At 34.3% G+C, this 118,111-nt stretch overlaps 11 protein-coding genes and 1 pseudogene across 15 annotated transcripts; 6 read left to right on the top strand and 6 right to left on the bottom strand.

Annotated features, from left to right (window-relative positions):
- Positions 1 to 21,582: 21,582 nt before the first annotated feature.
- Positions 21,583 to 23,870, top strand: LOC107620097 (uncharacterized). Its single transcript, XM_021114436.2, has 4 exons — positions 21,583 to 21,744; positions 21,917 to 22,187; positions 22,284 to 22,380; positions 22,688 to 23,870. The coding sequence occupies exons 1-4, from the start codon at positions 21,583 to 21,585 to the stop codon at positions 23,868 to 23,870; spliced, it is 1,713 nt and encodes a 570-aa protein (XP_020970095.2).
- Positions 23,871 to 32,854: 8,984 nt separating this feature from the next.
- LOC107621711 (NAC domain-containing protein 104-like) lies at positions 32,855 to 34,066 on the top strand. Its single transcript, XM_016323725.3, has 3 exons — positions 32,855 to 33,294; positions 33,379 to 33,641; positions 33,724 to 34,066. The coding sequence occupies exons 1-3, from the start codon at positions 33,132 to 33,134 to the stop codon at positions 33,853 to 33,855; spliced, it is 558 nt and encodes a 185-aa protein (XP_016179211.1). The 5' UTR covers positions 32,855 to 33,131; the 3' UTR covers positions 33,856 to 34,066.
- A 15,466-nt stretch (positions 34,067 to 49,532) lies between these two features.
- On the bottom strand, positions 49,533 to 49,991 carry LOC107620098 (uncharacterized). Its single transcript, XM_016322316.1, has 2 exons — positions 49,865 to 49,991; positions 49,533 to 49,822 (listed from the first exon to the last, which is right to left on the bottom strand). Exons 1-2 carry the CDS (start codon positions 49,989 to 49,991, stop codon positions 49,533 to 49,535), a joined length of 417 nt encoding a protein of 138 aa, XP_016177802.1.
- A 300-nt stretch (positions 49,992 to 50,291) lies between these two features.
- On the bottom strand, positions 50,292 to 50,975 carry LOC148579136 (uncharacterized). The gene has a single exon (XM_088488832.1). The coding sequence runs from the start codon at positions 50,973 to 50,975 to the stop codon at positions 50,292 to 50,294; it is 684 nt and encodes a 227-aa protein (XP_088344958.1).
- A 9,366-nt stretch (positions 50,976 to 60,341) lies between these two features.
- LOC148579137 (uncharacterized) lies at positions 60,342 to 61,223 on the top strand. Its single transcript, XM_088488844.1, has 2 exons — positions 60,342 to 60,599; positions 60,711 to 61,223. Exons 1-2 carry the CDS (start codon positions 60,342 to 60,344, stop codon positions 61,221 to 61,223), a joined length of 771 nt encoding a protein of 256 aa, XP_088344970.1.
- A 527-nt stretch (positions 61,224 to 61,750) lies between these two features.
- LOC148579138 (uncharacterized) lies at positions 61,751 to 67,335 on the top strand. Its single transcript, XM_088505059.1, has 5 exons — positions 61,751 to 63,244; positions 63,568 to 65,072; positions 65,280 to 66,207; positions 66,287 to 66,373; positions 66,475 to 67,335. Exons 1-5 carry the CDS (start codon positions 61,751 to 61,753, stop codon positions 67,333 to 67,335), a joined length of 4,875 nt encoding a protein of 1,624 aa, XP_088361185.1.
- A 180-nt stretch (positions 67,336 to 67,515) lies between these two features.
- On the top strand, positions 67,516 to 75,367 carry LOC107622955 (phosphatidylserine decarboxylase proenzyme 2). 3 transcript variants are annotated; one of them, XM_016325037.3, is made up of 23 exons: positions 67,516 to 67,715; positions 67,818 to 68,082; positions 68,163 to 68,242; positions 68,387 to 68,411; positions 68,758 to 68,817; positions 68,982 to 69,050; positions 69,142 to 69,198; positions 69,482 to 69,574; positions 69,654 to 69,704; positions 70,080 to 70,163; positions 70,539 to 70,630; positions 70,916 to 71,071; positions 71,275 to 71,359; positions 71,806 to 71,917; positions 72,494 to 72,594; positions 72,825 to 72,872; positions 73,191 to 73,337; positions 73,700 to 73,795; positions 73,895 to 73,969; positions 74,059 to 74,151; positions 74,459 to 74,545; positions 74,814 to 74,864; positions 75,002 to 75,367. In XM_016325037.3, exons 2-23 carry the CDS (start codon positions 67,849 to 67,851, stop codon positions 75,104 to 75,106), a joined length of 2,001 nt encoding a protein of 666 aa, XP_016180523.1. In that variant the 5' UTR covers positions 67,516 to 67,715; positions 67,818 to 67,848; the 3' UTR covers positions 75,107 to 75,367. The 3 variants fall into 3 exon arrangements, with proteins under 3 accessions (XP_016180523.1, XP_088361854.1, XP_016180524.1); XM_088505728.1 differs by lacking the exon at positions 69,142 to 69,198; XM_016325038.3 differs by lacking the exons at positions 67,516 to 67,715; positions 69,142 to 69,198 and having other exon boundaries at positions 67,723 to 68,082.
- A 20,121-nt stretch (positions 75,368 to 95,488) lies between these two features.
- Positions 95,489 to 96,681, top strand: LOC107624175 (large ribosomal subunit protein eL42). The gene is made up of 4 exons (XM_016326652.3): positions 95,489 to 95,626; positions 95,881 to 96,060; positions 96,283 to 96,357; positions 96,449 to 96,681. The coding sequence occupies exons 1-4, from the start codon at positions 95,624 to 95,626 to the stop codon at positions 96,506 to 96,508; spliced, it is 318 nt and encodes a 105-aa protein (XP_016182138.1). The 5' UTR covers positions 95,489 to 95,623; the 3' UTR covers positions 96,509 to 96,681.
- Positions 96,682 to 96,942: 261 nt separating this feature from the next.
- LOC107621853 (putative clathrin assembly protein At1g03050) lies at positions 96,943 to 99,018 on the bottom strand. The gene is made up of 2 exons (XM_021114157.2): positions 98,187 to 99,018; positions 96,943 to 98,101 (listed from the first exon to the last, which is right to left on the bottom strand). Exons 1-2 carry the CDS (start codon positions 99,016 to 99,018, stop codon positions 96,987 to 96,989), a joined length of 1,947 nt encoding a protein of 648 aa, XP_020969816.1. The 3' UTR covers positions 96,943 to 96,986.
- Positions 99,019 to 100,525: 1,507 nt separating this feature from the next.
- On the bottom strand, positions 100,526 to 102,216 carry LOC107623596 (peroxidase superfamily protein). Of its 2 annotated transcripts, none has more exons than XM_088505745.1 (3): positions 101,712 to 102,216; positions 101,476 to 101,638; positions 100,526 to 101,026 (listed from the first exon to the last, which is right to left on the bottom strand). In XM_088505745.1, the coding sequence occupies exons 1-3, from the start codon at positions 102,102 to 102,104 to the stop codon at positions 100,623 to 100,625; spliced, it is 960 nt and encodes a 319-aa protein (XP_088361871.1). In that variant the 5' UTR covers positions 102,105 to 102,216; the 3' UTR covers positions 100,526 to 100,622. The 2 variants fall into 2 exon arrangements, with proteins under 2 accessions (XP_088361871.1, XP_088361867.1); XM_088505741.1 differs by having other exon boundaries at positions 100,526 to 101,050; positions 101,712 to 102,209.
- Positions 102,217 to 102,368: 152 nt separating this feature from the next.
- LOC148579139 (vacuolar iron transporter homolog 2 pseudogene) lies at positions 102,369 to 103,174 on the bottom strand (annotated as a pseudogene).
- Positions 103,175 to 108,338: 5,164 nt separating this feature from the next.
- LOC107623595 (uncharacterized) lies at positions 108,339 to 110,757 on the bottom strand. 2 transcript variants are annotated; one of them, XM_016325922.3, is made up of 2 exons: positions 109,140 to 110,757; positions 108,339 to 108,661 (listed from the first exon to the last, which is right to left on the bottom strand). In XM_016325922.3, the coding sequence occupies exon 1, from the start codon at positions 110,557 to 110,559 to the stop codon at positions 109,177 to 109,179; it is 1,383 nt and encodes a 460-aa protein (XP_016181408.1). In that variant the 5' UTR covers positions 110,560 to 110,757; the 3' UTR covers positions 108,339 to 108,661; positions 109,140 to 109,176. The 2 variants fall into 2 exon arrangements, with proteins under 2 accessions (XP_016181408.1, XP_016181409.1); XM_016325923.3 differs by having other exon boundaries at positions 108,339 to 108,654; positions 109,140 to 110,703.
- Positions 110,758 to 118,111: the final 7,354 nt, after the last annotated feature.

Here is a 118,111-nt window from a genome sequence, read left to right on the forward strand (position 1 = left end):
CTTGACAGCGGTAGCTTTCTTAGCACGCAAGTTAACTCGTTTCTCGAGCGTTGCGCTTTTATTTCACGATTTCTATTTCCTCTATTCTTCAAGGCTCCTAGCATATTATAATTCTTCTGCTATTATATATATACATTTTATTTTAGAGATCGTAATACCACACCACCTCTGTTTTACGACTTAAGCGTAAAGCTCTGAGTGGTAGGGTGTTACATTGGTCCGGTTGGACCGACAGCCCGGTTCGGGTCCGGTTCAACCGGTTCGGCTTGTTCGGTCCAATTTTAGACCGTTTTTTTCGAAATTGGTGTCAAAATTCTCGTTTCGATGAGCTCTATCCTAATTTAATATAATATTCACATTTTTAATCCTCCTTATTAAAAACTAATTTACTAACTAATTTAACCGGGGTTTACATTTTTCATTATTAATTAAATCAAATCAAATCATATTTATTGAGTTAAATTTAAATAATGTGAATTAAGAATTAAATGAAAATAAGATGATTTTTTACTTATTCAAATTGAATGCAATAAATAAAATTAATTTTGTTAGATAATCATGGTCTTCTAGTCTTCTATATATAAATAGCCACACAAAATTATAAAAATCATCACTTTTATCGCTTTTGCTATTTTAACTCTTTTTTATGTATAAATATATTCAAAATGAGAAGGTACGGATGAGTATTTCATTAATTATTTGTTTGACAAATATTATAGATTGAAAATGTCTCAATTTAGAACAAAAATCATAAAATGTATAGCATACTCAAAACATATCCAATCTGTATTAACTGTCATTGTTTATCAGTTATTAAAAAAGATTAAAATTAACTTAAATATACACAATATTATTTCATGCTTTTTATTTTTATTTTATTTTCATAAAAAGTCATACATATTATAAGAGAACCTCATCTTTTTACCAATGGTTCTTCCATTCAATGGTTTCTATAAAGAAAAAAAGCATAATAATATTGTGTTTGGTAAGAATATATGGAATTTTGAAAGGTTAAAGAATAGGTTTAGTTCTTAATATATTCGTAGACAATGTGTAGAGTAGATAAAAAGATAGCTAGCTAATAAAAGACTAAATGGTTAAAACTTTTTCAATACTAATAGTCATAGTATATGATAGGTGTTCTATAACTTTTTTGGATTTAATTGTTTCTTTATTATTATATGTTATTCTGTTTAATTTATATCCAAATAATAGCTTAGTGTTTATCCATTTATCTTCTATTTATATTGTTATAACAAGGATACATGTGACTTTATAAAAATGATATAACCTAAACTTTGATTATCTGAGAATTTATTGAGTGGCTAGAATAGCTCCACATCACGAACCAATAAATTCTAGCAATAGCAATGATCACAAAAATAACCAAAGCATGTATTTGCAGGAATTACTTGCGTTTTGGGACTAGATGGGGACTCGTGAAATCCTCATGACCTGCCATGCAAAAATGGATGGGGACTAGGGGTGGCAAACAGGCTGAAACCCGTCAGGCTGACCCGCATAACCCACCAAAAAAGTAGGTTGGACTGAAAATTTGAGACCGCTAAACTTAAAAAGCCCGCCTACCCCCGCACTGCCTAATCCATGGGTTTTGGCGGAGCGGGGCTTTGGCGGGGTAAACTTCCCCGCTGAACCAAGCTTTTATTTTGTCAGGGCCATTTTTTTACAAATTTTTATGATGTTATTGATCTATAAGAGGATGAAGATGATAATTGAAGATGTTCTAAGTTATATTTTGGATTATATTTTATGTTTGATTGATTATAAAATTGAAGATGTTTAATTATATATTTTGGATAATATTTATTTTACTTTTGACAATGTTGGTTTTATTATTTTGTTTCAAAAAATTTGGTTTATAATTATGTTTATTACATATTTATAATTATAAAGACTTTAACGTATGTGAATTTAAAAATTATATTTTTTTATATTTTTAGAAATTATAAATTTATTGAAATTGTTGTGAAGTTATATATATTGTTTAATATTTAATGGTTTATAAAAAAAAAGAGTCCACCAGCCTACCATTAGGCGGGACGGGAGAGAAATTTAGGATCGCCTTATTGGGGGGACAGGCCAGCCCACCAGATGGCAGACTTTTAGCGAGACAGGGCAGATTTTTCCGTTTGCCACTCCTAATGAGGACACAAACATAAGTACTTCCATGGAACCTATTAAATATACGTGAATATAAAATTATTAATTTATCCTAATTTATATATACATAAATCCATTTCTTGAATTTAGTAACCCTATTTTCTGCCTCCAATTCGAAAATTTTCTTTTTCTTCTAGACTCATTCTCAGCCTCAATTCTCTCTCTCTCTCTCTAACTCACTTTTTCTGCCTCTCAAATTCGTCACTACGTTGCTCAATATAGTTTCAAAGAATTATTTTATGTTATTATGTTGAAATATATTTTTATGTTTTCTCCTTTTGAAATGTTATTTTTCATAACGAATATGTTATAAATTATGTTGAATTATATTGAATTGATTATTTTATGATTATTATATTATATTTTTTTTTGTTAATTTTTTTCAAAATTTTTCAAGAATATTCGTAGATACTCGAGAAGATCTGCGTTCCCTAAGGGGTAATTAAGCAGGAACTTGCAATGACGGAGAAGAAACAAGGACATTTTTTTTTAAATAGGAGTGAGGGATGGAAATGGGGCTTCTCACGCTCTCTTGAGTACTCATTACCATATCTAACTAGTAACGGAGATTCAATATGAGCCGATTTAAGAAGGGACACATGGACTTCATCTGCATTGGGCCTTTAAGGTAATGAACCTAATAAGTCGGATTTGGGATCCTAACAATGGATTTTAGTTGATCTTGCTTGCATTGAGATCTTATTAGGTCCAAATATATCTTGAATTAATATTTTGAGTCATTATTATAGCAAATACTATACTATTTAATACTATAACACTTAGCATATATAAAAGTTAGATATATTTACAAGATATTTTTTAATTTAAATTAAAAAAATTAATTATCTCTTTTTTTAGTCTTAAATATTATTTTCTAATGTAATGAAAAAGTGAAAATAATAATAATTATTCACATAATTAAAATAGATAATCTTAATATATACATAACACTATATATATATATATATATATATATATATATATATATATATATATATATATATATATATATATATAGGATTATTATATATGATATATAATTTTTTTTTTATAATGACTATTTGTATAATTTATTGAACAATTTTTTCATCTTAATATTTAATAAATTTAACATACAAAATATTATTTAACATACAAAATAAATAACTTAAGTTATCATCTAAGACAATAAGAATAATAGTGTAATTAAATACTTATTTATTTATTAGTAGTAAAAAAATATATAAATAGTATAAATTGATATTTTTTTAGTATAAAAATATTAATTGTACGAGATGTCTCTGGTACGGGTTGAAGAGTGGATCGGGAACCCGCGGACAGTGCTGGAGCCGGGTCGCTTGACTTGGAGCAATGGGGGGGGGTACCTGCAAAGACACTCCGACGCCCAAGTCAGAATGGATCTAAGAGGTAGAAAGTGTGTGGAATGAATGAATACCTGGGGGGACCTGGGTCCTCTTATTTATAGGTGACGGTGAATATCTTATCTTATCTTTATTTGGTTAGGATAAGAGAGATATTTGGGTTAGAGGCTTTGAAGGGCCGGTATTTGGGCCTCCGTGTCAAAGCGGGTTGTCCTCGGGTAACCGGGTATGCGGGGATCCGTGGGTCGGATCCGTAACAGTTGCCCCCGCAGCGGGAGGGCGAGCGAGGTCGGTCTGTCGCTGGGAGACGTTTGTTATGGGCTCGATTATTCTCGGGTGCCCGTCTGGTTTCGTTGAGATGAGGTCGGTGCCTCGGTCTCCGTGTTGTGGAAGATTCGTCTGACCGTTTAGGTCTGACGTGACTCTTCCGTATCAGTCGCGTCTGTTGCGTTCTTCGAGGCGTTACCTTTTTTCGAGGGGGTATTTATTGCAGGTTGTGCTTTTTCTTTTTTGCCCTTGTGTTTGCTTTGCTTTCTAAGGGTTTTTTCGTCGTTGTACTTCTTTCAAAAACCGTTTTGGTTTTCCTCCTTTAGTTCCCTCGTTCTGCTTTTACTTCTCTTATTGCTTCTCTTTTCTAGTTGCAGCGTTTCCCATTCTTCATTTTCGCTTTCTTTGGTTTTGGTTGGTCTTCTTCTGCGGCGTCTTTCCTTGGGGTTGTCTTCCTTCGATTTATCAGGTTAGCATTTCCTTTGTTTTTTGCTTTCTTCTGCTTTATTTTCTGCAGCATTTTGTTTTTTGTTTTTGCTAAGTGTAGCTGTTTTAGAGTAGTTTTGTGGTGTTTGTATGGTGGTTTAGATAGTTCTGTTGGGTTCCTAGAGTAGGGTTGGGGCGAGTGCCATCGTATAATTGGTGGTGTGCGGTGGCGGTATTTTTGGTTTTTTACCCGCCGTCGTTTTCTGCCGTAAGGTTTGGCTGACGGTGGTGCTCGTCGATATTTTAGGTATGGCTCGCCGACGGATGGAGGGTGTGAGGGCTCCGGTGGCCCCGGCGGGGGGTGTCCCTGACCTTTTTTCCTGGGTCACCAGTGATGTTTGGGGGACGCCGTCGCGGATGACGGAGGCGGACCTCCAACGGCTCCGTGATGAAGGGGCTGTTTGTGGGGGTGGCGATGCCGAACGCCACTACGAGCTTGCCCTCTCTGGGGTTGACGAGAGGGTTTGCTATACCAACCTTGACTCCCCGTCAGTGCCGGATTGGATGTGGGTGTATGAGGCGATGTTCACCCGGCTTGGTGTTCGGCTTCCCTTTTCTCTTTTTGTTCAGCAATTGTTAAATCGGTGCTCCGTGGCGCCGTCTCAGCTACATCCGAACAGCTGGGCGGCAATACGATCTTTTGAGCTCGTTTGTGATTTTTTAGAGTTGCCTGCTTCAGTAAACGTTTTTCTTTTCCTTTTCTTGTGCACTCTTCCGACTAAGGAGGGGAAGCATAAAAAGGGGTATGTGTCTTTCCGAGCTCAGCCCCATCGTCGGATCTTCGGTTTGTATGAAGACTCCTTCCACGGTTTTAAGAGTGGTTATTTTAAGGTTCGTCCCGCGGGGGGACATCACCCCTTTTGGTTGACGCTGGAGGGTGAGCGTCGGTTCCCCACTTACTGGAACTTTAAGGCTGGTCCGTCTGTGTTTACTCGTGTTTCGAAGGAGTTCTTGTCTTCGGAGGAGCGGGATATCGCTCTTGTCTTGTGGCAGTTATTTGGGGAGCGTCCTCTTAATCCTCGGGACGTGATGGGCGATCCGGTTGCTTGCCGGTCGTATGTTGGTGTGTGTCGCGTGTGCTTGTTCTTTATTATTTTTTATGTTTTGTTTCCCGTCTTCGTAACTTGGATTTTTTGTCTCTTGTTTCCTTTGCAGTTGAGATGGCTGGTGGTTTGACGTCCTTGGCGCGTCTGAAGGCGGCGATGGCCCAGGAAGAGGGGTCGTCGTCCCCGGCTACTCCTGTTTCTAATCCTGCCGTGGAATCTCAGCCAGTTTCTCAGGAGGTGATTTCCTTGGGTGCACGGGCTGATGCTCAAGTTTCCCCTGGCCCTGCAAACTCTCCTGAAGTCGTCGTGGTGACGGCTGCTGAGGCTTCTCGGAAGAGGAAAAGGCCTGAGGACCCGAGCAGTGAAACTTTTGAGGATGAGGGTCTTGTGCCCAGTGTGATGGATCGACGTTTCGATGCCCCGGGTTTTATTGATCAGCACTTGATGCCTGGAACGGAGCCGTTTTTTGATGGCTGCGACGTTTCGTTCCAGGCCAAGTCGGTGTATCGTGCCCTCCTCCGATCTGCCGTTGTTGTTCGGAAGGCTGAGCCTGTGATGGCTCAGGTCGGTTTGCTGGACAAGAAGCTTCGTCATTCTCATGCTGAGGTAGCCAAGTTGAAGGGGGAACTTGAGGCTGCGAGGGAGAGGGCTGTGAAGTCTTCTGAGGAGGCTGGGTCAGAGATCCTTCGACTTGCCGAGGTTGAAACTTCGCTTCTCTCTCAGTTGGCAGAGGAGCGGCAGCGGGCTTCCGATGTAGGTTCTCAGGCTGCCATGCTTCTTGCCGAGTCGGAGGCTCTAAAGGCCGAGGTTGCTGCCTTGAGGAGGGAGAAGACGGAGTTGCTAGCTGATGCCAAGGACGCAATTGCGGCTACCGAGGAAACGATGAGAGCTCAAGCTTCAGTGCTGGCTCCTGGTGTGGATGTGTCCGTGATGGGGGCCTTCAAGACAGTTCGTGATGGCCAGATCGTTGACCTCGAGTAGTTTTTACTTTTTATCTCTTTGGATTTTTTCTTGTGCTTTTGGATATTTTTGGATGGCCGGGGGCCGTGTATTTTGATTTTGGAACACTTTTATTCTCGTTTTAGTGGTACTTGTCGGCCGTTCGGGCCTTTTGTATGTTCCGTTTTGTTGTTTTTGGGCCGTCCGGGCCAATTATGCATTCCGTTTTAGACTATTTCGTGTGTATTTCGTTTGTTTCCCCGGACCGTCGTTTGGTCGGGTTCTTTTGTGGATATCCGCGTTTTTGGGCCTGGGGGGTGATCAGTCCCCCAGTTGCGGCCGTGTCTTTGTTCCGTTTCTGGGATACTAAAGAAAATAGAAATAGCCGTTCTAATGGAATCTTTATTGATGGTCGGGCCTCGTTAAAACCCTCCGTTGGTGGTGGGAAAGAGTACCCGAGTTTAAAACTTAGATGGGAAATAAAATCTCAAAATTTGTAAACTGGTAGGAGAAGTATGAAAACAGAAATGAGGACGAGGGTGCGTCCTTTGTAGGTTGGTCTAGGCGTAGTATCGTCGCAAGTTGGCGGCGTTCCACGTTCTTGGGACTTCGACGCCGTTGAGCCGTTCGAGTTTGTATGCTCCTTTTCCGATTACAGCCTTGACTCTATATGGTCCTTCCCAGTTGGGGGTGAGCTTCCCTTCTCCTGGGGTCGGGGGACCGATATCGTTTCGTCGTAAGACGAGGTCGTCGGCCGCGAATTCTCGCCGGATGACTCCGTGGTTGTATCTCAGGCTGATTCTTTGCTTGAGGGCTAGCTCCCTGAGATGAGTTATGCTTCTGGTTTCGTCAATGAGGTCTCGTTCTGCTTCTTCGTCGTTACCTCCTACCGTTTTCCTGGGGCTTGGGTCTCCGATTTCAACCGGGATGACCGCCTCGACGCCGTATGTTAGTCGGAAAGGTGTTTCTCCTGTTGTCGTTTGGGGTGTGGTTCGGTATGACCATAGGACCGACCCGAGTTCGTCGGCCCATAGCCCTTTGGCTTCGTCGAGCCGCTTTTTAAGTCCTTTGACGATTATTTTGTTTGCGGATTCCACCTGTCCGTTTGTCTGGGGATGTTCTACCGAGCTGAAACGGTGGGATACGCGCAGTCCTTCTAAAAATTCTCTGAATTTTTTGTCGGTGAATTGGGTTCCGTTGTCCGAGATGACGATCTCGGGGATCCCGAATCGGGTGACGATCTGACGCCAGAGGAATTTTCGGCATTGGGTTGCCGTTATGGTGGACAGAGGTTCGGCTTCGATCCATTTAGTGTAGTAGTCTATGGCGACGATGAGGTATCTGAGTTGGCCAGGTGCCGTAGGGAAGGGTCCGACGAGGTCGATGCCCCAAGTGCCGAATGGCCGCTCTGCCGATATAGTGCTGAGCTGGTGCGGTGCGGCTTGGTGGATATTGGCGTGTCTTTGGCATTTATCGCAGTTTTTAACTACTTGCATGGAATCTCGGATGACCGTGGGCCAGAAGTAGCCTGCTCTGATGATTTTTTGGGCTAAGGTCTTGCCTCCGACGTGGTGACCGCAGCAGCCTTCGTGGATTTCTCGGAGTATGTACTCCGTGTTCTCGGGTTCGATGCATTTGAGCAGGGGTTGCGAGAATCCGCGTCTGTATAGCTGTCCTGCGACAATGGTATAGTTGGCGGCTTCCCTCTTTATTCGCTTTTCCTCTCTGGGATCTAGTGGTAGTGTTCCATCGAGGAGGTATTGCAGGATCGGGTAGGTCCAAGATCCCTGGTTCGAAATTGTTAGGTGAGCATTGGTTGTTGTTGACACGGAGGGTGTCTTAACGACTCCCTGGATTAACGATTTGTTACCGTGTCCGGGTTTGGTACTGGCCAGTTTGGAGAGTAGATCTGCTCTGGCATTTCGTTCCCTGGGGACGTGCCGTATGGTGACGTGTTCGAATCCTTCTCTTAGTTTGTTTACCCTAGCGAGGTATTGTTGGAGTAGGGGGTCTCGTGTCTGGTAGTCTCCGTTAATCTGGGAACTGACTACTTGTGAATCGGTATTTACTTCTAGGACCTTTGCTCCGACTTCCTGGGCTAAGGATAGGCCTGCCAAGAGGGCCTCGTATTCTGCTTGGTTGTTCGATACTGGAAATTCGTATCGTACTGACTGCTCGATCGTGATTCCGTCTTGATTTTCGAGTATGACTCCGGCGCCTCCGTAGGTGGAGTTTGATGAGCCGTCGACATGTAGTTTCCATGATTCGGGGGTGAGCTTTCCCGGGGTCATCTCGGCGATGAAGTCGGCCATAGCTTGTGCTTTGATCGCATTCCGGGGTTCGAATTTGATCTGGAATTGAGATAGTTCAATGGACCACGCTAGCATTCTTCCAGCTAGGTCGGGTTTCTGTAACACCTGTTTGACCGCTTGGTCGGTTCGAACCGTCACGGGATGAGCTTGGAAGTATTGTCGTAGGCGTCGGGAGGCCGTAAGGAGTGTGAAAGCTAGCTTTTCTAAGCGTGAGTAGCGGGCTTCCGCGTCTTGTAGGACTTTGCTTATGAAGTATATGGGTTTTTGTTCCTTTTTCTCGTTTTCACGGACGAGTGCTGCTGCGAGCGCCTCTTCCGTTATGGAGAGGTATAGGTAAAGTGTTTCCCCCGTCTGGGGTTTGGCGAGGATTGGTGGTTCCGCTAGGACCTTTTTGAAGTGTTGAAATGCTTCTTCACATTCCGTCTCCCACTTGAAGGGGGCTTCTTTTTTCATTAGTTTGAAGAAGGGGGTCGCTTTTTGGGCCGAAGCCCCGAGAAATCGTGACAACGCCGTTAGTCGGCCGGTAAGCCTTTGGATGTCTTTGAGGTTTTTGGGGCTCGTCATCTCGAGGATGGCGCGACATTTTTCTGGGTTTGCTTCAACTCCGCGTTGCGTAATCATGAAGCCGAGAAACTTTCCTGCCTCCATTCCGAAGGCGCATTTTGCCGGGTTGAGCCGCATCTGGTGCTTTCGTAGGGTGTTCATTATGACTTTGAGGTCGTCGGTTAGTTGTTCGCCGGATTCGGTCTTGGCGAGCATGTCGTCTATGTAGACTTCTAATTTGTTACCGGATAAGTCTCGGAATATCTTGTTAACTAGTCTTTGATAGGTTGCTCCAGCGTTTTTTAGGCCGAAGGGCATTACTGTGTAACAGTACGTCCCGTCTGGGGTGATGAACGCTGTTTTCTCTTCGTCTGGTCGGTGCATCGGAATCTGGTTGTATCCGGAGTATGCGTCCATGAAGCTGAGGTATCGGTGACCGGATGCAGCGTCTACCAATCCGTCAATGTTTGGTAGGGGGAAGGCGTCTTTCGGGCAAGCTTTGTTGAGGTCCGTGTAGTCGACGCACATTCGCCACTTCCCATTAGATTTTTTCACCAGTACGACGTTGGCTAGCCAAGTCGTGTAGGGGAGTTCTCGGATAAAGTTGGCCTCGAGTAGGGCTTTAACTTGTTTTTTGACCTCGGTGGCTCGGTCCGGTGACATTTTTCTTCTCCTTTGTGCTATTGGTTTAGCTTTGGGATCCACGGCTAGACGGTGAGACATTAGGTCGGGGCTTATTCCCGGCATGTCGGCCGGTGTGAATGCAAACAGGTCCCTATTTTGTTTCAGGAGTTGAGAGAGCTCCTCTTTGAGGTCGTATGGTAGGTTCCTGTTAATGAAGGTGTACTCATCCTTGGTTGGCCCTATTTGTAATTTTTCCATATCTCCTTCTGGTTCCGGCCTGGGTTGGCCGTCTTGTCGGGCATCCAGATCGGCTAGGAATACACCGGCCGCATCTCGTGATTTCTTCCTTAGGGCTAGGCTGGTGTTGTCGCATTCGGCTGCGACTTCTCGGTCTCCGTGAATGGTGCCGACGGAGCCGTCGTCGGTTCTGAATTTCATAAGGAGGTATTTGGTAAAGATAACTGCGGAGAAGTCGTTGATTGTTTTCCTTCCGAGAATCACGTTATAGGCTGTGGAGTCCTTTAGGACTACGAATTCAGATAGAATTGTCTTCTTTTGGCTGCTCGTTCCTATGGTGATGGGAAGTGTGATTGAGCCGTCTGGTTTGAGGAAGTTGTCTCCGAGTCCCGTGACGCCGTGGCGGTGTGTTTGGAGGTTGTCGTTGCGGAGTCCGAGTTTATCGAAGGCTCCCCGAAAAAGGATGTTTGAGTCTGCCCCGGTGTCTACCAGTATTCTTCGTACGAGTCCTGTTCCGATTCTAGCTGAGATGACGAAAGGAGCGTCCTCGGCTGAGGTGCCGTGTTGGCAGTCCTCTGGTAAGAACGTTATCGTATTATCGTCCGCGGAGGTTGGGACTTGGTTCCTTACCGCCATTATCTTGAGGTCTTTCTTCATTGTTAGTTTTGACTTTCTTGATATGTCCTTGCCTGTGATGACGTTTACTATGATGGTTGGATCTTCTTCTGGGTTTTCCCTCGGGGGTTGCTTTTGGGTTCTCGGGTTACGTCCTTCCCTCTCCGACGATCTGTCTCTCTCCGTGCGTCTTGGTTCTCTGATGATTTTGGCGAATTCTGGGAGTTTGCCGTCTCGTATGGCTTGTTCAATGGCGTCTTTAAGGTCGAAACAATTTTGTGTTCTGTGACCGTAACCTCGGTGGTATTCGCAGTAAAGGGTCTTGTTGCCTCCTGTCCTTTCTTTGAGTTGCCGTGCTTTCGGAATGATGCCTCGATCTGCTATTTGGTGGTATACCTCAGTAATTGGTGCTGTCAGGGGGGTGTAGTTTGAGAATTTGCCTATTCTCGGTGGTCGGCTGGTCGGCCTGGGGTGGTCCCGTTGATTCTCTTTGAGTGTGGGGTTTTGGTGAGAAGCCGAGTTGCCGCGCTGGGCGTTGCCGTGCTGCCGTTTGTTGGCGGCAACGACCTGACTGACTTCTTCGTCGTTGATGTAATCTTTGGCGACGTTCTGGATCTCATGCATGGTCCATACTGGTCTGGTGGTGAGGTGTTTGCGGAAATCTTCGTTCATTAGCCCATTGGTCAGGCAAAGGCTTGCGACGGAATCCGTGAGTCCGTCGACCGTTAGGCATTCGTCGTTGAAGCGGTCGAGGTATTTCCTTGTGGATTCTTCTTGTTTTTGCGTGACCCCTAGTAAGCTGATGGGGTGTTTGGCTTTGGTGATCCTGGTAGTGAACTGGGCCATGAACTTTCGTGTAATATCGTGGAAGCTGGCTATGGATCCGTTCGGGAGGGCGTTGAACCATTTGATCGCTGGCCCGGCGAGGGTTACCGGGAAGGCTCTGCATCGGACCGCGTCGGTCGCTCCTTCTAGGTTCATTCTGGCCTCAAAAGCTGTTAGATGCTCTTGTGGATCTTTAGTTCCGTCGTACTTCATGTCGGTAGGTTTGTCGAAGCCTTTGGGGAGTTTTGCCCTTAGGATTCTTTCCGTGAAGGGTGTAGCTCCCATTATTGTATGGTCGTTTCTTGTGCGTTTAGTATTTCGGTCCCTCCGATCTTCGTCCGAGTAATGTTGATAACTCAGATCTCGAGAAGCGCTACGGGTATGTTTCTTGTTGTATCGCCGTTCTGGCGATTTCTCGTGTCTGTGGTCGCGTGATGAGCTGCGACCGTCTCTTCTGTCGTGTCGTCGGGTTGGCGACCTACCGCGGTGAGATCTTGATCTGGAGGTTGCATGGCTTCCGTGCTCGTTGTTGTGTTTTCCTTTATTGGTTATTTTGCCTTCAAGTTCTTGAACTCGGAGGCAGAGATCTTGGATGATCTGTGCTGCTTTGTCGCCAGCTTTCTCGGGGTGTCGTTGGTCCGTGATGTCGCGATTGTTCGCGTTTTGGATAGCGCTTGCTATTCTTGCTTGGTTCGGGACTTCACGGTGTTCGGGGGTTGGGTTAATCGGTTGAGAATCCTCCTGGCTTGAGGGGGTTTCCACTAGGACGTCCCCCATTGGGCCCAGCTTATGCAGATTCCCCACAGACGGCGCCAATGTACGAGATGTCTCTGGTACGGGTTGAAGAGTGGATCGGGAACCCGCGGACAGTGCTGGAGCCGGGTCGCTTGACTTGGAGCAATGGGGGGGGGGGGTACCTGCAAAGACACTCCGACGCCCAAGTCAGAATGGATCTAAGAGGTAGAAAGTGTGTGGAATGAATGAATACCTGGGGGGACCTGGGTCCTCTTATTTATAGGTGACGGTGAATATCTTATCTTATCTTTATTTGGTTAGGATAAGAGAGATATTTGGGTTAGAGGCTTTGAAGGGCCGGTATTTGGGCCTCCGTGTCAAAGCGGGTTGTCCTCGGGTAACCGGGTATGCGGGGATCCGTGGGTTGGATCCGTAACATTAATAAAGGTTATTAATTAAGTTAATTACATAATTAAAAAATTATGAAAATTTTTTTAAATAATAATAAAAAATAAGATCACTATTATCACATATTACAAAGTTTATAAAAAAAAGTTTGGATAATAAATCAATTCTCAATAGATTATACATTAATTCTGTCAAAAAAATAAATAATCAATACATTAGATATTATTATTTACGTACTAATATATATATTATTGATTATTGAGTTTATAATTAATTTTTAACCCAATTTTTGGTAATTAAAATTTAAATGATTGAAATTATTAAATGTTGAATATTTTGCATCTAACCAATTTATTTTTTTATTGAAATTAAAAAAAATGAGTTGTTAATCAATTCTAAATTTAAAATTAAATTTGAGTAAGAAAATAAAAAATATTTTAAATTTTATCTTACTAACCACAATTCATTTAAAGATAAGAAATTACTTTGTACATCATATATATTGTAGGATAGTATGGTCATTTGTTATTTTTTAATGGTAAATATTGTCAAATAAAATGGTGTAAGAAATTAGAAGAAAATGTATTTACAAGTTTAGGAAATACTAATTTATTTTTCAATAGAATAAATTATATATTGAATAACAAAAGTTGTTATTAGTTTCTTTTTACACTAACTAATACTCAACGATAGTGTTTCGGTATACCATGTTATCAAGAAATATTAATCAATCTAATAACTTTTGTAATGAATAAGTTTATGAATTTGAAAATTTAAAAATCATTTCATAAAATGTGAAGTTTTAACAAGTAACAATTGTTTTGACTTTAAGAATGAATATGATACTTTTTTTTTGAAAGAAAGCTCAACACAATAAGTGGAGCACAAGACAAAAATAGACCAAGTATGGACAACAGACTAAATCAAACTCATGTAGCACCAATAGATACCTCCTGTCACTTTCGGCAATGTCATCAACAACAGAAGGGATCCACACCTAACCACTCCTTGTAGTTCATGAACGACTGTTGTACAACCTCCTTAACCCCAGATCTTTTATTCTGAAAGATTATTCTATTCCTTTCTAACCAAATATTCCATACAATCGCACAGAAACATACCATCCACCTCTTGCGCTCTTGTTTACTAGTTGAAAGCTAAGTCCAGCTTTGGAAATGTTCCTTTAGCGTTTCTGGGCACGACCAGTGTCTTCCAACAAAGGACAGCCAAGCACACCAAGCCTGCCAAGAGAACTGACAACCAAGAAACAAGTGGTGACCATATTCAACACCTTGATTACATAACACACATGTCACATCTTCCTGAGTAACCACTCTCAAACGACTCAGCCTCTCCTTCGTATTGACCCTTCCAATAAAAAAAAAACCAATAAATAAAATTATCCCAAGTAAATTTTAACAAAGACAAAAGTCCATAAGTATTGCTATATATTAATGAAAAATTATTTTATTTTAAAGACAAATACAATTTTTTTTCTACGGATTTTCTAACTCGACAAGTCGAGGACTAATCCACCACATATTGATACTCTATTTATTAAGGGTCTGTCGCTAACTAATGGATTACACAAAATGAGATTCGAATTCCAAATACTTGCTTAAGCGGACAAATGAGATGGCCATTCAACCAATCTAAATTGATTAAAACAAATATTAGTTATTTTTAATATTTTTAAGTTATAAAATATTTATAATAATAATTACAATAGATATTTTTTATTTAAATTTTAATAAAAAAATTTTAATATAATTTTATGTATTATCCCGTGTAGGACACGGGAACATACACTAGTAATTATATTATTTTAAAAAAATATCTTTATTATAATTATATCAAATCAATATTCAATGCATTATTAAATTAATTATCAATTATCAATATTTTTATTTATTCTAATTATATTAATTGATATCGTTCTAATTCTCATTCATGTGTAATAATTTTATTAATAGATAGTTGTATCTACAATAATTAATTCTATCCACAATTTTATTAGTAAATAGTTGTATTCACAATAATTTACGCTATAATTCTCACCCATTTTAATAATAGTTCGTTAATTATATGGTTCTTTATCTTTTGCTTTAATTAGTGGATAATAATAATAATAATAATAATAATAATAATAATAATAATAATAATAATAATAATAATAATAATGTATGGACACAAGATTAATTAGTTAACAAATTAAATTTTAATTATTATGTTTTATTTTTTATTAATATTTTTATTCATTAGTTATTTTACTTTTTATATTTACAGTAAAGATTGAATGTAAAGAAGAAAAAAATAATATTAATTGTTATCTATTTTATTTATTTAGATTTATAATTAAATTTAATATAAGCGTAGCAAGTATATATAATTAATAGTAACATGATACTATAACTTTAAGTTGTATAATATAATAAAAAAGAACGTAGTAATTTATATCTGCTTCCTATATAGTAATAATATTATATATAGGGCAAAAAACAGAAATAAGTCAAGGGAGAAAATAATTTATGTGAATCAGCCAAAACGAAAACTGCTTCATGAATCCATCAATGCACGTTTATATGTAGTTCGAACCAGCTAAATTCGAACTCCATTTCTACATTTGGTTCGAATTATACACAAACACACGCACACACTAATTCGAACCAAGCACGAAGTAATTCATGGTATAATTCGAATTATGCTGTTAAAAAATTAATAATTTATTAAAAAAATTTATTAAAAATTTATTTAAAAAATTAATAATTTAAAAATTAAAAAAATATATATTTTATTTCATACGTTAAAAAAAAGCTAACAAAATATTTAATTACGAGACTTCTTTAAAATATTAATGAGCTATCAATTCGAATTCCATACAATACTTTTCTGTTCATTTTTAATAGCTCATGAATATTTTTTAATACATTTTTTTAATAAATTTTTTTAAAATTATACTACAAAAAATATTTTATCCTATGCAAAATAATTTTTAAAAAATGGCTTAAAAATGTTAGGAGTACTATAAAAATTTGTAATGTTCTAATAACTTAGTAAATACATGCATGTACTCAAATTTTAAATAAAATATTCTACATAGTCAATAATAATTTAGAAATAAAAGAAAATATTTTATTCCATACAAAATAATTAAAAAATATATTTTATTCTATACAAAATAATTTTAAAAAATGGCTTAAAATATGTTATGAATACTATAAAAGTTTGTAATATTCTAGTGATTTAGGTAAATACATGATAAAAATATTTTTTCTTTAATTTCTAAATTATTAGTGACTATGTAGAGTATTTCTTTAATGTCCTAAGTCATTACGACATTACAAATTTTTATAGTACTTCTAACATTTTTTAAGCCATTTTTTAAATTATTTTGCATAGAATAAAATGTTTTTTTGTGGTATAATTTAAATAAATTTATTAAAAAATATTCATGAGCTATCAAGAATGGGCAGAAGAGTATTGTATAGAATTCGAATTGCTCACCATATAATTTGAATCAGAATGATTCGAACTTCCCCATGCTTAATTCGAATTGATAGCTCATTAATATTTTAAAGAAGTCTCGTAATTAAATATTTTGTTAGTTTTTTTTAACGTATGAAATAAAATATATATTTTTTAATTTTTAAATTATTAATTTTTTTAATAAATTATTAATTTTTTAACAGCATAATTCGAATTATACCATGAATTACTGTATGTGTAATTCGAACCAAGCAGTGTGTGCGTGTGTTTGTGTATAATTCGAACCCAGCTGGTTCGAATTATGTAGAAATGGAGTTCGAATTTAGCTGGTTCGAACTACATATAAACGTGCATTGGTGGATTCATGAAGCAGTTTTCGTTTTGGCTGATTCACGTAAATTATTACTCCCCTTGACTTATTATTGTGATTTGCCCTTATATATATTTATATATCTCTTCTTTTAGCTTTTTCTTAAAAATATTGGCACAAAATTAACGTAGATATATAACATACATACTGAGCAATTATCTTCATTGAATTAATCATAAAGGTTAATATAATATAATAACATAATTTCTACTTAATTGTAGCAAATATCTCTATTAAAAATTAAAATTGCTCTATTAAAAAAAATTGTATACAGATTGCGTATGAATGGGGTTGGGATTGGAGACTATATATCGATACCAAACATAAAAGCTTATTGCACGTATTGTGGAATAAAAAATAAATAAATAAATAAATAAATAAATAAATAAATATAATAAAATAGTTTTAACAAAAAAAATATTTTAATATATGTGATTTAAATATTTTTATGTATAATTAATATATATGTATGTACAAATAAGGAAATATTTAGAATTATTTAACAAAATTAATATATATGTATACATAAATAAAGAAATTACTATAATTTATGAAGATTACACATGAATTTTTTTTTCAAATAAATTTATTTTAATTATATTACAATTAGTTCATGAATAATGTATAATTATATTATTTTATAAAAATATCTTTATTATAATTATGTCAAATCAATATTCAATGCATTATTAAATAACTGATTATCATTCATCGATATTTTTATTCATTCTAATTATATTAATTGATATAGTTCTAATTCTCATTCATGTGCAATAATTTTATTAGTAGATAGTTGTGTCTACAATAATTAGTTATATCCACAATTTTATTAGTAGATAGTTGTATCCACAATAATTCATGCTATAATTCTCACTCATTCTAATAATGGTTCGTTAATTATATAGTTCTTTATCTTCTGCTTTAATTAGTAGATAATAATAATAATAATAATAATAATAATAATAATAATAATAATAATATATAGACACAAAATTAATTAGTTAACAAATTGAATTTTAATTATTATATTTTATTTTTTATTCATATTTTTATTCATTAGTTATTTTACTTTTTATATTTACAGTAAATATTGAATGTAAAAAAAATAATATTGATTATTATTTATTTTATTTATTTAGAGTCATAATTAAATTTGATATAATTGTAGCAAATATCTATAATTAATAATAACATGATACTATAATTTTAAGTTGTATATTATAATAAAAAAGAACATAGCAATTTATATCTGCTTTCTATAGAGCAACAATATTATATATATTTATATATCTTTTCTTTTAGTTCTTTCCTAAAAATATTGGCTAATTATTACCGTGTACAATGAGTGTATATCTACTTAATATACTAAAACTGGGTTTTCCCCCAACTACTAAAGGTGACGTGTCGATCTCTCATGCCTTTGTTTTCCCTCCAAAACGAATAAATTTTTTTTCTATTCTAAATTATTTTATTGTAATTATATTATAATTAATACTAAATGAATAATATATAATTATACTAATTTAGCAACATATCTTCATCATAATTATATCAAATCAATATTTAATGCACTATTAAACTACTTATCAATTATCAATTAAAAATACTTTTAATAATTTTAATGATAATAATAATATCAATAATAGTATTAATAATAATAAAAAATCTTTGTTACCCGATTCACGTATATCAAATAATTTTTTTAAATTATTTTATAAAAAATATCTTTAATATAATTATATTGTAATTAATATTTAATGAATAATATATAATTATACTAATTTAAAAACATATCTTCATTATAATTGTATCAAATCAAAATTTAATGCATTATTAAAAAATTACCTTAATAATAGGTAATTTACATATTTATTTTTGTTTTACTAAAGTCTATATATAGTGTTTTCCTGTGCTACATGAATCTAAATTTGAGAGTCAATTCATAATTTTATATTTAGTATTTTTTTTTACTACTTCATAGAATAAGAATGTATTCTTCGTTTTTTATTGAAGTTGATCCTTTTAAGGTAAAATTTATAATTTTTTATAATATTTTTCATATACTCATTCTATTATATTATTCTTTTGATAATTTTTTATTTGTTGTTATTCTAAGTTATTCTTATCGTCTAATGTTCCAGTTCGATTGTCTTTTGCCACAATCATTTACAATGCATCACATCCATGAAATACCTCATCGAGTTGTCTTCACTGATTCAGGTTCCAACTACATGGATGTAAGTGTTCAAAGAAGAGGCAATAGTCTCTACTTTATCGAAGGATGGTTGGATCTACTCACCTATTATGACCAACCCAATAGAATGTGGTTAAAGTTAGATTTCTTAGGAGGAGCTCGATTTTTGATTGAGGAATTGCATCCACGGAACTTTATAGGGCAAGTTCAAGTTCCATCCCCTCCATGCTTTTTACGTCTGCCCGAAAATCTTCGAAGTGGAGCACATAATGAAATTGAATTCCCTCAGTTTCAGTTCAGTTTTGCTAAATTTGTGACAAATTCAGATATGCAATTTCAACGATTGGCAATTATATACCTTGTCGTATTGCATGGATAGCGGATGATGAAGCTTATCTAACAAGAGGATGGTCTGATTTTGCACGAATTCTAAATATTGAAACTTACGATGTTATTTCAATTGGTTGTCGTTACAAGAATGATTCTATACTATACGTGACTAAGGACTAGAATGGGTTCAATATTGTTTAGGTAATTTGATTTTACTATTAGCATTTAATTAAATTATAATTATAGAATTTTAAATTATTGCCTCAATTTATATATTACGATTATTTTTTGTAGATGTGCTATTTTTAAATAATTTAATAAAATGAAGTAGTGTAAGATATTATTAAGTTTATTTTTATCCTTTATTTTTTTATTTGTATTTTCATTGTATTTGACAAAAAATGAACCTACACATATATTAAATCGTTGACCTAAAGACAATTTATTTGCCAATAGAAACAGATTTTATTTATAATTGGAATAAAATTTATTTGCCAATAATCGGTGGATAAAATTGAAATTACACTCGTGTCATATAATTATAATTGATTAATTGGTATAAAATAAAATTATACCCGTGCCATGAGTAATAATCTAAATAATTATATCTTAACAAAATATAATTTGAAATAATTTATAAATAATTATCTTAACAAAAATAATTATTTAATAATTGATTTAAAAATCAATGCAAAAAATAATTATTAATAATAGTATTATTAACTGGATAAATAATATAATTTCAAATTATTACTTGAAATATAAATAATATATGGAAATCTATTGAGTAAATCAATGATTTTGCACCTTAATAATTTGACAATTATTACTCAATTAACCAGTTAATTGAATTAGTAATAACAATTTCTAATTTCAAATTTTGTATATTAAGTAGTTATTAAAAATTGAGTAATAACGATTTACACGGAAAAATTATTGATAAATTCAATCAACTATATAGAAGATAATATACTAACAGTTTTAGTATATTATTTATGGCAAGCGAAATTATTTTCTCAAATTTTCTATTAAAATTGAAATTAGTAATAGTTTAAAAAAAGGTTTATTAATAAAATTACTAATAGTCACATTTTTATACACAAGATATATGTTTTCTATATATTATTTACAAAATATAATGAAACATGAATAATGAATGAGTATGTTATTTCTTCGACTAGCTAATTAATGCAAAATCGAGTATCTTTTTTTATTCGATTGAGGTCATATTCTGTTTGGTGAAAGTTTCAATCACCTTAATTAAATCATGTCTTTGTGCCTTAACTTATACAGGTAGTAATATGTTACATATTATTTGGTATATCTAAGTATTTATTTTCCATAACAGAGATGTAAAAATTCATATTAAGGTTTATTGCCAAATAATTAGTGGATGAATAATAGTAGATTATATTATTTTGGAAAAGTATTTTCATTATAATTATATCAAATCAATATTTAATTATGATAAAATATGTTAATTATAATTATATAATAGAATTATAATAATTACGATATTTATGTTATATATTTTAATCATTTATGTACGTAAATAATTAGAAATCAATCAAATCAAATTATCACGGTAAATAATATGTTGTATATTATTACGGGAAATAATCCGTAGATAAAATTGAAATTACACCCGTGTCATATAATTATAATTGATTAATTGGTATAAAATGAAATTATACCCGTGTCATGAGTAATAATCTAAATAATTATATCTTAACAAAATATAATTTGAAATAATTTATAAACAATTATCTTAACAAAAATAATTATTTAATAATTGATTTAAAAATCAATGCAAAAAATAATTTTTAATAATAGTATTATTAACTGGGTAAATAATATAATTTCAAATTATTACTTGAAATATAAATAATATATGGAAATCAATTGAGTAAATCAATGATTTTGCACCTTAATAATTTGACAATTATTACTCAATTAACCAGTTAATTGAATTAGTAATAACAATTTCCAATTTCAAATTTTGTATATTAAGTAATTATTAAAACTGGGTAATAACGATTTACACGAAAAAATCATTGATAAATTCAATTAACCATAAAGAAGATAATATATTAACAGTTTTAGTATATTATTTATGGTAAGGAAAATTATTTCCTCAAATTAAATTTTATATAATTATAGTAAGTTTCTATAATTAAAGCAATATAAAACTGCTTCATATATAGCAATAATATTATACATATTTATATATCTCTTCTTTTATCTCTTTTTTCAAAATATTAGCATATAATTAATGTAGAAAATATATAATATTAAACTGTTTTGTTATGCATATATATGAATTTATATAATAACCCGTATAATTTATACGTATGGCATAATACATATGTCAAAAAAAGATTCCATAATTTTTGAAAATCACTGTTTTGTTATATGAAATTAAAATTGAAATTAAATAATTTCTATTTATATAATTTTTTTCTATTAGTATCAAGTATCTCCATTAAAAATTTATATCGTTTGTAATTAGTGTGTGTGTATATATATATATAAGTCGTAATAGTCAATTGTTTCAATTATTTTTCATCTACAAAATTCGTACCTTATTCGTATTTCTTTTTCTCTTTATTATTTTCCATACCTAATGGCTACAAGCTATGATTCTATCAACAGTATTACCTATAGTAGATTATGTAATGAAAATGTTAGGAAAATAAAGGCAAGGATTATAAGGTTATGGAAAGTTCCATCCAAATTTGACAAGAGTAAGACAGCTTATCTAGAAATGGTTCTCATAGATGATAAGGTAGGTTGATTATTCTACATGATTTCTTCGAGTGATGCTAGGTCCAGTTTATATATATTTACTGTTCACATTTTAACTTTATTTTGTGAGTAAACTCTTGGAGGAATCAACCACAGTGCGATTTAATAGAGTTGTAAGTGCTAATAGTCTTCGTTTTTAATTTGTTTTACAGTGTGATAAAATTCATTGTTCAGTGAAGAATTATTTGGCAAAGATGTTTGAGAATGATATGATCGAGGAGAAAGTTTATGTCTTCTCAAATTTTCTGATTGAGGAATCAAGCGGAATTTATCTTCCGACTACACATGTGTATAGAATAACCTTTAAGAAGGAGTCACGTATAGTAAATACGATCAATGATCGTAACATTCCTGACAATCATTTCAATTTTCTCAATCATGCTGATATATTGAGACAAACAAATGAAAAAGCTAACTTATTTGGTGCGTAATTAATTTGTATTATTATTATTATTATGTTGTTTCATTTATTTGTCTTTAATTTCATGCTTTTAATTCGTCTTTTTTTTTTTAAATTAGATGTTATTGGACTCTTAACCGAAAAAGGAAAAATTATATCATGGTCAAAAGCAAGAAAAAGTGGCCATTACATTGTGGTTGATCTCCATGATTTGCAGTATGTGAAGATTTAAAATGTCACAATTAGAATTTGTTTTGTAACAATTGTCTATTCATATGCAAATTTTTTTTATTATATATTATTACTTATTTGTTCTAATTTTCGCCTTTATTTAGAAATGAGGAAAAAATTAGAGCACACTATGGGATCAATTTGTAACTCAACTACTCAATTATCTACGTGATCACCAGGCAACCGAATATATAGTTATTATCCAATTTGCTGCACTTTTGTTGCCTAACGGAAGAATTGCACTTTCAAGATTTAAAATTTCTTTGGCCATAAATGAGGATTCTTTGTGTAGCATTAAACAGGGAAGTCCTCTTGCAAGGTTAATATCTAAGGCCAAATTAATCATATGGGATGAAGCTCCAATGATAAGTAAGTATTGTTACGAAGCTTTAGACAAATGCCTCAGAGACATCTTAAGGTGCTCAGATTCGTATAATGCTCATTTGCCATTTGGAGGTAAAGTTGTTGTTCTCGGAAGAGATTTTAGACAAATTTTACCTGTAATTTCCAGAGGCTCAAGGCAAGATATAATTCAGTCTTCTATTAATTCTTCATATTTGTGGCATAACTGTAAGGTTTTGAAGCTTACAAAAAACATGAAATTGTCACTAGGTAAAAACAACAACATACAAGAACTCAGAAATTTTGCAGAATGGCTACTCAAAATTGGTGATGGTTTGGCTGGTGATACAACAGATGGTGAATCGATCGTTCATATACCATCTGACATTTTGATTAAGAACTCTGAGACAGTTTTGGATGACCTCATTGATTTCGTGTATCCAGATATGTTATCCAATTTATCCGTTAAAAATTATTTCAAGGATAGAGCAATTCTTGCACCAACTTTGGATTGTGTTACTGATGTTAACAACAAGATGACTGCAGGGTTACCTGGACAAGAAAGAGTCTACTTAAGTTCAGACTTTGTGTGTGCTGAAGAGGGAAATATGGAATTTGAGTTAGATGCTTTCTCGCCGGAGATTCTAAATGGAATAAATTGTTCAGGTCTACCACCACACAAGTTGGTTCTAAAGGTTGGCGCTCCTGTTATGTTGCTGCGGAATATAGACCAAACTAATGGTTTGTGCAATGGAACGAGGATGCAAGTTAGAAGAATGAGAAATCATGTGATAGAATGCAAGACTTTAACTGGTAACAAAGCTGGAAGTATTGTTCTTATCCCAAGACTGAATCTAATTCCAAACAATGAAATATTGCCGGTCAAGTTTCAAAGAAGACAATTCCCAATTATCATGTCATTTGCAATGACAATAAATAAGTCCCAGGGACAAACTCTATCGAAAGTTGGAATTTACCTTCCAAGGCCAGTTTTCATCCATGATCAATTGTATGTTGCGTTATCAAGGGTAACGAGTAAAGATGGTCTGCGAGTGCTGTTGCAAGATCATGGACACTTAGAAGATAACTGCACGATGAATGTGGTATATAGAGAAGTTTTTGAGAGCCTATAATAAAAAGGTAATAACAAAATGTCTTACTAAATCTATTTATTTATTAAAATTTATTACTATCACTTAAAAAAATTTAGAAATTCTAGAAACTAATAGATGAATTCTTATTGTACATTAATAGTTTGAGAATATTAAAATTATCATAAAAATTCGTATAATTTTATATACAAACATTGATACAGTGTTGTTTCATGTATATATTTTGCAGGTATCAAAGGATAGCATTGAATTGTTATTCAGTAGGTTTAAATTATTTATTGTTTATTACAAAACTTTCTGCATTAGGCTTCTCTATTAATTTGTTCTTCATTTTGAGCTGATTTTGATATTTTCTTACTTCACAGTAAACCAACATATAAAACTTCGTTGGTAGATTTAAGTATTACTAGATTATTTATGGTCATATTGAGTATATATGCCTAATTTATTGAAAAAAGTAGATTAAATAACTATTTTATATTTAATACAATTAACACTATATTAAGAAAAGAAAAACAACGCATACAAGTTATTCTTTTATTAATTAAATTATTATAATTAAAATGAAATTTAACATAACAACTTAGAATTATAATTTCAATCTTATCACGTGCATGGCACGGGTGATTAAACTTGTATATATATATAAGGAGTAATAGTGAATTGTAACAATTATCATCTAGAAAATTCGTACCTCAGACATAGTTCTTTTTTTGTTTATTGTTATTTTTTAATGTTATTTTTCATACCTAATGGCCTACGATTCTATCAACAGTATTACTTATGGTAGATTATGTAATGAAAAAGTTTGAAAAATAAAGGCAAGAGTAACGAGTAAAGATGGTCTGCGAGTGCTGTTGTAAGATCACGGACACTTGGAAGATAACTGTACGATGAATGTGGTATATAGAGAAGTTTTTGAGAGCTTATAATGAAAAGATAATAACGATATCTCTTAATTAAATTTATTAATTTATTAAAATTTATTACTATCAATTTAAAAAATTGACAATTCTAGGTGCTAATGGGTAATGCATTGTTATTGTACATTTATAACTTGAGAATATTAGAATTATCATAAAAATCCGTATTATTTTATTCTTCTGATAAACAATTTTATAATTACGTTAATCATATAATTTTGTATACTAACATTGATATAGTATTGTTTCAGGTATATATTTTGCAGGCATCAAAGGATAGTGTTGAGTTGTTATTTAGTGGATTTAAATTATTTATTGTTTATTGGAGAACTTTTTGTATTAGAATTCTCTAATAATTTGTTGTTTATTTTCAGCTGATTTTGATATGTTCTTACACATATAACAATTTGTTGGTGGATTTAGGTATTACTAGATTATTTATGGTCACATTCAGTATATATGCCTGATTTATTAAAAAAAATAGATTACTAAAATCGGTTAATAACTACTTTAGAGTTAATATAATTAACACTAAATTAAGAAAAAATAAACAATGTATAATTCATTATCTTTTTATTAGTCAAATTATTATAATTCAGATTAATTTTAACAAAATAACTTAAAATTATAATTTAAATTTTATCACGTGCATGACACAAATAATTACACTTGTTTTTATTTTATAATTAGGTATAAAATAATCTATATAAATGTTAAAACAAAAAATTATATGATAATAAATTCTATGATAATGATTATAACAAAAATTAATTTAGCAATTTATATTTTATACATATTGAAGTATTTGCTTTAGTAAATATTTGAATTTATAAATTATGTATTTTTTTTTTTTTGACACAGTCACCTGAAGAGGTAATCCCTTTATTGTTATATTTTTTTGTACATATATATAGGACTAAACAAATTTATAAAGTAAATACAAATATTGATATGTTTGTTGAATGATCATTTGTGTTGTAATTTTGATCTTGTGCCAAAGTTAAAAGTAGTTGAAGAGATTTTTGATAATTTGTATGAGAGATTATGAAATCGATAAAATAATATTGTAATAATAGTAAGAGTGTTGTTGATTATATATAAGTAGACCATAATAATTCGCTATTTGAATATTAATAACTGAAAAAAATTATTATTATTATTACAATTTTAATATAGATGTTAATTGTATTTACCGTTACTTTATAATTAAAATGCTTAATGATTCATAGTAAATTCAATTAATTAAGGTATTGATTATTATAATATTTTTAAAAAAATATATAATAGAAGAGAGTTTTTTTAATGAATGCCATCTATTCAAAATGGATTACATGATTTTATGGAAGAGAGCTTCTATTTTTAATATATAAAAATAGATAGATATGTTTATTCACATTATTTTTAAGATATGTTTTTCTCTAATGTTATATCAGCAATATTGTTTATTTAGCAAAATTTTAGAATTAATTACTCAATTTTTGTCAAATCAATTATTGTTTTTAAATCAACAAAAAAATAAAATATACAAAAAATAATACAATAATTACCAACGATAATAATTAAAAATTAATAGTGTCTAACCAAATTTATAATTTACAAAGACATTAAATCCATATCCCTATATTTATTATATCATACCGTTATAAACAATACAATAAATTTATAACCCCAATAATTAATTTAGAGTAATTACCCAAATCAGTCCCCGAGGATTTTAGAATCGGACATTTTAGTCCCCAAGAAAAATTAATACATGGATCAGTCCCCAAGGTTTTACTCCGGCAGACAAATCAGTCCCCAATTCATTTTCCGGTAGAGTAATTATCCAGATCAGTCCCCAAAGATTTTAAAAACGGACATTTTAGTCCCTAAGAAAAACTAATGTACAAATCAATCCCCAACTTTTTTCTTTATTAGACATAATAGTCCCCCGTCCAAAAATAAAATAAAATAAAATAATAATTATTATTAATTGCACAATAATATTGTACTATATTTTTTGTATTTTTTAGACAAAAATAATGATAAATTTATTCATTAGATTCTTATATATATATATATATATATATATATATATATATATATATATATATATATATATATATATATATATAATCACTCAATAACAACAACAACAACAACAATAATAATAATAATAATAATAATAATAATAATAATAATAATAATAATAATAAATTATTAGAGATTATTTTACAAGAAATTCAAAGTTAAAATCATTTGATATTTTTGTATTTAATATAATCAAAAGATGTCCTATGTAAAAAAAATTATATATGTTTATATTAAAAAATATGTATTAAAACAAAATATTTTAATTTGAATTTATATTAAATACATATTTTTTAAAATAGTACATCTTTTGATTATATTATATACAAAAATATCAAATGATTTTAACCTTAAATTTTTTATAAAATAATCTCTAATAATTTTATTGATTATTATTATTATTATTATTATTATTATTATTATTATTATTATTATTATTATTATTATTATTATTATTATTATTATTGAGTGACTATATATATATATAAATACATATATAAGAATCTAATGAATAAATTTATCATTATTTTTATTTAGAAAATACAAAAAATCATGGTATAATATTATTATGTAATTAATAATAATAATAATAATAATAATAATAATAATAATAAATAAAATTATTAGAGATTATTTTACAAAAAAATCAAGGTTAAAATCATTTGATATTTTTGTATTTAATATAATCAAAAGATGTACTATTTTAAAAAATATGTTTGTATTAAAAAATATGTATTTAATATAAATTTAAATTAAAATATTTTGTTTTAATACATATTTTTTAATATAAACATATATAATTTTTTTTACATAGGACATCTTTTAATTATATTAAATACAAAAATATCAAATAATTTTAACTTTGAATTTCTTGTAAAATAATCTCTAATAATTTATTATTATTATTATTATTATTATTATTATTATTATTATTATTATTATTATTATTATTATTATTGAGTGACTATATATATATATAAGAATCTAATGAATAAATTTATCATTATTTTTGTCTAAAAAATACAAAAAATATAGTACAATATTATTGTGCAATTAATAATAATAATTATTTTATTTTATTTTATTTTTGGACGGGGGACTATTATGTCTAATAGAAAGAAAAGTTGGGGATTGATTTGTACATTAGTTTTTCTTAGGGACTAAAATGTCCGTTTTTAAAATCTTTGGGGACTGATCTGGGTAATTACTCTACCAAAAAATGAATTGAGGACTGATTTGTCTGCCGGAGTAAAACCTTGGGGACTGATCCATATATTAATTTTTCTTGAGGACTAAAATGTCCAATTCTAAAATCTTCGGGGACTGATTTGGGTAATTACTCATTAATTTATTAATTTATATAAATAACTTATTCAATGTAATAAACATCTATATTACAAATGTCATAATAATTTATTAATCATAATAAATAAGTTACAAATATTCAAATTCTATACTATTTGAACTATTTATATAAGTTTCTTATCACTATTCCTTCAAATAACATCAAATTTAGCACAAAAATGTATTTTCGAACTACACAACATCTTAAACTTACTCAATGGAGATAACTATGTTGAATGTGAAAAGTATAAAAAAAAAGCATATGAAAAATAGATAACTACATTTGTGGCACATGTAATCAAACATCACAATATCCAACAATAAGGTAACTCTATATACGCCAACGAGCTATATCTCAAATGACATAGTCTCCCTATACTCAGTTAGAGCTTAGAGGTCGCGAGTTACTCATTGATTATAGGAATCAACTTCGCCAACACTAATATCATCAAACAAAGACACATCTTCGAAAGAAGATCATATTTGTAAAGATGGAACAAACAACACAATAGAAAGTGCATATAACTCAACAATTCATAAAGAACATGCTTTATCAAGTACCTAGGCCAGAAAGAAAAAAGTAACAACTCTAACAACAACTAATAAAAAAAAGAGGACGAGCCACATAAAAAGACTAAGTTCATAAACTAAAACAAATGCAAAAATCAAACCACCAAATAAAAATGTCATTTTGTACATATAATTCTAATATCCAAATTTTTTGTGCTACAAATTATTTTAAATAAAATATCTTTTAAATTTAACTTTAATTTACATATTTAATTTAATTATATAAAACATAACAATTTTTAATATTTATTTTATACTATCAATAATTTACCGTCCCGTACACTATTATTACCGTCCCGTACACTACGCGGATCTCATTCTTAGTAATTACCACCTATTTAAAATAATTGATAGTTAAAGTGACACAATAGAAAATAAACATATGGCATAAGTTCATCTCACAATTTTAATTTAATATCAACTTTTATATAATAAGAATACATAGATAGATTCTCTTTCTTCTTCCTTTTTTTTCCTTTTGGTTAAAAGAATGGCACAGGATAAAAAGATTGAAAATGAAATAAAAAACAGTATTATCGTTTTATTGGTATCAGACCCAAAAAGGAGAATTACAATTATACAAAAACATTTATGTAGACAAGTATGGGAACGAAAGGCCACAGCAGTTTCAAAGTAGCCCCATGATCACATGGCTAAGCTAACAAATTAAAGCAAATTATTCATATAATCTCTCTATTCTTTTATAGAAAATCAAATAAAATTTTAAGCAGATACAAAACTTGTTAATCACAATACAGTAGAGAGTTATCTATCCAACTAGTGGAATTGGAAGTTATTGGAACCAGTCATTAGCAGTTGATATTCATCACAAGATGGGACAAGACCACAAGAAAAAAAGCATGGCTTCCTTTAATGTCATTTTAATTTCTTTTCTTTCTATGCCACCTTCACAATTTGTGGATATCAGGCTTTTAATTTCCTATTATTGGTCTTATCCCATATCAGCATGCATCTTTGAAAGGAACATTCCAATTTTTTTTCCCAAGAACATCAGAAGCCTACTGATTTTTGGTACTTGGCAAGTTGGCATAGCTATCAGCAAGTTTCATATAAAATATTATTAATGCACTATTAGAAGCAATATAATCTACAACTGTTACCATTTTGACAAATACATTAGTCTAGTCTTGGTGATTTTAGTAACTATAAAGCATCAAACACATTATACTATAATTAATCAGTATAGTCATAGATTTTTAGTTCTTTCTCACATTCTTGTTCTACCCTTTTCTCCTTCCTTCTTTCTCAGTCAAATCCTAAAATCATTGCCATAATAAAAAACATGAAAATCCATAAGCTACTGTCTGGTTCATAACTACAGGAAAATAAATTATGTATATAACAACTAACATGCAAGTACATGACTTTCACATTAAGCTAGAAGCAAATGAACATACACACTATAATAATTCATAAATCTTTCACATTGAGAACATATGTTAGTCAATAGTCAATGTCATCACTTGAAATGGCTGTTTTCATAAGGGAACAAGTAGAAGCTTATCAGTGCAACACTACACTAGTGCTTTTTCCAATGATGGTTCAGTACATCACTACCAATTAATCTGTGGTGTAGGTTCTAGCTACAGTAAATCATTGGTAGGATATAATTCATTCTATTTAAATTTTCCTACCCTGCCCTTTGATGTTGACCAAGAACAAAACAAAAAGAAAAGGATGAAGTGATAAAAACGTATGGGAGTAAAACTTGCCTAACTCAGACCCACCACCACTAAATTATCATAACATCATCCTCATAGTCAGCTAAAACTAGCTTACTCATTCCATTTGGAGCATTATAGTGCTCTTTTAGCACACTTTTGATTCTAACTGAGGATATATTATACTATATCAGTATCAGATACAAGAAAACAAGAAAATATATTAGTGAACTTGTTATTATTCTGATGTATGCATTATCTTTATTAATGTCATTAACCACTTCAGGATATGGTGGTGATATTGAAATATCCCAAAATGTAAATTATGAGTCTGAGTAAACTTGTGAGTGCTCCAACAGTGGTAGATAAATGTCATTTTTTATTTATGTCAATATATCTATGTATAGCTATCTATATCCATAAATCTATATTATATCCACTATAGTGGAAGGGTAATTATATGAGAATAAGGAATCAAATGTGGCTAATTAATGACTGAGGAGAATCATGTTAGATATTTCTATGAGTCTATCTTGCAATCTGTAGTTTTCTTAAGAAAAGGGTAGCCATGAGGCTGGAATGGTATATACTACTTTACAGTCACCTCCTTGTTTAGTCTTTTATCTCATGATAACCCCACCATGTAAGATCCAGCAGATATCTTAAATTCTTCTAAGAATAATATTTTTAGATATTTCCTTTAAAGAAAATACAAAATGCCCCACAGCTTTTTCCATGGGTCAATTACACTTATCTCTTCTATTCTTAGGTAAGATTATGCATGAAACTTTTTCACTTGTAAAAATATGTATTAATTACTTATGAAATTTAGGTTATGTCAATGATTAGTATCCTTGTAATTTCCACAATTTAATACTCATAGTCATAACAACTCAAAAAAAGTCATATGTAATATAGTCTAATCTTACTATAGATCTCATTGTAATTTAGTCCTGAATAATTTACATTGATTTGAAAAATCTCTTCCAAAGATAAAATGGTACAACATACTGAAACAGAGGACTATTCTTTGTTGTGTGTCCCCATATAAAGAAAAGTTCTAGAAACAATTAAGAATGTGCATGAGCAATTTCTTTGTGGAAGAAGCACTGACTCCCAATAAGATGGCTAGAGTAAGTACCAAAGGCACATGGCATTGTGGTTTGTGGATGAGGAAATAGACTCAAAATTTTAGGAACTTTGCTCACTGAGCCTTTGTTATGGATGGAATTTGCCTTTTAAGTGGAAGGCTGCTTCTGAATTCTTGGTCCACTTGAGCCCAGAAATAGTACATCCTCCACTTCCACATACATCTAAGATGTGTAACATGTTCTTCCCAACAAAATTTGGATCTCTCACATTTTTTTTTTCTTATAATACTGTGTTGGTGTCACAAACTGTAGCCAGAATTGGTACAAGCACTGTCTGAAAGCCTTGGATATGGAGATCTAACATGGTACTAATAAATTAAAAGAATTGTTGAAACTACAAATTGTAAAAGAATTAGAATTTGGAAAGCCATTGTCTTGGTGGTTGATGCTCTTAGTTTGGTTGCACTCTCTTTTGGTACCAACTTATAGAGCATATGTCTACTTCAGTAATAATCCAAATAGGTTATTATGCCACAAAAAAAAGGTACTTAGGTACCCTTCAATGGCCCCCAACATCATTTCTTGCAATTTATGAAGCACAAGATAAACAGATAATGACCTACTTAGAAGACTGCATACAGTAATTAAGTAACACTCTTACATGCATAAGCATAATAATTAACTATGAAGCATGATCATAATTGGAGTTAGAAAACCTTGGCTTAGTCATCAGAGACAAAATAATGATGTCTACTTTAATGGAATAAATATTATTGCTCGGTGCTGACTTACTAAATCAGAAGAAAACCAAGAAAATTAATGGTTGGAAAAGTTATAAGCAAAGTAGTAGTTCATTGTTAAATGTTTAATGTACTTGTTTCTTTCTCCTGCAAGATTTAATAATTGATTAATTATATAAATAAATAAATAATGTGGGGTCCAGCAAATGGGCCAAGGAAATCAGTTAAACTCCCTCTTCCAAAGAAATAATTGATGATTGCTTTGTTTTCATGTGTGGGATGGGAGATATGTTATGTGCAGTTCCCACTTCCCACTGTGCTTGCTACTCCATAGAGCAAAACAAAAAGCTCTCATCTTTGTATATTTAAATCTCAAAAACATATGATAATTGCTAATAATTATGAATGCACATACATATATAAATACACTCCAATTAGGTGGGGGCCACCCCAGCTCAATTGGTCTGAGACCAAACCCATACCAATGCATGACACGTGGAAAACAGCAGCTTGATGATATCAGCATGAAGTGTGATGATGATCCATATACACAATAAAAATCACCTTATTCATCACCAATGTATTAACTAAGTCCTGTTAGATCATAAATCCTTGTCAAGATAACATGATCTGCTTTCACTCCTAATGAAATTGTTTCAATCTGGTGTCACACACTCCTTCCAAGTATTCTGTTTATAAATTATAATGAAATTATACATGATAAACACCAGCTTGGGTTTCACGTCAACACCCTTATTATAAATACCTTAGCTTCTCTATTTGTACTATAAATACCACTCATCTTCACCATTACTCTAACTTGACACATTCCCTCCTCTTGTTTTCTCTGCCTATCTTCTTAATGGGAGATAACAATGTGAACCTTCCACCGGGGTTTCGATTTTATCCAACAGATGAAGAGCTTGTGGTCCATTTTCTTCATAGAAAGGCAGCACTCTTACCTTGCCACCCTGATGTCATCCCTGATCTTGATCTCTATCCTTATGATCCTTGGGAACTTGATGGTATATCTATCTATTCTCTCTATTCTATATAGTCACATATATAGATACAACAACAACAACTGATCTGAATGTTTATATTTATAGGTAGAGCGTTGGCAGAGGGAAAGCAATGGTACTACTACAGCAGGAGAACACAGAGTAGGGTGACTGAGAATGGATATTGGAAAGCAACGGGAATGGAAGAACCAGTGATGACAAGCTCAACTAACAAGAGAGTTGGCATCAAGAAATACTTTGTGTTTCATCTTGGTGAATCCCCTTCTGCTATCAAAACAAATTGGATAATGCAAGAATATTGCCTTTCCGATTATTCTGCTTCCTCTAGCAGATCCTCCAAAAGAAAATCAGTAAGCTAAGCACAATATTTATATATATATATATATATCAACTTAGTATTATTCATAACTGTTGGTTTGTTTTATTATTCAGGATTATAGTAAATGGGTGATATGTCGTGTTTATGAGCGGAATGGAGATGATGATGATGGAACGGAGCTGTCTTGTTTGGATGAAGTTTTCTTGTCACTGGATGATCTTGATGAAATAAGCTTACCAAATTAAATTAATCAAGCTAGCTGCATTAATTAAGATAATCCAAAATGGATAATTATTAAGTATATAGCAGTGTGATGTTGCAAGTATAGGTAGATTTAGATTTCTATAGCAGCCCTTTAACACAAGAGGAAGTGGGGCACTATGTGAAATTCATGACCAAACAATATGTACTATGACGTTATGCTTTCAAAGATTCCATTTATCATTTTACCACAAATTTTTCTCTCCTCTTTTCTCCATATAAACACACGTGGACAATATTAATCCAAAACATACATGCCATCATGCATGTTGTTTAATTTCTTTGTTTATTATCATCATATCATATATAGTGCATGTTTGGGCGCCATTATTTTGTTAAAAAAAGATCTTTTTTCAATGAAAAAAGATCTTTTTTTATTTTTTAATGTGTTTGGCAAATTTCTAGTAGTAAAAGTAAAAGCACTAGTAAAATCAAAAAAAGATCTTTTTTGAGAAGCTGTAATTTATATCTTTTTTTAAAAGATCTTTTTTCCTTAAAAAAAAGATGTTTTTCATGTAATAAATAAACAAAAAAGTATTTTTATATTGTTATACCCAAACATAATTGATTGATAAAAAGACCTTTTTACATGAGATATCCAAACATAAAATTACTTTTACTTCTCTATAAGATCTTTTAAAAAAAGATAACTCGAAAAAAGATCTTTTTTAAAAAGCTCACCCAAACAAGCCCATAATCTTTAGTCTTTAGTGAAGGGTCAATTTTTTATTTTATTTTGTGTGTTTGCTTAATATATATGTTAGAAAGGAGCCACTCAGATAAAGATGCTTAAAACGTCTTTTTTTAAAGATGTTTTTCAGTCATTAAAATTTAATATATATAATCAATTAAATCATGTTATTTTTGTCAAAATTAGGCTAGACAAATTGATTTAACCGAAAAAATAGTGAATCAAATCTTGAACGGGTCTAAATTAATATATTTTTTTTATAAAAAATAACTACAATACTTTTATTATAGAAAATGATTAAAATACTCTTATTATATATATATATATATATATATATATATATATATATATATTAATTTTAAAAATTCTAAATCCCAACCCTACGATAGAAAAATAAATTACTAAAATTTAGAATTTTCAAAATTAATATATATAATAGAAGTATTTTAGTTATTTTCTATAATAGAATGTTGTAGTAATTTTTTATAAAAAAAATATTAATTTAGACCAGTTCAAAATTTGATTCACCATTTTTTGGTCAAATCAATTTGTCTAGTTTAATTTTAATAAAAATAATACGATTTAATCGATTATATATATTAAATTTTAATTATTAAAAAATCTTTATAAAAAGATGTTTTTAGCTTCTTTATTTGAGTAGCTCTTATGTTAAAAAGGTAAAAGAGATTTTGAACACTAGAAAAGAGGTTTGTGTATTTAAAATGGTGTATAAAAGATACAAAATATAAGATATGTATAGAGATATCTACGAACTATCATTATTATGTTAAATTACTAACAACTAACTATATCATAAATATTTAAGCTTCTAATATTCTAATATTTTCTAATAATATAGACTATATTACATAGTAATATGAACCTTTTTTTTTCCACATTTTCAAAATTTGAATTTGAGATCATTTAAAAAGGAACCGAATTGGTCTATGTTAAATGTTAATTATGTGGGTGATTTTAGTAGGATAATATAATATTTTAAAATATTTTTAAATTAAAAAAATATAAAATATAAAAGATATACTTTAATTTTAGTAATATTTTTTAAATATTATCAAAATTATATAACTACCATAATCATAATGAATTCCGACTCCATTTATATATAAAGATTTTGTTTAAGTTGAAAGTTTGAAGATGTTGACTAATTTTTTTTTTTCATAGAAATGAGAAGAATGATATATCTTAACATTGTAATTTTAGTTGTTTATTAAAATTTGGGAGGTACACACAAAAATTGAATAATTCAATTTTTACTTCTTAAATTAAATCGTTTTTTGTTTTAGAAAAAAATACAACAACAATTCACAATTTAAAAAAATATCATTATTAATCTAATATTAAAAATAAAAAGTAGAAAATGTCACGTGCAGAGATTGTTAAGAGAATTATGATAGGTTTAAGTGATAAAAGATAGATGAGGATGATATAGGAAGCTAAGAGGAGTGTGGAGCCCAAAGAGCAGTGTGTAAGAGGAAGCTTGCAACCGAGCGTTGGGTAATAATCCCATTATGCTTTTATAGCTTTTGATGCTATTTGGTAGCTGTTGTAAGTAGTAGTTGTCTTGTGTAACAATGTTAAGGAACACATACATTTTCTTTTTTCACTTATATCTATATCTATATGTGTATTGTATAATCATATAAATGGGTGACTGCTTAGGGAAGCATCAAGTCATGTGTGATGCAAGCATTCGCATGCTCTCAAACACCACCACCACCACCACCACTATATTATATATCACATATGCATAATGCATTTATATATAAATATAATGTCAAAAATCACTCACATATGCCATATTATATATAAACGGACATTATAATTTAGTAATCTAATGTATATATATCTAATTTTATAATTAAAATGTCTCACATATCATTTTTTTTATTGTAATTAAAATTAATTTTTTTTTTAAATTAAAGAATTCTTTCTCCCTCCTTACTAATTTTATAACCAAAATGTGTCACATGTCACTCCTTCATTGTAATTAAAATTAAATATTTTCCTCCAAAATTAAAGAATTATCCATTCCTCCCTCCCTCTTTCTTTCTCTATTTCTCTCATTTCTTCAACCACTCTATCTATTTTATATATCATTATCAATATCAATGATTAATTACTAATTTGACAATCAAAATGTGCAATATGACATTCTTTAATTGCATTAAAATTAAAATTAAAATATTAAAATTGAAATTAAAATATATCTATATTATGTATCATATATTACTATCTAATTTAATAATCAAATATGTCACATGACACTCTCATTAAAATTGAGAGAAAATATTTTTTTCAAAATTAATAAATTTCCTTCCTAAATTCTCTCATCTACCTCTCTCAATTTTTCTATTTCTCTCTACTATTTTTACTCTATATATAATTTATATTTTATATTAATAATTTGACAAATCAAAATATGTCATCCGGTATTTTTTACAATTAAAATAAAATTTTTTCTTCTAAAATTAATAAACTCTCACTCTCACTCTCACTCTTCATCTTTATATTTCTCTCTCTTTTCTCTCATTCTCTATTTTTTCTATCTTTCTGTTCTACAGAAAGCAAAATTAATAAAATAATATTATTCAAATAAAAATTATTATTATTATTATTATTATTATTATTATTATTATTATTATTATATACATATTTTTTAGTTTTTTATTTAGTTTTAAATTTTTACCGCTTATTTTTTTAATCTATATTTTTATTTCTCTTCTTTCAAATATTTATTACATATAATTTAAAAAAAATACTAATGCTATAATTAAAAGTTAGAATTAAGATTCAATTGTTTTAAAAAAATTAATTTTGAGTTAATTTTATAACTATTAGTATAATTTTTATATACACAAAAAGAAAAAATATAATTTTTAAATAGCAAGTATAAAAATTAATTATTTTTATTTGTGCAACAGATTTAACACCTAATTAAATGTAAAAATATACACGTTAAATTATTTTAAATTTTAGATAACGAATGTTAAAATTAATTATTAATAAAAAATTAGACTTTTTCATATAAAAATAATAACTAATAATTTTATTATTTGATTTTTTATCTACAGATATCTTGGTCTTCTTAGTCAGAGATTTTTGTCAACCTACAATTTTTTTTTATAAAAATAATTTAATTTTATAAAGTTTTTGTGTTATACATAATCTATATTGTCAGAATAAATTAAAATAAACCGTAATTTTTAAAAATTTATATTTTCGTAATATTATTATGGATAAAAATACTAGTTAATCACAAATAATAATAACGTATGTGATGTAAAATCGGTGAACAATGGATATAAATTCGATTACATGGGTTTTGATGTGAATCATGTGATGATTATCCTTGTCATCACGTCTAATATATCAAATAATGCATATATATATACAAACAAGACGTTTAATTATAATGAAATGCTGAAGCTTATTAATAATAACTATATATTTATTTTATATTTGACGTGATTTGACACCATTATTGATGCTACTATAATATTAGATACACAGAATGAAATGATGGAATCATATCTTTATTTGTTTTTGTCGAATTTCTACTTCGTTTCAAGATCAAAATTATTAAAGCACTCACTCACTCAGTATGCGCATAAACATTATTTCAAGCTTAATAATAAAAAGAAGGTACGGAGAAATTAAACCGCTAAAACGGACATCAACTTGGAGTGTTTTATTCATGCTGGTAAGTATAAGAGTAAAGTATCGTTTTTATCCCCAACGTTTGGGATAAGTTTTATTTGTGTTCCTAACATTTAAATCGTCGTATTTGTATCTTTAACGTTTATAAAAGTGATTCAATGTTATCCTACTATGAATTATACTAACAAATCAGATTATATTTTTCAATTATTCTCACTTGGATGTATTCATTCTCAATTAGGTCTCACTTGGATGTGTTCGATTTTAATATTATACCCACTATTTGTATTTAGATTCAATTATGTCCCTAGAAAAGTGAATTATGTAAATGTTGTGGGAATTAGTTTCAACATTTGATGAACTATTTTTCGGAGTAGATTATCGATTCTATCCCAGACATTTGTATTCTAACTTCAAGAAGAGATTTTTAAAACTTAAACTAAAACACTCATGATGTGTAATTGACGGCAGGATAACATTGAATCACTTTTACAAACGTTAGGGATACAAATATGACGATTTAAACGTTAGGGACACAAATAAAATTTATCCCAAACGTTGAGAACAAAAACGATACTTTACTCTAAGTATAATTATATAATCATGTATATACTTTATTCTGCTATTGGTTTAAATTTTTAAAATAAGTATTTTTATGATTAAAGAATTTAAAAATTCAATTTTTATTATTCGAAAATAAAAAACCTTATGAATTAACGTTTTAAGTTCGGAAACCAATTATTTTCTTTTTTACCAATAAAATAAATAATAAGTTAAAGAATTATGAGAACTTAAATTAATATTTATTATAAACAACCTTTACTCGATTTATAAGATAAAAAATACGACCTAATGAAATGGTGTATAGAATGTTTTATTTTTCTTCTGAAAACAGAAAAATTAAGACTTAACATCATATACTAGAAAAAATATTTCGAAAAGAAAAACATAATAATAATAATAAATTAATAATAAGGTAGGGTTGTTGTCCTATGTGTGTAGGCATGCTGCCCTTGCTATATCCATTGCTTCTGGTAAATAATAAACAATTTCATTGCTTAATCAGATAGTAAGCACTGATGAGGCTCCTATAATCATCTCACTCGTGCTTGCTTCTTAGAATGTATGTCACATGCGACTTGAGATTTCAGAATTGTGTTATAGCTGCATGTGGTTTTCAAACAACAAAAAATAAACCCATTTACTCAAACACATAATTATTATACTTTGTGCCTCTCATATCAATCAATTATATATATGTCTCGAAATATTTTCAGATTCAAAAAATTTTCGGATCTATTCAAAAAAGAAGAAAGAATGTTAATAGTCAAATTCGTTCCTAAAATATTATCTATTTTTTAAATTAGTCTTTAAAAGATTTTTTTAGTCATATTAGTCTTTAAAAGATAAAGTATAAGTCAAATTGGTTAGATAATGATGTGTCATGTTAAGTACCACATGACATGATGATGTAGTAGGTTAATATCATGTGTCACAAGATGATTAGTTGACGTGTCAAGTCAACGACACCTAGCATACCATGTGTCACTTGACGTGTAAAAAAGTTATTTATAATTAAAATAGTAGTCCCTGAAAATCTAGACGTAAGTCATTTTCATTTCTAGCTAAAATTTTTAAAATTAATCAAATTAGTCCTTATATAAAATATTAAAACTATATTTTGGGTTTTACTAAATAAATATAGTAGTTATTTTAAATGTTTTAATCTTTTATATCTCACTAAATAAATATAGTAGTTATTTTAAAAAATATATATTAAAATAGTAAGATTTAACAAGTGATCCCACAAATCGGTTTTTCAATTATTGAGTTCTACCGTATATATTAAACAATAATAAAAATTATCATTTTAAAAAATTTAAAAGATTTAAATTTTAAAATAAATATTATATTATGTAGTAAGATTTAAAATATTAAATTTAAAATATATAATCAACAATAATTTGATAAATTCGTTTAAATAAAAAAATTTTAATACAAAAAAATTACAATTTGAAAATATAAAATTTAAAATACAAATGACAAAATAACTTTATAATAATTTAATTATTTTTATTATTTTATGTAAAGAAAATTTTATTTTTTAAGGTCTAAAAAAATAATATTAAAATTAGTACTATAAAAAATACTTCAAATTTAATATTATGAAAAATATTTAAAAAAATTATATAAGGACTAATTTGATTAATTTTTAAAATTTTAAGGATGAAAATGACTTACGTCTAAACTTTTAGGGACTATTTTGATTATAAATAACTTTTTTACACATCAAGTGACACGTGGCATGCTAAGTGTCACTTACCTGATACGTCAACCAATCATATTGTGACATGTGGCATTAACCTACCACGTCATCATCTAACTAACGAAAGGATCAACGTGACTTATGTTTTATCTTTTAAAGACTAATATGACTAAAAAAATCTTTTGAGGACTAATTTAAAGAATGAGTGATCTTTTAGGGACGGATTTGACTATTAACTTTATTTTTCTGTGTAATTTTAGAAATAATAAAAATTGTAATCTATCTCTATTTCTATTTTATAAGATTCGTTGTAATTAAATTTTGTATCTTCTCTCAAATTTTAATTTAACATAGAACTTATTCATTTTTTTTTCTAATGTTAGATCTTATGTATTTTCTGCGATTTATATGTGTTGCTCGACTGTTTTCTTGAATCAAAGTTTTTCTTCTGTAAAAAAAAAAAAAATAATATGTTCCCTTGGACCTTGTTTAGACTTGCAAATTTTGAAAATGCCAAATCAAATTGGAAGCTATAATCACTGCCAAAGTATTCATGAATATAATAACCCTTTTCCAATGGGCCTATTTTTATTTTCATTTTTGAAACTTTATTTTTTCAACTTGTTCATAAAGCTTTTAATTTGGTTGTTTAATTTGTAACAAAATTCATGTACGAAAATGGATGCAGGTAGGTATTTGATATATCCCAACCCTCTTGTCCCTTTAATTTGCTGGCTTGCTTAGATATGATGATTGGTTTTTAAATATATATTGCCATGCCAAACCAAAAAAGTGCAACTAGTAATGAGAGTGATTCTGAGGCCAATACATATGTAGCTTTTGAGTGAAGTTAATTACACTAATCCGTCCATGCAACCATTAAAAGTCAACAGAAAAGTTCAAACTAAGTCAACCCCACAGTCCCACACAAAACGGAAAGGAAAAAGCCTATCAAATATAAAATAGTTAAATTATATTATTATTTCCCATATATATATATTTTTTAAAATAAGTCTAGATGATATTTATATATAACTATAATAAATAATTATTCGATTGGATAATATTTAAAATACTAAATTGGATTGGTCGAGTGATAATATTTATATATCGTACGCTTAAGTAAGTGTCAAAATTTAAATTTCGTTCTGTATATATAGTAATTTATTGATCAACGGAAGATTCGGAATAATTTTAAAATATCAGTTTAATTTTAATGCATCATAATAATGTAAAAGATTTTATATAATTATTCAATTAAATTAATATTATATAATTTTTTAAATGTAAATTTAAAAACTAATTATTATTATTATTGATATCGGAGATGAATCCAAATCCAATATATATGTAATTATATATACCTTGTGGCCTAAGTGACGATGAATTTCCCAACCCCCCAACATATAGTAGAGAAAAGCTGCATTGTGCTTTGTGCCATGAAAGTTGTAGAGAACACTAACCTACCCAATTCAGGACCACATCAGAAAAAGAAATGGATTAAAATATTGTAAAGGTGAAAAGTTCATAATATCAACAAATTATTTGTCTTTGGCCTTGGCAAGATTTATTGCATATTGAAAACTTGCTTTGAGGACAAATAATGTGTGTCTTGATTTAAGCACAATAATTATAATGTGGTGGGGAGTTTTTGTAGTGGGTGATGTAAGGAATGACCACATACATATAACTCACAAAATTATAATTCAATTACTTATTCAAATCATCATCTACTGAAAAGAATGCATGTATATGTTGCAACTACTATAAACATAATTTAATAACATTTTATTGGTTAATATTATTGAGTTGACATTTCATATATAATAATATATGAGTTGAGATGGAGATAAAAGAACATAAAGGAAAGGATGAATGTATGTAGCTATCATGGGAAAATATAAAATAAAATAAAGGTTCTTGTTAGGATTAGATTAGGATTAGGATTAGTATTAGAGATCAGGAATTGTTTATGAAGTACATACATTTTATTGAGTTACTGTATTTGTATGTTAGACATATTTTAGATATGACATTCATCAAAATTCGTTTGATATGCATATATATTGTCTCCAATTATATTTTAATAAAAAATAAAATTTTTTTCGAATATATTTAGACACATTTAAATACTATCATATGTCAATATGTCTAATTAACTTTATTCTTAATATGTATTCTTAAAATAAATATAAAAATAGTATATATTATTATTTATTAAAATAATTTTTTTTAAATATTTTATATAATTAAAATAAGATATTAATAATTAAAAAAATTAATTTATATTTTAATATTAATAAAATATTAAAATATTATTACAATTTATCTATATATATATATATATATATATATATATATATATACGTATTTATAAGATTTTAAAATTTCTGTCTCAATTATATCGTATCCTATATCTATGTATCATAGGGGCCGGATTGTTATATGTTAGGATACAGGGATCTTGCTAGCAAGTGATTGTATGCTATGTGATAACCGATGAGTAGGCAATTTCTTTTGGAGAGAAAAGAAGCTATTGCATGTATTAATATGACTAAATTATCAAATTAATTTTTAAAAAATTATTTATTTTTTAAAAAATTATTTATTTTTTAAATTGATCTTTAAATATTTTTTTAATTAAATTTATTTTTAAAAAAATTTAAATTAGTTATGTTAATTTTTTTATCATTTTTATTATTAATAGTATCAGAGTTTATTAATGTAGTACGTTAAATAATATTACAATACATATCTAATAGTCTCAATTAACTATTAACATGATTAGTTTATAAAACTAGATCAAATCAACCTTAAATTGAGAAATTTTAATGTCTCAAGTTATTTTCTTAATTAAGTTTTGATTTGATATAATTTCATAAATTTATTATATTAATAGTCAATTAATAAGATTTCTAAGTGTGTGTTGTGATATGCCAGATTAAAAAATTTTGACACGATCAACAACGAAAGTGACGAAAGGATGAATTTGATTAAAAAAAAATTCGAAAACTAATTTAGAGAACCAATGATCTTTCAAAGATGAATTTAACAATTTACTAGTATCAACATGACAATACAGTTCAATCGTAATTTTATCGTGGCTAAACTACATTAAAACAAACCTTGGAAGTTTAAATAGTCCCTTCAGAATCTTAAGTTAAGTCCCACTTTAATCTCTGATATTGGTAATAAGTTACACTGATTTAGTCTAATTTTTTAATTGCTACAATTTGATCCCTCCATATTCAAAAAAGTGTATAAATGTAGTCCGTCATGTATTTTTCGTCACCGGAATTCAACGCCGCTAATGACGTGATTCAAGCCTTGCGACGCTGGATATATTAAAACGATCGACGTCATACACGTTTTGATGCTAAAGAAGGTATTAAACTATGTCATTTGAGGGTTTGAATAATTTTGTCATAACCAAGTTCCTTTTCGTAACCCTCAAACGATGTCGTTTAATGTCTTCTTTAGCGTCAAAACGTGTACAACATCGTTTTAATATGACCAGCGTGACAAAACTTTGAATTACGTCACTAACGACGTTGAATTTCGGTGACACAAAATATACAAAAAATTATATTGGTGTACTTTTTTAAATTTGAAAAACTAAATTATAACAATTAAAAAATCAATGACTAAATCAATGCAATTTGTCAATTTCATAACCAAGGTAGGGCTTAACTCCATAATCTTATTAGTATCAAAAACTCAAGTAAGTTTTATTTGAAAGCCTTTAGCTAAATGTGTCTTGGGAGTTGGGACACATTAATATTATTATTAAGAGTAAACTTTTTAAATTCTTTTAATAAATATATAATAAACACATTGTTCGGTTGCTCGTATATCGAATGGGTTGGATGTGTTAAATACTCAGGGATGATGGAGAAACTGGATTCAAATCACCTTCACGCGTCTAGACCTTCAGGACCAGTGTGAGAGCAGAAGGTCGGAGCTCGAGGTCCTCCCCGAGTTGACGATGTGGAGTGAAGAAGGGGGATGCCACCTGCAAAGGGACTCCGACGCTCTAGTCAGTGTCCATACAAAAGGCGGCAGTTAGGATAAAGGATAGGCGACGTACCTCTGGAGAGGGGTAGGGCCCTCCCCTTATATAGTCTATGCTAGGACAGGTCCCACAGGAGCAGACCCACCTTCCAGGAAGCTTCCTCCCTAGCTGTCAAATACCTCGCGAGAGGGGTGGCGACATTCGGGCCGCCTCCTGGTTCGGGTCGTATGAGGCCAGTGGGTCGGCTGGTATGTCGGGTTTGGGCAATGGGCCAGCTGAGCTGGGCCGGAATAGTGTCCCCAATGCGCCAGCTATGGTCGTGAACGCCGTTGTTGCCGCGTTCCCTGCTACGCTCTCTCTAGTTGGGTTCTTGTGGAGCTGGCTGCTCGTGATGGGGGCGTGCCCCCTACGCGCGAGTGGGCTTCGTCCGTTTCAAGGGAACGTCAATAGTCGCCTCATTCTTCGTGCCTGGCATTTAATGCAATTATGATTGATTTGAAAAGTTGGGGAAAAAGATCATTATACCCTCGCCTTTTCGCGCTTCCTCTTCCTGCGATTATCATCCTATTAGTCTCAAAACTCCTTCACCTTTCTTTCCTTCTCCATCTCCTTCCTATTCACTCCTACGTTTGCCTCAGTTCTTTGTTTCAGTCTTCGAATTGCTGTTAAAGAATTCCCATCGCAATTTGCATCTGATCATTGCCCTTTTTTCTGCTTATTTCTTGGTAAGTGTTTCACATCCTATTACTATTTTACTGCATTGCTCTTGTGATCCTGCTACTTTTGACATTTTTCTTTCTGCTGTGACTTATTTTTACGCAGTTCATGTTAGGTAATTGTTAGAGGGGGTACCATTTAGGTGCATTATTTGTTTTTTGGTTTGCCATGCATTAGATTGCCATTATAATCCTGTTCCAGTAGGCTGTAGCGCAGCGCTAATAGGCCGTAGTGATAATTTTGCTTCTTCCGGGTTTCCGACCTACCGAGCTTATTAACCAAGTGGTGCCCCCACTGTAGGTATGGCACAACGCCCTGCCGCAAGAGCTCCCGTGGACCGATACGCCTGGGTTACCTCAGACGTGAAGGACACCCCTTTGCGAATAACTCTGGAGGAGCTCACAGAGTTTCGCCAAACCGACCAACTTTGCGGAGGAGGTCCCGAGGAAGATCGTTATGATGTGTTTGTTCCTACGGACCGGGAGCGGATATGTCACCTTAACTTAAACACCCCCGAGTCGCTGACTGGATCTGGGTGTACAAGGCGATGTTTACTAGCCTGGGGGTTCGCATCCCCTTCTCCCCCTTCCAGATGGCGCTACTAAATCGGTGCGATGTGGCGCCATCGCAGTTGCACCCAAATAGTTGGGCTTTCATCTGATGCTTCGAGATGGTATGCGAGTTCTTGGAGCTGCCGATCTCGGTGGAGGTCTTTTTGTGGCTTTTCGTTTTGACTAACCCCTCCAAAGAAGGGAAGGCTAAGAAGGGGGTACATGTCCTTCCGGGCAGCCCAAGGTAGGAGGATCTTTGGCTTGTTCGAAGATTCCTTTCATGACTTTAAGGGGAAGTACTTCAAGGTACGTCCCGCTGAGGGCCAGCATTCGTTCTGGCTAACCTTGGAGGGAGAGCGCCTTATCCCAACCTATTAGAGTTTTGGCGCTGGGGCCGACGCCTTTACGAAGGTGACCTAGAAAGGCTTGACTCAAGAAAATAAAAACGTTGCCGACATGCTGTTTGCCATTTTTGGCAAAAATAACGTTAACCTTCATCTCTTGATGGGTGATCGGGAGATGGCTAGGGCTTATATAGGTAAGTTTATCGGGTAATCGTTACTGTAGATTCTTCTTGTGTTTGTTATTTTCTGCTTCATTTTGTAACTCCTTTGTCTTCTCTATTTCAGTGTTACCGAGAAGACTGGCCTTGAGGGTTTGATGGCTCAGTTTCTCTTTGGGTAAAGTGATGACAGCTCTGCCACCCAAACCGCCGAGGCGTTGTCTTCTTCTCATCCCAAAGTTCAGTCGGCTCCTCCTCCTCATCCTCCTCCTCCTCCTCCTCCTCCTCCTCCTCCTCCTCCACCTCCTCCTCATGGACCCGTTGGCCCTGGCGCCACCGCAGCTCCTAGCAGCAACATGGTCCCTCCTTTCAAAGAGGAACCTGCCGAGGGGTCTAGCGGTCCTGATCTAACAATCCTCGACAACCCCCGGAAAAGGAAATCTCCCTCAAGTCCTGAAGGGATGCTTACGGTGATGGAGAAGAACTTCGACACCGCGGGGTTTATCGACTCGCAACTCATGCCGGGCACCGACGAGTTCTTCCATGGGGGAGATCTAGGTGCTCAAGCCAGGTGGATCTACTGATGTATGCTTAGGGCTGCGACCATTGCGAGGAGGGAAGAGCCTATCCTGAACCAGGCTGGGTTGTTGGAGGGAAAGTATCGCTTGTCTCGTCAGGAGGTCACCAGCTTGAAGGCTGAAATAGAGGACTTGAAGGTGAAGCTGGGTGATACCGAGGAGAAGTTGAAAACTTCCGACACGACCGTGGCCCGCCTTACCGACCGAGAGATGACCCTGGAGAGTCAGTTGAACACTTCCCACGGTCTGGTGTGAAATTTATAACCACAAACTAACCGACAAGTGCACCGGATCGTACCAAGTAATACCTCAGGTGAGTGAGGGTCGATCCCACGAGGATTTATGGACTAAGCAACAATGGTTAAGTGATTTACTTAGTTAGACAAACAAAAATTGGTGTTTGAAGGTTAAAAAGCATTAACAGTAAATTCAATAAATCAGAAAGCAAGCAGTAAACAAGTTGTGAATGATATATGGAGAAACAGTTAAGGTTTCAGAGTTATCTATTTTTCGGATTGACTTTTCTTACTAAATATTTTAATCATGCAAGATTTAATTCATGGCAAACTATAAGTGACTAAACCCTAATTCCTTAGACCTTTTTAGTTTCCTCTAAAATTCATCAACCGTCAATTTCTTGGTCACTTAATTCCAATTAGAGGGTGAAGTTCAATTCTAGTTTATATTCCACAAAAACCCTAATTACCCAAATATAAGAGGATTATATGTCACATATCTCATTAAGTCCAGATAATTAGAAATTTAGGAGAATATGTTTTCAAGCTGTTGTTTAAGTAAAGAGCTTTTCTAAGTTATACAAGAACTCAATTAGAATAAGGGTCATACTTTCTTTCCACCCAAATTCATAAAATAAAGAATGAAAACAATTCTTGAATTATAAATCAGTACATGAATTAAAATAGAAAAATAATAGTATAAATTCATACAATAGACAGAGCTCCTAACTTTAATAGTGGAGGTTTAGTTGCTCATGGTTTAGAGAGAAAAACTAGGATTCGTTAAAACTGTAAATTTTCGAATGAGGTAGAAGAGAGAAGAGATAAAACCCAAAGGGCTGATTCTTTTCTCTTTTATATCTAATCCTAATTAATGTAAAATATATTTCCTAAAACTAAATAATATCTTTTTCTAATCATAAAAAAAATAAAGGTTTAATCAAAATTAATTAAATTCTGCGTGCAGCCTTGGGACGTACATGGGACCACTTGATTCATTAAGGTCCACGCTGAACTTGAAAATTCTCAAGTTCAGCGTGGATGAGGCAGTGTGTTTCCTTTCTGCTTTTCTTGAGTCCAAGCTGAACTTGGATTAAACTAAGTTCAGTGTGGAGTGATGCGCGCAAACTTTCTTTGGAGCTTTTGATCTGGCACTGAACTTGGAGTTTCTCAAGTTCAGCGTGGGGTTGTACATATGAAAAGGAAGAAAATGATATACTATTATATATCGTTGCAAAGCTCTAGAAGTTAACTTTCCAATGCCACTAGAATCACGTCAATTGGACCTCTGTAGCTCAAGTTATTTTTGTTTGAGTGAAAGGAGGTCGGGGTTGACAACATCATTCAGTTTCTTCCTTTTCTGCTACAAAACTCCATCAAATCCATTTGAATGCTACCTGAAATAAACAGAATTGCACACAACTCAAAGTAACATTCATAGTGGCTAAAATATATTAAATTTTGATTAAACTTAGCAATTCAAGTGCAAATTCACAAGGAGAAGACAGAGAAGATGCCCACGCATCACGGTCAAACTTCTGCGGCGAAAGCCAAAGTTGCCAGCCTAGAGGCAAAGTTGGAGGAGGCCGTTAAGTCGGCGAGGGATGCTAAGATGGAGGTTGCGGGGCTGAAGGGGGAGGTTGCTGGTTTGAAAAAGAAGAACAAAGAGACGGTCAAGAATGCTCACGAGGTGATTTCTGGGACCAAAGAAGCGATCAAGGCCCAGGTCAAACTACTTTCTCCTAATTTCGACACCTCAGCGATTGGTGCTTTCAAGACTTTTCGGGATGGCCAGATTGTTGACATCTCGAAGAAGTAGTGTGTATTTATTTGTACTTTTTTGGGCCGTTCTGGCCTTGTAATGTATTGTTTTGAACACTGGTAGTTTGTGTAAAACAGTTTGCCGTTTTGTTTGATGGAGATAATTGGTAAAGCCAACTTGTGGCTTTTATGTTTAATTATTTGGATTATGGCCCTTATTTTCATAGCCGCCTAGTGTAGTGTTCCCGACTTCAATGTCTCCTGGGGTGATCAATCCCGAGATGCCGTAACGTTATCAAACTGATCAGTTAACAAGTTAAAACAACTAAATAATGCGTAAAAAATGGTAAAACGGGAATAAAAGAGATAAGATTTAAACAGCGCGTAATCAGAGCATGCTAAGTGACGATTTAAACAAGTGGGATAAGTAAACATGGGATAAGACGGGTGTTACTAGACCGGGGGATCGTCTGGTCACCGGGTCCATTTGAGCTTTCAAAAGTAAAACCTTTTTAAGTTCGCCACATTCTACGTCCTAGGCACCTCTCTTCCGTCTAGCTGTTCCAACTAGTAAGCTCTGTTGTCGATTACTTCTTTTACCTTGTAGGGGCCTTCCTAGTTGGCTGCCAGTTTTCTTTCTCCGGGGTTTGGCAGGCCCACATCGTTTCGTCACAGAACCAGGTCATCTGGTTCAAAACTCCTCCTTAACAATTTAGCATTGTATTGTTGGGCTATTCTTTGCTTCAACGCTATCTCCGACAAGTGAGACATCTCCCTGGCCTCGTTGATCAGATCCTTTTCCACAGCTTTCTCGACTCCACCCAGAATTAATCGTGGGCTCGGCTCCCCCACCTCCACGAGAATGATTGCATCAACCCCATAAGTAAGTCGGAAAGGGGTCTCGCCGGTGGAGGACTGAGGTGTCGTTCTGTAAGACCATAAGACTGATATAAGTTCATCTGCCCATATTCCCTTCTTTCAGTCAAGTCGTTTCTTGAGACCTTGGATAATGACTTTATTAGCAGTTTCGACTTGGCCGTTTGTTTGTGGATGTTCTACTGAGGAGAATCTTTGTTTTGTCCCTAGTCCAGCGAGTTCCTCACTGAACTTCTTATCCGTAAACTGCATCCCGTTGTCCGATATCACGACCTCGGGAATTCCAAACTTGGAAATCACTTGCCTCCATAAGAATTTCCGACAATTTGCTGAAGATATTCTGGCCAACGGCTCTGCCTCGACCCACTTAGTGTAGTAGTCAATGGCTACAATCAGGTATTTAACCTGTCCAGGGCCTACCGGAAAGGGTCCCAGAAGGTCGACCCCCCACTGGCTGAAAGGTTGGGGGGCCAAAAGCAAACTAAATTCCGTTGCCGGGGTTCTATAGAAGTTGGCATTTTCCTGACACCTTTTGCATCTTTTCACAAACTTTTAGGAGTCTGCCATCATAGAGGGCCAATAGTAACTGGCCCTGATAACCTTCTGGGCTAGGGCCCTTCCACCAATGTGGTGGCCGCAGCATCCCTCGTAGACCTCGCTCAATACGTAGTCCGTTTGATCGGGGCGTAAGCACTTTAGAAGGGGTTGGTTCAGCCCTTTTTTGAACAGTTGACCCTGTACTATCACGTACTTGGCCGCTTCCCTCCTTACCGCCTTCGCAACCTTCTCATCCTTAGGGAGCTTTCCCTTCTCCAAGAAGTTGGTAATTGGGTCCATCCATGAGGGGATGTCGGCTGCTCGGGCTATGTGCAAAGTGACCATCGGTTCCTTTACCAATCCTTGGATCAGGGATCGGTTTCCTGATCCTGGTTTCGTGCTTGCCAGCTTTGACAGGAGGTCGGCTCCGGTGTTCCTTTCTCTCGGAACGTGTTGCACCACGACCTCGTCAAATTCTTCACTCAAATATTTTACCCTTTCCAAGTATTTCTGTAACAAAGAATCCCTCGCTTGGTAGGTCCCATTGATCTGAGATGTGACGACTTGGGAGTCGCTGTTCACCTCCACTTTGGATGCCCCAACTTCCTTTGATAAGAGCAGACGTCCTATAAGGGCCTCATATTTTGCCTGGTTGTTTGAGACTGGGAAATCAAACTTGATGAACTGCTCGTATATCATTCCAGTTGGGCTTTCGAGGATTATCCCCGCTCCCCCCAAATGTTTGGTTGGAAGTTCCGTCTACATAGAGTTTTCACTGTGTGTCCGGGATCTCGTGAGCCCCCCTCCCCCGTTACCTTCACCAGGAAGTCAGCCATCGCCTGGGCTTTGATAGCGTGTCTGGGCTCATACTGCAGATCATACTGAGACAGCTCAACCGACCAGGTCATCATCCGGCCTGCCAGGTCGGATTTTTGTAAAACTTGGCAGATCGCTTGATCCGTCCTGACGGTTATCCGGTGTCCCTGAAAGTACTGTCTCAACCTTTGAAACGAGATTAGGAGTGTATAAGCTAGCTTTTCCAATTTGTTGTACCTTAGCTCCGCACCTTGTAGCACTTTGCTAATGAAGTAGATCGGTTGTTGGATCCTTCCTTCTTCTCGGACGACGACGGCCGCCAAGGCTTCGTCCGTTACGGCTAGATATAGAAATAATGTCTCACCATCCTTGGGTTTACCTAGGACCGGCGGTGCTGAGAGTATGTTTTTGAAATGGTTGAAAGCTTCTTCACAAGCTGGGGTCCATTCGAAGGCGATCCCTTTCTTCATGAGGTTGAAGAAGGGGAGGGCTTTGGCTGCCGATGCGCCGAGGAAGAGCGATAAGGCTGTAAGCCTTCCGGCTAACCTTTGCACGTCCTTGAGGCATCCTGGACTTGTCATTTGCAAAATGGCTTCACACTTGTCGGGGTTAGCCTCGACCCCTCTTTGGGTTATTGTGAAACCTAGGAACTTTCTGACTTCCACGGCAAAGGTGCATTTAAGGGGGTTAAGCGTCATATTGTGCCTACGAAGAGACCTGAACACGGTCTCCAGGTCACCGACTAAGTCCTCCGATCGGCTGGTCTTCACCAAAATATCGTCCACGCATACCTCAACCTAGGGGTGGCAGGCGGGGAAGCCCGCCCCGCCCCGCCCCGCCCTGCCTATTCAGGCGATCCCAAAATCCTAGCCCGCCCCGCCTAATGGCGGGATGGCGGGCTGGCGGGCTAAGCCTGCCTAAATTTCTTTTTTTTATAAGGACATATCTTCTATTTAAGTCAGTATAAATGTAAATATTAAATATAAATAGTCTCCAAAATAAATAAACATAATCCAAAATACAAAAACATAGTTATAAATAGTCCCAATGACAAAATAAATATAATCCAAAATCCAAAAACATAATTAAAAATAGTCTTCAAAGCAAATTAAACATAATTCGAAACACTTAATTTTCATCTTTATCTTCATGTAAGTCAATAACATCATTGGAACCAACTCCTGAAGAATAGCCTTCTCCTTTTGCAATATCTTCCTCATCTTTATCTTCCTCTAGAAAAAAGTAAATAAATATATTAGAAAAATAGTACATAATAATATTCAAAATCACTCAAGTATGTATATCATAAATATAATTATACCAAAATCATCATATCCACGTATCCAATTTCTGGTGCAAATCACCATTTCAACATTATCTGGCAACAAACGACTTCTATACTTATTCAAAACATGAGAACCCATGCTAAATGCAGGTTCTGAAGCCACGGTAGTAATAGGAATACTCAATAAATCTCGTGCCATTAGTGATAGTATTGGAAAACAATGATGGTTGTCTTTCTACCATTGCAAAACAGCAATGATTGCATCATTGCAAAATAATGTTGCCTCACTCAAATAAATATCAAGTTGGTTCTTTCCACTTTTCACTTCAGCTTCTTGATTACGGGACATCAAATCCTTTGCATTGCAAACAATATATGAATCAAAAAGCATGAAGAATAAAAAAATACATATAATCAAGTAGATAAAAATACTTACACCAACAATTTTAATAAGCTGAGTTCCAATTGCAGAAGATGTTGCTTGAGAAAAATTACTTGGAAGTTGGGAAGAACTCTCTACAGTTATAGAGGAATTATGGTCATAAACCTCAAAGAGCTTGTATAACTTACTCTTCACATGCTCCACTTTGTCTTTAGCACTAATAGGATCAATCTCATTATAGCAATGAACCAAAGTGTTGAGTTTAAATCTAGGATCAAGAACTGTCCCAAATGCAAGAACAACACTGTATTCCTCCCAATATTTCTTGAACTTAATCATCATTTTTTCTCCCATGTTCCTTATAAGCACTTCATCATTCTTCAAACTATTCATTAAAATAAGATGGATTTGCCAAACTTGTAAAAAATACAAGTTGAATGTTGGGTAAGAAGTTCCAGACATCAACTTGGTAGTTTCGTAAAATGGTAACAAGAAATCACATATCTTTTCAGTTCTTCTCCACTCATCCGATGAAGGACAATACTCCCTAAATCCAGCATCTTTTACTTTATACATTTCAAAAGCTTTCTTATATGGAATAGCACTTGCAAGCATTGCATAAAGTGAAATCCACCTAGTAGGAATATCTAAACATAATGCAGTCGTATACTCAAGTCCCTCAATATCTTCAAAATATTCTTTAAATTTAACCATTCAACTTTCAGATTTTCTCAGATACTTAATAGAATCTCTAATCTTATGCACTCCATCACCACATCTTTTCATTCCATCTTGGACAATAAGATTTAAAATATGAGCAGAGCAACGAACATGAAAGAATTCACCATCACACAACAATGAACCATGCACATCCAAAGTATTTTTCAAGTGTTCAACACAAGTATCATTAGAAGAAGCATTATCTAAAGTCATGGAAAAAATATTTTTATCAATTTTCCACTCAGTCAAAAGCGTAAAGATTTTAGAAGACAACTCAAATCCTGTGTGAGGAGGAGGCATATGACAAAAATTGAGAATTTTACTCTGTAATTTCCAGTTCTCATCAACAAAATATGCAGTCAAACATATAAACCCCTCATTGGTACTGGAAGTCCAAAGATCAGATGTTAAGCAAATTCTATTTGGAATGGAAACTAAATTTTTTTTAAGTTTCGCAGCTTCTCTCTTGTGAACTTTCACTATGTCAGCCTTAACCGTATTCCTAAAAGGAAGTTTCAAAGTTGGACTAATATATTTCATCCAATTTCTAAATCTCCTATCATCAACCATATTGAATGGCTTATCTCCCAGCAACTCCATCCTTATCTGGACCAAGCTTTTTGAAAAAATTCCAAACATCGGATATTGCTGGTCTCAGCCTTTTCGAACTAGGTTCATCAACCTCGACCGGAGCAGCCTCAGAACCAACTTCAACAGTAACAAGGTTACTCACAGTTTCAGAATTCATATTTTCTGAAATAAAAACAAATGTAAATTGTTTATATGAATCTGAAATAAAACAAGTATTAACTCATCTGATTTAATCAAAACTCAACCATTAGCAAACCACACAAAAAACAGCAAACAATTTTTGAATCTGCATCAGATTTAACCAGATATCAACCATTATCAACCATAATCAGAACTCAACCATTATCAAACTACCCAAAAAACAGATTCAAACAATTATCAAACAATTATCAACCATTATCAAACAATTTTTGAATCTGCATCAGATTTAACCAAATATCAACCATTATCAACCATAATCAGAACTCAACCATTATCAAACAACACAAAAAACAGCAAACAATTTTTGAATACACAACAAACCTATATCAAACGACAAACAAGCAAACCCTAAGCCAGAAAACTAATTTACCTATATCAGAAAACCCACTGCATCAGATATAATCAAATAACCATTATCAACCATAAACCCTAATTTACCTATATCAAACAATACAAAACACAACAAACAAACCTAAATCTCTTATCTCAAACCCTAAGCCAGAAAACTAACCAGAGGAGGCGAGGACCAGGACAGAGGAGGCGAGGAGCAGCCGTGTCGCGGCGATGAAGACAAACAAGGAGACCCAGAGAGCGAGACCAGCAACGAGAGGACAAGACCCAGGAGCCCAGGACCGAGACCAGCAGTGACGACGGCTAGACGGAGCAGCAGCGGTGGCTAGAACCCACGAGGACCAAAGATCGACAATGACTGCGACTCAGCGAGCGTCAGGGGTGAGGGCGGAACTCCGACTCAGCGAGCGTCAGGGGCTGAGGGCTGAGGTCGACGGAAATGGAAGTGCGATCTTGAGTGAGACTGACTATGGTCTATCCGTCTATGGGTGGAGAGTGGAGACTGGAGACTGGAGAAGCTGAAGGTTGAAGGCTGAAGCTCTGTCCTCTGTGTTGACGACCGAGGGAGTGACCGAGTAAGAGACTGAGAGTGACGGTGGGGATTGAGGTCGACGAAGCTGCAAATCTGAAATTGGAATTAGGGATTCAGTAGGGTTTCATTGGGGAGTCGGGTCGGGTTGGGTCGGGGTTAATTGGGTTAATGGGTTCTGGATCTGGGCTAAAACAATCATCCCTATAACAAAAAAAAACGCTCCAGCCCACCGGGGAAGCCCGTCCCGCCCCGCTAAAGCCCACAGTTTAAGCGGTGTAAGTTAGGCGGGTTTTTGTCTTTCGGCGGTCCCAAATTTCCAGCCCGGCCTGCCTTTTTTGGCGGGTTACACGGGCCGACCCGGTAGGTTTAGACCCGTTTGCCACCCCTACCTCAACCGATTTCCCGATTAGATCGCTGAAGACCTTGTTCATCAGTTTCTGATAAGTTACCCCGCATTTTTCAATCCAAATGGGATTACCTTGTAGCAATAAGTGCCCCCTGGAGTTATGAATGCCATTTTTTCCTCGTCTGACCGGTGCATCGGTATCTGGTTATACCCAGAGTACACATCCATGAAGCTTAGGAAACAATGACCTGCTACCGCGTCCACAAGGGCATAATGTTAGGAAGGAGGAAGGAGTCCTTGGGACATGCTTTGTTGAGGTATGAGTAGTCGACACACATCCTCCACTTTCTGTTGGCCTTCTTGACGAGGACCACTTTCGACAACCATGTCAATTAGTCCAGTTCCCTGATGAACCCTGCTTCCAACAAGCTAGCCGTCTGCTTGGCTACCTCGTTGGCTCTTTCCTGGGACATCTTTCTTCGTCTCTGGGCCACGGGCTTGGCGGCTGGTCTCACGGCTAGTCGGTGTGACATAAAATCGGGGTCTACCCCCGGCATGTCGGCTGGTGTCCAGGCGAATAGGTCGCTATTTTCTCTTATGGCCTTCATGAAGGGCTCTTTCAGGTTGTGGGGGAGGTTCCTATTCACGAAGGTGAATTTGTCCTCCGTGTCCCCAATCCTGAATTTTTCCAAATCTCCTTTGGGCTCAAGTCTCGGTTTGTCATCAACCCGGGCATCTAAGTCGGCCAGGAAGACCCCAGATGCTTCCTTTGATCTCTTCCTTAGGGAGAGGCTGGCGTTGTCGCATGCAACCACCGTTTCTACGTCTCCCTTAAGGGATCCCACCGATCCATCGTCAGTGACAAATTTCATGACAAAAAACTTAGTGTATATCACAACAGAGAATTCATTGATCGTTTTCCTTCCCAGAATGACATTGTAAGCCGTAGAGTCTCTTAGGATGACAAACTCCGCCATTACCGACCTCTTACCTCCCCCTCCATCGATGCAAATTGGGAGAGAAACTACCCCGTCGGGCTTCATGAAGTTGTCCCCTAGGCCGACCACTCCGTATTGGTGGGTTTTTAGATCAGTTTCTCGGAGTCCAGGGCATCGAAAACGTTCCTGAACATGATGTTGGAGTCGGCTCCGGTGTCTACAAGGATTCATTTCACCATACCTGTTCCGACTCTTGCCGTGATCACCATGGGAGGGTTCTCCGGGGTGTCGTGGAACCATTTGTCCTCTGGTTCGAACGATATCCTTGGGTTTCTCCTAGACGAGGGCCCATTGTTAGTTGATGATACAGCCAAGATCTTGGCGTCTTTCTTTGCTGCCAACTTCGACCTTGGTGCTACGTCTCTTCCGACTACAACATTGACGACAGTGAAGCCGCGGTTGTTGCCTTCTTCAGGATCTTGCCTTGGCTTGACAGCCCGGCTTCTGTTGTCGTCAGATCGGTCGCGCTCATGCCTTTTGGGTTCTCTTATAAACTGTGAGAACTCCGTCAATTTGCCTTCGCGGATTGCTTGTTCCAAAGCGTCCTTTAGATCAAAATAGTCATGGGTCTTGTGGTCGAAACCTTTATGGTAGTCGCAGTAGAGACTCTTGTTCCCCCCAGTTCTGTCCTTGAGTTGGCAGGGTTTCGACAAGATGCCTTTGTCGGCTATTTGTTGGTATATCTCAACGATCGGGGCCGTCAGAGGGGTATAGTTTGTGAACTTTCCTACTCGGGGGAAAGGCTTGAAAGGTTTAGTCAGTCCTCCCTCCTTGGAGTATTCCTTGGGCCTTTCTCCTTCCCGGATTGACGGGGAGGATGGTTGGTGGACTGCCGTTTGTTGGCCGCCACCACTTGGATGACCTCTTCATTGTTGATGTATTCTCTTGCCACGTTCTGAATTTCCTGCATGGTCCATACAGGCTTGGTAGTGAGGTGTTTCCTAAAGTCTTCATTCGACAACCTGTTTGTCAGACACAGGCTGTCCACTGAGTCGGTCAGGCCGTCGATCTCCAGGCATTCGTCGTTGAACCTGTCAAGATACTTCCTGGTCGGTTCCCCATTTCTTTGGGTTACCCCTAGGATGTTGATCAGGTGCTTGGCTTTGGCAATGCGCGTGGTAATTGCGCTAGAAAGCTACGAGTTATGTCCACAAAAGTCATCACGAACCCTTGGGGGAGCGCGTTGAACCATCGGAATGCCGGTCCTGCTAGGGTTACAGGGAAAGCGCGACACCTCACCTCGTCGGCCACACCCTCCAAGTTCATCCTGGCCTCAAAGGCCGTTAGGTGTTCCTGAGGGTCCTGAGTTCCATCATATCTCATGTCTGTTGGCTTGTCGAAGTGTTTCGGCAGCCGGACCTCGAGAATGGAGTGGTGGAAAGGGGTTGCTCCTATGATTATAGGGTTTCGCCGCCTTTTCGGCCTCTCTCTGCTCTCTTCTCGGTCCCCCGCCTCAGCATGAGTCGCGAAGGGCCGAGTGTAGATTATGGGGTCTCGTCGTCTTCTTGGACTTCCCTGCACTCGCCTCGCCCTTCTAACTCAGCGTGGGCCAGGGGAGACCGAGTGACCGTTCTACGCCTGGCATGTTCGTTTCTCTGGGGACTTCTTCCCCGGGGCTCCAGCTTTGGTGGAGGAGATCGGGTGTGAGGGGGATTCAGGCTAGGTCGGTAACGGTCCCTGGCTGCGAGCTCCCTCTCGAGGTTTTGCACCCGGTGGTGTAGTTCCTGCATGATTCTCGCACTGTCGCCTCCCGTCCCTCCGAAGGGACGCCCTTCGCGAGAGTGGGAGGGGGGGTTCGTTCCTGCGAGAGGAGGATCTCGTACGGTCGCGAGAGGACGCTAGGGAGGCTGGCCTGCTCGTCCGATGAGCGCCCTCTTCCTCGCGCACCTCGCCTCCTTCTTGCCCTTCAACCGGCCCCAACAGGAAATCCATTGATGCCAGCGGTCCCCACAGATGGTGCCAATGTTCGGTTGCTCGTGTATCAAATGGGTCGGGTGTGCTAAATGCTCAGGGATGATGGGAAAACTAGATTCGGATCACCTTCATGCATCTGGACCTTCAGGACCAGTGTGTAGAGGAGAAGGTCGGAGCTTGAGGTCCTCCCGAGTTGATGATGTGGAGTGAAGATGGGGGATGCCACCTGCAAAGGGACTCCGACGCTCTAGTCAGTGTCCGTACAAAGGCGGCAGTTAGGATAAAGGATATGTGGACGTAACTCTGGGAAGGGGTAGGACCCTCCCCTTATATAGTCTGCGTTAGGACAGGTCCCACAGGAGCAGTCCCACGTTCCAAGAAGCTTCCTCCCCAGCTGTCAAATACCTCGCGAGAGAGGTGGCGACATTCGGGCCGCCTCCTAGTTCGGGTCGTATGATGCCGGCGGGTCGTCCGGTATGTCGGGTTCGGGCAATGGATCAGCTGAGTTGAGCCGGAACACATATAAAAACTTATTTTTTTTTAACTATTTAAAGTAGTATATTTCTATAAAAAAATTTAATTGTTAATTGCTCTGGTACTTTTTGAAAATTAGAAGATAAATAATCATTTCTAATGTATTATTACATGATATATTTTATTATGCACTTTTAACATATGAAATAAATTTCTTTGCGTATTTTATCTAAATATAAAATATTTTTTAAAATTAAATTTTAAATAATTAACTTACATCATTTTAAAGTATATTTGACATGAGTTTCAAAATTTATATTTGTTCAACTTTAAGAAGGTACGGAGCTTTTTTTTTTTTTTCTGTTGTTTGTTTTCGGTTAACGTGTCAGTTGTATTAATGGGCTAGTTGTATGGTCGACTATGTTATTATTGGGCTTATCATACATTATACATTGGTATGAAACATAACGAACATTGTTTTTTAAGTTTAAAAATTAATAAATTTTAAATATTTGAATTTTTCTATAAAAAAAAGTAAATTTAACAAAAATTAAACATCAAATAATAGACACTACAGAATTAGCCAATAGTAAATACAAAGTTTGTTAACAAATAAAATAAAATACGAAGCTGAACTTTTTACTAAAAAGTCAAGAACTATAAAAAGAAGATGTTTATGAAAATTAAACTGACCAAAAAAAAAACTGAAATGCAGTTGTATTCTGCTTCTGCCTCTTAGTGTTTCTTTCTTTCTTTCTTCTTCTTTTGTTTGCGTTTTTTTTTTTTTTTTTTTTGCGGTTACCGAAAAAAAAAGCTGAAATTTTAGAACAATAAACAAGTATTTTGACAAAAAAAAAAAAACCTTTGAAGTTATAATAAATATATTTTACAACTGTACACAATTTTTTTTTTTTTACAACTCATATAATTATGATTGGAATTTTGAGTGTTGGTCTCTTTTTCTTTGTCATGCTCATACTTTTACGTATATATCTTTAATTATTAGTATGTATAAAGGAGATTCCTATACTAAACTATAGACAAAAAAAAAATTAAAAAAAGATGGTTATTTCATTCAGTTGTAATTTAATCTTTTATCAATAAACAAAATAAATTTATATACCTATTATACTCAAAGTGAAAGAATCGTATCAAAGTAATTTATTTATTTTCTTAAAGCAGGTTCATTTAATAATATCAAATAGAGGATTTTTAAATATAGGTGCATTATTCTCTTCGTTTTTCTTAATTAAAAAAATTTATGATAAAGGAAAAGGTTGCTCTAGTATGGAGTTAGAATATATCCTCATGTTTAAGTGGTGGTGGAGATTTGCTAAGGAAGAGTGCCCATTGTAGAAAAAGGTTGTTTGTTCCTGTAATAATCTGAAACCGGATGAGTTACTCTCCACTCAGGTGTTACCTATCAGAGGAGGCCCTTAGAAGGATATATGCCAGATGCAGATAACAGATCCACTTTTAAGAGAAAAGATGATTACAGGTCTTTCCATGGAGGTTGGTGATGGTCGTCAGACTCGATTTTGGGAGGATGTTTGGCTACAGTCTGGTGCCTTGAAAGATCGGTTCCCCCGTCTCTTCTCTGTTTCAAACCAGTGTGGTTCTTTTATTGGGAGTGTGGGTTCTGGGATGGGCTGGAATGGGTTTGGAACTTCCTATGGAGGCGAGAGCTCTTCCAGTGGGAGTTGGGGCTCCTGGGTCAGTTGCACGAGACTTTGCGACCTGTGAGGATAGTAAATACTAGGGAGGATAGAGTGGTGTGGAAATATGATAAACTTGGTATTTTTTTCGACTAACTCCTTTGTGCAGGTGCTACAAGAGGGAATGCTTGGGGAGGATATTACCAGTTACAGCTTCACTAACTCCATCTGGAAAGGTCTAGTTCCACCAAAAGTAGAGCTCTTCACCTGGTTTGTTTTGATAGGCAGGGTGAACACGAAGGAAAGGCTAAGTAGGATTGGGATTCTCAACCAGGATGATACGCGGTGTGTCTTATGCAACAGGGATGTTGAGCAGGTCCATCACTTGTTCCTTGGATGCGTTTATGCCTGGAAGGTGTGGAATGCTTGGTTATCTGTGTTTGGCCGACTATGGTTTCTTCCGGAATTAATGAAGGACCACTTCCTAAGTTGGACGGAAGAGCCGCGTAGAAAGGAGGAACGAAAGCAGCGATTGAGATGTTTCTGTGCGATCATCTGGAACATTTGGATGGAACGGAATAGGAGGATATTTCAGAATGAAAGCAAAGGTGTCGAAGAAATCATCAATATGACCTTCCTTAGCAATGAAGAGTGGAAAGGTGTGCGCTCTTTGTGTTGTTGATGGCTATGCCGGAGATGACATAGAGAGTTTTTAAGTTGTATTGTTCTAGGTGTTGATCGTTTTTTTTTTCTTTAAATTTGTTCCACTCTATTGTGTTGAGCTACTTTATTTAAAAAAAAATAAGTAAATAAATAAAATTATAGCATCCTATATTTAATTTGACTTCATGCAATATATCTAGTGGGAGTTGATTTATCTAATTGTGTTTTTTCTCACACATCATAACAAATTATCAACAACAACGTCAGTTCGATTTTTCAAGTTAATTGCATTGCTGATCAATTTACTAATATATACAATTCTTATTATTATCATCAATGAGCGAGAATTAGAGAACTAGTAATTGAATGAGGTGTAATATTAGTTTCACCCTTTTGTTAAAAGAATTAAATAGTAGGCTACACATAAAGTCATAAACAAAGGATGAAATGAAATGGACTTTGTATCTGACCAATTAATCAACGTTTAAAAAAAAAAAAAAAAAAAAACCTAGCAGAGAAAGAGTACGTACTCCGTACTCAAAGAGAATGAGAGAAGGAGAAAGCGGGAGCGAGCGGTTGAGGGTGAAACACGGTGAGGAAGATGGCCATGCCATCGGAAGAGATAAGGGGGAGAGCGTGGGTGGGTGTGTATCCGGTGTTAAAGAGGGTTCTTCTCGAGAGGGGTTAGGAAAGCCATCCAAGGTCTCTTTTAGAGATAAAGTCATTGGTGCAGAAAAGTCCAAGGCTTTTGCATTAGTAGGGTCTTTATCTGGGGATGGTATCGCGACGGTGACAGGTAAGCAGGGTGATTCTCGTCCACCAAGTGTCAGTTTTACCAAGGAGGCAAAGAGCTGTCTAGCTGAACCTTATAAGGAAGCCATCGTGATCAAGGTGCTGGATAAGTATTATGGCTACACGGCTCTCATGCATAAGCTCCGGATAGTATGGCGCATCAAAGGAGGATTTGATTTGTTGGATGTGGGATTTGGATATTTTTTGGTTAAATTTGATATTGCTGGAGATCGTGAGAAAGTCATTCTTGGTGGCCCGTGGTTGATAGACGGTCACTATGTTGCAGTAAAACCATGGGATGTGGATTTTAGGCCATGCGAAAAATCCTTTGGATCAACGCTGGTATGGATTCGAGTCTCGGGACTTCCAATTTGGTGCTACCAGGAACAAGCAATGCTGCGAATTGCTTCTGCAATTGGGACTCCGGTGAAAGTAGATTTGGCTACTAAGCTCGCAGAAAGAGGAAAATATGCCCGAGCTTGTGTTCAAATTAATCTTGAGTTGCCTGTAATCAAACATATTATAGTGGAGGGTGTGACTTATGAAGTGGAGTACGAGAGTTTACAGTTGATTTGTGCTACTTGTGCACGGTATGGGCATGATAAATCGTTATGCATGGAGAAGGAGTCCTTGGAAGGAAACATAAATTCCTTTGGTGATGGAAAAAATAATGAAGCCCCAACACTAGTGCCACACAACAATCATGAGATTCAAAAAGAGGCTGAATCAGAAGCTCGTGATTTGGGTGAGAAATTAGGAGTTGTTAAAGGGAAGGATGTGGTTACGGAATCATTGGCTCCTCACGTGCCTGATGGTCTTGTTAATGAGGCATGCATGGATGATGGAGAGGGCTGGCAACAAGTGCTGCGTAAGAAAAAATTTACAATGGGCCAGTCATCAGGTTTGAAGGACCAAGATGGAAAGCAGCACAAGTTTGGTTCGAGAAGGGTTCCAAGGCCCAATTTGCATGGTGATGGAGGCAAATCAACTGGCATTAGGATGGGGAAGCAAGAAAAACATGAAATTGCGCCATCTCCATCGCGCAGAACTCCTGCACGTCGTGGAATTTCTCTACGGAAGCGTCCTCGGCCTTCCTCCTTGCAGAACTCGCCAGTTGATAAAAATGGTGGCACAACGGAGGAAGCCTTAGTAGATGGAAGCATGGCAAGTGCAGTGTCAGGGGGTCCAAAGGTGACAATTATTGAGGATCAGAGTGTGCCAGTACCGCAGGACAAACCACCTATTGAGGTTGGTGATTCTGTTTAGAGTTTATGTTCTTATTTATTCTGTCCCTATTATTTATGGATAGTTTAAATATGATTGTTTGGAATATTAGGGGTGCTTCTAATAAGTTAGCCCGGGTGCATTGTAAGGAACTTGTTAGGAAATTTAGACCTGTTTTCTTTATTGTGGTTGAAACTCACTCCCCTTTTCAGCATTTAAAATTATTTTGGGAAAGGTTGGGGTATCACTCTGTTGGTATAGTAGAGGCACAGGGGCATAAGGGAGGTATTTGGTTTCTATCCTCTATGAAGGGTGTTTGTTGTAAGTTCATTGATGCTTTTGATCAGGGTGTTACTGTTGAGGTTCACTTTGATAATTTAATTTGGAGGTGTAGTGGTATTTATGGCAGTCCTCAATTTAATAAAAGGGTTCTCCTTTGGGATTATCTTGTTGCACAATCCATGGTTTTTCAAGGACCTTGGATTGTTCTTGGTGATTTTAATGAAGTCAAATTTTCTCATGAATCTAAAGGCTGTCAATTTTCTCATCAAAGAGCAGACATGTTTGCTACTTCATTAGGGGATAGTGGTTTGTTTGATCTGAAGACTATCGGGAGGCAGTTTTCTTGGTACAGGAGGGTGAAAAATTATGTTGATGTGGCAAAAAAGCTTGATCGAGTCTGTATAAATAGTAGTTGGTTATCTATCTTTCCAGAGGCTTATGCAGAAGTTTTAAATAGGCTTCAGTCTGATCATTGCCCTATTCTGGTGCGTTGTAAAGGTCGTCCTCAGCCTAAAGGGAATCGACCTTTCCGATTTGTTGCTGCTTGGGCTACTCATCCTGGGTATAAAGATATTGTGAACCAGTCATGGTGGTCTGGTAATAGAGGAATTCATGGCAAGCTTTCAGAAGTACAGAAGAATTCACTAGAGTTTAACTCGAAGGTATTTGGTAACATTTTTGTTAAGAAATGTGAATTAGAGCAGCAGATTAATTATTTACAAAAGCGTTTGGAAGTGGTGGATAGTATTTATTTGCGTCAGAAAGAGCAACAGTTGCTTGATGATTATAATAATACTCTAGTGCAAGAAGAGCTCCTATGGTTCCAAAAGTCCAGAGAGCAGTGGGTAAGGTTCGGGGATAGGAATACAAGATTCTTTCATATTCAAACTCTTGCGCGAAGGAAGCATAATAAGATTCATGGCCTTTTTCTCAAGGATGGAGTGTGGGAAACTGATCCAGAGGTTCTGAGTCAAGAAGCAGAGTCTTTCTATAAAAGCTTATTCTGTCATTTGGATGATGTTGATTTGGGTTGCCTTGGTGATGTGCCTCTTCCTTCTCTGAATGAGGAAGCTTGCAATAATCTTACGGCACCAGTTACTATGGAGGAAGTCAAAACAGCTGTTTTTCACATGAACTCTTTTAAAGCTCCAGGTCCGGATGGGTTTCAAGCTTTCTTCTTCAAAGAATATTGGGAGATCATTGGTCTTGATGTTTGGAAGATGGTTAAGCAGGCATTCTCCGGTGTTACTCTTGATCCGAGAATGTTGGAGACTTTACTGGTTCTCATTCCAAAGGTTGAATCACCGGTATCTATGAAAGATTTCAGGCCGATTAGTCTCTGCAATGTAGTTTACAAGATCATCACGAAGGTCCTTGTTAATAGGCTTCGTCCTCATCTTGCGGAGATTGTTGGCCCGCTTCAAGGAGGATTTATTCCGGGACGAGGAACTCCTGACAACATCATTATTGCTCAAGAAGTCCTCCACTTTATGAAGAAGACTAAATCAAAGAAAGGCACACTGGCCTTTAATATTGATCTGGAGAAAGCTTATGACAGAGTTGACTGGAGGTTTTTAGCTCATACCCTTAAGAGCTTTGGTTTTCCTATTCCTACACTTAATTTGATTATGAATTGTGTCACTGCTTCTTCCTTATCTATTCTTTGGAATGGGAGTCGTCTGAATGGCTTTACTCCTAGCCGAGGTCTTAGACAAGGAGACCCTATGTCACCCTATCTTTTTGTGTTGTGTATGGAGCGACTGGCATGCTTTATTAGTCATCAGGTTGATTTGGGCTTGTGGGAGCCGGTTGCTATTTCTAGAGGGGGACCAAGAATATCCCATTTAATGTTTGCGGATGACTTGCTTCTATTCTGTAAAGCTACAAAGAGACAAGTGCAAAATGTGATGTTGGTTTTAGAGACTTTTTGCAAAGCATCTGGGATGAAGATTAATGTGGAGAAGTCTAAAGCGCTTTGCTCCAAGAATGTCTCTGCAACAAGGAAAGAGGTTTTCACTGGGGTATCCTCTATCAGATTTGTCCAGGATTTGGGCAAGTATCTTGGAGTTACCCTTAGCCATTCTAGAGTGACTCGTTCAGCTTTCAATGGTGTCTTGGATAAGATTCGGAGTAGGCTAGCAAGCTGGAAAGGGAGTTTACTCAATCGGGCTGGTAGACTCTGCTTGGTTAATTCTGTTGCCGCTGCTATTCCCACGTACCAGATGCAGGTCTCTATTTTTCCCAAAGGAATCATTAGTAAATTGGAGTCTATGATGAGGAATTTTCTTTGGAAAGGACAAGTTGATGGAAGAGGATTGAATCTTGTTAGTTGGAAGGTACTGGTTACTCCAAAAAAATATGGAGGTTTGGGGATTAGAGATCCTTATTGTGTAAATATTGCTCTTCTTGGGAAGCTAGTTTGGACTTTTTTCCAGCAGCCAAACAAGTTATGGGTCCAATTATTGGATGCCAAATACCGATCATCTCTATATGACTGTTTTAGTTATCCTAAGAACAAGGACTCTCCCATTTGGAGGTGTCTTTGCAAGGCTTGGAAAGTGTTGAAGGATGGGTTTGCTTGGTGTATTGGAGATTTGAACCAGAATTTTTGGTTTTCTAGCTGGAGGAGAGAAGGACGGTTATCTAATGAGATGGATTATGTCCACATTTCTGATTCGAATCTCCGGATACAGGATATTTGGTCGGTTGGTAGGTGGCATTTGGATACTCTTTATTCTCCTTTATCTCAAAATCTGAAAGATAATATTCTCTCTTACAATCCAGATGAACAAGCAGGTCCGGAAGTGGGTTGGTATTGGAGTGGGTCTGCTGCCAAAGTCTATGACTCACGCAATGGTTACTTGTGGTTGTGTAAGCAGCTGTTTGGTTGGGAGGAGAGGGAGAATTGGCTTTGGCTTTGGCGTCAGCTTGTTTCGGAAAAGCATAAGTTTTTGGCTTGGTTGTGTCTTAAGGAGGCTCTTCCTACTGCAAGTTTTCGCTTTAGAAGAGGGATGTCGTCATCGGATAGGTGTCCAAGATGTCTTTCTAGCCAGGAATCGGTTATACATTGTATTCGGGATTGTCCAAAAGCTCAGCTTGTCTGGCAAAGGTTGGATATTCCTTGTCATCCTTTGGATTTGAAGAACTGGTTCTTGTATCATAGCAGAGAACACCCATTCAAGTTCTTTTCGGGACTTTGGTGGATATGGCGAGCAAGGAATAACGACATCTTTAATCCCCATGAAACTTGGCCTCCGGAAAAAGTCATTTGTCTGGCATTAACTTCAGAAAAGGAGCTTAGAAATATTTTTGAATTACAACGTATGTCCCTTCCCTCTACTCTAAATGGTTTTTGGAATCCCCCATCCATTGGTACTTTTAAGATTAATTGTGATGCTAGTTATTTTGGTTCGGGTGATAGTGTTGGTTTTGCTTGTGTTATTAGAGATTGTAATGGGAGCTGGCAAAGGGGGTGTTTGGGAATGATTGAGAGTAATAGTATTCTTCAAGGAGAATTGTTTGCTATTTGGAGAGGATATCTTTTAGCTTGGGATGTGGGTCAACGAGATGTTATTTGTGAGACGGATTGTGTGGAAGCATTTAATCTTGTTACTCAAGATGGTTTTGGGTTTATTGATCTACTGGTGCTCAAAATAAGAGATATCATGCATTGGAATTGGCGTGTTGACTTTCGTTTGATTATGAGAGATGCAAACACGGTGGCAGATACTATGGCAAAGATGGCGATGAAGTTACAACTTTCGCATGTGGAGCTTCTTTCACCTTGGGAGGAGTTTAAGAGTAGTCTTAAACGGGACTGTCCCTCTATTTAAGCAGTTCCTTGTTTTGTTTCTTTTGTTTTTCTTTGTTTAATTTATTTCAGTCACAAAAAAAAAAATGAAATGGACTTTTCCCTTAAAATTAGGAAAATGTTAATAACTGAATTTGTTGGGAATAAAAAGCGAGTGTATATTGGTGGGGCGAAAACAACAAAAAATTGGTGGGGCGAAAACAACAAAAAACTGAAAGGAATCATTTTGTGCGTGTTGATGAATGATGGAAAATGGGAAAAAAAGATTAGGCACAAAGTAGTGAATTTTGAATTGAATATTCATCACCCTCTTTTGTTTCTCGTCAGCCGCTCGCATCAGCATCAAACCACGTCAATGGATTAGTTGATTACTATTTACTACTCACTCTAATTAACATAAAAGTAATAACAGTAGCTCCATTAATAATAAAGTTAACGGGTGATTTTGGGTTCCAAATTCCCATTTAATCATAATTAGTAGTAAATCATCATTTCATTTCTCAGTTTCCAAAGCTCTGAATTCTGAAACGCCAGAATGGGTCACGGAGACTCCAAACTGTCGTCTTCTTCCGTAACGGAAAAGAAAGCCTCCCGTCGAGCTCGCTTCAAGCAGCGTCTTCACATCGGCCACTATATTCGCCACCGCACCGCTAACTCTAACGGTAACGCTAACGGCAACGGCAACGGCAACGGCAAAGGATCTTCTTCCTCACAGAAACTCATCTCCGCCGACAACTTCGCCGGAATCGCCCTCTTTACCTTACTCCGCGTAATCTCTCTCTCTCTCTCTCTCTCTCTCTCTCTCTCTCTGTAATTCAGCTGAAATTTACAGTTATTGTGGTTGTGTAGGCGGAGATGCAGTTCAAGGACAAATGGATTGCATGCCTTTCACTCGGAGAACAGACATTCCGTACTAAGACCTCCGACAAGTAATCAACTAATATTCATATTCTTTTCACTATCGTAACTCTTTGAAGAAGATGTTCTTTCTACTTTCTGCCTTTGTTTTAGGAATTAAAAAAAATGTAGTCCGTTTATGTATTCATTCTGTGTTTTTTTCCATGATGGTGCAGTACAGACAAGCCTGTTTGGAATTCTGTGAGTACTCTTCAACTGTTATTCTTCTTTTTAATTTCCTTTTGAGTTGGTGCTACCATGCTGTGTATATGTGCTTTCATGTTTATGCGCCTCATGTAACTAAGAAGTACTTTAGGAACTTACGTTACTGTGTTGGAGATTAATGCTACTTATGTAAGTATCTACAACCATGCTTTAAAAGTTCAGGCATTATGGGTGACCACAAAAAAGGTGGACATGCTTTGCTTTCATTCATCATTCCTTTTACTATAGGAACTTGAGTTTAGTTTGCTGTGATATTAGTTTATTCAATTACTTTTACTATAGGGCAGTGTTTCTTCTCTGAGACTGATATTCTCTTTCCCAGGAAAAGAAACTTCTTTTGGAACAGAATGGACCACATGTTGCAAGAATCTCAGTTTACGAGGTATGCTATAAGAACCGTTTTAGTTTTCTTTATTTAATTATGCTTTACATCTGGGATGCCTTTCTGCTTCATTTCAAGAGAAGAAGTGTTTGTCAATCTCTATGTGCTAGAAGGAAATTAAGTTTAAATACTGCATCTAACTTTAATTTTTTTTTCTCATGCAGACCAATAAATTGTCCAGCAATACTCTTGTTGGATACTGTGAGATTGATCTGCTTGAATTTCTGACCCAGGTGAGGAAACTTGATTTATTTTCATATATAATTTTTTTAATTGTGTGTAGTTGGATCTATTCATTTACCAGCTACTTTATGTGCTCTTTAGGGTATACGCACAAGTTATGCTGAAAAGGGAGGAAAAGGCATCAAGGGGAAAAGAAGTGTAATGGGAGGGTTTAGATAGTTTTATCTTATTCCCCAAGGAAAAAAGATTTGGGGGAAATTATAAAATCAGGGTATTTGTTTTAGGATGGGTGGGGGTTGAGAGATTAATAATACCCTTTAAATGGCTTTCCCTTTGAAACAACAAAACTTTTGGATAGGGGTGAGGGTTAAAACCCTATAAACCTCTCTTACTTCCCTTCTCATTCTAGATCAAACTCATGAACACACCCTTAAGCATTATCCATTTTCTAAACTTTGATGCCGATGACTTGGCAATGCAGGATTCTGATTCTGACACTGAGATCATCAACCTTTTAGATCCATCAGTTCCAGGAAAAGTGGTTGGCAGCATTTCTATTTCATGTTCTATAGAGGTATATGACGTAAATGTGTATACTGTTGTTAATTTAAGTATGACAAAGATTTCTAACAATTATGAATAAAACCTAACAGGACCCAATTGAGACGGAGAAAGGTTTTGTAAGACGCATCTTATCTATAGTGGTAAGTTTGATATTTCCTTTGCATTCTGATAACCTGTGTCTAGTGTGGGCCTGAATAACTGACATATGAGGTTATCAGAAGTAGTAGTTAATCATCCTATTGCTACATGAGAGTGCTGATTTCATACAACATTGTACCAATTGCTAGTAGATATTAATGTGACTATTCCAGTTTCTTCTTGGTGATTCCTTTTCTCTGTTTGAGGCTCTATAAAACTGAAAGGAACTCCATATAAGTTGAACATATATATGATAGAATAATCTTTGAATTATATACGTCATAGAAAGTGCAATATGTAATTCACAATTGTTTTGATAATTTAAATATAATTATCTCATTTAGTATTATCAACCTGAGACATTATGCTGTTGGCAGGACTTCAATGAAGATGGGATGCTTTCACTGTCTGAATTTTCTGATCTAATCGATGCTTTTGGCAATCAATTAGCAACCAGCAAGGTACAGGCCTACACCTATTTTTTTTTCTCAATAATTTTGAGCTTGCTGAATTATCTTTCATTTGCTTGTATACCCAAATTTGGATTTGGAGTATGATTTTCTTATCTTCTCTTGGGATTAACTAACGAAAGTTTAAACTTTGAACCTTGAATTCAAACAATTGAAATTTGCTTTCATGGTTATATCCAAGCCTAAGCTGATCCCGCATAGTGAGATAAGGCTTTGTTATTGTGTTGTTGGCTATACCCAAGCCCAATTCTTCATCATAGAAGGTCTGAACCTCACGGTTCAAATAATAAATCTTGAACCAATACAATTTCTAGTTTTGTATATATTTGTTTCATTGCTTCACCGGTACAATTTCTTTCTCAACAGAAAGAGGAGTTGTTCAAAGCAGCTGACAAGAATGGAGATGGTGTTGTTAGCATGGATGAATTGGCTGCCCTTCTTACATTTCAACAAGAAAAGTAATGACTAATCTTGATGCAAAGAGAGTAAAAGCTTTGGTTTTTTAAACCTATTGTCGTCTTCAGCTATCATATGTTGTGTTAAATATTTCCAGCTTTTCATTTGTATTGCTGATGATGTATTATTTTTGAATGATTTAATTAACCACTCAATCTAAACTATTAGTTCAGTCTAAAAAAATCGTCAACAATGAATGCACTTGGATTAGGAACTTGTTTTTCAAACTGTTGTCCAATTACTTTTGTTTGATTTTTATTAACTTAACTAGCTGCTGGTATTTGCAGGGAACCACTGTTGAATTGCTGTCCTGTTTGTGGTGAGGTTCTTAATATTTCCGACCAGTTGAACAGCATGATTCACTTAACACTCTGTTTTGACGAAGGGACTGGAAATCAGGTGATGACTGGAGGATTCTTGACTGATAAGCAAGCTTCATATGGGTAATCTTCTACATTGCTACTAGTTTAGACTTTGAGAGACAGGATACCAGAGCATGATCATTATTGACCTAATGGATTACATATCAATTTTTTTAGTGTGACATAAAAGGAATCTGGCTATGCATTTATGATTGTTAATCAATAAAATAAGAAACGAGCTCGTCAATCAAATAAGAAACTTCACTTATTATTTATTTATTTAGGTGGTTCTTCAAACTGAGTGAATGGGCCCATTTCTCATCCTATGATGTTGGTATTCGATCTGGATCTAGTGCTTCCCATATCCTGGTATGCCATTTTCTATCCCTTTTTGTCTCTTTATTTTAACAATCTAATGAGATTTATATGATACATCATAGATTCATGTATGTTTTATAGTTATACCAGGATGTGCGGAACCTCTTGGAAAATCCGTTCTCCACATTTCTAATGTCTGAGTTAGCCACATAACTATAATAATTTGAAGAAAGGCTTCCATGCTCATTTGCTAGATACATCAATCGTTGCATCCTTCTCACTCTTTTATCAAGCATCAATTTTTGTCATGCATGCCAATTTTTTCAAATGCATGAGAATTTGAATAGTATTGACTCAATAACGTCATTCAAGTAGAGAATCATGAATGTTTCTAAGAGAATTTGATATTAAAAAAAAAATTTACTGGGATTTTAGTCTTAAATTGTATCTGTTCTCCCTTTAAAATTCTTATTTATTTATCTTATTTTTGGTATCAGGTATATGATCGGAAGTCTCAAAGGCTTGTTGAAGAAATAATTGACAAAAAAATTGTTTTGTCTATGAGAGCTATTTATCAGTCAAAAGTAGGCCTTGGCTTAATGGATGTAGGTATGAGATAACCTCAAACCTTTTAGTTCAAAAGAATTTCTTTATTTATGTAACTTGGATCAAGATCCTGTAAAGTGAGGAAGTTGGTAAAGTAGTAAAGTGAGGAGTTAATCACTTTTAAATTAAGATAGTGGGGCACACATTTCTTGGAAGTTTCAAATTCAATGGTGATTAACCCCTCACTTTATCACTTTACCAACTTCCTCACTTTAGAGGATATAAATTCACGTGACTTAACCAGTCATTGCGCATTGTTTTGGGCCTTAAAGCTTATATCTTCCGAAGTGTTGTTGTTAGTAGAACGTATTATGATTTTGATGGTTGAAAGTCATCATACAGATATGGATCTTGTAGATACTTCTTTTCCTCTTTTGTGTTTGTTTTTTTGTCATTGACATTTAAGTTGATTTTGTGCCAAATACCAATAGATTAGGAGTAATAAAAAGTATCAGAGTTTTTTACAATTAGAAGTATTCTGCATACTTCTAGCACCATGGGTCACGTTATATCAGATCTGCTTTATGTATTGGGTTTTCTTAATATTGTATTCTCCATTGGTGGACATCTTACGCGCAGGGGTTAAGGAGCTCTTGCAAAGCATTTCCGAAAAGCAGGGAGCACGAATGGATTCACCTGAATCCGCTGCTGATATACCCAAGTTTGTTGAATCTTATAAGGTTGGAAATTGCTTCTTTTATGAAACAATTTGATGTTGGCATGTCATAGGAAAATGTATGTCTGTAGTTATATGGTGTCCCTTGATTGGGAGTTTCAATGAAATTTTCTCTTTATTGAGGTGCCCCCTTGTTTCACTTTAGTTCTAGTTACAGTTTTACTTTAGTTCTTTATGTTCTTAACTTGTGTGTCTATAATTAACCCTTAATATAAAATGTGACTATTATTGTAGGGTCAAATCAATTTGGCTGAAGTCAAGTATCCACTGGAACACTTTAAGGTGGGCTAAAACTTCTGAAAGAGTTTTAATTCATTTGTTATTGATGCAAAGTTGCTCCTGAACTTCTCTTGAGCCTGTTAGTTGTTAATGAGATTTCTGTAAGTTAATAGGACAAAATTTGGGTAGAAAGGGGACCTGAAATATAAAAAGGCCCATATGATATCTATTATCTGCTAGTAGAATATATATCTCTATTGATCCTGCTAGAACTTGCTCCTAGAACTGAAAAAAATCTCTCTCCATTGAACTGGGTACTAAAGGTTTGGTTGTATACAAGCAGTTGGAAGATTACCATTTTTTTTTCTTTTTTCTGAGCAGACATTCAATGAGTTTTTCATTAGAGAGTTAAAGCCCGGTTCAAGACCAATTTCCTCTCCAGAATGTGATAACATTGCTGTATGTGCTGCTGATTGCCGTCTAATGGCATTTAAAACAGTTGATGACAGTTCAAGATTTTGGATTAAGGTACTTCGTTTGTTACTTCTCTTGTTTATCGAAGGTTCCTGGTCTCGAATCAACACTTCTTTTATGTAGATATTCACATTGAAAATCTGCCAACAGATTTTTTTTAGGCATATTAATTAGTCAATTCTGAAATAAAACATATGAAACCATTTGGTTTTTACACATTATCAAGTGATGCATGATGAATACACTTTTCAGGTAACTATTAGTATATCTACTACCATTTCTTTATGACATTCTATATTTCAACTTCCCCCTTAATTTTGAAGAGTTTATGTTCCTTGAAAATTGGAATATATTCTATCGTTTAATTCTTTCAACTTAAATTGTGTATATTTATGGTTCTTGATTGTTCCTTTTAGGGTCGAAAGTTTTCAGTTCAAGGTCTTTTGGGGAAAGAAATGTGTTCCAATGCTTTTGTTGATGGAACTTTGGTAATATTCCGTTTGGCACCACAGGTATTTGTTGCTTTCTTTGTGTCTTATTTCTTTCAAATTCACTTTAATTTTGCAAGTAATTTGATTGCAAATTTTTATTTGAATGCTTCTTTATTGCAGGATTATCACCGTTTCCATGTTCCAGTATCAGGAACTATTGAGCAATTTGTTGACATCCCTGGATGCTTATATACGGTATGAGAAGATGACCTAAGGAGAATCATTTTTTACATTTATGTTTTCTACTTTTCTTGGTGCTGATTGTCATTAGTGTTTTTTTTTAGGTCAATCCAATTGCTGTAAATAGCAAGTACTGTAATGTATTCACGGAGAATAAGCGAGTTGTTTCAATAATTTCTACTGTAGATTTTGGAAAGGTTTGTCATCCCTATCAATTTTAATTTACAAATGCCTGAGTTCATAACTAGGTCCTGCTCAAAATTCTGCCACGTGAATTTATTGGAGAATATTACTTTGTGGATAACAAGTCCAATTTGTTATTTCACCATTGGCTGGATTGCAAAAATGTAAAGGCTTACATTTCTTACCTTGAACAATTTATAAATAGCCATCATCCTAGGATTGAAACTACATGTTTTTTTGTAACAAAGTTATCCCATAGCTGCGCGCCTGATATTTAGTGTTTTTTTTTTAACCTGGGAGTAATATATGATTTGGATTCAGGTGGCATTTGTTGCAATAGGAGCTACTATGGTCGGCAGCATTACTTTTACAAGGAAAAAGGGTGATTATGTCAAGAAGGGAGATGAGGTTTGCAAGTTACAGTTTATTACTGATCTCCCAATTTTTCTGTTGCTTGAGAAATGATAAATTAGATTTTTGACTGTTGTGTCAAAAACTTTTTTTATTTGAAATTTCACTTGCATCTATTAAATGGTCCTTGAATATTGTGGATATTACACATAACATGATGAGTGGGATTTTGAATTAATAGGATTGTTACACTTAACATTTAGAAGCTATATAAACACTGATGTTGTTTTTGCTTCTAATCAACATTTATTTGCTTAATATACAGTTTGGATATTTCTCCTTTGGTGGAAGCACTGTAATTTGTGTTTTCGAAAAGGTTGGTATTACAATCGGTTATACTTCTTATGTTCTTTTTGTTCTGGATATTGTCTTAGCTTGAAGATTTTAATTATATGAATACATGCAAATTATGCATGGGGTGAGGTCCATTTTGTTTTGATTTGTGCTCTGCAGAACTCAATAGCAATTGATGAAGATCTTCTAGCAAATAGCAGCAGATCACTAGAAACCTTGGTTTGTGTGGGGATGAGATTGGGCATCTCTACGAAATCGTCTTGAAATCTGGTTGACCAACTTGGAATTTTCAATTTGTGTACCATTCTCTTCTAACCAATAACCATGTCATTGCTATTTTGTAAAGCACAGACGTATTTCAACCTCTTTCAGCCGTAACTCTAGCTAATTTTATCTGTATAATAAAATATAGGTTTAGCTAAGCGTGATACAAAATCATTGCTTGCAGTTTCAGCTTAGTAAAGCAAATGAACATCGAACAACCAATAATGTATAAAGAATTTTACACGTGTTTCTCTCGCGCAATTCAAGAATCTATTGTTTCACTTCAACAATTGAATGATTTATAAACCGATCACTGGTGGTATCGACTGGCAGTTAACCTGTATCATTGTCTTTCCAATGTTTGGTTTCGCGAATTGGAAAGAGAGATGAATGGAAAGAAGATAAGAGGTATCTTTTGAGTTTAAAATAAAGAGAAATTTTTTGGGGCTAATAATTTTTAGTATTTTTTGCTATTATTTGGTTAGTATAAATATTAAATTTTTTTAACAAATAAATTTTATTAATTTATGTGTGTAAATTTTGAAAAAATATGAGTGCAAACTGTATTGATTTATGTGTAAAATTCTGATAAATATAAATGTAAATTGTATTTTTTGTGTATAAGATGTTTGTAAATATGAGTGCAAATTCTTATTGATGAAGTGTTGGCAAAAAATGATAATATTTATTGATTATGTAGTATTTGTTCTAAAATAAATAAGGAGGGATTTTAAGTTTTAAATGTTTAATGTATTTATACTATTTTAGTTTTTACTAGAATATTAGGACTAAAGATATAAATGGTAATATAATAATTTATTAGAGATAAAAAGATAAATTAAATTTAAATATCATATTTATGCATATCAGAGATTTTGATCGGGACAAAATAACTACGCACATCCTCTATTTAAAAGCCAATTAAATGAATATAATTATATAAATGATTTATCTTTCAATAAAAAAGTTGCATTCCATCGTATAACAATTACATATTTTAAATTAAAATTCCAACTCTTTTTAAATTTGACTCTGAACAGAGCAAATGTAAGTATGTAACAACAAATAATGTTTACATTATTTATCAGACCAACAATGATTCATTAAGGAGATGATATATCATGTTTAATACGGTAATAGAAAGAATAACATTTTCATATAAATAAATATATGCAACTATGAAACACATAATGTAAGTTATGTTCATAGTTATTAATTACTATAATATAAAGAAAACAAGTGTAATAACTCGTGCCATGCACGTGATAAAACTGAAATTATAATTTTAAATTATTCTATTAAAATTAATTTGAATTGTAATAATTTAATTAATAAATAAATAATATGATGTGAATTGTTCATGTTTTTTTAAATATAGTATTAAATGTATTAACTCGAATGTAGCTATTAAGTGTATAAAAATTATGTTTAAATTATGAATTCTCTAAATGAAATTATCCCGTTTAAAATATTTAAATTATGATTTCAATCATAAATTACAATTATGATTTAAAATTTTTTTTTGATATAATATTACATTTTTTTCATTTTACTATTAATATGTTGATATTGTAAGTCTAAATTACAGTATTTTACTTAATCTTGACTGAAAAAGAAAATAGTTACGTGTTTCTATCATTTAATTTATTTAATACACAATGTGCTAACACTAACGATATTTAAAAAAATATATATTGATAAAAATAGATATAATATAATTACAAATATAACATAAATAAATAAAATATATAAATAAATGCGAAACCAATATGTTTACCAATGTCTTTGTTAAATTTTATAAATTAGAGAATAAATTATGTATTTGGTTGCTTGGTGATCACATAGATGATCAAGTAATTGGATTGTAAAATGATCTCATAGTGTACATCTTATTTTTTTCTCATTTTTGAATGAAAGTGAGAATTAAGGGAGTAAGTAGTAATATATAAAGAAAAAAAAATTTGCACCACAACACATAATTATAACTTAAAGAAATATTCATATTAAAATTTTACATACTGCAAATCATGAAGATCAATCACAATATACTGGTCATTTCTCTCTATTTTCGACCATGATATGAGTTTTTCTTTTCTAGTCAAGAATCTAATAACATCTAATTGAACAAAAAAATGAATTAAAAGTACCAAATTAAGGACAAATGAGTGAATAATATAAGAAATTATAACTTCGAACGTGTATAAAATAAAAAGAATTTACTGATTTATTTTATATTAAACGATAAATCTAACAATAGTATATTAATAAAAGGATATACCTTTAAAAAAAGTCCCAATACAATTTCAAATATTTTCATAAATAAACTGTTAAAATTTTTGTTATCGATAAAATGATGCTATTATACAATTTTTTGGCAAAATTTAAAATCAAAAGGAAAATAATTTTGTGTGGGTTAATATAAATTAATTACGTACCAAATAAGTAGAATTGTTCATTTGTTTGTTTTAATATATCAGCATGAGCAAGCAAATTAAAATGATTATCCAGAATTTTACGATCATCGACCAAATGTACTATACTTGACTCCATCTTAAAAGATATTTTGCACGTGTGTACAGTTAGAAGATATATTCCACTTGATTTCTCGATCTCAAAATTTAAGAAGACATAGACTTTCCTTTCTACCAATTTATTCTCAAATATTTTTGTCAAATAATTCTTAATTGAACAATGAATTTTATCGTGTTGCAAAACAAATTAAATATAAAAACTATTAGTATTTACAAAGCTATTAAAAAGAATTGTCTTTGACTTGTGAAATGGTGTACTTATAAAATTAACTTAAAATATGAACTACAAATATTTATAAGAATTTAATTTTGATGCACTGTAAAGTAGTTTTACACGTGTATCCAATTACGTAATGATACATCAATAAAAATAAATACATTTCACATTGACCGCGTGAATGGTCATCCAAAAGAATGGATGTGATTACACGACTATGTAAAACGCTTTACACTGTCAGTGCATCAAAATTAAACTCTATTTATAAATTGAACTTAGCATTACTTGAAAAAATTTAGTAAATGAATCAATGAATCTTATCATCTATTAGAATTATTTCTATGTAAACCGTCTTACTCTTATCAAACTTGAATGGAACTTTTTATAGCCTTATAATTCTTGTTTTTATTTTTCATACTTTCTCTTCGTATAATCTATTATAGGTGACACTATTAATAGGATCGTAGTCAATAATCATTAGGTATGAAAAAAAATAGAATAAAGACTATGTGAAAATTATAAATTTTTTAAATAATAAACATAAAAAAAAATTTACTACTTATTATATATACTGATAATATGTCAATAATTTTAAAAATTTACTAATAATACTAATAGTTTAAAGATAATTTTACTATAGTTATAATAAATTTAGTTATTACTCTAAATAAATAAAATAAATAATATATTTAAAAACTAAAGAAAAAAATATTAGCGGTAATCATATTTAGAATGTTTCCATGTTTTTTTCATTTTTTGTTTTACTTGCTATTCTTTCACTGCAATGTTAGATCAAAGAAATTCTAAATTTGAAATATAATAATAAATATGTCATGTAATGAAAAAATAACAAAATATAGTTAACTAATTAATCTTATATCCATATAATATTATTATTATTATTATTATATACTGATTAGAACTATATTGGCATATATCAATTCTATGAAGTCGAAACTATTATTATTATTGCATAATAGGTTATTAGTCACCTGAATTATTATTATGAAGTCACGTTAATTATGCTTGAAATTGATATAATTGCTATAATTGCCATATATTCTCAATCACATCGATTATATCAATTTAATTATATTAATTATATTAAAATTATTAGTCAATTATTTTAATAAAAATTCTTGCTATAATTAAGTTATTCTTATATTATTATCTTGTATCAATTGTTATAATTAATTCAATAAAGATATTTATTTGATATATATGTTGTCTATATTAATTATATGCCAATATTTATAAGAATGAGTTAAAAAAAAGTAATATATAAATATATATAATATAATTTTATATAAAAAATAAAAATAAATGGATATAAACTGTATTATAAAAAAAATAAAGCCTATATATAAAAATAACGAAAAACTCAAGTAATTATTTATTAGTTTTTTTTGTTTCTATTACGCTTAATGAAAATTGAGTAATCTAAAAAATAAATATGGAAGTGACATGCATACGTATATTAATACAGAAAGAATATATATTCAAAATTAAAATTTATCCTTTATAGATTAATTCAGTTAAATGATAATACATTAATTGATAATTAGTTTAATAATATATTAAATAAAAATATCATTAATTGATAATTAGTTTAATAATATATTAAATATTAATTTGATATAACTATAATGAGAATATTTTTTCAAAATAATATAATCATAGATTATTTATGAACTAATTATAATGCAATTAAAGATATTATTATGACATAATATTTACTTTCATCCTATTACACTTTGTATATATCATCAGAAGATGCATGTTTCATTATTTTTTTTAGATAAAATCTGTTTTTTTCGGCAAAAAAATTGTGTTTAGGTCAACGATTTACTATATGTTTAGGTAGAGATTTTTTTAATTTAATAAAAATACAACTAAAGAAATAAAGGATAAAAATAAACTTAAATATATCTTACAGTACTTTATTTTATTAAAATATTTAAAAATAGCACATTCACAAAAAATACTCATAATATATAATTTGTGACAATAATTTAAAATTTTTTAATACTAATTTAATCAAATACTAATATTAAAACCAAAATACTTAAACAATATTGATTCTATTCTAGTCCTTAGTTACGTATAGAATAGAGTCATTCTCGTAACGACAACCAACTGAAACAATATCGTAAGTTTGAACATTTAGAATTCGTGCAAATTCAAACCATCCTCGTGTTAAATAAGCTTCATTATCCGCTATCCATGCAATGCGGCAAGGTATAGAATTGCCACACTGAGAAACCGAACTAACCCTTATTCCCCTCAATGGCATTGCATTGCATGCAAAAGAAAGCAATATGTTATAAAATTATTCTAATAACGAAAAGTTTAAAATAAGAAAATTTAAATATATTACCAATAGTTGAAATTGCATATCCGAGTTTGTCACGAATTTAGCAAAATTAAACTTAAATTGAGGGAATTCAATCTCATTATGTGCTCCACTTCGAAGATTCTCGAGCAGACGTAAAAAACATGGAGGGGATGGAACTTGAACTTGCCCCATAAAGTTCCATGGAAATAATTCCTCAATAAAAAATCGAGCTCCTCCCAAGAAAGCTAACTTTAACCACATTCCATTAGGTTAGTCATAATAGATGAGTAGATCCAACCATCCTTCGATAAAGTAGAGATTATTGCCCCTTCTTTGAACGCTTACATTGATCCATGTAGTTGGAACCCGAATAAGTGAAGACAACTCGATGAGGTATTTCATGGATGTGATGCATTGTAAACGATTGTGGCAAAAGACAATCGAACTGGAACATTAGATGATAAGAATAACTTGGAGCAACCACAATTAATACATTATCAAAAGAATAATATAATAGAATGATGAGTATATGAAAAATATTATAAAAAATTATAAATTGTACCTTAAAAGGATCAACTTCAATAAAAAACGAAGAATACATGTTTATTCTATGAAGTAGTAAAAAAAATATATAAAATTATGAGTTGACTCTCAAATTTAGATTCATGTACCACAGAAAAATACTATATATAGACTTTAGTAAAACAAAAATAATATGTAAATTATTTATTATTAAGGTAATTTTGTATTATATACAGTAATTTTGCATCATATATTAATTTTGTTAAAATTATATAATTTTATCATATCATAATTAGAATCATTATCTTCAATCATAATTAGAGAAATCTCGGACAATAAATAAGAATATTACACCTAATATACACATATTGAAAAAGAAAGGGGTAGAGATATATTATCATGAACGGGTATAATAACTAAAAATATTTGAAATAAATATCATAAGAAGATAGAATTATAACAGGTTAAAGTAATAAGAAAATAACTTGTAGAATTATTATATGCTAATGCTAAAAATAATTTTACGTAACCCTATTATAATTTTTTCAATTACCAGTGATAAATTATTATAATTTTAAGATATTACTTTACCCACGTGATAATTTCAATGTTATTATTACAATTTATTATTATTATTATTAGTATTATTGAATAATGAATAAGAATTAAAATGATATCAATATCTTTATAATTAATATAATTAAAATAACTAAAAATATTTAAAATTAACGTACATTATTAATATTATAAGATTTGATCATTTTATGATTAGAATCAAATATTCTTATCATGATTACTACGACTGGTGCCATTATCATATTATTATTATTATTATTATTATTATTATTATTATTATTATTATTATTATTATTGTTATTAAAAATATTTTTAATTGATAATTGAAAAGTAGTTTAATAGTGCATTAAATATTGACTTGATATAATAATAATGAAGATATGTTCCTAAATTGGTATAATTATATATTATTCATTAAATATTAATTATAATATAATTATAATAAAGATATTTTTTATAAAATAATTTAGAATAGATGAAAAATTTCATGCATTTTGGAGGGAAAACGGACTCACGAGGAATCGCCACGTCACCTTTATTAGTTGGGGAAAAATCCAGTTTTAGTATATTAAGTAGATAGATTGTAAAAAAAATTAAAAACATAAATTTTTTTTATGACAAAATAGACAACTTATCTCATCCAATGTTTAACATTCCATTATGATAATTTATTCGAATCTCTGGATAGAGAGTTAAAAACCATTAATTGCATATATACAGTTTTATCACATCTATTATTACATTTTTAATACGTCTTTATTATATTGAAAAATTATTAAAATATTTTTTCAGCTTCTTTTACATCAATCCTAAAATTATTCTTCTGAATTTTAAAATTCAATTCTCTTAATCTCCAATCCTAATTAACTTATTATTTTCTTGTTAATAATAAAATATAAATTTAAACAATTAATCACATGTCCCAAAAATAAAATAATAATGAAACATTGGTAGATCGCCAAAAAATTGTCAGTAGTAGAGATTTAGTATTCCTAAGTAAAACAATTAAACTTTATCCCTCCAAAAAATTATAAACCTTATTTGACAAATCTATAAACTAATAAAATCTCTTTTAAGATTAATCATTCAATTTTCTTTAGAATCATTCTTCTAATTTTTAAATTTTGGTAAGGAAAACAAATTAAATTTAGAAAAACTAATACTCCAATAGAATTATGGTAAATAAATAAAATTGAGGAAAAATAAAAAGTAATATAATAGAAAATTCTAAACTTTTAAATGAAGAAAATTATTAAAGAATTTATTCAAACATAAATAGTGTCTCAACATAATATTTTTCTCAGTATAATATAATACTTTCAAACACAAAATGATAGCTAACTTAAATAAATATAGAATTTTACAAACTTATTTTCTAGCATCTACAAAGGTAAAGTACTCCCTTAAACTAAAAATAAATAAAAATACTTAATACAGTTTTTTGTCCAAGAAACATAACAATAAGAAAAGTATATTATGGCATCTAAATTATATTCCTTTCGATGAATCAAACATGCAATTACAGAATCCTACTCAACCTCAAATCTCATGATCTTCACACATAAAAGTAAGCAGAAAATTAAGATGATTAAATTATATTGTCAATTAACTCCCAAAACTATATGAGAATTGATAATGAATGAAATTATTTCCTCTCACTCCAAGGTCTCTTTCTTCACCACAGCAGCTACTTCACTCATCCTCTAAAAAAATAACATTTCAAACTCATTAACATACAATAACAACTCCTATCAGAATCTATTTCACAATTAAAATTAAATTACGAAGCTCCATCACCTCTTCATTATCATAATCATCATTCAACACAGATTTTGACTTATTAAAATCTCCATCCACATTCTAAAACATTAAAAGAGCTCAACCATAGGATTAGTATGAATCATAATATAAGAGAGAATCAAAACATTGAGTTAAAGCAATTACAAATCTTTTGTTGTAGGTTTCGATATCGTCCTCATATGCTAGTCTGTTCTTAGTATTTGCCCTATGGAGTTTTTTTCCTGAAATATGATTATATAATGAATTAGAGACTAAATCATAAAACAACAAAAAAAGCGGAAATAACTGTTAATCGAAGAGAAAAGAATAATAAAAGAGAATCAGAGAACATGTTTGCTTTGCTCATAGTATTGGACATAGACTTCCACCTAGCACCACCAATTTTTCCAACCTAATTGGATTTCAAGAAAACATTAGCCTATCAGAACAGTTAACAACATTGAAAATTTGAAATCTCAGAGAAAAGAAGAAAAACGATAATAGAAAATAAATAAATAACAAAAAAATTTAATTCGAAGAGCTTGATTACATGAAATCGAAAATAGGAAGGGCTTTTCATTGGATTTAATTGGTGCATCAAGAATCCAGAACCAAGAGCAATGGTATCATGTTCTAGTCCTTCGATCTTACATTCTTGATTATCCTAAACAAACTCAAAACAAAATTTCACCTTGTTTTAACAATACACATGTGAAAGAATACAATTTGAACATTATTTGGAAAGAGTGGATCAAAGAGTTGAATAATCAAAGAAAGCAAAAAAATAGAGAATCGTTGTTCGAGAATTTTTGTATTGAGACCGAATTATATTGAACCAAATCCACACCTATTATAACATATATCTTTTGGGTGTGGAAATTTCAAAGAGAAAGTTGAGGGAATCAAAACTCTCTGGTATGTGAATCAGTCTCAAAATTAATTCGAACTAAAGAATAAAAACAATAAATAAAGCTCGAAGTATATTCCATTAAATATCACCAACTTAAAAGAAAAATCCAAAGAAGAAGAGTTAGTATATACGTACCAACTTGTTTCTTCTGTGGTTGAGCCTTATGCGGAACTAAAATTGAAACTCAAGGTTTGGTTCTGTATTTTTGTGTGAAATCAAAAGGAAGAAAAAACGTTATGAGATAGAAAGGAATGAATTGGGAAATGAGAAAATAGAAATTGCGGAAGAGCAAGAGTGAGGAAAAAATAGCACATATTAATATGATTGAAGAAATAGCAATATATAGATAATGTTAGTGATGAGCAAAAAATTAAATCACAGAAATAATATTAATGTATTTGTTATGGACCACTGCAGGTCCAGTCCAACTAGCCACCGGGTCGGGGCACTCCCCTTAACCCAGGCCCAAACTATCCCCTACCAGGGAAAACCAACAGGTCGGTTCCAAATACCCGACCCGGCCGACACCCGGCCTCGCCACTTGCGCAACCCAGCACACTACACCTAGCGACCCGGTCGGGTCGGCTTCCTCAAGGCCACACCCGAAGCCCCAACCCGGAGTCCAGGACGACCAGCCTCTCCCACACGGACAGGGGCAACTACAGCATCCTGACCAGTGGGTTAGGTCATCTTTAGGCCCGCCCAGCATAGTATATAAGAGGAGAGGTCAGCACTCCCCCCGAGGTATACATCATCTTACCTAATTTGGCTATCCCATCGTACGGACACTGACTCGATCGTTGGAGTGTCCTTGTGGGTGGCCATCCCCCTCATCCGTCCTACCGCTGCTCCCGCCGACCCTGGACCAAGAGCCCGCTCTGAGTTACTTCAGGGTCTCACCATCCCATCCCTTCACTGTCACCTGATCCGTCGAATACCCGAGAACCTCAGGTAACAAACATTGGCGCCGTCTGTGGGACCCTGGAGCAGACATGGAGTGACTCCCCACTTCGGAGGAACTCCGAGAAGGAGGCGGGGCCCGCCTAAGCAGAGCGAGCTCGACAGTTCGTGCCGGCGAACAGCCACGATCCTCCGTTCAACCAAACCAACCAATCTACACTAAGACCCCCGAAAGACGTCCTTTCGGAGGAACGGGGCCGACAGCGCCAAGATCATGCAAGAACTTAGACACAGAGTGCAAAACCTTGAGCGAGAGCTGGCAGCGAGGAGCTGATCCCACGGAGACGCCAGCCACTCCCATGGCGACGTCAGTCGATCCTGCACTCGCACTCGCTCCCCCTCCCGAAGACACGAGAGCCGAGAAAGGAGCCTAACAAGGCACGACGAGGCACACATACAGGCGACCTCCCAACCTACCCAGGGCAGATCCGAGAGCCGTGGGGAGTCCCAGAGGGGGAAAGCCAAGAAACAACAGGATCCCATCATCATGGGAGCCACCTCCTTCCACCCCACAATCCTCAAGGTCCGGCTTCTTAAGAACTTCGACAAGCCGATGGACATGAGGTACGACGGGACTAAGGACCCTCAGGAGCACCTCACAGCTTTAGAAGCAAGAATGAACTTAGAAGGAGTAGGTGACGCGGTCAGATGCCGAGCATTCCCTATAACGTTAGCCGGCCCAGCGATCCGATGGTTCAACGCCCTCCCACAAGGATCCATCATATCTTTTGCAGACATTTTCCAAAGCCTCTTGGCTCGGTTCACGACACGTATAGCTAAGGAAAAACACCCAATCAACTTACTAGGGTTACCCAAAAACCCGGGGAGCTGACCAGGAAGTTCCTAGACAGATTCAACGATGAGTGCTTGGAGATCGACGGCCTCACGGACTCAGTCGCTAGTCTCTGCCTAACGAACGGCTTGCTAAACGAGGACTTTAGGAAGTACCTCACTACTAAGCCTGTCTGGTCCATGCAAGAAATTCAAAGGGTGGCCAAGGAATACATCAATGATGAGGAAGTGAGTCAGGTTGTAGCAGCCAACAAACGACAGCTCCCAAAGCCCCCAGCTCGGCAGGCCCCCCAGGTCGACAAGTACAAAGAAGCTCCCAGGGACGACACCCTAGGTAAGCAGTCCAAGCAACCTCCACGGGTAGGAAGGTTCACGAACTACACGCCACTTACGGCGCCCATGGTAGAGGTTTACCAACAATTGCAGACAAGGGAATCCTATCTAGACCTAGACCATTGAAAGAAAGAACGGGAGGCAACAAAAGCCTTTACTGTGATTATCACAAGGGATTTGGTCACAAAACCCAAGACTGCTTCGATCTCAAAGATGCCTTAGAGCAGGCCATCAGAGAAGGAAAGCTGAATGAATTCTCTCGGCTCATCGGGGAGCCGAGAAGACAAAAACGAGAGCGCTCCGAGGAAGATCGTAGCCAAACTGTCAAACAAAAACAAACCCATGGGGGATGACAATAACCCCCCAATCTTCATGGTCAACATCGTGGTCGGACACGACAGCCCTCCTAAGTCCAAATCGGCAGCAAAAAAGGACACCCGAGTACTCTCCATCTCGACAGAAGGTCCCATCGCCAGCAAAAGATCTCCTACGATATCCTTTGACCCGGAAGATAAATGGTTTCACGACCTCCCCGAGAACCCCCCATGGTGATCACTGCGATGATCGGAACAGGATTAGTCAGACAAATCCTCATCGATACGGGAGCTGATTCTAACATCCTATTCAGGAACGTGTTCGACGCCATGGGGCTCAAGGAGTCTGACCTCAAGAACCACCAGCACGGGGTCATGGGACTATGCGATAACTACATAAAACCTGACGGGACGATCTCTCTCCCAATCTGCCTAGGAACCGGTGACACTAGAAAGTCGGTTATGGCAGATTTTGTAGTCCTCAGAGACTCCACAGCCTACAATATCATCCTGGGGTGAAATACCATAAATGAATTCTCAACTATAATATGCACTAAGTTTCTGACAATGAAGTTCATAACGGACAAGGGAATAGTCGGCTCCATAAGGGGAGACCTAGAAACGGCAGTCGCCTGCGACAGCGCCAGTCTCTCCTTAAGGAAAGAATCTAAGAGGGCAGCTGGCGTGTTCTTGGCAGACCTAGACGTCAGGATGGAGGATAAGCCGAGACCAGAACCAGAGGGGGACATGGAAAAGTTTCAAATAGGGAAGTTGGCAGATCAGTTTACCTTTGTAAATAGAAACCTGCCCCATGAACTCAAGGGCCCCCTCATGGAGGTTGTAAGGGCAAACGTCAACCTCTTCACGTGGACACCATCAGAGATGCCGGGACTGGATCCCGAGGTCATGTCCCACCAACTAGACGTAAAACTTGACGCCAAACCAGTAGCCCAGCGGCGAAGAAAGATGTCTCAAGAAAGGGCCGACGAAGTCGCCAGACAAACAGCAGGGTTACTAGAAGCAGGATTCATCAAAGAACTCGAGTATTCAACGTGGCTGTCCAATGTCGTCCTAGTTAAGAAAACTAGCAGAAGATGGAGAATGTGCGTTGATTACTCCGATCTGAACAAAGCATGCCCAAAAGACTCTTTCCCCCTCCCCAACATCGACACCTTAGTCGACTCGGCGGCAGGATATCGTTTTCTCAGCTTCATGGATGCCTGCTCAGGCTATAACCAGATCCCGATGCACCGACCTGACGAGGATAAAACGACATTCATAACGTCAAGGGGTACTTATTGCTACAAAGTAATACCCTTTGGGCTGAAAAACACAGGGGCCACCTACCAAAGACTAATGAACAAGGTCTTCCACGACCTCATCGGCAAGTCGGTAGAAGTATACGTTGACGACATCCTGGTGAAAATAGCAGAACCGAACAAGCTAATAGACGACCTCCAGGCTGTCTTCAAAGCACTAAGAAAATTCAAAATGAGGCTCAACCCACTCAAATGCGCATTCACCATGGAAGCAGGGAAATTCTTAGGGTTCATGATAACACAAAGATGGGTAGAGGCCAACCCAGACAAATGCGAAGCCGTCCTTAAAATGACAAGTCCTGGGTGCGTCAAAGACGTACAACGACTCACCGAAAAACTTACGGCTCTATCCCGGTTCCTCGGTGCCTCGGCAGAAAGGGCCATCCCATTCTTCAACCTAATAAAGAAAGAAATCACCTTCGAGTGAACTCCGGCGTGCGAAGAAGCGTTCAACCACTTCAAAAAGATACTCTCATAACCTCCCATACTCAGCAAGCCTAGAGAAGGGGAGCCCCTGTACTTATACCTAGCTGTGACCACGCAAGCAATGGCGGCAGTCCTTCTCTGAGAAGAAGACAAGACTCAACGCCCAATATACTTCATCAGCAGAGTACTCCAAGGGGCGGAGCTGAAGTACACCAAGTTAGAAAAGTTGGCCTACGCCCTGCTAACCTCATCCAGAAGACTAAAACAGTACTTCCAAGGGCACATGATCATCCTGAGAACCGACCAAGCCATTCGGCAAGTCCTCCAGAAACCTGAACTCGCGGGAAGAATGATGGCATGGGCAATAGATTTGTCTCAATATGACCTGCAATACAAACCCTGGCAGGCAGTCAAATCCCAAGCCATGGCAGATTTCCTAGTAGAGGTCATAGAGGAGGCACCCGACGCACCGAACACATGGTGGAAGCTCCACGTTGACGGAGCATCTAACCAAATGTTCGGAGGAGTTGGGATCATTCTTGAAAACTCGGCAAGAGTAGCCTATGAACAATCAATCAAGTTTGACTTCACAGTCTCCAACAACCAGGCAAAGTATGAGGCCCTAATAGGAGGGTTAATATTAGCCAAAGAGGTCGGAGCATCAAGGGTGAAAGTCAGTAGCGACTCCCATATCATTACCTCTCAGATAAATGGCAGCTACCAAGTCAGGGACGCACTACTACAAAAATACCTAGAAAAGGTAAAGGAGCTATGCAAAAGCTTCGAGGAAGTCACGATTCAGCACGTCCTTAGAGAAAGAAATGCCCGAGCCGACCTCCTCTCTAAACTAGCAAGCACCAAACCCGGGATAGGAAACAGATCCTTAATCCAAGGACTAGCAACCGAACCTGGAATCATCATGTGCGCAGCCCAGATGCCGAACCCCTCCTCATGGATAGACCCTATCTTCCGATACCTAGAGCATGGAGAAACACCCACAGATGAGAAGGAAGTACAAGCTACCAAGAGGGAATCCCCCAAATACGTAACCAAACAAAGGTAGCTGTACAAGCGAGGGCTCCATCAACCCCTACTCAAATGCCTGCGCCCCGACCAGATGGACTACGTTATAAGCGAAGTCTACGAGGGGTGTTGTGGTCACCACATCGGGGGAAGATCGCTGGCAAGAAAGATCATCCGAGCAGGATATTACTGGCTCACAATGATGTCGGATGCCCAGGAGTTCGTTAAAAAATGCAAAAAATGCCAAGAAAATGCCGACTTCCACAAAGCACCACCCAAAGAACTCAACCTGATGATGGCCCCCCGACCTTTTGCCCAATGGGGAGTCGACCTATTAGGACCATTCCCACTTGGGCCTGGGCAAGTGAAATACTTGATAGTAGCCATAGACTACTACACCAAATGGGTAGAAGCAGAACCACTGGCTAGCATATCTTCAGCAAATTGCCAAAAATTCATGTGGAGGCAAGTAGTCACCAGGTTTAGAATCTCAGAAACCGTCATATCGGATAACGGGACACAGTTCACTGACAAGAAGTTCAAAGGATTCTTGGCAGGATTAGAAATCAAGCAAAGGTTCTCTTCAGTCGAACACCCCCAAACCAACGGCCAGGTGGAGGCAGCTAACAAAGTTATCCTAAAAGGGTTAAAAAAGCGACTTGAGGGAAAGAAGGGCTCATGGGCAGACGAGCTAGCTTCAGTACTATGGTCTTACAGGACCACCACCCAATCATCTACCGGTGAAACCCCCTTCTGACTCACATACGGGGTCGACGCAGTCATCCCAGTCGAAGTCGGGGAACCGAGTCCAAGGGTACTCCTCGGAGGAGGAAGTGAAGCAATCGAAAAGGATTTGGTCAACGAGACAAGGTAAATGGCGCACCTAGCAGAAACAGCGATAAAGCAAAGGACAGCCCTAAGGTAAATGGCAAGGTGCTAAAAAGAAGCCTGGGAAAAGGTGACTTGGTCTTACGACGCAACGACGTAGCGCTACCAACCCCAGAAGAAGGCAAGTTGGCCGCAAACTGGGAAGGCCCTTACAGGGTAAGAGAGGTCCTCGACAAAGGAGGTTACAAGTTAGAGAAGTTGGATGAAAGCGAGGTACCGAGAACATGGAACATGGCGAACCTAAGGAGGTTCTACTCATAAGAAGAAGCAACCACACGACTTGACAACCCAAAAAAAATTTTTTTTTTACATTCCTCTTTTACTATCTTTCACTTAATTATGCATTACATCACTTCCTTGCTTCAAAGATTTAACAATGCGTATATGATAAGTTTGTCTTTTTGCAAGATTCACGTCGAAACAATAAAACGACGAAAAATAACGAACGGTCGACCTAACGGGAACCCGGGACTGATCACCCCGGGAACCGGAGGGACCCAAATCAAAATGGCTCAAAGCGACAAGCAACAAAAACGGTAAATACCATAAAAGCGGTAAACCAAACAGCCACGACGGCCCGAGTAAGCGACAAACAAAATAAAAGCAAGGCCACGACGGCCCGAGTAAGCGATAAAAAAAATTAAAGCAAGGCCGCAATGGCCCGAGAAAGCAAATGAAACAGTACGGCCTAATATGGATAGACTACCAAAGTGTTTGCTACAACCAAAAGGCGCCTTAAACAGGCCAGAGATAGAAACAAGTCACAAAAAATAAAGAAGCATAAGAACTCAAGACTTGAAGATGTCAACAATTTTCCCGTCCTCGACAGTCTTGAGAGCTCCAACTTGGGAAAGATCAAGATCGGGAGCCAGCACGGCCACCTGAAGCTTGATCCCCTCCCCAGTCAGCTTCACGGCCTCCCGGGCCCCCTTTGCAAGCTCCTTATTTTTCTTCTTCAAAGCAGCCATCTCTTGACGAGCAGCCTCTACCGAGCTCTCCGCCAACTTCAGCTTTTCCTCAAATTCTTTGGCCTTCTTCTCAGCAGCAGCAGTCTCACTACGAGCAGTGTTCAAATCTTTCATCAAGGCGAGGTCCCGATCCACCGGCCTATTGATCTCCTTGGCATCCTCCTCAGCCTTCTTCTCCTGCTTGGACAATTTTGTCTTCAGAGACTCCTCCCGAGATCTCGAGTCTGTCAGATCTTTTTGGGAGTCCTGAAGTTTCACTTCCATAGCATGATAATTGCCCAAAACAGGCTCCATCTTCTTGGCAATAGCTGCGGCTCGAAGAAGACTGCGGTAGATCCACCTCGCCTGCCCAGAAAGGTCGGCATCATGGAAAAACTCTTCAGTGCCTGGGAGCAACTGGGATTCGATGAAGTCCCCAGCATCGAAGTTCTTCTCCATAACCAAGAGCACCTTCCTGGAATCCCATTTTCTCTTCTTAGGGCTGCTAATGACCTTCAAGTCATCGTCAGCAAACCCCAGATCCTCTTCGTCAAAAGCTTCCGCCTCCACGTTCGGATTCCCCAAGGTGTTCTCAGGAGGGGCCTCGACCTTCTTCGACTGATCTTGGTCGGCCCCGTCAGCCAGCCGCTGCCCTCCTCGGCATCCCCTTGGATGAGGTTCATCAAGTCAGCCAAAGTTTTCCTCCCACCAGCCATGGAAACTGTAAGCAAAGAAGGAGGAGAAAGCAAAGCGTGAGTGATAGAAGAGCAAAACACACAAAATGCAAAAAATAAAGAACTCACCAACATACGACCGGCCGGCCTCACGATCCCCCATAACCATACGAGGGTTAAGATTTTTTTCGCCAAAAATTGCCAACAAGATATCGGCAATATTACGGTCTTCCGGACACAACCAATCGTAGGGTATTTTAATCAAATAATCAGATCCCGCCCCGAAGCTCCAGTAGGTTGGGATCCGCCTTTCCCCCTCGGCAGTAAGCCAAAAAGGTTGACGACCTTCAATTGGCCTAACTTTGAAAAAAGTAGACTTGAAGCCATGGAAGGAATCCTCAAAAAGGCCAAAAATCCTACGACCTTGTTGGGCCCTAAAGGACATGTATCCCTTCTTCGCCTTCCCCTGGCGAGAAGGGTTCATAAGAAGGAAGAGGTAGAGAAAAACATTCACGGAGGTCGGAAGCTCCATATATTCACAAACCAGCTCAAAACACCAGATGTCAACCCAGCTGTTCGGATGCAGCTGCGACAGAGCGACATCGCAACGGTTCAGCAAGCCCATGACAAAGGGGGAAAAGGGCAAACGAACCCCCAAGGTTGTAAACGAACCCACAACCAATCAACAACCTGTAGCGTCATCAGGTTCTTCTGGCAAACACGCTCCCGATTAGCAGGAACATAGACCTGGTAAAACGCTTCCTCTGGACCACCTCCACATAAGAGCCCAGCCTGGTGCAAGTCCTGAAGGCCCTCCTTTGTGACTTTGAAAGTGGTATCCCTCACGTCAGAAGAAACCCAAGCATAATGATCAACGAAGTCGGCTAGCGGTCACTGAGCCTGATTCGAGAGAACAAGGCGCTCGGCCATACCTACAGCGGGGGCACTACTTAGTCAGAACGGGAGATCGGAAACTCCCAAAACAGTAAAAGAAACTTCAAATCCCTAAATCACCCTCTAGATACCCCTACACTAACCCAGAATTCAAGCAAAAACCATGGAAAAACCCAGTGGAACCCCCTTCTAAAAGAAGAAGCGACAAAAGCCAAAAAAGAAACCCAGACATGCACAGAGGGAAACGCACAAACACCAAAAGGAAAAGAGCAAAACAAAAACGATAAAAATCAACGTACCAGGAAAGATGAAGAAGTAAGCCGAAAGGTTGAAGCAGCGATGAACAAAGATGAAGAAGAATGAGCAAGTAGTAGAACACCAGAGACGAGACAACCACGCGTGCGAGGCACGAAACGCCATCAACGGACTCCCGAGAAGAAGAACACATCCCCTCTCGGTGAGTAGGACAAACACGCCTAGCCCCGAGTTCCAAACCTCAAGGCTAACGCATTGGGGACAGTATTACGGGCCATTGCAGGTCAAGTCCAACTAGCTGCCGGGTCGGGGCACCCCCTTGACCCAGGCCCAAACTATCCCCCGCTAGGGAAAACCAACGGGTCGGTTCCAAATACCCGACCCGGCCGACACTCGGCCTCGCCACTTGCGCAACCCAGCACACTACACCTAGCAACCCAGTCGGGTTGGCTTTCTTAGGGCCACACCCGAAGCCCTGACCCGGAGTCCAGGACGACCAGCCTCTCCCACACGGACAGGGACAACTACAGGGACAACTACAGCATCCTAGCCAGTGGACTAGGTCATCTTTGGGCCCACCCAGCACAGTATATAAGGGGAGATGTCAGCACTCCCCCGAGGTACACATCATCTTACCTAATTTGGCTATCCTATCGTACGCACTAACTCAATCGTCGGAGTGTCCTTACAGATGGCCATCCCCCCTCATCTATCCTACCGCCGCTCCCGCCGACCCTGGACTAAGAGCCCGCTCCGAGTTACTTCAGGGTCTCGCCATCCCCATCCCTTCACCGTCACGCGATCCATCGAATACCCGAGAACCTCAGGTAACAAATAGTATTCATATACATTCAAAATTCGGATCACAAAGGAAAATTAAGGATATGGAAGTCACATTTACAAATGATTTGGTAAATTGCAAAAAAAAAAAAGGTAAAACAATTAAGAGATTATTATTATTTGAAAAGAATGCAAAAAAGTAGCAATTGGGTAAAAAATCACCTGGATACTGTATAGTATAATATCCTTGAGGGGAGAGGAGCAGTTCTGCGTTGCGAAGGCAGCGGAGTGTGCTTCACATATAAGATCACGTAAAGCTGCTGAAGATCACGAAATCCACGGTTGAATAATCAGAAAGTGATGAAATAAAGCATGAAGAAGAATGTGAGATCTCACCGCTATGTTCTTGAACTCCACTGCATATCCATCACCATATTTACCACCACGAACTCCACTACCACCACCACCGCCATAGCCTCGTTCACCACCATAGCAATGTTTAGTGGACTCCATGTGATGACCAAATCGGCACAGCGTTCTTGATTCCTAGGTGCGGCACCACATTGACGCCGCGTTCTTATCGCCGCTTACAGATCAAACAATGCTTTCATCATGATCTGCAGTTCTAGCCTCATAGCCATATGCTTCAAGATTCTCCTTTTCACTTCTGCATGCTTGACCATCTTCTTGTTCCATCCTAGATCCATATGCTAGACTGCTAGAGTGAGGAGTAGACAGAATTGAAAAATTGATTTATATTCAATTTTAGGTTCCAGATCAAAATTTAAATTTTGAAATTTCATCCTCCTTCATGAATCTTATTCGTATAAAAAGACAATGAGAAAAATAAAAAAAGAAAATACCATAGATGAAGCCAAGTCTCGCTGCATGTGCTCTCTGTGCCTGCCGCTCAGTTCTTTCTCGGATCTACTCTCTTCTTCCTCCTCTGTGTCCACCACCACCACATTCCACCACGAACATTGCAACCACCACCGCCAAGCCTCTTTCAGGAATTGCCAACTGCCATCACCGCCAGTTTGCTGCCAAATCCCATAATCATCACCATCGATCATCTCGGCAGTCTCACATAACGACACCGCAACACCATTCTTGTCCTCATTTGAAGCCTGGATGGTGGGTGGAAGAGACCCATCTCCACGGATTATAAATTAAAGGGGGGGGGGGGATAAGGTAATGCATATGATGTATTTGTCTAAGAATTTAAAATTTGAAAAATAAGTAAACCTCTTTGTGTGTTTTACTTCTAGTTTAATGAGTAAAGGATAAAGACTTTCTGACTTAGAGAACGACTAATCATGTGAAATTTCTCTACACGCTACTTGCAGATAATCATTCTTGAGGCAAAGAAAGGGGAATATAGCATTAAAATTTGAATAAAAAGAAAGATTAATGAAATTGATATAAGGTGAAAAAATTGAAAAATAATTTAAAAACAGAGAAGATGATTAGATGAAATGAAGAACTAAAAGGGTGAAAAGAGAATAAATTTAAAATTTGAATTTAGCATGGCGTGTATATGAATGCCTATATGATAGAAATAGAAAGAACATCACATATAGCATAATATCATTGGAAGAGACCGTGTTGTAACTTGTAAGTAGCATGATGATGGTGTATAAATATACATGTCATGAACAGTAATACCCCATCTAAAGAGCTTGACACGCTGAAATTTCACTAATTTAAAAACTCTCTATTAGAAAGACAGTATTAGATTAGATTAGATTAGATATCAACAAACTCCTTCTAAAAAAGTAGTCAAGGGCTTTTTAGTAGTTTTCTTTTATAAAGTAGATCCATAGCTAAAATAAAAGAAATGGGTAAGACATGCTGTTGCCCAGTCTTGGGTGGGCCGTCAATTTTCTAAATAGAGACCAGATAAGCCCATCCCAGCCCTCCATTGTCCATCAAACCCTAATTCGGTTTAGCCATTAAAATAGCAGGGCATAGTCTTCTTTTCACTCATTTTCGCGGCGCACAGCACTCTCTCTGCACAATCCGATCCCACACACAGCGCCACCATGGTAAGCCTCTACTCCTCCACTGCTTCCTCTCTTTTCATTTTATTCACCAGTTATCCCCAAATTCCCTGAGATTACCCTTAACCCTGCATCACTGCTTTATTTATTTTTTATTCTTTTAAGATTGAATTATTATGTGTATTAGCCTTGGATAGGTGAATTAGATTTGAAATTCAGGAATCTGGCGGTATTAGATACTAGGTCAAGTTCGAAATGCTAAAGCTTGCACCTTTTGGTTCTTGTGGTTGGTTTCTTAGGTGAACGTTCCAAAGACAAAGAAGACCTACTGCAAGAGCAAGGAATGCAGGAAGCACACACTGCACAAGGTTACCCAATACAAGAAGGGTAAGGATAGCATTGCTGCTCAAGGAAAGCGTCGTTATGATCGCAAACAGTCCGGTTATGGTGGTCAGACTAAGCCCGTCTTCCACAAGAAGGTATCAATCTTTTTAACTTTTTCCATCATTTTTCATCGTAGTTTTCTTAATTTCTAGTTTTTTACTTATACTTAGGTCACACATTCAATGTAGAATTAAGTTAGATGTATTGATTTTATCTGCAACATGGTTATTCCGAACATTTCTATGTGATGTTCTATTCCTAGTGCATTGTTCAAGGTTTCTTCATTTAGTTATAAGTTTGTTTGTTTAATTGGATAGGCAAAAACCACCAAGAAGATTGTCCTGAGGCTGCAATGCCAGGGTTGCAAGCATGTGTCTCAACATCCAATTAAGGTTAGTATATGGCAGAACACATTATGTTTTGTTGTGTTTGAATAAATGGTTGATGTTTAGTTAATGGATGATTCATGTCTATGTTGTGCAGAGGTGCAAGCACTTTGAGATTGGTGGTGACAAGAAGGGAAAGGGAACCTCTCTGTTCTAGGCAGGAGTATTAGGATTTGCAGTTGTACTGTTTTTGAAGTATCTGAATGTTTTGTTTCTCTATGGATTTCTCCTAGTTATATTTTCATTTTGCAAGACCTTTTTTGTGAGGGAGATGTGAAAAGTGTTACTAATATTAGTGATCTCTTGTTTCCATTTTTTGAATGATTACAATATTCATCTTTTTATACTCCTTTTCAAGTGCCTGCCTTTCTATGCGATTATGCCTTTATCTAATTTAATTAAATGAGTGCCTAAATGAATGGATCCTGAACTAATCCACTACTGCATTAGTTAGTTATTTACTTATTTATTTGAAATCTCCAAATATGGAAACATCTGTTCTAATTATATTAGTACAATATATACATGCAACCAGCCACCAAATGTAGAAATAAAACATAAAACCCGCAAACAACTGTGCTAATCAGTACAATATTTACTACAGCAAAGAAGAAAGGTGAGGGAATTTGACCTACTTAACGTTGATAATTGCCATAATTCTGGGGATAACCTCCGAAATAAGGATTTTTATTATGTTGTTGATGCTGCTGCTTCAAGAATGCAGCTTGACCTTGGCTACGATCCATTTCAAATTGCTGCCACATTAATTGTTCTTCAAGCAACAACTTCTGTTTCTTCTCTATCTCCGACATTTGCACATAAGACGGTGGTGCCATAGATAGAGAGGCTGCAAAGGGATCTACACTGCCGGAACTCAAACCACTGCCAGATGTTGGTGGCGCTGGCAATGCTAGCACTGCAGGCCTTCCAGCTGAACCAAGTGCCACACTGCTAGCACTTCCACTCACCCCATAACCAGGTCCTTGCATTGATGTTGTCATTTCTGCTCGTTGGTACATGCCATTCAACACTAATGTGTCAAAGCCACCACCCAATGCAGGCTTCTGGTTCGATAAGTTGCTACCTGATTGGACCAATGCCGTCTCCCAATCTTCTGCTTCGTCGAATGCATGCCATGGAAGTGCTTGGGTTGCACCTGTTGCTGCTGGTAAAGCTCCATCAAACAAAGCCAAGGCCAGTTTGTCTCCCTGGTCTTCACAAGTTATGGTTTGGTCTCCTAAATTCAACAAATTAGCTTCCATTTGCACAGGTTTTTCTACTTCTGGCTCTTTCTTTGGCTCCTCTTTTGCCGGTGCCTCAGAAATGGATGCTTCTGGTGGTGGTAGTGCCTTAATTGCATTCATATCCTCTTCTGGTTCTGGTTCCGGTTCCTTGGCGGCTTTAACTTCATTCTTTTCTTGTTGGTTGTTCTGTGGCAAGACGAGCTTTCCTTTTATAAACTCTTCCATTATCTCTAGCTTCTTGGGCGTGATTTTTTCAATCTCAGGGTACTCAGAAAAACGTGCAATTCCGATATTCTTGCTCCAGATATAGAACACATCTAGCTCGTCGAATTGCTTTCCAACACGACAGAAGATGTCATATACCTTGCTACAATCCACTGCCTCCATTTCGGGGAAGCGATCAAGGAAGACACCCAATATTTCTGTTATATCATAATACAATTGGAAACTTTCCCTCACAATCGGATATAGAGCAACTATCACAATTCTGTGGTCCTTTGCTGCCCCTGGTACATTACATTAAGCAAACATTGATGAAGGAAAGCTTTTATATGAATTCGCCATATTCTTCAATCTGAAATATTTACAAACCTGTGGGACGACATGCTAAAAATCTCTCAAGCAGCAATTGTAAATGATGCATCTTGTAGTAAAGTTTATCCAGTGTCATGTCTTTAACTGGTGTAGATCTTACAACAACTTCTCTGTCCCTGTCCCTGTCCCTGTCCCTGTCCCTGTCCTTATCGATGTCTCTGTCTCTGTCTCTGCCTCTATCCCTGTCTCTTTCTCTTTCTCTTTCTCTGTCTCTGTCTATGTCTCTATCCCTGTAGACTCTTTCTCTGTCTCTGTCTCTGTCTCCATCGCTATCGCTTCCTCTTTCTCTATGCCTTTCAATGAACCTTTCTTTATACACATCATCATCAAAACCCAATTTGCCGTGCTTCCCACGGCGGCTTTGCATCTTGAAGTCAAGTCTTTCATCTAGATACAGGGCGTAGGTGCGCACAAATGCAGAGAAGTCCCATGAACCGGATCTTGAGTGGTCGCGAAAATCAGACATGTTGAGAAGGCGAGTCCCACGGCGAGTTGAGAAGAATATCTCCTGCTCATAGGCAGGATCACCCTCTGCTAGCAGCCTTTGAATCAACACAAGACTTTTCAAAGCCACCGTCCAACTTCTAGTCTTGCTCAGACGTCTTGAGATGGTATTCACACAAGCACTGATGAATACGCGAGAGTAACATGTTAAGCTCAGGATCTCCCTAAGGTACTTCTCTTCGGCCGGGTATTCGTTGTGCCTCGTCGCCTTCACGATTGCCACGTCAAGGTCGGCAAGCGAGGTGCTGCTTCCAACTTTGGCTAGGCCTATGCTTGTTGTATCCTTCACTGCCCCAATGGCTTTTCTGAATGAGCTTGGAGCCATGCTATTCTCTTTCTATCTTCTAAGCCTTCTTATTGTATCTGCTGATTTTGCTCCACTGATATAATCTTCAATATGTTCACAATTCCTGCTTCCTGCAATAATCATTTCTAACATGTTATATCAGATTCTTCAATATGAGCTTTTAGATTTGTCTAAGATAATATGAATGAATGCAAATGCAGAGAGTAAATGGGATGATACCTTCTTGGAAGCACCAGAGTACAATGATTAACCACAACTGCTTAAGAGAGAATTAGAGATCCAAAGCAATTGTAAAGTAAGAAAATCTTCTTGTTTAGAGGAAGAAAGAAAGAAAGATATTTGTTTCTAACTCTCTTTTGTTCTTCTTACAACGTCTCTCAAATTGGCTAAAACATTGCCCGTTTTTGTAGCACGAAAACAAGGGAATCAATTAAGATTTTATGATAAATTCACTGCTCAACATTAGAAAGCTTTTAAACATTCTTGGTTATTCTATTTTTAGTAGGGAGGGTTATTTAGTTTGCATATTCTCGCCACCTTTGACCGTTTCAATGTTAATGTAACCATCTTAAAGTTTAACAATTCGATACTAATCTAACAACCCAAGGTATATCATCTTAACAGTTAAATACATGCAATGCAATGCACCTGTTATAAAATTGAGAATCTCTTTGATTAATTGGTTAATTCCTTGCATCTTGAGGAGCATTGGTTTTGGGACAGCTTGGAGTTAGCTTAGTCAGTGCCAATTCCTCGGAAAATAAACTTAATCAGATATATGTTTGTGATGGGTTTTGTTTAAAGAGATAACTATTTTAGTTTTCATTCTTAAAGTTGTTTTTATATAATCTTATTTTGGTATATTGTTATAACCAGGAACGGACATAGTTGAGAAGGAGGGGCGGCACTTGTCCCCACTACAAGTTTGAAAACAAACTAATAAATACATATAGATCAATATATTTTGCTTATTATTATATCATCTTTGTTCCCATTAAAATTTATGTTAAAAGAAACTTTATATTATTAAATTTAACATGAAACCATATTTATCTTATTATAAGTATCAAAACTAAAAATATAAATAAACAAATTCAACATTAATAAACATTAATAAATATATTTTTTAAAACTAACCAAGTAACTAATTACTAAGTTGAAACTTAATTTTCTAAATATAAAGTGAAATTATTAGTTTTTTCCTTCAAAAATTGGTTGAGAAAAGAAAGAATGTTATCTATTTATTAATTAATATTTTTTAAGTTGACAATATATTAAAATATAATATTTAATTATTAAAAAACTAGAAAAAACTATTCCAATTAATTTTTTATTATTTTAATTAATATATCTTTCAGTTTTTATATATAGATCTAGTGTTTTTTTTTTTTGGATTCTTATATATATATGATTGTCATTTCAAAATATAAATATATCAATGTTTAACAAAATTTATTTTAGTATACTTTTGCGTCCATAACTAGAATTTTTTGGATTCGCCACCAATCATAACACCAATATTCTATAACAATAACAATAGAATTAGGTAATTAAAAATAAAGACTAGTAGAAGGCATAGATTGATACATATAAATTAGAAGAACTTATAATGTAGTTTGAATTCATGAATTGAATCTTGAGCAAACTCGCCTAACCTCTCCAAGAAAACCAGTCTTGACACCAACTTGGCCCATTTTCACAATAGACTCAACAAAATCAGCTTCAAAAGAAGGTCCAAAAATTGGATTAAGGGGACTAAAGTAGGAATCCATAACACTCTTGGTGAATATATCATCATTAAGCCTAGCATCAGATTCTAAGACAGCAAAACCTTCCCTTATGTTCTTGAGAATGTGTTTGTCAAATTCCGTCCCACCGCCTTCATCGATGGCGAGGCGAGCGTTAACATCGCCGTTTTGAGGGCACCTAGCCTTCAGCCTTGGGAGGAAGTTTGGGTTGATAGCTGGGTCTGTTCCCACACCACCCGGGAAGAAGTTGTATAGCCTTTTTGTCATGAAGAAGCATGCTGTTGTTCCAATTGTATGTGCAGCTGTAAATAATAATAATAATAATAATAATAATAATAATAATAATAATAATATTATGAATCTTGCTAAGGAGCCAATAGAGTAATTTTTTAAACATTCCCGCTCTAATATCATATCATGATACCACTCATGCCAAAAACTTCAACTAATGGAAAAAGGTAATACTAATGGTTATATCTCTAATACTCCATAAACCTCCATTGTACACATTGTACAAGTATTTCATTGGCTCCTCATACTTTCCCTAAATTTAACCTCCTAAATTTACGATCAAATTAGTTCGTTATATATTTGTGTATACACGTGGCAATTTGGCCTATTCCATAGTTTAATTAGCTAACAAGTTCATATTACTTTACTTCCTCAACAACCACCATCTCATCCACCATGCATGACAAGGAGGGAGGGAGAGAGAGAGAGAGAGTACCAGAGAGAAGAACAAGGTCTTTGTGGGTGAGACCCTTGTTGAGGAACTTGGCCTTGAGTATCTGAATAGAATCAGTAACTTGAGGCATTTCATCTGCAAGGCTAAAATTGGAAACGAAACCATCTCTGCGTCCAGTTGGAACTTGATATATTGGTCCATTGGTCTATTAAAATAATTGAATGAATAAGAAGCATACATAACATGCATGAGTAAGCAGTAAGCGGAAGGTTTGTTACCAGAGCAATGGCGTCTCTGGCAGCCAAAGCGAGAATGTCAGCACAAGAAACAAGGGCAGGGCAAGAAGCTTCCAATTGAGCCTTGGCTCTCTGAATGACCTCAAAGCCTCTGAGGCCTTGATGAGCAAATGCAAGCTTCTCCGGCTGTGATGACACGTCGATGAGAATGGAAGCGTCGCATCCCTCAACAAAGCAGTCATGGAAGTGAAGCCTGAGCAAGGCCGCCCCCATGTTGGGGTCAGAGGCAACGGCGTCTCTCACTACGCCATGGACAATGGACTCAGCTTCAGGACACGTGTTTCTGTAGAAACCCACTTGAAGAATAAACTGACCCTCACAACAACTTGTCAACACCATTAGCAACCACAACAACTCCCATACAACCACCCCCATACCTCTTCCTATCACTTTGCAACTTCCTGCTGACACCTCTTAACTTTCATGTCACCAACGTGTCAAATACAAATACCATTCCTCGCTGCACGCACTTCAACTCTCTATTAATATACTCATACTCATCCTAACATTTTTGGTCAATACTTATATTTATGTGAAATAATACTTATGCTTAATTTTGTATAAAATTAATAGTTGAGCCTACTAAACATATTTGTTCTAAATTATTATCTAACAGTTTTCGATTATTTATTAACTTCGTGACTAAGAATTTAAAAAACATCACACTTACAAGTGATTGGAGAAAGCAAAAAAGTTTGATGAGTAAATTGAGAAAATTACATCACATAGTTAATAATAATAATAAGTGATCAGAATTGCAAACCGGTAAAAGCAAACAATTTGGTTAAGGCAAAAGTAATAGCCATAGCCATCCATCCACCAAGAAGAAGCCTAGCACAAGACCTAAGCATTGGTGTGTTTCCAAGGACAGAGCCAATCCAACCAAACACAAACAAAGAGAGAGTAGCCACCGCCAAAACCACCATAATCCTTGTACGGTAGTCTCTAATAAACGCTGCTCCCACCAAAGGAGGCACCGCACCTAAACAATAACACGATGCAGATGCCAATGCAGCTTGCAATGGATTAGGTAACGCTTTCTTAACCATTTGCACGTCTTGAGAAATTGTTTTGTTCTTGATTTGAGCAACTTCGACTTCATACTGTGTGTACACAGAAACAAACTCACCTATTGCCATGCTACAACCTCCTGCAACTGATCCTGCAAAACCAGCAAGAAGCATTGCTTTTGCGTCGGTTCGAACCGCTCCCACTCCCATCATTAACGAAGCCACTGATACTAATCCGTCCGTGGCTCCCATTACACCCGCACGAAGCCACTGTGCTCTTTGCGAGTAGTCAATCTTCTTTTCTTCTTCTTCTTCTTCTTTTTCTTCACTCATCATTTGTTGTCCCTTCTCGTCTTTGTTGTTGATTGCAACAACTAAAACTCCACCATTGTTATGGTTGGTTGAAACCATATCAGAGGGTACAAATGCAGCCATCGCACAGGTTAGTGAAGGAGATTTTGAAATGAGATATCTCAGAATATATAGATTCTTTTCAATTCTTGATTGTTACTTTTGCCTAAAATAATTTATTAATACAAAAATATGATGCCGGAAATCAGCACACAGATACAGCTTACCCTGTTTTATAATTCAAGCATGCTATTAAATATTCATATTCGTATAAATTACGTATTAAAATATAAAATATATAAAATAACACATATATATTTTTTGTTTATAATTATAAAGTTAATTTTACAGATTTTTAAAATTTGAAAATTAAAGTGCACATCACGTAATTAAATTAGAAATATATAAAGTATAGGAAGATGTTCACGTATGCCGATATCCTTTTTGAAATATGATATTCCAACAACATTAACCATTTAGATATAATAATAAAAAAAATATAAGGTCCAGATTAGGCGAATGAAACACGGATGAACATGAAGACTGGATGGTGCATGTAGACATGTAACCGTTTTTTCCTTTAACAAGTTTTGTACATTGAAGTTGTCAGTTTGTCCTCGTAGACAAATTTTAAAAGCCATTTTTTCTAGCCGCCATATGTGATATGTCTTGGCTGAGCTGCACTAAATGGCGTTATTTTTCTTCTTTTTTTTTAACGAGTCTCACAAAATAATCATGCAATGTATATAAAAAAAATTCAGTTATTGTGTATAAAAATATTATTTAATTTTCATAAAATTTTTCATTATAGTACTATAAAATAGTTTAATTATTTATTTATTATTTTATTATTCTATTATGTTAAGTTTAATTATTTTAATAGTTAATTATTTAATTAAAAATATGTAAATTAATATGTATAAACAAAGACAAAATCTTGTATAAAGTAAAAGGGACAACGCTCCCTCTTAATTTTTTTTAACAAATTATGTATAAATTTTTATTTAACTCTTTTTTTATAAAATTAATTTTTAGTTTTTTTTTCAAAATATAACATAACTCCGTTCCTATGTATTACCTTAATACATTGTAATTATCTTAATATTTAATTTTTTATATGCACATAATATTTTTAACTTACAAATATATTTAATTTATAATGAGCTTAAACATTCATTTAAAATTTGATAGAAAATAATGGTAAGTTCTTAATTTTGTTTGTAATTAAAATTATGTATGTTATATTTTGTAAAACCTAAAAAGTTATTTTAGTAGGAATTTTGAATATTAATCAAAAATAGAGTAAAGTTGATAGACTTTATAAGAAATAAAATATTTTAAATTAAGTACAATAGGGGTTCTTCTTTTAATGATTAATGAGTATATCTAAAAGTTTAATTTGATATCATCAATATGATTGCATAATCAATCATATTTTTAAATTTTAAGGTTTATGAATGGTATTTTTCTAATTAATTTATGATTAAAAAAAAACAAATTTGATTAAATACAGTTAGTTTAGTCAATGATGTATGTAGTATTATTTATTATCACAAAATTATTGATTTTTTATTTACCAAAATTATTATATAAATTATTCATGGTTACATAGATAGGATAGAATATAACTATCATAAAAAAAAAAAATGAATAGAACAAGTCATGGATTATGCAATAATAGTTAGGATTTAAATATTATACTATCATATTTCATAAAAAAAAGAGAGTAATAAATACCCATTATATGAGATTATGAGTGAATATATATATATATATATATACCTCAATTGCTAATTAAAATAAAAATATCACATATTTGTATTTTTTTTAATTCTATTCTAATTAAATATGAAATCTATGTCTATTTTATACTTAATATAATTGAAAGCACCTTTTTCTTCTTTTAACTTTGTATTTTTTTGCTTTGTATTACTCATAATAAGAATCACACGACTAATTTTATAAAAATTGATTGTAATAACCAATAGTTAATGGCAAATTAATAACCTCATAATGTTATGCTAATTTGTCACTTACATATAGCAGTACTAAACTCAGGTATTACTAATAGTTCAATTTGTCATGTTATATGATATTAATATTTTTAGAGGTATAACTAAAATAACTGTCAAAGATAAAACTAAAATATATTTAAAACATCAGAGATATTATTATAAAACTAAACTAAATGTATGTGTTACAATATGTTATGACTATAATACAAAAAGACAACAAAAAAAAATATTTTTCAAAATTAAAATAACTAGTTTTAAAGAGCACATAATAAAAGTATTTGAAAGTAAAAAAATTCACTACTAATTCTTTTTTACAGAAAAATAAGAAAAAACTTTTAATTTACGAAAAAAAAAAATCTTTGATAGAGTTCATATTTAAGAGTCTAATTATATATAAAAAAGAGTTGAAATTTGATTCAACTATATTCTTAAGATTTGATATTTTATTAGTCCTTATAATTTTATCAAATTTATAATTAGGTTACTAAATTTTTTTCTTTTAATTGAATTTTTATATTATTTTATATTTTGTAATTCAATCCTTTCCAGTATAAGAATGCTAGAGTTAATGAAATATTTTTATACAAATTGAATGTACCCACAATTAAAAATTTAATTAGAACTTTGACCAGAAATTTTTTAGAGGAAATATTTCGTTGATTTTAATATTTTTGACACAAAAAGACTTAATTATAAAATTAAAGGTAGTGTAGGAACATGATTGAAAAAAAATATATAAATCTAATTACAAATTTGATAAAATTACAAAGACTAACAGAATAATTAAACATATTCTTAATATATTTATTATAAGATGATTACCTAAAAAAATTATAAAAATAATTATAATTTAAATAATATTTATTTTTTCCAAATTAAATAAAAGACTGCATTTACAAAAGAATTAAAAGAAAAATTGTTCACAATTATTATTTTTATTGATTAATTAATTAATTAAATAGAATTTGTTCACGATTAACCAATAGTAATAACAATAATGATGACCACAACAACAATTATAGTAACAATTATAATAGCAATAGATAATGGCAGTGATAGAATAATAGTAATGATGATGAAAAATTATAAATAAATCAATGAAAAAAAAAGTTTATAAAAAAATAAATTCAGTTCGACAAATGTATGTGTTTTCATATTTTTAAATTTAACAAGTAAACCAAAAGTAATGTAATTTTTTTATACAATATTATATTAAAAAATAGAGAGAATTAAATAGAAATTAAAGAGAATTTAATAGAAATTTTTAAAATTAGACAAGTATTTAAAAAATTGTGTTACTGGGCACAAAAAGGGTTAGAGTCCAAGCTCCCAAAGTTACTCTACCAGTACCCTTTAAGAAGCCACACACCTTTTGTGCATTTATAGCTGGTCATTAATGTCATTCCATATTCATTTTCAAGGTTATATTTGACTTTTTGTTTTTCACTAACAAACAAAATTTAACAGGGCTACTTGATCGTACGCTGAATTTCATGTTCCGCACTTTTCGACCGGTATATGGGATAACTTTCCTAAAGTATAACATAATATTATAATTAACCATTAAATTATAGGAATGCCTCTTCGGAGAATTGAAATTCTCCTATTGCCTTCTCTCCTCCAATTTATGTTACATCATTTGTCATTTTTAAGAGCAGAGTGGCAGCAACTATAATTAAGCTATATGTAAAAAACCGTACCATCGGTTCTATGCTAACCTTTCATCATTATAAAAAATTATATGGAGAGAATGCCAGCTTTTGAATGTACTTATTTTTGCTTCAAAAGGTCATCATTTCTCTCTCTTTTTCTCCAATTAGAAAACTACTTTTAACGAATAGTGTTGTTCTTGATTTCGTGTCTTCTTATCGCTCATAAATGGAATTCAAATTCAGGTTTCCCCCCATCTTGGTGGCATATAATCACAGTATCTAAGCAAAGAGAGTTGACATAAATTAATTAACTTCATATTCACATTATTACTGGTAACAATATCAACATTCTATTTTTGTTTGTCAACATGCATATTGTTGCCGTCCTCCATTCTCTTGTTCGTTTTTATTAACAAATTTTACGATTTTTTAATAGTTTTCTAAAAAGTAAAATAAAAGAAATATGCAGCGTATACATAACTACATATTGTCCAATATTAAGAAATTACTTGTCAAACTGGCTTGCTCGTGTCATTAAATAAGAAAAACCCTAGAAAACTATTAGAATTTATTGTTTTTAGTCATAATTTTTAGTTATTAACTCAATTATTTTAGTTTAATAATTAAACAACATATTTTAACTCACATTTTTAAATATTGATGACTAATTAATGAAAACAATAAATTCTAATAGTCATTTAACATGTCCCAATGCCTACGGACACAATGCGGAATTATTTAAATTCGTAAGAGTTTCTCTTTGGGTGTCAATGTTAATTTCTTGTATCCGACTTTAATTAGAAGATTATTGCAATTTTGTTTATAATAATGAATATCCAGATGTCGATTGCCAAGATATAATACTGAGAAAACGTACTTATTTTCCCCATGCACTATTACTAGTTCATTTCCTGGGGTTTCATCACTATTATCATTATAGTACTCAAGCGACTTTGGGAAAATAATAATCGCTTGCATATGAATGATTATTCATATTTAGCGGTATGGGATGATCTTGGAGGGGTCATGGACATGTCCACATTGAAAATGGAAGCTTACTACAACAAAGTTCAGCACTTATAACATCATAAATTGCACTTTCAGTAATAGAGTGTGCAGTGTGGTAACATATGTAAAACAATTAAACAAACAGCTGTATCATATGTCCGGGCATCATAAAAATGTTTGGTTAAGAGGTAAAAATAGGGTAGAAACCTATTTCATGAGTAAATTACACAAGAAAGTAATTCATAAAAACTTGTACCTCATTTTCACTCCAACCAAACACTTCACAAATGTAGAAAAGTAATAAACCATAAGACCTCCCAAGATATACTTATTACTTAACCATTCACTTTTTAAGGCAAGTGAATTGATTATTATCCAAGCCTTGAAATAGAAACTTGACAAACCCTTGGCCTTTAAAGAAAAGGACCTACATGATTCCACACATCGCTGCATAGGATAAGAAGCTACACATACGGGGCCAAGCAACTCCACAAACTTAACCAATCTATTCAGTCGGACCAATGATCTAAAGCAACTGCTAGAAATCTGAATAATGTAATAAGCAAATCAGGATACTCAAAATTTGGATTCAATAACTAATTTCCCGGGTATTCATTTTACAATTTTCTAAGAACTCAAAAATCAGGCCCTATCATGACCAAACCAATTAGAGCCATTGAATGTAGCACGACTGCACTCTATTCCTATTTGAATGAAAACTTTCTAAAGTTGAAACTTGAAAACCATACCATCTTACAACAACAAACAGACTACAGAACTACCAAAAAATTCCCAGCCACCATTGTTAAGGTACTCAGTCAAAATGACATGATTTTCAGAATATTGCATTCGTCTCCAGTCTGTGACTCTTGTCCAACTAATTTCCCACCTGTACACTATAGGTCATTGAGAATTCAGGGTAAAGTCAGCAAAATTAGGCACAGAATCTAAACAAGCAAAAATAACAGTGGAAGACTTGACCGATCATACAGGTACAATCAAACTTCCATATGGAGGACAAACATAAACTTGAGAAATTCTCTTATGAAATTGGTAGCCTCAAATGTTACAACTATGTATGAAAAATGAACTTCCAAATGTGAAGTTATAAAAACTGCTGCATTGCCTAATCAAAGAAATTCTTAAGAACACTAAGGTTATTGATGATCTTTTATCCACTCCACAGCCATTAATTCTTGAATTAACCAAATATCCCGTATCCCCCCCCCCCCCCAACAAAAAAAAAAAAAAAAAAAAAAAAAAAAAACAGCCACAGCTTAAAAAGCAAAAGCAGAAGAGCAAATACAAGACAACACACAAAAACAACAAATTAACTATTAACCATAAACAGGGAGAAGAAAAGATTCACTTCACCTGTTCCCTTAACTTCCAGGAAGGTGCTTTGAAATATTCACTTTTGCAAGCAGATGCGTGCTTGCAAAGGAGCATAAGACCGAAATGAAGCATTGTATATTGTTCTCAATTCCCCAGAACAATTGGATCGAAGCCCAACAGCAGCGTCATGACTCTCAAGATAAGCCTTATTATTATTGGGTTTACTTTCTATATTTGGTTTTAACCTACACCTTCTCCTCATATACTTCAAGAAATAGCGATCAGGCTTTCCATTACATCTTTCATCCCCACACAATGCAGGATCTGCTTGCTTGCGATCAGATTCTAACCCACTGTCTTCTCCTCCATGGCTTATCAACCGAAAAGAACAACTTCCCTCACCTTCATTCAAGACCTCATCCTCAATCTCTTCAGCATTGATTTCAGCTGTGCGTCCACCATCATTTGCACAAGTTTTCATGTCACTTGTGCCAATGCAGCGACGATTCAGGTCATTTGAAGAACCACCATCCAAAGATCCTACAGAAATAGAAGGTTCATAACCACTAGCATCCCATGAATCCAATCTCTTCAACGATGAATCAAGACTTGAATCCCATATCTTGGGAGTATCCAAGCAACTTGTATTCAATAAGCATTGTCTCTTTGAAGTCTTCGATGAGCTATTCAAATGCAACTCAGACGTCATCACTGAACCATCAACAAACTTTACATCATCAACCTTAAGACCACTCTCTTCTCTGTTCGGTACCAAGCTCAAAGCATTATTTGCCACTTCAACAGCCCTTCTAGCCACCACAGATTTCTTTACCGCCTCCTCTCTGGCCTTAGCAGCTGCATCATCCTTCTTTTCCATATCATGATTTGCACCCTTAACCACATCCTCCATAGATCTCACCAAATCCCCACCTCTCAAAACCCTTGAATTAGAATTCACCTTCTCTACTATAACCCTACCCTTTCTCTTGATCACTCCACCCTTAACCTTTCTTCTACTTCTAGAAATTGCCACTGGTTTGGGAATCCAACAATCCACACAAACAGAAAATTCAGAACCTATACAGGAATAAGACCATGGTGCAGCATTCCTGTATTTCAAGAAACAGTTCTGGTGCACTGAATGCCGACATTGAATGCAACGAAACGAATCGGAAGAAGCTTCAGAGAAACAATATGTGCAAATTCGAGAAGATTCAACAGAAGAAAAGCACTTGCTGCAAAGAAGAACAACACGCCATTCGCTATAAAGGGTTCTGAGTCCATTCTTACCGGTGCAAACGTCGAACTTGAATCCGCACGCATGGCATTCGGTCAAGTTCGGCAAATCCCTAGTTTTCTTCTGCGATGAACACTCCATAACGTGATTTGAAGGGATTTCCCGTGTCTTGGGGGGTTTCCAGAGCGGCTTTGTTCGCTTCTCCAGTTGGAGGGGCTCCATCACCGGCGAAACTCCGGTGAGGTTGACTTTTTCGAGAGGGAAATTCTTAGGGTTTTGGCAATTAGGAGATTAGGGATTTGGGATTATTATCCCTAACGTGAATCATTGCTGAACGTTCAAAGTTCACGCGCTGTTATCTGCGAGTGAAACTTTTCATCTTCGAGCATCTACTAAAGAAATGGTTAAATCTTCAATAATTGATCCTTGTATTCATCTCGCACAATTTGGTAATAATCGTGTGCATAATTAAAATATGCTAGAAAGTTAGTTGCAATCAATTTTAACCAAAGTTGATAGTTAAAAATAAATAGATAAAAATTTAATCAAATTAATTAAATTATTTAACGAATTTTTAATTATTAATTTTATATAAAATTAACTGTATTTAAATTTTTATTTTAAAATATATATTAAAAATTAATTAAATAACGTATATAAATATATTATAATTGATTTAATAAGTGGCCAATGAGTAATAGCTCAAATGGCATAGTCTCTCCATACTCAATTAAGAGGTTGTAGATTCGAGTTTCCTATTTTTAGTAAAAAAAAAAAATTGATTTAATAAGTGATTTAGTATTGTAATGTGTGTCATAATGGTCACTTCAGCATAATATATATTGTTGATTGATTTATCATTATACTAAATCATGAAATGACACGAATTACTAATAGTTTATGTCGTGGAATCATATTAGTACATATTTAATGAAAAATTAGTTATGAATTAAATGATATATTTTTGTCAATTTTAAAAATATGACCGGTATAATTAAAATTTTGAAAACGATTTTAATGTATAATGAAAATTACTTTATTACTTAACTCTATAGATAGAGTAAATGATCATTTTTTCCTATCAAAGATTTAATTATTGACCAAATTAATCATAAAAAAAATTAAATTAATGTTATAATTATAAAAGATTAATATCGTTTGATAAAAATATCCAATTGTTGAATTTAAAATTAATTCCGTTTAAAATTTTATAAAATTTCTAAAATACCCTTTTCATCTTCACTTTTCAACTTCTGGATCATAAAAATAACACATTTTTTGCTTCACCGCCGTCCGCCGCGAATGGCAACGAGTTCCCACCACCAATATCCATGACAGATCTTTATTTTTTAGTTTCCAGTGAAATGGAGATATTGTTTTGTTTCTTCATTTTCAGTGACATTGAATCAGGACTCTCTTGTTCCTCTTTACTTTTGCTGCTTTGTTTGTTAGAAGATATTATCCTGCTCGCTACTCACCTTGTTAGCCTTTAAAATGAGCGAAGCTCCTTGATTTATTAGCCACCAAACTTGGTGAACACCCATCGGCGGTCGGCGCTGCCACCAGTACAGCTGGCAAGGCATCAACTTTGCCATTGTTGCCGGCAATTTGAGCGTCGTTAGCAGTGTGGCATTCTCTACGATCAACAGTGGTTTCTGGAGTATACAATTTTTTAGAATCTTCTGCTGTTGTTACCGGTTTTTTCGATGCATTACCACCACCCCTATTGTCACCCTTTTGGTGTTTAGAAGAAGAATGGTGTTTATTATAAGAAGAAAAAGAAGGAGGTCGTTTTGTGAAAAAACGAGGGAGGTAAAGTGAGGGATTAGAGTCGTTATTATTAGAGTTGTATGATGAATTTAATTAAGTTAAAAGATTGGAATGGAGAAGATGATAAAATGGTATTTTGGGATTTTTATATCATTTTTAACAAAATTTATTTTAAATTTAATGACAGAATATTTTTGTCAAACGATACTAATCTTTTATAAATAGAATATTAATAGCTATTTACTCCTATTAATAGTAATTTAATACTAATTTTTTCGTAATTAATTTTATCAGCAGTTAAATGTTTGATGATTAAAAATAACTATTTATCCCTATAAATAATATTTTTATTTGACAATTACTACTAATTAGTGTCTTCTGTATGTCATTTGAATTTTAATTTAGATAATTGTTCTCTATTAACATTCTCTATCCCAAACATTTTAATATTTTATAGAGCAATAATTCTTAATTTTATTATCTTTAAATAAATTTAAATCTTGAGTTATTATTTTATCTAAATTTAGAGAAAAAAAATGAGTTTGATTCACTTAATTAACTCAATGAAATATAATTAATTCAATTATGATATTTATTAGATAATCATATTTAATAAAATAAAATCCAATAAAATTTAATCTCAAACATAATAAATATCAAATTCAGAATTATTCAACTTAAATTAATCAAATTATTCAATTAAGTCACTACAAAAAAAAGAATTTAAAATGGTATTTACATTACGACAGTTCTTTAAAACTGCCGTAATGTTCGAGTAATATGGCATTTTATGATGGTGCCATAATTAATGAGCATAAAATGGTAGCATTCCGGGATTTTGGCGGTTAAAACTAGGGCTGGAAGTGAGTCAAGCCAGCTCATAAGCCAGCTCGAGCTCGACTCGTTAACAGCTCGATAAGCTAAGCTCGTGAGCTGGTGAGCCAAACTTGAGCCTGAAATTGAGCTCATAAATTAAATGAGCCGAGCTTGAGCTTGGATAAGCTCAACTCATTAGCTCGTGAGCTGGCTCGATTATATATATATATATATATATAACAATCTTAATTATTTAATATTTATATTTATTTTTTACATATAATTTTAATATAGGACATAAATAAAAAAATGATAATTTATTGATAGATAAACAATATATAAAATTTATCTTTTCAAATATTTTTAAAAATATATGTTATAATTTATTGATATAAAATTATAGATTATGTATCTATGTTTCTCTTATTTGAGCCAACTCGTGAGCTCGAGCCAGCTCGTGAGCTTTTGGTGAGCCGAGCTTGAGCTTAAGAAATAAGCTCGATTGTTAATGAGTCGAGCCGTGAGCCAAGCTCAATTTTCGTGAGCCGAGCTTGAGCTTGGTCTAGCTCGGCTCAGCTCGGCTCACTTCCAGCCCTAGTTAAAACCACCATTATCGGAGCACATCTTTAAAAACTTAAAATTAGAAAGGGCCTAAACTTTTGACTTTTGAGATTTTATTTTCTTAATATGTAGGTGGCATTCCTAGCATAAGATGGTCTGGTGTAGATGGGGAGGATAATGTTCTCGTGATGGATTTGCTTGGGCCTGGTCTTGAGGATCCCTTTGTGTATTGTGGAAGGAAGTTCTCATTGAAGACAGTATTGATGTTGGCTGATCAAATGGTGACCTTGCTTTGCTTTCACTTTTATTTTATTTTTTGGTTATAAGGGTAACAACTGTGCCAGAAAATTAACCACTTCTCTGTTTTATTTTTGTTCATTTTTTTTCAGATGAAACAGATGAATTGTTTTAGCATTCTTTATCTGCTATACAGTTCTGCTGAAAATTGTCATGTGCATCACTATTATAAATCTTGTTGTGTGTTATGTGTTCTGATGCTAAGAGCGCGTTTGGTATTGACTCTTTCTTAATTTTGTTGGGATGCAGATGACTAGAATAGAATATGTGCATTCCAAAGATTTTCTACATAGAGATATAAAGCCTGACAACTTTCTCATGGGACTTGGTCGGAAAGCAAACCAGGTAGCTACACGGTTATTGCTTTGTTCAGAGAGAAACATTTTTAGATATGGTATGTGATGCTATGTCTGAGTACAAGTATCTCGGTCCCAATCAGAGAGCGGATTTGGTGCTAGCCTGCAGGTATGCCATTGTTTTCATACTTTGTTGGGGTCTATGTTGATTTACAATGCAGGCAAATTAGAGATGATTTTTCATGGCCAAGATTTTACCACTAACCATATAGCACATCTTCAGATACTGAAGTGTTTATGAGGAATCTACAAAGTACCTTTTTCTCCTGATCTTGATAAGAAGGCAAGTGTTTTTTCTTGCTAGGTTTGTAATATGGAATATAATAATTGATAATCTTGAGAAATAATAAAGAAATATAATGAAATACAATATTATTATTCATATCTATAAGTTAAAAATATCACTTATACTATTGTACTATTGATAATATAATGCAGGACTCTTTCATACTTGACTTGGAGTTATCTCAAATGTGGTATATATATAGGTGAAGTCTCTGGTAGTCAAAATACTAATGACTAAAGATGGCTAAGAATTGACTTTCAAATAAAATAGTGACACTTGGTGGGTTTGGTTTTATAACTTTTTAATATTCTGAAAGGTTAAGTGAATGTGTAATAATTACTAAAAAGTTACCTTGTGGATAGAATTGTCATTTGAGGTTACTTCATGTGTTGTTGGATCTTAGACAAAAATATTATTGGGTCATTATACAAAATAAAATCAAACTACTCAAGTATAAGGTCCAATAATTTTTTTGGCTAGATTATAAAATAAAATTTATTTCTTTAATAATTTGTTCCTTTTTTTTTTGTTTCCCACGGTATCCCCCAACCCGGCAAGTCAAGGACTAATCCGTCGCGGTACTGAGCTCCATTTAAGGGTTTGTCGCTGGCCAATGGGTTGCTGCATGCACAAGGCGGGATTCGAACCCCCGACATTTGCTTAAGCTTTATTTGTTCCTTAATTTGTTTGTATTTTTCTAAAAAAAATAATGATAAAAAATATTATGATACCCTAAAAATTTTATTAAGAGAACAAAATTAGTATTTTTTTACAAGATATATTTGTAAGCTTTATTTTTTATATTTGTTTAAAAAATTGTTGGATTGTGGGAGTGTTCGTTTTTTTTAATAATGATACAAAAAAATAATAATGAATTAATATAAATATATCAACATTTGTAAAATTAAGTATATTAATAAAATTTTAATAACTTAATTAACATATCAAAAATTTAATAATTAAAAAGTATCTTCTTGCTATTTTAATATGTTGATAATATTGTTTATAATATATTTAATAATAGTGTTTTCGTAAATATTTTGTGCCATTATATTTTATTGGTTATCTTTCGTATAATATAAAAAAATACATGTCAATATATAATTGTGTAAGAGAGATAAAAAAACATAAATTTAAAAAAGACTAAAATTCAAACTAAACTATCACAATTTTTTTTTTTTAAATTTAGGTTCAAATAATGAAATCTCTTTCTCTTTGTAAATTAATTATTCAATAAATTTTTGTGATTTGATTGCAGAATTGATTATGTATAAAATTTACAGTAAAAGTTTTTTTAATGAAATTAATCATTCCATGCAAGACTAAAACTTTACTAAATAAAGGGTATGTACACTAAAATTAGTCACTAAAGTCAGCCACCAATATAAAATATATATTAAAATATAAATACACATGTATTATATCTATTATATGCTACTAATTTTACAACCAAAATGTGTCACATGTCAATTTCTTATTGCAATTAAAATAAAATTTTTCTTTCCAAAATTAACGAATTCTTCCATCATCTCTCACCCTTTCTCTATCTCTCTCATTCTTTTACTTACTCTATCTCTCATTCTTTTACTTACTCTATCTCTCTTATATATCATTATTAATTATTAATTATAAATTTGATAATCAAAATATACAACATGACATTCTCTAATTACATTCAAATAAAATTAAAATTTTAAAATTGAATATAGTTATATTATATATTGTATTTATATATTACTAACTAATTTAATAACTAAAATGTGTCATATGACACTCTCTTATTAAAATTTAGAAAAAATATTTTCTTCCAAAATTACTAAACCTCCTTCTTACATTCTCTTATCTATCTCTCTTTTTTCTGTTTCTCTCTATCATTCGCACTCTATATATAATTTATATTTTATATTAGTAATTTGACAAATCAAAATATACCACCAAATATTCTTTTATTGTAATCAAATAAAATTTTTCTTTAGCTTCCAAAATTAACAATAAATTTTTTAGTATTTCATATGAAAGAGTTTAACTTTTTAATAATAATTAATTTTAACATTCTTTATCTAAAATTTGAAAGAATTTATAACTTGTATATTCTTATATTTAATTAGGTGTTAAGTTTGTTGTACAAATAAAAATAATTAATTTTTATGCTTGTTATTTAAAAATAATATTTATTATTCTATATATATAAAAATATAATTAGATATTAGCATAAAAAAATTTATATCAATTCTAACTTTTAATCACAGTATTAGTATGTTTTTAAATTATATACAATAAATATTTGAAAAAAAAAAGTGAAAACATAAATTAGAAAGATAAGTAGAAAAAATTTAAAGCTAAATAAAAAATATGTGTATAATAAAATTTTTTATTTAAATTATATTATGTTGTTAATTTTATTTTTTGTAGAATAAAATGGTAGAGAAAAATAGACAATGAGAGAAAAGAGAGAGAAAGATAAAAAAAGAAGAATGGGAGTAGGAGTTTGTTAATTTTGGAAGTTAAAAAATTTTTTATTTTAATTACAATAAAATAATATTTGGTGACACATTTTGATTTGTCAAATTTCTAATATAAAATATAAATTATATATAGAGTGCGAAGGATAGAGAGAAATAGAAAAAAAAAAGAGGTAGATAAGAGAATGTAAGAAGGAGATTTAATAATTTTGGAAGAAAATATTTTCTTTAAATTTTAATAAGAGAGTGTCATGTGACACATTTTAGTTATTAAATTAGTTAGTAATATATAAATATAATATATAATATAGCTATATTCAATTTCAGAATTTTAATTTTGTTTGAATGTAATTAGAGAATGTCATGTTGTATATTTTGATTGTCAAATTTATAATTAGTAATTGATAATGATATATAAGTGAGATAGAGTGAGTGAAGAAATGAGAGAGATAGAGAAAGGGAAAGAGAGGATGAGAGAACTCTTTAATTTTCGAGAGAAAAATTTGATTTTAATTGCAATGAAAAAATAACATATGGCATATTTTAGTTGTAAAATCAGTAATATATAATAGATAATAAATATTTATTTATATTCTAACATATATTTTATACTGATGACTGATTTTAATGTTTATAACATGTATTTTACAAATGTTAATATATTTATATTAATTCATTATTATTTTTTTGTATAATTATTAAAAAAAACCGAACAGTCTCACAATCCAACAATTTTTTTAAATAAATATAAAAAATAAATCTTAGAAATATATGTCGTAAAAAAATATTAATTTTGTTCCCTTAATAAAATTTTTAAGGCATTATAATATTTTTTTTACGGTTATTTTTTTAGAGAAATACAAACAAACTAAGGAATAAATTATTGAAGAAAGAAACTTTATTTTACAATTATGCCAAAAAAATTATTGGACCTCATGTTTGTGCAGTTTTGATTTTATTTTGTATAATGGTCCAATAATATTTTTGTTCAAGATCCAACAACACATAAGGTAACCTCAAATGACAATTTTATCCACGTGATAACTTCTTAGTAATTATTGCACACTCTTAACCACCATTCAAACTATTGAAAAGTTGTGAAACCAAATCTACCAAATATCATTATTTTATTTGAAAGTCAACTATTAGCCATCTTTAGCCATTAATATTTTAGCCACCAGAGATTTCACCATATATATATATTACTACAATGTTCTAATAATATA

The sequence above is a fragment of the Arachis ipaensis genome, chromosome B10, assembly GCF_059453495.1.
Source record: "Arachis ipaensis isolate K30076 ecotype BB chromosome B10, ASM5945349v1, whole genome shotgun sequence".
Lineage (NCBI taxonomy): Eukaryota > Viridiplantae > Streptophyta > Magnoliopsida > Fabales > Fabaceae > Arachis > Arachis ipaensis.

Bases quoted from the DNA above. Each gene is read 5' to 3' on its own strand.
- LOC107620097 (XM_021114436.2), top strand. From the start codon at position 21,583: ATGGCTACAAGCTATGATTCTATCAACAGTATTACCTATAGTAGATTA. The intron at 21,745-21,916 runs GTAGGTTGATTA...TTTGTTTTACAG, and splicing joins TGGTTCTCATAGATGATAAG to TGTGATAAAATTCATTGTTC. The intron at 22,381-22,687 runs GTATGTGAAGAT...TTCTTTGTGTAG, and splicing joins GTTGATCTCCATGATTTGCA to CATTAAACAGGGAAGTCCTC.
- LOC107621711 (XM_016323725.3), top strand. From the start codon at position 33,132: ATGGGAGATAACAATGTGAACCTTCCACCGGGGTTTCGATTTTATCCA. The intron at 33,295-33,378 runs GTATATCTATCT...TTATATTTATAG, and splicing joins TGATCCTTGGGAACTTGATG to GTAGAGCGTTGGCAGAGGGA. The intron at 33,642-33,723 runs GTAAGCTAAGCA...TTTATTATTCAG, and splicing joins GATCCTCCAAAAGAAAATCA to GATTATAGTAAATGGGTGAT.
- LOC107620098 (XM_016322316.1), bottom strand. From the start codon at position 49,991: ATGCAGTTTACGGATAAGAAGTTCAGTGAGGAACTCGCTGGACTAGGG. The intron at 49,823-49,864 runs GTCTCAAGAAAC...GAATATGGGCAG, and splicing joins TAATAAAGTCATTATCCAAG to ATGAACTTATATCAGTCTTA.
- LOC148579136 (XM_088488832.1), bottom strand. From the start codon at position 50,975: ATGATATACGAGCAGTTCATCAAGTTTGATTTCCCAGTCTCAAACAAC.
- LOC148579137 (XM_088488844.1), top strand. From the start codon at position 60,342: ATGCAGATAACAGATCCACTTTTAAGAGAAAAGATGATTACAGGTCTT. The intron at 60,600-60,710 runs GTCAGTTGCACG...TCCTTTGTGCAG, and splicing joins GTGGGAGTTGGGGCTCCTGG to GTGCTACAAGAGGGAATGCT.
- LOC148579138 (XM_088505059.1), top strand. From the start codon at position 61,751: ATGAGAGAAGGAGAAAGCGGGAGCGAGCGGTTGAGGGTGAAACACGGT. The intron at 65,073-65,279 runs GTTTTTAGCTCA...ATGCTTTATTAG, and splicing joins TATGACAGAGTTGACTGGAG to TCATCAGGTTGATTTGGGCT. The intron at 66,374-66,474 runs GTAAGCAGCTGT...TTGTGTCTTAAG, and splicing joins CAATGGTTACTTGTGGTTGT to GAGGCTCTTCCTACTGCAAG.
- LOC107622955 (XM_016325037.3), top strand. From the start codon at position 67,849: ATGGGTCACGGAGACTCCAAACTGTCGTCTTCTTCCGTAACGGAAAAG. The intron at 68,083-68,162 runs GTAATCTCTCTC...GTGGTTGTGTAG, and splicing joins CCCTCTTTACCTTACTCCGC to GCGGAGATGCAGTTCAAGGA. The intron at 71,360-71,805 runs GTATGCCATTTT...TTTTGGTATCAG, and splicing joins CTAGTGCTTCCCATATCCTG to GTATATGATCGGAAGTCTCA.
- LOC107624175 (XM_016326652.3), top strand. The intron at 96,061-96,282 runs GTATCAATCTTT...TTAATTGGATAG, and splicing joins AGCCCGTCTTCCACAAGAAG to GCAAAAACCACCAAGAAGAT. The intron at 96,358-96,448 runs GTTAGTATATGG...TATGTTGTGCAG, and splicing joins TGTCTCAACATCCAATTAAG to AGGTGCAAGCACTTTGAGAT.
- LOC107621853 (XM_021114157.2), bottom strand. From the start codon at position 99,018: ATGGCTCCAAGCTCATTCAGAAAAGCCATTGGGGCAGTGAAGGATACA. The intron at 98,102-98,186 runs GTTTGTAAATAT...GTAATGTACCAG, and splicing joins TTTAGCATGTCGTCCCACAG to GGGCAGCAAAGGACCACAGA.
- LOC107623596 (XM_088505741.1), bottom strand. From the start codon at position 102,104: ATGGGGGTGGTTGTATGGGAGTTGTTGTGGTTGCTAATGGTGTTGACA. The intron at 101,639-101,711 runs GTAACAAACCTT...TTATTTTAATAG, and splicing joins CCAGAGACGCCATTGCTCTG to ACCAATGGACCAATATATCA. The intron at 101,051-101,475 runs GTACTCTCTCTC...TATTATTTACAG, and splicing joins AGACCTTGTTCTTCTCTCTG to CTGCACATACAATTGGAACA.
- LOC107623595 (XM_016325922.3), bottom strand. From the start codon at position 110,559: ATGGAGCCCCTCCAACTGGAGAAGCGAACAAAGCCGCTCTGGAAACCC.